General features: G+C 40.5%; 7 protein-coding genes across 21 annotated transcripts; 3 read left to right on the top strand and 4 right to left on the bottom strand.

Annotated features, from left to right (window-relative positions):
* Positions 1–2,967: 2,967 nt before the first annotated feature.
* On the bottom strand, positions 2,968–5,228 carry LOC306889696 (lysozyme C-like). The gene is made up of 4 exons (XM_079448912.1): positions 5,034–5,228; positions 4,657–4,821; positions 3,526–3,601; positions 2,968–3,406 (listed from the first exon to the last, which is right to left on the bottom strand). Exons 1-4 carry the CDS (start codon positions 5,158–5,160, stop codon positions 3,340–3,342), a joined length of 435 nt encoding a protein of 144 aa, XP_079305038.1. The 5' UTR covers positions 5,161–5,228; the 3' UTR covers positions 2,968–3,339.
* Positions 5,229–11,918: 6,690 nt separating this feature from the next.
* Positions 11,919–37,318, bottom strand: nitr9 (novel immune-type receptor 9). Of its 3 annotated transcripts, XM_079448120.1 has the most exons (5): positions 36,648–37,318; positions 32,039–32,094; positions 13,178–13,522; positions 12,635–12,958; positions 11,919–12,546 (listed from the first exon to the last, which is right to left on the bottom strand). In XM_079448120.1, the coding sequence occupies exons 2-5, from the start codon at positions 32,076–32,078 to the stop codon at positions 12,374–12,376; spliced, it is 882 nt and encodes a 293-aa protein (XP_079304246.1). In that variant the 5' UTR covers positions 32,079–32,094; positions 36,648–37,318; the 3' UTR covers positions 11,919–12,373. The 3 variants fall into 3 exon arrangements, 2 of the variants coding, with proteins under 2 accessions (XP_079304246.1, XP_079304247.1); XR_013786194.1 differs by lacking the exons at positions 32,039–32,094; positions 36,648–37,318 and having other exon boundaries at positions 13,178–13,262; positions 13,366–14,611; XM_079448121.1 differs by lacking the exons at positions 11,919–12,546; positions 12,635–12,958; positions 13,178–13,522; positions 32,039–32,094 and adding exons at positions 30,355–30,641; positions 30,730–31,053; positions 31,273–31,617.
* On the bottom strand, positions 19,241–20,648 carry LOC306889198 (lysozyme C-like). Its single transcript, XM_079447934.1, has 4 exons — positions 20,469–20,648; positions 20,137–20,304; positions 19,809–19,884; positions 19,241–19,677 (listed from the first exon to the last, which is right to left on the bottom strand). Exons 1-4 carry the CDS (start codon positions 20,584–20,586, stop codon positions 19,611–19,613), a joined length of 429 nt encoding a protein of 142 aa, XP_079304060.1. The 5' UTR covers positions 20,587–20,648; the 3' UTR covers positions 19,241–19,610.
* An 829-nt stretch (positions 37,319–38,147) lies between the features above and the next one.
* LOC306889697 (lysozyme C II-like) lies at positions 38,148–39,595 on the bottom strand. Its single transcript, XM_079448913.1, has 4 exons — positions 39,362–39,595; positions 39,024–39,191; positions 38,708–38,783; positions 38,148–38,577 (listed from the first exon to the last, which is right to left on the bottom strand). The coding sequence occupies exons 1-4, from the start codon at positions 39,477–39,479 to the stop codon at positions 38,511–38,513; spliced, it is 429 nt and encodes a 142-aa protein (XP_079305039.1). The 5' UTR covers positions 39,480–39,595; the 3' UTR covers positions 38,148–38,510.
* A 21,031-nt stretch (positions 39,596–60,626) lies between these two features.
* On the top strand, positions 60,627–63,090 carry LOC306890017 (uncharacterized protein). 2 transcript variants are annotated; one of them, XM_079449471.1, is made up of 6 exons: positions 60,627–60,701; positions 60,861–61,190; positions 61,351–61,398; positions 61,543–61,686; positions 61,787–61,821; positions 62,519–63,090. In XM_079449471.1, the coding sequence occupies exons 1-6, from the start codon at positions 60,659–60,661 to the stop codon at positions 62,627–62,629; spliced, it is 711 nt and encodes a 236-aa protein (XP_079305597.1). In that variant the 5' UTR covers positions 60,627–60,658; the 3' UTR covers positions 62,630–63,090. The 2 variants fall into 2 exon arrangements, with proteins under 2 accessions (XP_079305597.1, XP_079305598.1); XM_079449472.1 differs by lacking the exon at positions 61,787–61,821 and having other exon boundaries at positions 60,628–60,701.
* Positions 63,091–75,940: 12,850 nt separating this feature from the next.
* On the top strand, positions 75,941–127,529 carry tln1 (talin 1). 2 transcript variants are annotated; one of them, XM_079448490.1, is made up of 57 exons: positions 75,941–76,598; positions 98,559–98,721; positions 100,819–100,916; positions 101,016–101,145; positions 101,313–101,465; positions 101,586–101,728; positions 101,919–102,046; positions 102,169–102,229; positions 102,592–102,696; positions 103,109–103,264; positions 103,712–103,813; positions 104,183–104,259; positions 104,368–104,548; positions 104,657–104,770; positions 104,969–105,077; positions 105,562–105,770; positions 106,569–106,667; positions 106,740–106,799; positions 107,946–108,113; positions 108,405–108,699; positions 108,853–109,019; positions 109,108–109,236; positions 109,310–109,423; positions 109,644–109,757; positions 109,838–109,972; positions 110,072–110,200; positions 110,316–110,418; positions 110,500–110,708; positions 110,903–111,022; positions 111,202–111,399; positions 111,504–111,643; positions 112,294–112,387; positions 112,626–112,715; positions 112,802–112,924; positions 113,152–113,295; positions 113,501–113,662; positions 113,741–113,881; positions 113,958–114,139; positions 114,230–114,362; positions 116,069–116,170; positions 116,241–116,411; positions 116,526–116,774; positions 117,094–117,213; positions 117,316–117,462; positions 117,544–117,710; positions 117,855–118,038; positions 118,239–118,364; positions 118,452–118,568; positions 118,645–118,830; positions 118,947–119,054; positions 120,644–120,749; positions 122,682–122,806; positions 123,862–123,987; positions 124,094–124,156; positions 124,268–124,450; positions 125,490–125,615; positions 125,709–127,529. In XM_079448490.1, the coding sequence occupies exons 2-57, from the start codon at positions 98,592–98,594 to the stop codon at positions 125,841–125,843; spliced, it is 7,686 nt and encodes a 2,561-aa protein (XP_079304616.1). In that variant the 5' UTR covers positions 75,941–76,598; positions 98,559–98,591; the 3' UTR covers positions 125,844–127,529. The 2 variants fall into 2 exon arrangements, with proteins under 2 accessions (XP_079304616.1, XP_079304617.1); XM_079448491.1 differs by lacking the exon at positions 106,740–106,799.
* Positions 127,530–128,336: 807 nt separating this feature from the next.
* On the top strand, positions 128,337–141,092 carry tpm2 (tropomyosin 2 (beta)). Of its 11 annotated transcripts, none has more exons than XM_079449088.1 (9): positions 128,337–128,740; positions 130,482–130,607; positions 134,274–134,407; positions 134,616–134,733; positions 134,996–135,066; positions 135,431–135,506; positions 136,628–136,690; positions 136,796–136,865; positions 140,406–141,092. In XM_079449088.1, exons 1-9 carry the CDS (start codon positions 128,627–128,629, stop codon positions 140,486–140,488), a joined length of 855 nt encoding a protein of 284 aa, XP_079305214.1. In that variant the 5' UTR covers positions 128,337–128,626; the 3' UTR covers positions 140,489–141,092. The 11 variants fall into 11 exon arrangements, 8 of the variants coding, with proteins under 8 accessions (XP_079305214.1, XP_079305217.1, XP_079305216.1 ...); XM_079449091.1 differs by lacking the exons at positions 135,431–135,506; positions 140,406–141,092 and adding exons at positions 135,909–135,984; positions 137,454–138,871 and having other exon boundaries at positions 128,441–128,740; XR_013786227.1 differs by having other exon boundaries at positions 128,510–128,740; positions 136,796–137,303; positions 137,454–141,092.
* Positions 141,093–144,179: the final 3,087 nt, after the last annotated feature.

Genomic DNA, 144,179 nt, shown 5'->3' with positions numbered 1-144,179 from the left:
AGCGATTTCTCAGTTTAACACAGTACTAAAACTCAACAAGACACAATTTAAATACACTTACATAGTTCTGTACGCTTCTGCTGCTAAATTGCTTCTCCTACAATGTTTATTCAATGTTCTGCTTGATAGTTACTGAATTTTTGTGCTGTACTTTTTGTAATGTATAGATCTGGGACTCGTGAGTCATACACGTTGGTCGAAACAGAGTAAGTTAGCAGTAATATGTCTGTTACTGTTCTTTTATCAAGTGTGTAAATAACGTTTCATATTATTTGCTGACCATTGTAGAATTGAGGACTCTCTGTTGAACATGGAGAAAAAACACCGCATTGGGAGAAGATGGCAAGAATCTGATTCAGACTTCCAAACAACCCTTAAAGAGGTTGACCGTGAGCTAAGAGGCCAACTGATCTGCAAGGCTAGAACTGAATCAAGGGAGAGAGCAGTCCTCCTCCATCTGAAAAGAAAATATCCAGGTAAAACGCTGTGGATAAGTAGATACATTAAGATCCAACTTTTAAAAGGACCATAATACAAACTTATTAGTTAATTTCTCTGCTTTTGTCGATTTCCTAACTTTGCATCAGATGGGCAGGGCATTGCCATTAGACTTTCCAAGCAGGTTGCCAGCTCCAACAAGAGACTGAGACAAGCAATAAAAGAATACAACAGCATTCAGTGGCCACCGCAGATAAGTGTCTTCCCTGCAACAATTGATTTTCAGGAAACATGTGATCCCTCTTGGCATGTCTATTTCTGCTTTGATGATAATGTAAGTACAGTTACCTAACCCTAGTAATCACACAGGAGTCACTCTAGTAACCACAACCAACAACCGCTTTTTAACCACAACTACCTGCCAATCATCTAAGAAACCATCTGATAACTATCATTTTTTGAATTCTTCCAGATTGAAGATGATGATGTTTCTAGGAGTCTGAAAAGACGAGCGGTTGATGCCTTACATATGAAGACTCGGGCAGCTGAGCATGATCTCAGCATGATTTACTAGGAAATGAGAAATGTAACTGAACACCTCCATCAGCAGCATGCCGTTCTGTGCACTGCCATCAAAGACACAGAGCAGCCTGATGCAAAAGCTTCTCTCATCCAACGTCTGCAACAGCTGGAAACAAAACTACATCAAGCCATTGTGATATTTCACCCACATGTACCAGACATTGTTCCTGCAGACAGCCCCTACTTGTGTCAGACCCTCCCCATGTCAAGCATACAGACACTGCTAAACAATGACGATGGTGATAATGATGACAATGAGGATGACGATGATAACTAGGTTTTAATCGAACATGTATGATCCAGATTGAAGCGTCCTAACTCTGTTTCAAGGACCTGAACACAAACTGCATAATTGGAGTCCTCACTAAGGTCTTCAGAAAGTGAGAGAGACAACCACTGACAATGTTTAGGACTGAACCACAATTCAGATGTTACAATTTAAATAACTGTTGTAAGTACTAGAAATGAAGGTGCAGATGCTTCTGTCAGTGTCAGTCACTCTGTTGCATGTTGAAATGACAATAAAGTATTGAATCTTGAATCCTCTGAATGAACTATTATTTTGTAAAAATAAAATGTTAATTTAATTATTTATAAAGCACTTTTATAGAACATACATGTTCACCAAGGTGCTGTACAGACATAATAAAAGTAATACAAATTTTAAGGGTAGAATGAAAAATAAAAAACTAAATTTGCAGCAAATTCACATGTTTACCGTACATAAAAAAAGCCCCTCGCATACTGTATTAAATGTAAGACAATAAAAATAGTTGGATGGGTTTGAAAACCAAAAGAGTTTGAGACCGCCTGGCAAATTATTCCATTGTTTTGGGCCATCACCGTAAAGGCACGGTCCTCTCTGTTTTTTAGCCTTGCACAGGAAACTAGGAGTTAATGCCCAGCAGACCTAAGTATGCTGCATGGAACATGTAAAGGTATATTGACTCTATGATACAACTTTCCCCCAATTAGTTATATCCATGTTTTAGCCATTGTCACAGCACTTATTCACAGCACACTTGAGAAGTCTCAAGTGTATATTACATTTAATATTATCTTTAGTTCCAGTGCTTAAGTGGTTACTATTCAACTAGGCTCATCAACGATTACACCGTCCAGCACAGCCAGAAACCTGGGAGTGGTAATCGATGATCAGCTTAACCTCACAAGTCATGTTGCCAGCACCACCCGGTCCTGAAGATTCATCCTCTACAACATTAGGAAAATTAGACCTTTCCTATCGGAGCACTCTACGCAAGTCCTAGTCCAGGCTCTTGTCCTGTCCAAACTGGATTATTGCAATGCGCTTCTGGCTGGACTTCCTGCTTGCACAATCAAACCTCTCCAGATGATAAAGAATGCGGCGGCAAGATTGGTCTTCAATGAACTGAAGAGAGCGCATGTAACTCCGCTCTTCATCAGGTTACACTGGCTCCCTGTTGCCGCCCGCATAAAGTTCAAAGCTATGCTCCTGGCCTACAAGACCACCACTGGGTCTGCACCATCGTATCTCCACTCGCTAATGCTGACCTATGTTCCTGCCAGATCACTGCGGTCTGCAAAGGAACAACGACTAGTGGTACCATCCCAAAAAGGAAAAAAGTCACTCTCCCGTACCTTCTCTGGATCTGTTCCACATTGGTGGAATGATCTACCAGCTGCTACAAGATCAGCAGACTCGGTTGCCATCTTTAAAAAACGCATCTCTTCCGTCAACACGTCGCTGATTAATTCTTCCTAATTCTTCCTAATTCTCTTCCCTTTCCTTATTTAAAAAAAAAATTTCCCCATTGTGGGTGTTTGTTTTGTGTTTTATTATTAAAGTCTTGTTAACCCCGTCATTGTCACTGCCTGCAATTGGGTTCTTCCACCACGTTCACCCACTCCGTTCGTGACAAATTGTACTGCATTAGTGGACACATTCAAAGCAATTCTCATCATTTTGCACTCTTCACACATTTATTTCAACATGGTTTTTATTGCACATCCTGTGTAACTACTGTAGATTATTTCAATTTGTTGAGTATAAATCTTGCAAAGGCGGTGGTGTGAGATTGATAACCGGGGTTTGCATGTACTACTAAAATGTTTCACTTCAAATTATCCAATAAAATCATCAGCAAAAGATGATGAAACGAAGGCATTTCTTAATTCAGTATTTAATAATAGTTTTTTATTCTTTTACATAATAGTAAGTAAACTGATTATACATTATTCATGCTCAAGAAATAAAATCTTTGGGGAAACACATTCATCGTGTGTCCTTGCAAGAAAAATAACATTAATTTATTTGGTTCTTTGACATTAAAGTTTTTTTCAAAGTCCACATCCTGCAATATATGGACTGACATCTTTGTTCTTGCAGTGATTAAGCCAGCCGTACCTAAACAAAAAAGAGGGTGAATTATTTGGTTTAAAAAAGATCATTTACTTTCACCATTGTAATGGAGAATTTAAAAGACCCACACATAAAAACAAATGCTTAAACTCAATCTAACTTACCATGCAATAATGCCTTGTTGTGTCCCTACCATCTTGGCACATTTAACAGACAAAGAAATGTCATCGCTCAACAGTTCTGAAAGAGGAAGATGTGAGGTATTTCAACACAGAGGAACAATGGTAACTACAGTAATGCTCTCACGACCAGAAGGAGGTCAAATGATGCATACAGGTTATAATCAAGGATTGTTGTACAAAGGGGAAGAGAAAGAATAAAGTCTAACTGAGCCAAAATGAGACCTGGGAAAATGCAAGTAAATAACCGGAATGGAGCCGAATACAAAAGAGCTGATCAGATTATCTCCTGAGGGACCAAGTGTCCTGAAGAATTGATCTGAAACAAACTTAAAAGGCTTCGGAATTGCTACTTTTTAGCAAAATCTTTGTTACCTTTTTCAATTATTAAAAAAAATTATAATAAATAACATAAAAGACCCGGTTTCATAGACAAGGTCTAGCCTTAACCAGGACTATGCGTCAGCTTTTAATAAAATGCCTTAGAAAAAAAACATGACTAGTGTGCATCTTGAGACAAAACAATGGCACTGACACATTTTAAAGGGGTCATATGGTGCGAAAATTTGTTTTTCTGTGTCTTTGGTGTGTTATAAGTTGCCCATGCATGTATTAGACACGTAAAATTGCACACAAATGAAAGTGTGGGAACAAAAGATGCATTCTATCTAGAAGCGAATGCTCACTCAGACCTGCCTGAAACGCCTCGTGTAACCACACCCCCACAAATCTACATCAGTTCGTGGTATGATTTGTATTGAGACCGCCCAAATGTATACGCAAGAAAGGAGGGAGTACCTGTCAGTACAATTGCCTGAAGTTACAAATATGGCGTTACATCAAAAACAAATTAATAATATTCATTCATCCATGTCATATGACCCGTTTAAAAAATGTCAGGGCAAGTTGTTTTCAGTTAAGACAGCTCAAAATTCATTTTAGTCTGGGACTAGCTAAGGCCTGTCTGTGAAACCGGGGTAAGATGTGTTAAATAACGTAACTCCATGATTAACATTATATTAACATTAAAAGTGTAACAGGCAGGAAGATGAGCGGTCAGATCATTAAAAAACTAAACAATATTTGATCTTTGTCTTTTGTCAATGGATTTCTTACCTGAGCAGTTGATATTACAACCATTGCTGGTTTGGCCAGGGGTGCGGCCATCATCACACCAGTAGCGACTGTTGATCTGGAAAATCCCGTAGTCTGTTGAGCCATCTGTGTTGTGGTGTGTGTTTACTGTGCTGTAGCCTGACTCCCAGTATGTAAGACAAACCCCTTAAGGTATAGAAAAACAAACGTTATGTGTACAATTCTAAATAAAATGATAAACACAATTTCGCCAACAAAATTGAAAAACATTTTAAAATGTCTCACAAACCTCCTTGTCTAAAGAAATGTAAAATTTAAGATGATTACAGCAATACATGTGACAATATTCCAGATGTTGCATATGTTTATTTGTATATTCACTGAAAAGGATTACTCACAATCAGCCAGACTGGCTCTTGCGTAGCCACTCATGCCATAGGCATTAAGAGCTCGCGCCAGTTCACATCTCTCAAATGTCTTGGCATGTGCAGCCAAAATAACCAGAAGAAACACAAAGACCTTCATGCTGTTTTTTTGCTAGCTGACAGAAGAGTGTTCTGCCTGTTGTCACTGCAATATGGGTTTAGGGAAATGTTTTCTTTTTACAAGAAGTGATATTTAACCATTGGCAACTTCCTTAAAATGCAGAATCTATCCTTATTCTTCCTCTTTAGACTGAAACCACATGAAAGATTTTGCAAGTGAGTGACTGTTAGGAAAACACCTTCACGTGGACTGTCCAAGGTCTTGAATCATGAACAAAGGTTTCGAAGTCAGATCGAAAGTTGCGGTTGTGTTTTCTTTCAAATTACCATACATCTGACTGAAACAGCTTGTGAAATGAGTGAAAAGGTGTAGGATGGTGCTTTGATTTGTTTTTTGGAATTGATTGGATTGTTGGAAGTTGGAAGCCTGTCCTCACCATCAGTATAGTGTAAGGCCCAGGCCCAGCCCTGTGCAACTAAACGGAAAAACACAGATGTTGGTTTATAAATTAGCCTCTGTTGGGTTGTTTAAACCTAAAATGCTTAATTGTTTGAACCCATTGTTGGGTCAAATACAAACCCTTATTTTTTGTGCCACGTGTCCTCCGGTCGCGTTTCTTAGCCCCGCCCTCTTGTGCTCCGCTCATGCATTTCCCATTAGTGTTTCATCCCCCTCACCTGCCCGCGTTATCTCCCTGTTAGTTCCCTTCTGTTTATTTTCCTGTGTTTAGCGAGAAGTTTTCCCAATTTGGGCCTGCCCTTTCCTCCTCCCTTCTCATTTATGTTTAATTGTTTGTCCAACCCCATCCCCTTTGTTATTTCTATACTGCACCTAGTTTGTTCCATTCTATGTTAATGGTGTCTGTCCTCATGCCTGTTTGTCTTGGCCGCTGAGTTTCTCCCTTGGGCCATCAGGGGTCAGCCCTTGGGGTGGGGATACTGTCATGATCCAGTTCTTGTCCGTGGACAGGGTTGTGACATTATCATGCCTTTTGTGTTTGTTATGTTTTGTGTGGGGACATGTGGCCTTTATTTTGACTTTGCACCACTGGTCCTCCGGATGCTTATTTAGGACAGCACCAGTCCTAGTTTTTATGTAAATGAATCCACATGCCATAAGAGAACACAAAACCAGTTTAAGTCAATGTGTAATACCGTTGTTCGGTTATCAACTTTATTCAAATTATCTGCAGAAGAAAGAAAGTTACACAGGTTTTAAATGACAAGAGGGTGAGTAAATAATGACAGAATGTTCATTTTCTACTATTCCTTTAAATGTAGATGTATACTGTATGTGCTTCACAGAATCCATTTATTCATTTACACAGTGAATAATACATGCCAGTACATTTTAATTGCTCACATGTACACTGCACTGGCACGTTGATGTGTTGTGCAATCAAAAATTTTCGGGCAGCAACTCAACAAATAAACAGTTGCAGTCTAGATATCAAGTTGCTTTTCAGACTAAGCATTAGAATGGGGGTAGAAAATCTGATGCGATCTATTTTACAGAAAATGTTGGCAACAAATCTGACTATTCAAACAAACCCTCAATACTGTGGCCAAAATCATGGCTTAAATACCAACACACAGGAAATTATAAATGACTAACAGAAAGTGAGGCTAGAACTCAGATGATGGTATATGTGGATTAAGATGTTACACTTTTCTTGCTGATGACAAGTTCAGATGTAAGAGACAAGCGAGGAGTCAAATTAAACACGGAGAAAGGCCTTTATTGCAGGAAAAGAAACAGATACAAATCAAACCATCTAAAGTGGGAAAGATCTTCGAAGATCTAGAAAAAGTAAACACGCAGCACTCTACAGAGGGAGAAGAGGTGAAAAGCGCAGAGCATTTTAAGTTCTTGGTGTCTACATTTCATGTGATCTTACTTGGTCAAATGTATCTCAATGGGTAAAAAAAATTTCTAAAGGAAATTGAAAAGAGCACAACTGCCTCCAATACTACTGAAAAACGTCTATCACAGTACCATAGAGAGTTTATTCTCCTATTGCATGAAAGTGTGGTATGCCAGCTGCATTGCCTCTGACTTGAGAGAACTTCGAAGTGTGGTTATGACAGCACAAAGAATCTATGGTGTTGAGCTTATACATTTGACTGAGGTTTATACTAGTCGATAACAGAGGAGAGCGAGAAGTATTGCTACTGATTCAACCCATCCAGATTACCTCCTGTTTGAACTCCTCCATCCAGGAGATGATATAGGACATTAAAAACTGGTACTAAGATGTTGGGAAATAGTTTTTTCCCAAGAGCGGTAGCCTCTATAAACTATACTGCTGGAAATATATAATTTTAGTTTCCTGTATGTTAAGTGTAACGATATATGTGCTGCAAATGGAAAGTTCCATAAAGAATTTCATTGGAACTTTGTTACAATGACAAATAAGTCTAAAACGTATGATTTAGCTGTCTAGTTTTGTGAAGTGGCCCAATAACCTATATATTGAAGAATGTATCATATGACATAAATTCATTGTATTTCACAATTTGTTTGACATATTTTATCTTGCAGTGTCATTGCAGAGAACATTTCCAGCTCAGAATCTCACAGATCATTTCAGGAACGACTGGAGCTCTTTGCCATGCGGACGATGTCCTGGTGTTTGGAAAAGAACAATGAGAGACTGTGTGAGGTGCTGAAGAAGTTTGAAGAAGCAGGACTGACGCTGAATGATAAGTGTGCCTTTGCTGTTGATAGAGTGAAGTTCCTAGGCCATATAATAAGCGCTCAAGTGATCGAAGCAGACCAGGACAAGATTAAAGCCATTCTCAACATGCCTGAGCCACAGCATGTGGAAGGAGTGAGACGTTTCATGGGAATGGTTAACTACGTCGGGAAGTTTTCACTTAATCTGCCGACTCTCACAAAGCCACTGAGAGACCTGTTAAGGAATGACAGCACCTGGACATGGGATGCACAGCAGAAAGAAGCATTTGCTAAAGTAAAGACAGAACTCAAGCTCACCAGCTATACTGGCACAGTATAGTCCGAACAACGAGACTGTAGTTTCAGCCGATGCTTCATCCTATGGTCTTGGCGGGGTGCTTATGCAGAAACAAGAAAACGGTGAGTGGAGGCCTGTCGTATATATCTCAAGAAGTCTAACACCCACGGAGACACGATATGCACAATTCGAAAAAAGAAGCTCTTGCGACAACATGGGCCTGTGAGCGACTCAGTGCATATTTGCTTGGATTGGAATTTACGGTGCATACCGACCACAAACCCCTAATATCACTGCTGGGCAACAGACCAATTGATGATTTACCTCCAAGGATTCTTCGGTTCAGACTGAGGCTGCTCAGATATAAGTACAACATCATTTATGTCCCAGGAAAACAACTGGTCACTGCAGATGCGTTGTCACGAGCGCCATCAGGACCCGAAAAATCGACAGAAAACGAAACATTGGAGGATGAGTGCAGAGTATTTGTGGATCTCGTAGTTCAACAAATCCCTGCAACAAAAACAAAACTGAAACAGATTCAGGAAATGCAGAATGACGATCTAACTTGCCAACAACTAAAACGGTATAAACAAAAAGGCTGGCCAGAACATCAGAAAACAGTGTCGGAACATCTCATGCCATACTGGTCTCATAGAACAGACATCCATATAGCGAATGGGATTCTACTGAAAGGAGAACGGATTCTGATTCCAAAACCCATGCAGAGAGAGATGCTTGAAAGGCTTCATCATGGTCATCAAGGAATGACGAAGTGCATTGCAAGAGCACAGCAATCTATATGGTGGCCAGGTGTTATAAGAGTTAGTGGAGAGATGCGACATCTGCTGTAAGAATTCACAGCAGAAGACAGAGCAATTAATGCCAACACCCCTACCAGCGAGACCCTGGCAACGAGTCGCAGCTGATATCTTTCAATGGGACGGAGGCCATTATCTGGTGGTGGTTGACTATTTCTCGAGATACATTGAGGTTGCAAACTTGTCAAAACTCATAACAGCAACAACGGTGGAGAGGCTGAAAGTCATCTTTGCCAGGTTTGGAATCCCTGACACATTGGTGATGGATAATGGTCCACAGTTTGCATCTTGTGAGTTTGCAGAGTTTTCTCAAAACTATGACTTTGAACATATCACAAGCAGTCCACGATATCCACAGAGCAACGCAGAGGCAGAGCGAGCGGTGCGTACAGTAAAACAAATGCTGAGAAAGAACCAAGACCCTCAGAGAGCTCTTTTGGCCTACAGATCGACTCCATTAGCTCATGGGATCTCACCTGCAGAACTCCTGATGGGGAGGAGAATAAGGTCAACAGTCCCAGTTCCACCTAAATCTCCCACGCCAAGGTGGCCGGACCTGAAAGTGTTCAGAAGAAAAGATAGCTTGTTAAAAGAGAAACAACAAGAATCATTCAGATCTAGACACAGAGCGAAAAATCTACCAGTCATCATTCCTGGACAGAAAGTGTGGATCAGGACATCGAACACCACTGGAACGGTCCAGGCAGAAGCATCAACGCTCAGATCATATCAGGTAGAAACTGAGATGGGAACACTGAGAAGGAATAGAGCTCATCTTACAGTTCTTCCAGAACCAGCTCAACAAGGTGTCAACGGTACAGTGACAAGGTCGGGTAGGATTTCTCGTCCACCAGAAAGAATGGATTTATAATCTGAATTAGCATAGGATGACCTGCTGTCAAGAAAAGGGCAGAATAATCCCTTCAGTAGAGTCAGGAATAGCCAGGCAGTCTACCCTGGTTTCCAGTTTAGGAAATAAAATTGAAAGTTATGTTATTGATGTGTTGTTGCGATGTTTGTTTCCTGAGAAAAGAAAATGTGCTACTATAAGTATACGGAATGATAATAAGTGATATTGAGACTAAAAGGGGGGGATGTAGTGTAACCAACGAGACACTAGAGGGCACTCCCGTGCAGTAAGATATAGAAGGATGTATAGCGGAGAAGGGGAATAAAGGATTGTTCATGTTACTGAGCTGTGTGCGTGTCTTGATGTTTCACCTCAGAGTTAAAGATATAACCATCTGTTACAGAGAAGATTTGTTTCTAGAACGGTGTCCCAAACAACTTGTGGTGATGGAGGTGCAGTTTTATTTTATTTTATCTTTGCTCTTTGAAGAGTCTTTGGACGCTGAAATTATTCTCCTCACTGTGCATTGAGACAATATAGACACACAACCTGTCTCAAGCTGATTTTCAACATCTCCAGTCCATTAAAACTTCTTAATCATTTGCCCTGATATTAAGAAATGAGATCTGAATGGGTCAGGAAGATATCATTTTTTTGCATTTTAATCATTTTTTATTTACTTTCGTGTTCATTTTTCCTGATTCCTTTATGGCGATAATAATCTGTAAAGCTGCTTTGCAACAATGCAACTTTTAAATTGAATTACAAAAAAAGTTATTACTACAGTTCTGGGACTGTACTTTCCTTGTTTGTTCTCTATTTTGTCTTGTAATGGGGTCAGATGAAAATGTCGTGTTCTTTCAGATGCAGGATGGAACTTTATGGTTTGGTGACCTGTTTTTTAAGCTTGCGTTATTTGTTGTGGCATATTAACTTTAAAGGAAAGAGCAAGCAGCCACAACTTTAAATAAAACTCTAAGTAAAAGTTTCTTAAACCTATATCGATGACAAAATGCCATCCTGGTTGTCTTTTTTAGGGGTTTGTTTTGCCCCTGCATTCAGTCATAGTGTACTGTACATGTTTACAGTCTTAGTAAAGAATAAATAAATTTTGGCACACATTGAGAAAATATCTTAAGTTAATTTAAACTTAGGTTTGAATTAAAATACTTAACATTAACTGACAATGAACTCACAGTGCCAGAAAAAAATAGAGGAAGAACAAAAAATGCTTTTGGTCAACCAATAAAAGATAACACACGTGCTCCTCCAATCTGCACAAACATCATTTTGTCTCTTTTTTTTCAAAATATTCTCTATAGGTAATGCAAAGGTTTTCTAATGCCCCGTTACCATTATAATGGACACGCAGTGACAAACCACTCATTTCAATTGAAAGATTTTTGGCAGAGAGAAAACTCATATGGACCTCCAAGGAGCTATTCTCTATTCTCAAGGCAGAGAAAGAAAACAAAAGAAAGAAACAAACAAAAAAGCAGGGAAAATGCTTCTTAAAGGGATAGTTCAGCTAAAATGAAAATTCTGTTATCATTTCCTCACCTTAGAGTTGTTCCAAACCGGGAATAAATTGATTTGTTCTGATCAACACAGAGAAAGATATTTGGCAAAATGCTTATAACCAGACCCCCATTGACTACCACAGTTGAAAAAATACAATAGTAGACAAAACTATAGTGCCCCAGATCTGTTTGCTGTCCTACATTCTTCAAAAATGTCTTCTTTTGTATTCAACACAACAAATTTTTCAACAGATTTTTTTCCTTCTATGGGAGTCAATGGGGGCAAAATCTGTTTGGTTATAAGCAATTTTCCAAACATCTTTCTCTGTGTTCATCGAAACAAAGACATTTATACAGATTCAGAACAACCCGAGGGTGAGGAAATGACAGATTTTTTGGGGGGTGAAATATCCCTTGAAATTAAATTGGGCTTGTAATTTCTTGTCTTGTATATCTACTGATGTATTTGTTGTTTTATGTTATTTGTCATTGACATGGAAATAATGTTTAGTACTGTCACGGATGTGCTACTGTAATACAAAGAGCCACAATAAACATTTATTGCATGTATACAAGGAACAGACGGAGGATCATCCACACACAAGAGGACACACAAACAATAACTCGCAATGAACTGACCTAAACATGGATTATAATATATATATATATATATAATTGCTTGTTTTAAACATAAACTTACCCAATTCATATATTTTCTTCATGACCACATATCTTTGGTCACCGTATATTGATTTAAGAATGTTTAGATATTTGTAGTAAAAGACAAGACATCCGTAAGAAATTCACAAATGTTTCACTGCTTTTCACAGTCAATTTCACAGTTGTTATATTTCCATTATATAAGAGCCCCGATTTAACTTGACATGGGGAGATTTGCAAACATGGCCTTGTACATAAAGTTTCTTCAATAATATATAAAGAATAGTCAATGTAAATGTACTCTCTTGCATGATATTTTATTTTAAAGACATAAGCCCACTTTCTTTCTTCTCCTTGAAAGAAATAGTAATAAAGTAAGACAAATATTTTCTTACAAAATGTGTCATTTTAGGCAAATATTTCTAATCTAACAGGTCACTTTCGAAACCGACTTGCCAGGTTGGGAAATATCAGTTCTTGTTATTCTTCTGGAACGTATGCAGTACCAAAATGTAATTGTGGCGATAGCGATTAAAAAAAGTAATGTTCTTACAATGGAAAGAAGAACAATTGTAAAAATCGGTTCTGTGGAATCATCACCTGAAACAAAACAAATGATGTCAGGTCAGCATACTTCATAAAATAGTACTATATTTACAATTAACAATACATTTAAAATAAAACGTACCTGTTATGTGCAGTCTGGTTCCATCACCGAAATAAATCTCCCCACATGCAACGACAGCACAGTAGTGAGTCCCAGCTAGAGAAATGGTGAGGGCTTTTTTAGAGACGCTGTAGACACATTTACGTTCTCTGTGACCAGCATCAGAGCTCCACTCACACCGAGTGTTCCTCATCCCGTGCACTTTAATGATTCTTGGATGAGATGGTTGAGATGTGTGTATGAGCCAGTAGACACTATGGTTTCCCACACAGCTCTGATTGAGAACAGTACACTGCACATTCACTGACTCTCCCGGCTGAACTGGATATAAAGCGTTTTCTAATCCTGTTTAAAAACAATGATTATTGTCTCTTAATAAAGTTATCCCTTACATAGAAAACATTTATCATCTCTCAGCTTAAAGATGGATTGTTCATGTAATAAAGTAGGCCTACTATAAAGTGAATTCTAGCATTGCAAACACTGAATTTATGTTTCCAAATGCATTATCAACACAATACATGAACATTGGCTACACAAAATGCAAATGACTTGAAGTCATACCTTGAACTATCAACTCTGTTCCCTGGATGAATTCCAATACATTGGAATACGCGCTTCCACAGTAGTATGTCGCTGAGTCTGAGAACTGAAGGTTTCTTATCACCAACTGATTCACGCCTTTTTCATTCAGCACAGAAAAGCGTGAAGTGTCGTTAAAATCATGGTAAAAAGTGGCTTTTTGTTCGTACTTGTAAGTAGTAGCAATAAGCCTGGGATTCTGCCCAAGTTCGTGCTTGTACCAGGAGAAGTGCATGGCCATTTGGCTGTAGAAAACGCAAGGCATGTGAATCGATTCTCCCCATTTAGCAAACACAGTCGTGTTACTTCTGTTCAATGCAGTCAGGCCTACAAACAAAACAAAAGTAACATAATATATTTCACAAGAAAATGTTAAGATATTGTATGACATATCGCTTATTGCTCCCTGAACCCTCGGTAAGTCGCTTTGGATAAAAGCATCTGCTAAATGACTATATGTAAAGGGAAAATATAGTTTTATTAAAGTATAAAATATTAGTAAATGAAGAGTTGGGTTTCAAAATGAGATCCGTTTAAACTGTTATAATCATTTAAAATGTTAAAATCATGTTTTTATAAAGTTATCGTGTTTTTATTGTGTTAGTTAGCTGTATTTTTTTAAGGCTTAAATCAAAACAAAGAAACTGTAGTTTGAGTGATATTAATTGGAATTAATTTTTCAAGATTTAAAAAAAAAAAGGAGCTCAACTCTTCAAACATAAATATAATGAAAAGGAGACTTCAACTCACTGACTGGAAAGAGAAGCAAATAAAGTCCACTGTATAACATCTCTAGATTGATTTATCTAGTAAAATTAAGAAAGTGTAAAAATGAACGTCAGTGCCCAATGAGAGCAGACAACAGAATGAACAGTGGGAACACACAATAGAATCTGTTTGTTGCAGTGTGGTAACTTGACCTTTTTAGTTTCAAGTAAGTCCAGACCAGAACAAAGATTTGCTGTAATCATCATCATTGTGACCTGATTTTTATTGAAGGCAGTAGACATCGCTTGCCAAGGCTGTCAGCTCAATGTGGCATGAACAATCAGGAAACTAGCACATTTATTCAATGTTCTTTTGACACAATATCCCATGTTTCGGTGGTGACTGCACGTTTTTGGAAGTAAATGTAATGTTTTGGTAGTGACCACAATACATCTGACAGTAAATATCTGATAAAGCACCGACCCACATCCCCCAAAGGATCCAACATAATGATGACTTCAAACCGTTTCAATTGTGAGTGTTTTGGAAGTGACAATTCTAGATGCTTTTGAGTTAACAGTATCTCAAAGTGAACACATGGTTAGCACAGGTCTGAACAGTTGTACTGTACATACATATAAACTTAATTCTATGGAATAACACCCAAAACGCTTTCTGAATTGCTGAGAAAAAATGTGTTTGGCAGTGGTGTTCTTTAACTTTAGATTTTGATCACATTTACTTCAAAGTGAAGGGACCTATCTACTCACCATGTAGCTATGAGAAAGGGGTGCAGTCTCAGACAATTAAATAAAAACACATGCTGTTTCATTAAATATGATATTCTAATGTTATATTACAATATACTATACATTAAAGGTAATATTAAAGTTAAGTGTCAGCTAAATAAATGTTAAGCTGGGCAGTATAGACACTTGGAATATAAATCATCTTTACAGGAAGAGGTGGAAAAAGATATCATGGATTATAAGAAATCAAATAAAAACGTTTTTAACCTGGTTTTAAAAATACTAAAAGTAGGTGCAGTTCTAATTTCCATAGGCAAACATTTCCAAAGTCTTGGAGCAGCTATGGAAAATGCTTGATCCCCACAAATCTTGGGCCTAGATCTAGGAGCAACAAGAGCTTCAGATTGGCGGACCTAAGTGCTCTTTCAGATTGATAGACTGTCAACAGATCAGGTAGGACCCATTTAATGACTTAAAAACTAATAAAAGGACTCTAACATTTACCCTATAATGCACAGGTAGCCAATGAAGTGACTAAAGAACAGGAAAAATATGCTCTCGTTTACAAACTCCTGAACCATGTCAAGGCAATTTCAGTGATGGGCGCATTCGAAACAGGCTTCATGAAGCCTCAAAACCCGTATCAAATCTGTTGTATCAAATCAGTGCTTCGAAGCACGTATCAAACTTGCAAAGTCACATAACTTTTTGCTTTATCATTACAGTTTCGAAACGTAATTTTGCTAAATAATTTGGCATTTGACATACATTATTTATAAGATGAGTGCAGTAAAAAGTCAAAGGACAATTGAAGCCTATGGGACCATATTGAAAACAGCCTTGTGAGGTATGTGATGGCAAATCATGACTACGATTACCTTATCAATGTTGAAATACCGCACTTCTACCACCTTCATATATTTTGGATAAATATCAATTAACAGGGGGTGGAGTTCACTTTTACCTAGGGTGTCTCACATCGAATTAGCTAAGTGTTGCACAAAGAAGTCACGTGACATATTCCCTGTTCACAATTCTCTTGAGTACCGAGTAGACTTCATAGATCGTAAGCTATCAAGGACGAATGCTATCATTAGTCCTCATAAACAAGAATAACACCACAGCACACAAAGTGACCAAATCATTAAGACAATCTAACAGAGATCACAGAACACCATTAAACTAAAACAAAGACAAGTGACAGGGACGAGTGAGAACAGTTCAAAAAGAACAGAATTGCCATTCATTAAGTTCCAGCGTCCTTTTATATGCCAGCAGACATTTGACTGGCAACGGATAGGTCGGCATCACACCGTTAATCATGATTGATGACTCTCGAGACCAGTGGCGGTTCTACATTGAATTGCACCCCGGGCGAGAACACCTTAATCTGCTATATCATGTTTTATGACAATTATGACAGGTTATGATGTATTGGTTAATGTAAAGTTGTCAACAAAGACCTCAAACAAACAATATTTGCATGAAAAATGTCATAATTGAGCGATTGACACTTAATGACAGTTGTCATAAACATGCATAAAACGTCCTTCATATTCATGACATGTGTCATGTAGCAAATAAATAGCAAAGGTTATGTTCGTCTTTGAAACTACCTACAGATTGGAAAATTCTGTTTGCTCATTACAGGGCCTAACGTTAACCCAACTGATGGAAATAAATCATAATGACTGAACTGTTTTGTTGCAAAGCACAATATTATGGTGAAATTAGATCTCGTGTTTGTTGACTTAAAACCAAATAGAATTCTTTTATATATACACTATTAATTTCAGCTTCCTCTCAGATTGACCCAAAATGCTTAATGTTTTTTTAATGTAGCCTACTACTATTACGTTTTATTTCTGTTTTCTCACGACTGACGTGACACAACACACAGCTTGTTCTAATGGGATTGGTGCGCCACATCCAGTGTGGACAAAATGTAACATTATAATGGTTCTAATGTGTGAAGTGTCCGGTGTAGACTAAGTGTTAGAAGTTTCTAACACCGTGTATACACTGGACGCGACAGGCGTGATGCGACATGACAACCTGCTTGTTCTTCGTTGTGCCGCACCACAAAAATAAAAATTATAATGAGTTCTAATCTAATTTCTAATGTCTTTTGTCGCATCGTGCCGGTCGCGTCCGGTGTAAACACGGTGTAAATAGCACCTTTGTTTAATAATGTACGTGTATCTGTTATCATAACAGTTTCATATGTAACATTGTTTATTGTGTTAAGGTTTTTGCTAATGTCATGGTTTGGGTTTTAATGTGATTTGCTTTGAATCTGTTAAACTACTGTTAAATTGTCCTAGTGATATTACACTACTGGAACACTATTTATCATTAATCCTCACAGCATTAACTACACATAGTTTTAACATGATGTGAATGGGAAATCAAGCTATAGCCTACTGTATCTCTCTTGTCTTTGTACAATGTTTAAAATAAATATTCTAGTCATACTAGACGGAAAATATTGTTTTACAAACATTAAGGAATATTAATGAGTGGTTGTGTAAGCTGCTTAGCTGTTATCTAATTGTATTGTTTTATATATACAGTTGGTACGGAAAGTATTCAGATTCCCTTACATTTTTCACTCTTTGTTATATTGCAGCCATTTGCTAAAATCATTTAAGTTAATGTTTTTTTTCTCATTAATGTACACACAGCACCCCATATTGACAGAAAAACACAGAATTGTTGACATTTTTGCAGATTTATTAAAAAAGAAAAACTGAAATATCACATGGTCCTAAGTATTCAGACCCTTTGCTGTGACACTCATATATTTAACTAAGGTGCTGTCCATTTATTCTGATCATCCTTGAGATGGTTCTACACCTGATTTGAGTCCAGCGGTGTTTGATTATTCTGATTGGACTTGATTAGGAAAGCCACACACCTGTCTATATAAGACCTTACAGCTCACAGTGCGTGTCAGAGCAAATGAGAATCATGAGGTCAGAGGAACTGCCAGAAGAGCGCAGAGACAGAATTGTGGCAGGCACAGATCTGGCCAAGGTTACAGAAACATTTCTGCTGCACTTAAGGTTCCTAAGAGCACAGTGGCCTCCATAATCCTTAAATGGAAGCCGTTTGGCACCAGAACCCTTCTTAGAGCTGGCCGTCCGGCCAACCTTCGCTATCGGGGGAGAAGAGCCTTGGTGAGAGACATAAAGAACCCAAAGATCACTGTGGCTGAGCTCCAGAGATGCAGTCGGGAGATGGGAGAAAGTTGTAGAAAGTCAACCATCACTGCAGCCCTCCACCAGTCGGGGCTTTATGGCAGAGGGGCCCGATGGAAGCCTCTCCTAAGTGCAAGACACATGAAAGCCTGCATGGAAGGACACCAAGATGGTGAGAAATTAGATTCTCTGGTCTGATGAGACCAAGATAGAATGATGAATGCGGTTAAGTACAGCAATATCCTGTACGAAAACCTTCTCCAGAGTGCTCAAGACCTCAGACTGGGCCGACAGTTCACCTTCCAACAAGACAATGACCCTAAGAACACAGCTAAAATGAAAGAGTGGTTTCACAAAAACTTTGTGACTGTTCTTGAATGGCCCAGCCAGAGCCCTGACTTGAACCCAATTGAGCATCTCTGGAGAGACCTGAAAATGGCTGTCCACCAATGTTTACCATCCAACCTGACAGAACTGGAGAGGATCCCCAAATCCAGGTGTGAAAAACTTGTTGCATCTTTCCCAAAAAGGCTCATGGCTGTATTAGATCAAAAGAGTGCTTCTATAAATACTGAGCAAAGGGTCTGAATACTTAGGACCATGTGATATTTCAGTTTTTCCTGATGTCAGCACTTCTGTGTTCTGTCAATATGGGGTGCTGTGTGTACATTAATAAGAAAAATGAACTTAAATGATTTTAGCAAATGGCTTCAATATAAGAGTGAAAAATTGAAAAAGCGCAAATCATTTTAGCTGAAGTCTCAGTTTCAGTCATACTCTCACATATACACACATAGTGCCTATAGGTATACTGACTGATTTCAACAAGGTACTGTATTGCTGTACCATGTAAGGGTTTCATTGAATTAAACAACAGGCATTATCCTAATTTACTGTAGCTTGCGACAGCCTTTTATTTATTTGAGAATGATTTGGATTTAAACTGAAGAGGTTATCTGAGATACATGCAGGCTGTATATTGGATTTATCTTTAGAAAAATAAAACTGCGAGGCTGTAATGTATTATAAGATGTAAAGTACGGTTTCGGTTTGACACCATTTGACTTCAAAACTAGTATGTGAAGTAGCCTGCATTCTAACATAATATTCTATCCACGTTTAATCCGTTACAACGAAATACGCACCAGCTAAATCACAGGTGTCCTCCAGTTGTTCATGTATTTGAAGGTGATATCAGTTGCATTTCAAACATGTTTACTTCTGACCAGTGCAAATGCAACCAGATAAAATGGCCGCCTAGTTTTCAGAGAACTACTTGAGTCATACCCAGTTCCAAACATGGTCTACATGTAATTTAGATTTATTCTGAAACATGTTTGAATTCATATAAAAAGTAAAACAAGACATTACGAACATAAAACACGGGATTGAATATATGTTCATACATTTTTATTATGCATTAAGTAAATCAACAGTTCTGTGAAAAGGAAAGTACAGTATTTGAATTCTACCCTCTTTAAATCTTTGAAAGGTTTTAAGTGTTAGGTCACAATACATAATCTGGTCCTTAGCAGATCATAATACTAAATCTATAGTAAACACAACCTCAGATGAAATGTAATAGTGCATAATAGATAATACTAATAATAGTAAGTTTGCTTTACTTGGATTATTTCAAACTAGTAGAGTCTAGCGTAGTAAATTGAAATGAAGCATGCTCTAGAAATATAAAATGGTGAAAATCACACCTTTGCAAATAAAGTAACATTATTTGACCCTTAAAGTACAGTGTGAAAGTTACAGTCCACATCCTGAGAGATATTTGCTCACATCTTTGTTCTTGCAGTTGTCACGCCAGCCGTACCTAAACCAATAGAAGGTGGATTATTTATATTTAAAACAGTGAATAAAAATACAATTAAACCTGCTCTATTGCTATATAATGTATGTTTTAGAGACCCAACACATAAACATGATAGCACAGCTGTAACCTACCATGCAGAGAGGCCTTGCTTTCTCGCTATGATCTTGGCACAGGCAACAGACAAAGAAATGTTATTGTTCAGCAGCTCTGGAAGAGGAAGGGGTGACCAATTTCAGTGAGGACAACAACAACGGTGAATGCATTACATAAATGCTGTCACGCCCAGACGTCTTTGTCTTGGCTGTCTGGTTTTGCTGCTTAGTTCTGTTTGTCTTCCCTCCCCATTAAACGGCCTCTTACCTTCTCTTACCTCCGCAATCTCGCTTCCACTATAATTTTATTTCATGCAAAACATAATATTTGACCTTCATTTTTTTACTATTGTCGATGATTTCTTACCTGAACAGTTGATGTTACAGCCATTGTTGGGTTGGCCAAGTTTGTCATCCTCATCGTAACACCAGTAGCGACTGTTGATCTGGAAAATCCCGTAGTCTGTTGAGCCATTCTTGTTGCGGTTTTTGGCTGCTGTGTTGTAGCTTGACTCCGCATACGCTAAGCAAACCCCTTAAGGTATAGAAGAAGAATAAAATAGTAACACTTTGAAGAATATTCTGAACATCTGTATAAAACTACAAATTACAATTTTACTAACAATGTGTTGACTTGTCAAAAATCCCTCAAATGCAAAAACTACTGAGCTACTGAACTAAAAATTGAGAATTACTTACAATCTCCCAGATTAGAGTCACTCATGCCACCGGCCTTTAGAGCTCTCGCTAGTTCACATCTCTCAAATCTCTTTGCATTTGCAGTCAAAATGACCAGAAGAAACACAAAGACCTTCATGCTGTTTCTTTGTTGCTCTCTTGCCTTCGCTCTGTTTTTACTTTCACTTTTAGAGACTTGGATTTGCCACGTCTTCTGTCAACCTTCACCACTAGATGACGTCGTTCCCCATCACTGCACATCTTGACTGAAGTAACCTGAAGTATTCCTTTAAATGTAGATGTATACTGTATGTGCTTCACAGAATCCATTTATTCATTTACTGAGTGAATAATACATGCCAGTACATTTTAATTGCTCACATGATGTAAGATGTAAGAGACAAGCGAGGAATCAAATTAAACACGGAGAAAGGTCTTTATTGAAGGAAAAGAAACAGATACAAATCAAACCATCTAAAGTGGGAAAGATCTTCAAAGATCTAGGAAAAGTAAACACGCAGCACTCTACAGAGGGAGAAGAGGTGAAAAGAGCAGAGCATTTTAAGTTCTTGGTGTCTACATTTCATGTGATCTTACTTGGTCAAATGTATCTCAATGGTTAAAAGTCTCAGCAAAGATTTTTTTCTTAAGGAAATTGAAAAGACCTCAACTGCCTCCAATACTACTGAAAAACATCTATCACAGTCCCATAGAGAGTTTATTCTCCTATTGCATGAAAGTGTGGTATGCCAGCTGCACTGCCTCTGACTTGAGAGAACTTCGAAGTGTGGTTATGACAGCACAAAGAATCTATGGTGTTGAGCTTATACATTTGACTGAGGTTTATACTAGTCGATAACAGAGGAGAGCGAGAAGTATTGCTACTGATTCAACCCATCCAGATTACCTCCTGTTTGAACTCCTCCATCCAGGAGATGATATAGGACATTAAAAACTGGTACTAAGACGTCGGGAAATTGTTTTTTCCCAAGAGCGGTAGCTTCTATAAACTACACTGCTGGAAATATATTATTTTAGTTTCCTGTATGTTAAGTGTAACGATATATGTGCTGCAAATGGAAAGTTCCATAAAGAATTTCGTTGGAACTTTTTTACAATGACAAATAAGTCTAAAACGTATTATTTAGCTAGTTTTGTAAAGTGGCCCAATCACCTATATACTGAAGAATGATGCCATATGTCATATGACATAAATTCATTGTATTTCACAATTTGTTTGACATATTTTAGCTTTCAGCCATTTTGGTGTATTCTTCAAAAATAAGAAGTGTTCATAGTGATTTTCCATATATTTTCTCTGTCCAAAAACAGTTTTTGGACGAAATAGGGGCTGTCAGGCCACAAGTGGCTCGCAGACGTTGCGCTCGTAATTTACATTACTAAACACCTGAATGCATTAAATGTCAACCTTCAGTAAAAGACACTTGGTCTTTACACTCTCTGGTCTTCATGCGCTAAGGGCTGCTCTTTAACTTCAGCTGCAACAAACTGCTTCTCTTATCCCATGGGTACTGCTACGATCCTGACACAAGACTAAAAAATCCTTAACAAGGAAGCAGGTTTGTGACAAGGAGAGTACATATGGAGTAAAGTAGTGGTGATCAGGTGCAAAATATTCCGAGGACTTAAGTCAAGAACGGGTGAAGTGTGAGGTGAGGTCTGGTGCAGGAACCATGGTCACATCCCTTACACAGGCATGAAGCAATGATGGAAAGATTAATGTCGAAACGGGGGCATCATGGCACGTGGCACAAAGAAATGAGCGATGGCCATGTGCTTCCAAACACAAAAGAGGAAACTGCCACAATCCTGTCACAATAAACTAGTCCGCGATTGCAAACAGAACAGACCAAGGGGGACCCCATGATGGCGCTCGCGAACGGAGCAAGACAATTAGAATGTGTTGTTTCCAGGTAAACTTGGGATCTCTCTGCAAGCTTAGTAGGTAAATCCTTCATTTGAATGTGATCATGATAGTGAGAGCTAACGTAGGGGTACATGGTATATAGCCAAATTCGTGCTAAATGTTTATTAATTCAGTCACAAATATTCCACTAGATGGGAGATGGTGGATGATCCAGAGAGTGTAAACACTAACATTAAAGTCTTCATTTTATGTTTTTGAACCAGAGCAGTTGCTCTGGTTCAAAAACACTTTAGCACAGAGCTGATCGTGTGGGGTTTTGCCCCATTCCTTTGTCCGTATTGTTTGATGTTACATGTGGTTTCTGTGGTGCTCTTATGGATTTACAGTGCCGTCCACTATTATTGGCACCCTTGGTAAGTCTGAGCAAAGAAGGCTGTAAATATATAAAAAATAAATATTTTATTCAAAAAACTTCATTTGCATGAAAAACAGCTCTGAGTCTTTTCTTTTATGTCTGACAAGGTTTGAGAATATATGGTAAGTCATTCAAATCCATTCCTTCACTCAGAATCTCTTAAGATCCTTCAAATGTTGGTGCTCTCTTATCTTCAGTTCATCTTGCTCATGTTCTATAGTGTTCAGATCAGGAACTGGGATGTATATGGATGTCTATGGCAGGATCTTGATTTTGCGTTTATTGACAAAAATCTTTGTTGAGTTTGATGTTTATTTTGAACCAGTGTGCTGATGGAACATCTAACCAAGACTCATTATAATATTTCTAGCAGAGCAAGTCAGGTTTTTATGTTTTATTTGGCAGTATTTGATATAAAACATGATGCCATGTATCTGAACAAGATGTCCAGAACATCTGGTATAAAAGTAGTGTTGTGGAATTTTCTTATTCCTTAATCAAGGTGAGTCAATTTTGACTAACGCAATATACAGAGACATCAGGTACTTTGCAAAGTATTTTATTGTCATTTAATCTGCATCATAAGCAATGAGCATGGTGCAGAGCAAAGGCACTCTTTCCTTCTGCACCCAGAGTTTATATATTAAAACGTGAAAACCCCCTCCCTTTGCCCCCTAGCCAGAATCCCGAGCTGGTTTCCGAGAAGTGATGCCCGTTATTCCAAACAGAACATCTTGGCCTCTGCTCGAGGGCAAAGGCAGAGTGGTATGACGCGTATAGAGAAAAACATGATAACATACAAAAGAAAACATAGATAAAAACTTCGTAAACATATAGACAGACACATCAAGAAGCTAGACTACAAAATTTCCATTACATTCCCCCCTTTTATCATATATGATAACCAAAATCTTTATACTTTGACCATGTAAGATGAGCAACGCCCTTTCTCTTACAGGTTTCATTCTTCTATCTAACCAGTTCTTAAAATCCCACTAGAATTGGTAACACCACCTGCTTCAGCCCCACTCTTTCCATATTCTTACTCTCATTTGTGGAATTGCTCCCGTTCCCTCATAACTAAAAAATTTTTTTGAGTTAGAGCTAGTCTAAAACTTTCTCTTTTTCCTTTTTATTTGGCCGTCCCAGGGGATAATGGCCCACATTTTCAAATATTGATTGCCTTTTTCATCACATCACCTGAGGTACACGTACCTCTACACAAATACATATTTGTTCCCCAGTACCTAGCAGAATTAGGGTAACACTGTCCCTCCCCATACCATTTCATTAAACTTGGAATATAGTGTTGCACAGAAACAAAATCCTATAATCTCTCATTCCTCGGGGTTCGATGCGTCCCCGACTGGAACAGTTGATTCCCTTTGTCAGCACGACCATTGCGAAGAGCCATTGTGGATGCCATTTTGATGGCCTACGGTTGGAGCTTGGACACCTTTTTGCAGTGGGAGGCATGTCTTTTCCATGACTTCCTCCTGAAATCTTTGACTACCACGAAACCTCCTGGCTGGAGCTGTGTAATGGTTTGTCAGCTCCGTTTGCTACTGCTCCTTTGACCTGCACAAACATTTTGAGAGCAAAAACACAAAAACACATTGCCTTGTAACATCCCCCCTTTTGACGCGTGGTCTAGGCCATGCGTCAAAATCGCAAAAGCAGAGAAAAAATGTTTTGGCAAACAGGAGAGGCCATTTGGGCCCCCCCAAACATTGTCTGTGTATTTACATGAGCACTCCTTCCAGAATGCACGCTCAGCTGGTTCTGCAAAATGTTTGCATCTCTGCAAGAGAAAGAGTTTTGTTAGTGATTTCTGGAGAAAATCTGTCTGTGGCTCCGATGTTGCTTGCTTTGCTGCAAGGTCAGCTCGTCGGCTTCCTGCAAAAAATAGTTTCAGATACAAAAGTGTGTGTGGCATAGTCACACACAACAATGGCTGATGGTAGAAGAATGGCAGATAGCATATCAGCAACCGGTGTCTGATTAAGAATGTTTTTACCATCAGCTTTTAAAAAGTTTCTGTGTTTACACAGTGTGCCAAAATCATGAGCTACACCAAATGCATTTCTACTCTCTGTGTGAATGTCTACATTTTTATTCTTTGCTAATTCGCATGCGCGTGTGAGTGCAATGAGCTCTGCTGTCTGAGCAGAGAAACGGTCCCTAAAAATGATATCAATTGCTTCTTTTCTTTTGGACTTGCGATGTCTGTAATTGCAGACACGCTTTGCGGACAGCTGTCTGCCGCGGTCAGTAATTTCGTGACCCAAAAAATGAACAAATCGTTTTGCCAGCTGGACTTTGGAGACATTTTACTTTGTGTTCTTTTCTCTTATCTTTTCAAACTGGAAACAAAGGCCTGCGCACCGGTAAATTTGGGCATGGCACAACTATGCCTTTATTTTTTAATCTTTTTATACTCATTAAATATTGGCCTTATGCCATTGAGGGCTTCTGTTTTGAGGGGGTATTGCTGTTTGCGTGGACGAAAATTACCCTTGGGCGTTATCACAACAGGCTCACAGTTCCTAAACAACCAAACATAATATTTTCCTGTTATCAACAGTTGTACGGGCACCTTTCCCAAAATTTCTTCATAAATCTTTTTGTGTGTGAAAACACTTCAAGTCCCCTTGTTGCTGACAGACAGGCATGATTCTCACGATGGGCATGCAACAAATTTGAATATTGCACGTCATCCCTTTTAACCCATTCTATGGCGTGCGCATATTTGTCAGCAAAACACCCACAGCTCCCCACACCATTGTAATCAACGTCATGAGGCTCTGTGAGGCAAAACTTTCTACATCATATTTACGTAATTCAAAACTACATCGTACAGCTGTACGAGCGCTGCACTCGGGTCGTGTTGATATCATGCTCAATCTGTCATCATACACATTATGACTCTGCCCAGCAAATCAATCGGGCAGCAGTCAGACATGAGAAACCTGCGTTGAAATTTGTCACTCCCCAACTCACATTGCACCCTTTTGACATAAATCATTTTACATTAGAGCCACTAGCATTTAGGGAATAAACAGCTAGTTTAGACTCTGGCAAATTTAAACACTTCTTGTGAATCACAGTAGGCTATTTGTTGCCCCTGAATCTATCAAAAATTCAAGCGGTTTGTTGCACACAAGCATTGTGCATTTTAGCAAAGTTCAGAAAGCGTTTTCATTCATCATGGAATGTGAGCTAAGCAGATCTTCGTTGCATACAGTAGGAAAAAGCATTTCTTCATTGCATATGCTAAGGGAAATCATACTCACCACCCTCGGAATGATGCCTCACCTCCTCACTTCCATCTACCTTTTCTCTTGACCTCCGTGATCTCCGAGGCTCAGGACAATCTTTGTGCCAGTGCCCCGTTCTTCCACAATTGAAACACTTCTCTGGATCATAATTACTAGAGGGTTTAAAACCTCCTCTCCCTCGCCATCTTCCTATTCTTCCGTGTTCTCCTCCGATATTCATTAGAGCCATGTGGAGTTCTTTATCTTGGGTGTTTTTCTTCTGAAGCTCTTTCTTGCCTGTTTGTCTTTCGGCGTGTACAGCATGACGGACGATCTCACTCATTCTCATGTGATCTGGCTCGATGCACGATTTTTCCACTTCTCGTCTCAGCTCTTCTCTGAGGTTCCGCAGAAAGGTGGATCTGAGATGTCCTTCGAACGGACCAATGTCCGGTCCGTCTGAATCAGGTTGAAGTCCAGAATGTTCTTTAAACACTTCCTCCACAGGTCATTTACCCTGTAACTTTCTCAGGTCAGATGGTTTCCGTTTGACTTTCAACAGTCTCTCTAATTCTTTCATTGAGGGTGAGAATTCTTTGTAAAATGTCAAAAGTTCTTTATACGTCGGTGCTGGTTGCGCTCTTTCTTGCTTTTGACGCACCACGGGCTGCGGTGGAGACGGCACTGGTGCTGGTGGAGATACTGGTGGGGGCACTGGAGCTGCCTCGATCGGGTTCAGATGTCGGCGAGGAGGGACACAATCATCCTCCGGTTGGTGTTTGTACTCAGTCATAGATGGGGGTAAAGAAGACAGAGGGGTTAAATCATTATATTCAAGCAAAACAGGGTACAATGGAGTTTTCGGTGGTAGCAGTTCTTCCAATGCCTTTTCTTTAAAAACATAGTCACGTCTATTTGCTTCCTTCTCCCATAATTCTAAACATTTACACGCTTCGTCATATTTTTCTCTTTCTTTTTTGGACATTTTAAATATGTCCTTTTTCCCCATGTGTTCTCTTATTTTCTCTAATTTTGTGGTACTAAATGTACCATTTCCTGGAAAGTTACCTTTTTCTTTTAAATAGGGTACACCTTGTAAACTTCCCGTTCCCCACCTTTTCCTCATTTCTCTGTATGTTGGTTTATCCATAATTCTGAACAGTCTCCCAGACTGTTTAGAATCTATCTCGATTCTGAGTAGTCTCCCCTCTTTAACTGTCTTAAGCAGTCCTCCAGACTGTTTAGAATCTATCTTGATTCTGAGTAGTCTCCCCTCTTTAACCAGACTGTTTAGAATCTATCTTGATTCTGAGTAGTCTCCCCTCAGACTGTTTAGCGCTAAGTAGTCTCCCCTTTCTTCTTAGACTGTTCAGAATATTTTCAACTCACCGTTTTTCACTTTTGTGCCTTGCACTGAGTTCTTTTGGGATCACGTCAGCCTGGGGTCCGGAGTAGAGTTCTCTCGTCCCTGTATGGGGTTAGAGCTGGATTTGCTATGTCCAGGATGATCAGTCAACTCTAATCCGTTCTCCATCAGCCTTGTGATCCCATACCTCGTCGCCAAATTGTTGTGGAATTTTCTTATTCCTTAATCAAGGTGAGTCAATTTTGACAAACGCAATATACAGAGACATCAGGTACTTTGCAAAGTATTTTATTGTCATTTAATCTGCATCATAAGCAATGAGCATGGTGCAGAGCAAAGGCACTCTTTCCTTCTGCACCCAGAGTTTATATATTAAAACGTGAAAACCCCCTCCCTTTGCCCCCTAGCCAGAATCCCGAGCTGGTTTCCGAGAAGTGATGCCCGTTATTCCAAACAGAACATCTTGGCCTCTGCTCGAGGGCAAAGGCAGAGTGGTATGACGCGTATAGAGAAAAACATGATAACATACAAAAGAAAACATAGATAAAAACTTCGTAAACATATAGACAGACACATCAAGAAGCTAGACTACAAAATTTCCATTACAGTAGGTTCACAACAATTAAGATCTGGCAACATATTAAACTGTGGACATGGGGCATTTTTTTACCAAAGCTATCTTGTGTTATTGCTGGCAAAAATACTCTTTTTCATTTCATATGGCCATAGAGCCCAGTCCTGGTTTGTTTTTGCATGAGAGCAGAAGATTTGTTTCTTGAACGGTGTCCCAAACAACTTGTGGTGATGGAGGTGCAGTTTTCTTTTATTTTATCTTTGCTCTTTGAAGAGACTTTGGCCTCTACAATGCTTCTCCTCACTGTGCATTGAGACAATATAGACACACAACCTGTTTCAAGCTGATTTTCAACATCTCCAGTCCATTAAAACTTCTTAATCATTTGCCCTGATATTAAGAAATGAGATCTGAATGGGTCAGGAAGATATGATTTTTTTTGCATTTTAATCATTTTTTATTTACTTTCGTGTTCATTTTTCCTGATTCCTTTATGGTGATAATAATCTGTAAAGCTGCTTTGTAACAATGCAACTTTTAAATTTGAATTACAAAAAAAGTTATTACTACAGTTCTGGGACTGTACTTTCCTTGTTTGTTCTCTATTTTGTCTTGTAATGGGGTCAGATGAAAATGTCGTGTTCTTTCAGATGCAGGATGGAACTTTATGGTTTGGTGACCTGTTTTTTAAGCTTGCGTTATTTGTTGTGGCATATTAACTTTAAAGGAAAGAGCAAGCAGCCACAACTTTAAATAAAACTCTAAGTAAAAGTTTCTTAAACCTATATCGATGACAAAATTTGTCTTTTGGGGTGGTTTTAAACTTGGGTTTAAATTAAAATACTTAACATTAACTGACAATGAACTCACAGTGCCAGAAAAAAATTGAGGAACAACAAAAAATGCTTTTGGTCAACCAATAAAAGATAACACACGTGCTCCTCCAATCTGCACAAACATAATTTTGTTCAGAGTCTCTTTTTTAAAAAGAAAATGTGCTAGGGAGCACAAAATATTCTCTATAGGTAATGCAAAGGTTTTCTAATGCCCCGTTACCATTATAATGGACACGCAGTGACAAACCACTCATTTCAATGGAGAGATTTTTGGCAGAAAGAAAACTCATATGGACGTCGAAGGAGCTATTCTCTATTCTCAAGGCAGAGAAAGAAAACAAAAAAAGAAACAAACAAAAAAGCAGGGAAAATGCTTCTTAAAGGGATAGTTCAGCTAAAATTAAAATTCTGTTCCCCTTCAGTCGGTCTCTCGACGTTGTGAGAGACTGACTGGAGATCAAACCCCAGTCAGTCTCTCACAACGTCTCGTTCCCTCCATCAGGGAACTGAGGTTACAGACGTAACCGAGACGTTCCCCTTCAGTCGGTCTCTCGACGTTGTGAGAGACTGACTGGGGTTTGATCTCCAGTCAGTCTCTCACAACGTCTCGTTCCCTCCATCAGGGAACCGAGGTTACAGACGTAACCGAGACGTTATCATTTCCTTACCTTAGAGTTGTTCCAAACCGGGAATAAATTGATTTGTTCTGATCAACACAGAGAAAGATATTTGGCAAAATGCTTATAACCAGACCCCCATTGACTACCACAGTTGGAAAAATACAATAGTAGACAAAACTATAGTGCCCCAGATCTGTTTGCTGTCCTACATTCTTCAATAATGTCTTCTTTTGTATTCAACACAACAAATTTTTCAACAGATTTTTTTCCTTCTATGGGAGTCAATGGGGGCCAAATCTGTTTGGTTATAAGCAATTTTCAAAACATATTTCTCTGTGTTCATCGAAACAAAGACATTTATACAGATTCAGAACAACCCGAAGGTGAGGAAATGACAGATTTTTGGGATCTGTTGTGTGATGGCAATTGGGCTTGTAATTTCTTGTATTTCTTGTCTTGTATATCTACTGATGTTTTTGTTGTTTTATGTTATTTGTCATTGACATGGAAATAATGTTTAGTACTGTCATCGATGTGCTACTGTAATACAAAGAGCCACAATAAACATTTATTGCATGTATACAAGGAACAGACGGAGGATCATCCACACACAAGAGGACACACAAACAATAACTCGCAATGAACTGACCTAAACATGGATTATAATATATATATATATATATAATTGCTTGTTTTAAACATAAACTTACCCAATTCATATATTTTCTTCATGACCACATATCTTTGGTCACCGTATATTGATTTAAGAATGTTTAGATATTTGTAGTAAAAGACAAGACATCCGTAAGAAATTCACAAATGTGTCACTGCTTTTCACAGTTGTTATATTTCCATTATATAAGAGCCCCGATTTAACTTGACATGGGGAGATTTGCAAACATGACCTTGTACATAAAGTTTCTTCAATAATATATAAAGAATAGTCAATGTAAATGTACTCTCTTGCATGATATTTTATTTTAAAGACATAAGCCCACTTTCTTTCTTCTCCTTGAAAGAAATAGTAATAAAGTAAGACAAATATTTTAAGCAAACATTTCTAATCTAACAGGTCACTTTCGAAACAGACTTGCCAGGTTGGGAAATAACAGTTCTTGTTATTCTTCTGGAACGTATACAGTACCAAAATGTAATTGTGGCGATAGCGATTAAAAAAAGTAATGTTCTTACAATGGAAAGAAGAACAATTGTAAAAATCGGTTCTGTGGAATCATCACCTGAAACAAAACAAATGATGTCAGGTCAGCATACTTCATAAAATAGTACTATATTTACAATTAACAATACATTTAAAATAAAACGTACCTGTTATTTGCAGTCTGGTTCCATCACCGAAATAAATCTCCCCACATGCAACGACAGCACAGTAGTGAGTCCCAGCTAGAGAAATGGTGAGGGCTTTTTTAGAGACGCTGTAGACACATTTACGTTCTCTGTGACCAGCATCAGAGCTCCACTCACACCGAGTGTTCCTCATCCCGTGCACTTTAATGATTCTTGGATGAGATGGTTGAGATGTGTGTATGAGCCAGTAGACACTATGGTTTCCCACACAGCTCTGATTGAGAACAGTACACTGCACATTCACTGACTCTCCCGGCTGAACTGGATATAAAGCGTTTTCTAATCCTGTTTAAAAACAATGATTATTGTCTCTTAATAAAGTTATCCCTTACATAGAAAACATTTATCATCTCTCAGCTTAAAGATGGATTGTTCATGTAATAAAGTAGGCCTACTATAAAGTGAATTCTAGCATTGCAAACACTGAATTTATGTTTCCAAATGCATTATCAACACAATACATGAACATTGGCTACACAAAATGCAAATGACTTGAAGTCATACCTTGAACTATCAACTCTGTCCCCTGGATGAATTCCAATACATTGGAATACGCGCTTCCACAGTAGTATGTCGCTGAGTCTGAGAACTGAAGGTTTCTTATCACCAACTGATTCACGCCTTTTTCATTCAGCACAGAAAAGCGTGAAGTGTCGTTAAAATCATGGTAAAAAGTGGCTTTTTGTTCGTACTTGTAAGTAGTAGCAATAAGCCTGGGATTCTGCCCAAGTTCGTGCTTGTACCAGGAGAAGTGCATGGCCATTTGGCTGTAGAAAACGCAAGGCATGTGAATCGATTCTCCCCATTTAGCAAACACAGTCGTGTTACTTCTGTTCATTGCAGTCAGGCCTACAAACAAAACAAAAGTAACATAATATATTTCACAAGAAAATGTTAAGATATTGTATGACATATCGCTTATTGCTCCCTGAACCCTCGGTAAGTCGCTTTGGATAAAAGCATCTGCTAAATGACTATATGTAAAGGGAAAATATAGTTTTATTAAAGTATAAAATATTAGTAAATGAAGAGTTGGGTTTCAAAATGAGATCCGTTTAAACTGTTATAATCATTTAAAATGTTAAAATCATGTTTTTATAAAGTTATCGTGTTTTTATTGTGTTAGTTAGCTGTATTTTTTAAGGCTTAAATCAAAACAAAGAAACTGTAGTTTGAGTGATATTAATTGGAATTAATTTTTCAAGATTTTGAAAAAAAAGGAGCTCAACTCTTCAATCATAAATATAATGAAAAGGAGACTTCAACTCACTGACTGGAAAGAGAAGCAAATAAAGTCCACTGTATAACATCTCTAGATTGATTTATCTAGTAAAATTAAGAAAGTGTAAAAATGAACGTCAGTGCCCAATGAGAGCAGACAACAGAATGAACAGTGGGAACACACAATAGAATCTGTTTGTTGCAGTGTGGTAACTTGACCTTTTTAGTTCCAAGTAAGTCCAGACCAGAACAAAGATTTGCTGTAATCATCATCATTGTGACCTGATTTTTATTGAAGGCAGTAGACATCGCTTGCCAAGGCTGTCAGCTCAATGTGGCATGAACAATCAGGAAACTAGCACATTTATTCAATGTTCTTTTGACACAATATCCCATGTTTCGGTGGTGACTGCACGTTTTTGGAAGTAAATGTAATGTTTTGGTAGTGACCACAATACAACTGACAGTAAATATCTAATAAAGCACCGAGCCACATCCCCCAAAGGATCCAACATCATGATGACTCCAAACCGTTTCAACTGTGAGTGTTTTGGAAGTGACAATTCTAGATACTTTTGAGTTAACAGTATCTCAAAGTGAACACATGGTTAGCACAGGTCTGAACAGTTGTAATGTACATACATATAAACTTAATTCTATGGAATAACACCCAAAACGCTTTCTGAATTGCTGAGAAAAAATGTGTTTGGCAGTGGTGTTCTTTAACTTTAGATTTTGATCACATTTACTTCAAAGTGAAGGGACCTATCTACTCACCATGTAGCTATGAGAAAGGGGTGCAGTCTCAGACAATTAAATAAAAACACATGCTGTTTCATTAAATATGATATTCTAATGTTATATTACAATATACTATACATTAAAGGTAATATTAAAGTTAAGTGTCAGCTAAATAAATGTTAAGCTGGGCAGTATAGACACTTGGAATATAAATCATCTTTACAGGAAGAGGTGGAAAAAGATATCATGGATTATAAGAAATCAAATAAAAACGTTTTTAACCTGGTTTTAAAAATACTAAAAGTAGGTGCAGTTCTAATTTCCATAGGCAAACATTTCCAAAGTCTTGGAGCAGCTATGGAAAATGCTTGATCCCCACAAATCTTGGGCCTAGATCTAGGAGCAACAAGAGCTTCAGATTGGCGGACCTAAGTGCTCTTTCAGATTGATAGACTGTCAACAGATCAGGTAGGACCCATTTTATGACTTAAAAACTAATAAAAGGACTCTAACATTTACCCTATAATGCACAGGTAGCCAATGAAGTGACTAAAGAACAGGAAAAATATGCTCTCGTTTACAAACTCCTGAACCATGTCAAGGCAATTTTAGTGATGGGCGCATTCGAAACAGGCTTCATGAAGCCTCAAAACCCGTATCAAATCTGTTGTATCAAATCAGTGCTTCGAAGCACGTATCAAACTTGCAAAGTCACATAACTTTTTGCTTTATCATTACAGTTTCGAAACGTAATTTTACTAAATAATTTGGCATTTAATAATCATTATTTATAAGATGAGTGCAGTAAAAAGTCAAAGAACAATTGAAGCCTATGGGACCATATTGAAAACAGCCTTGTGAGGTATGTGATGGCAAATCATGACTACGATTACCTTATCAATGTTGAAATACCGCACTTCTACCACCTTCATATATTTTGGATAAATATCAATTAACAGGGGGTGGAGTTCACTTTTACCTAGGGTGTCTCACATCGAATTAGCTAAGTGTTGCACAAAGTCACGTGACATATTCCCTGTTCACAATTCTCTTGAGTACCGAGTAGACTTCATAGATCGTAAGCTATCAAGGACGAATGCTATCATTAGTCCTCATAAACAAGAATAACACCACAGCACACAAAGTGACCAAATCATTAAGACAATCTAACAGAGATCACAGAACACCATTAAACTAAAACAAAGACAAGTGACAGGGACGAGTGAGAACAGTTCAAAACGAACAGAATCGCCATTCATTAAGTTCCAGCGTCCTTTTATATGCCAGCAGACATTTGACTGGCAACGGATAGGTCGGCATCACACCGTTAATCATGATTGATGACTATCGAGACCAGTGGCGGTTCTACATTGAATTGCACCCCAGGCGAGAACACCTTAATCTGCTATATCATGTTTTATGACAATTATGACAGGTTATGATGTATTGGTTAATGTAAAGTTGTCAACAAAGACCTCAAACAAACAATATTTGCATGAAAAATGTCATAATTGAGCGATTGACACTTAATGACAGTTGTCATAAACATGCATAAAACGTCCTTCATATTCATGACATGTGTCATGTAGCAAATAAATAGCAAAGGTTATGTTCGTCTTTGAAACTACCTACAGATTGGAAAATTCTGTTTGCTCATTACAGGGCCTAACGTTAACCCAACTGATGGAAATAAATCATAATGACTGAACTGTTTTGTTGCAAAGCACAATATTATGGTGAAATTAGATCTCGTGTTTGTTGACTTAAAACCAAATAGAATTCTTTTATATATACACTATTAATTTCAGCTTCCTCTCAGATTGACCCAAAATGCTTAATGTTTTTTTAATGTAGCCTACTACTATTACGTTTTATTTCTGTTTTCTCACGACTGACGTGACACGACACACAGCTTGTTCTAATGGGATTGGTGCGCCACATCCAGTGTGGACAAAATGTAACATTATAATGGTTCTAATGTGTGAAGTGTCCGGTGTAGACTAAGTGTTAGAAGTTTCTAACACCGTGTCTACACTGGACGCAACAGGCGAGATGCGACATGACAACCTGCTTGTTCTTCGTTGTGCCGCACCACAAAAATAAAAATTATAATGAGTTCTAATCTAATTTCTAATGTCTTTTGTCGCATCGTGCCGGTCGCGTCCGTGTAAACACGGTGTAAATAGCACCTTTGTTTAATAATGTACGTGTATCTGTTATCATAACAGTTTCATATGTAACATTGTTTATTGTGTTAAGGTTTTTGCTAATGTCATGGTTTGGATTTGAATGTGATTTGCTTTGAATCTGTTAAACTACTGATAAATTGTCCTAGTGATATTACACTACTGGAACACTATTTATCATTAATCCTCACAGCATTAACTACACACTTTTTCAACATGATGTGAATGGGAAATCAAGCTATAGCCTACTGTATCTCTCTTGTCTTTGTACAATATTTAAAATAAATATTCTAGTCATACTAGACGGAAAATATTGTTTTACAAATATTAATGCGTGGTTGTGTAAGCTGCTTAGCTGTTATCTAATTGTATTGTTTTATATATACAGTTGGTACGGAAAGTATTCAGACTCCCTTACATTTTTCACTCTTTGTTATATTGCAGCCATTTGCTAAAAACATTTAAGTTAATGTTTTTTTTCTCATTAATGTACACACAGCACCCCATATTGACAGAAAAACACAGAATTGTTGACATTTTTGCAGATTTATTAAAAAAGAAAAACTGAAATATCACATGGTCCTAAGTATTCAGACCCTTTGCTGTGACACTCATATATTTAACTAAGGTGCTGTCCATTTATTCTGATCATCCTTGAGATGTTTCTACACCTGATTTGAGTCCAGCTGTGTTTGATTATTCTGATTGGACTTGATTAGGAAAGCCACACACCTGTCTATATAAGACCTTACAGCTCACAGTGCGTGTCAGAGCAAATGAGAATCATGAGGCCAAAGGAACTGCCTGAAGAGCGCAGAGACAGAATTGTGGCAGGCACAGATCTGGCCAAGGTTACAGAAACATTTCTGCTGCACTTAAGGTTCCTAAGAGCACAGTGGCCTCCATAATCCTTAAATGGAAGCCGTTTGGGACCAGAACCCTTCTTAGAGCTGGCCGTCCGGCCAACCTTCGCTATCGGGGGAGAAGAGCCTTGGTGAGAGACATAAAGAACCCAAAGATCACTGTGGCTGAGCTCCAGCGATGCAGTCGGGAGATGGGAGAAAGTTGTAGAAAGTCAACCATCACTGCAGCCCTCTACCAGTCGGGGCTTTATGGCAGAGTGGCCCGACGGAAGCCTCTCCTAAGTGCAAGACAAATGAAAACCTGCATAGAAGGACACCAAGATGGTGAGAAATTAGATTCTCTGGTCTGATGAGACCAAGATAGACTAATAAATGCGGCCAAGTACAGTGATATCCTGGACGAAAACCTTCTCCAGAGTGCTCAAGACCTCAGACTGGGCCGACAGTTCACCTTCCAACAAGACAATGACCCTAAGAACACAGCTAAAATGAAAGAGTGGTTTCACAAAAACTTTGTGACTGTTCTTGAATGGCCCAGCCAGAGCCCTGACTTGAACCCAATTGAGCATCTCTGGAGAGACCTGAAAATGGCTGTCCACCAATGTTTACCATCCAACCTGACAGAACTGGAGAGGATCCCCAAATCCAGGTGTGAAAAACTTGTTGCATCTTTCCCAAAAAGGCTCATGGCTGTATTAGATCAAAAGAGTGCTTCTATAAATACTGAGCAAAGGGTCTGAATACTTACACGTTATAACGGTAAGACTATAGTGGACAGCCTGGTGCTCTCCAGTTTTGATGAGACCGTGACGTGGATCTTAACTTTGGACGAGGCAAGACAGCATAATTTAGTGAGAACGTCACTCACCCATGAACTGGGAGCAGACGAATCTAACTCCCAGTCTCGTTGAACAGCGCTCCTCAAATCACGGGACCAGGAGGGACAAGGCGGGGCTCGAGCAGCACAGCGGAGGACGTCAGCAATCCCAGCGCAATCGAGGACAGCAGAATTTCCAGCACAGCAAAGGGTGACAGTAAACTCAGCACGGCAGCGGACGACAGCTATGCAACCGAGGAAGAGACGGAACCCACACAGAGTCGACAGCAGAACCGGCACCTCAGCAAAAGAACTTCAGGCTTCGACACAAGCAGACATTTATCCGGGCGATGATCGCGGTAGCAGGCATAAACAATCCAGCAATAACGTGGTAGCAGCATAAACAATCCCGCAATAACGTGAGGACAGAGTTGCACAACAGAGTTCGCGGGGCCACAGACACACGCCACCTCAGTTCCTTCGCTCCTTTAACAGTCTGCGATTTGACGTGGCAATCACCAACAGCTGCCCATCTAATCAGCTGTGGTCCGGGCACCCAGAAGAACACGGGGGCGTTACCACACGTTCCAACTCCTGGTCAAACACCCACCAACATGATAGCGTGTATAAAATAAAATCACAACAAAACGTAAGATCAAATAAGGAAAGAAAACAACCCAGTGCCAATACACACAAAATAAAATAACCCATAATCTCTCCATATGACACTTAGGACCATGTGATATTTCAGTTTTTCCTTTTTAATAAATCTGCAAAAAATGTCAGCACTTCTGTGTTCTGTCAATATGGGGTGCTGTGTGTACATTAATAAGAAAAATGAACTTAAATGATTTTAGCAAATGGCTTCAATATAAGAGTGAAAAATTGAAAAAGCGCAAATCATTTTAGCTGAAGTCTCAGTTTCAGTCATACTCTCACATATACACACATAGTGCCTATAGGTATACTGACTGATTTCAACAAGTTACTGTATTGCTGTACCATGTAAGGGTTTCATTGAATTAAACAACAGGCATTATCCTAATTTACTGTAGCTTGCGACAGCCTTTTATTTATTTGAGAATGATTTGGATTTAAACTGAAGAGGTTATCTCAGATACATGCAGGCTGTATATTGGATTTATCTTTAGAAAAATAAAACTGCGAGGCTGTAATAATGAATTATAAGATGTAAAGTACGGTTTCGGTTTGACACCATTTGACTTCAAAACTAGTATGTGAAGTAGCCTGCATTTTTGCATTCTAACATAATATTCTATCCACGTTTAATCCGTTACAACGAAATACGCACCAGCTAAATCACAGGTGTCCTCCAGTTGTTCATGTATTTGAAGGTGATATCAGTTGCATTTCAAACATGTTTACTTCTGACCAGTGCAAATGCAACCAGATAAAATGGCCGCCTAGTTTTCAGAGAACTACCCAGTTCCAAACATGGTCTACATGTAATTTAGATTTATTCTGAAACATGTTTGAATTCATATAAAAGGTAAAACAAGACATTACGAACATAAAACATGGGATTGAATATATGTTCATACATTTTTATTATGCATTAAGTAAATCAACAGTTCTGTGAAAAGGAAAGTACAGTATTTGACTTATACCCTCTTTAAATCTTTGAAAGGTTTTAAGTGTAAGGTCACAATACATAATCTGGTCCTTAGCAGATCATAATACTAAATCTATAGTAAACACAACCTCAGATGAAATGTAATTGTGCATAATAGATAATACTAATAACAGTAAATTTGCTTTACTTGGATTATTTCAAACTAGTAGAGTCTACCGTAGTAAATTGAAATGATGCATGCTCTAGAAATAGAAAATGGTGAAAATCACACCTTTGCAAATAAAGTAACATTATTTGACCCTTAAAGTACAGTGTGAAAGTTACAGTCCACATCCTGAGATATATTTGCTCACATCTTTGTTCTTGCAGTTGTCACGCCAGCCGTACCTAAACCAATAGAAGGTGGATTATTTATATTTAAAACTATGAATTAAATACAATTAAACCTGCTCTATTGGTATATACTGTATGCTTTAGAGACCCAACACATAAACATGATAGCACAGCTGTAACCTACCATGCAGAGAGGCCTTGCTTTCTCGCTATGATCTTGGCACAGGCAACAGACAAAGAAATGTTATTGTTCAGCAGCTCTGGAAGAGGAAGGGGTGACCAATTTCAGTGAGGACAAAAAACAACGGTGAATGCATTACATAAATGCTGTCACGCCCAGACGTCTTTGTCTTGGCTGTCTGGTTTTGCTGCTTAGTTTTGTTTGTCTTCCCTCCCCATTAAATGGCCTCTTACCTCCGCAATCTCGCTTTCACTATAATTAATTCATGCAAAACATAATATTTGACCTTCATTTTTTACTATTGTCGATGATTTCTTACGTGAGCAGTTGATTTTACAGCCATTGTTGGGTTGGCCAAGTTTGTCATCCTCATCGTAACACCAGTAGCGACTGTTGATCTGGAAAATCCCGTAGTCTGTTGAGCCATTCTTGTTGCGGTTTTTGGCTGCTGTGTTGTAGCTTGACTCCGCATACGCTAAGCAAACCCCTTAAGGTATAGAAGAAGAATAAAAATAAAATAGTAACACTTTGAAGAATATTCTGAACATCTGTATAAAACTACAAATTACAATTTTACTAACAATGTGTTGACTTGTCAAAAATCCCTCAAACGCAAAAACTATTGAGTTACTGAACTAACAATTGAGAATTACTTACAATCTCCCAGATTAGAGTCACTCATGCCACCGGCCTTTAGAGCTCTCGCTAGTTCACATCTCTCAAATCTCTTTGCATTTGCAGTCAAAATGACCAGAAGAAACACAAAGACCTTCATGCTGTTTCTTTGTTGCTCTCTTGCCTTCGCTCTGTTTTTACTTTCACTTTTAGAGACTTGGATTTGCCACGTCTTCTGTCAACCTTCACCACTAGATGACGTCGTTCCCCATCACTGCACATCTTGACTGAAGTAACAACTGCATAAGCAACAAAAGGCAAACCAGCTTCAATCGCCACGGCTAAAATCATAAAATATTCTTTACTCAGACCTCAGTTAATACGGTTACTGATATATATATATAATACTGGCTTTAGCTGATTTACATACATGATAGAACACCTGATTTCCTGACAGTCTGAGGGTGTGTTTATATGGAGTCATGTAGAGAAATAAAAGAATTTTGTTTCTGCCCCAGTCATCCTTAATTGTCCTAATGGAGAATATTTCATAATAACACAGCAAATCACATTTTCACAGATCGCAATGTTGCATATTTTGAGAAAATGCTAGGAAAAAGTTTAATTGAATTTAGCTGTGGAGTTTAGTGATGCAAAACTTCAGTAAGAATATTTTAGAATTAGGAATGAAGCTTTTTTGCTAAATGATCTAGTGTGTTTTGTGTTTGGTTACTTTTGCCCCCCTTGTGGGAAGTGGTTGTTCCCTTTCTGTCGGTCTCTCGACGTTGTGTCGAAGCCGACAGATGGGGTTCGCCCTTGAGAACCAGTCATCTCTGACTATTTTGAAAAGGCCAATGAAATTTGGCGAATGAAATTTGCATGCCGGGCCCCGCCCCCGGAAATCGGGGTATAAAAGGGGAGCCGGCGTGCTCATTCATTTACCTTTTGTTCTTCGGAGCCTATGCATCGAATGACTACGACAGCTGAATTCCTGATGTGGTGCAGCGGATTGTCCCTTCCGAGCGATCATCCCCCCGGCGTTTAAGCAGTTCCAGAGGTGTTTCTGAAAGAGATATATTCTAAAAGAGCAAATTTCTCAGCGTGGCATGTCCCGCTGCTCTCGTGGTTGCGGTTCCCTCATTGAGGAGGGGGACGGACACGATGCTTGCGTCAGGTGTTTGGGGGTCCAACACGCTGAGGCAGCATTCGTGGAGTCATCCTGCCCACACTGCGGGCAGATGGCGATACAGACGTTGCGGTCACGGGTGGCTGCGCTCTTTCGAGAGCCAGCCACCACCTCGTCTGCTTCCCGCTCTGCGACCGCGGTGGCCACAGCCCCGCCGTCAGCAGCGGCGAGCAGCTTGGGTGGCATGGGGATTTCCGTGAGCGTAAACCCGTCAGCCGATGGCTCGCGGACCGTTCACGCCCCGACTCGCTCGTCTGGCCGTTCCCAGGAAGACGGTTCCACACCGTCTTACTCCTTCGTCACGCAATCGGACTCGATGCGTGACGACGATGAGATGTCCCTCGCAGCATCGGAGGGCGACCTCCTGGCATCCGACCCTGACGATTCCTTCGAGCCGTCTCCGTCCGGAGATAGAGTTCAGGAAAAGGCAGACGTCGAGATGTCAGCCATGCTCTATCGGGCTGCCGCGACCATCGGGCTGCAGTGCACCGCACCGCCCACGCCCCAACGCTCGCGGCTGGATAATTGGTACATCGGGTCCGAGCACGGCTCCAAGCCGCGCACGCCCCCTGTACCTTTTTTCCCCGAGGTGCATGAGGAGCTCAGCAAGACCTGGAACGCCCCCTTTTCGGCGGGGCAGCTAGAGGCTACGTTAATGTCCCGCAGGCTGAACATGCAGTCGCGGTGCGCCTGTGCCCGCAGACGGCGGCCACCTGGAGGTCTCGACCTAGACTCCCGTCCAAGCCTTGTAGGGTTTCGGCATCGCTGGTGTCGAAATCCTATAACGCTGCTGGACAAGCTGCCTCAGCTCTTCATGCCATGGCCATCCTGCAGGTCCATCAGGCCAAGGCACTGAAAGAGCTCCACGAGGGTAAGACCGACCCGAAGGTTATGCAGGAGCTCCGCGCTGCCACCGACCTTGCCCTCCGGGCAACGAAGGTGACAGCGCGAGCTTTGGGTCGAGCGATGTCCACACTAGTGGTCCACGAGAGACACCTCTGGCTAAACCTTGCGCAGATGCGTGAAGCCGAGAAAGTTCGCTTCCTCGATGCTCCCATCTCGCAAGGAGGGCTGTTTGGTGACACTGTCGAGGACTTCTCCCGGCAGTTCTCGGCAGTGCAGAAGCAGACGGAGGCCATTAAGCACATCCTGCCCCGCCGCGACCCGACCGCCTTTCGGCCGTCGAGGTCCCGTGGAACGTCTGCCTCCCAGCAGCCCCGGCCTTCCTCTTCGTCAGCTCCGGCTACGGTGCCCCCTCCTCAGGCGGCCCCCCGGAAGAGGACGGAGAAGAAGCGACCACCGTCTCGTCAGCAGCCGCCGCGGAAGCAGAAGCGTTCCAGACGAGCCGGACCCGGCGAGATCGAGATCGGGCCCGACCCCAGCCATTCCATCGCTGACGGGTCGGAAAGGGACGGTCCCTGCCCCGTCCCAACATCTGCTAGGCCCTTTCCCTTTCCACTTCCTCACAAAAAGAGCAGTCTCTCTCTCTGGGTCCCCCTTTCAGCCGCACTCACCCTCCGCAGGACGGTGTTCGGCAACTCGACGTTGCGTTGTGGCGACACGCAAGGCCGAGTATAAAATTGCGCAGCCCTCAGCACTCTCACCTCGACGGTGCGTTGAGCTGCGCCGCCAGGCAGGCAAATCAGCGGAGCCGGCCCCCCCACGAGGCAGGGCCGGCACCGCTAGCCAGCGAACCGCCCTCCCCAGGGGCGATGAAGCAGATCGTACCTCTAGTGCCCCTGTCGCAGTCTTTGAGTGCTTGGTTGGCACTCACCAGACCGTCAAGGTGGCTGGAGAACACGATCTGTCTCGGATACTCGATCCAGTTTGCCAGACCTCCACCCAAGTTTCGGGGCATCCTCTTTACCTCGGTCAGAGGCAGAGATGCTCCCGTGCTGCGGGAGGAGGTGGCAACCCTTCTGGTGAAGGGAGCGATCGAGCCCGTCCCCTCGGCCGAGATGTCCAGCGGGTTCTACAGCCCGTACTTCATCGTCCCCAAGAAGGGTGGAGGGTTGCGCCCCATTCTAGATCTGCGTACCCTGAACAAGCACCTCCAGAAGCTGCCGTTCAGGATGCTCACGCAGAGGCGCATCTTGACGTCCGTCAGGCGTCAAGATTGGTTCGTGGCTATCGACCTGAAGGACGCGTACTTTCATGTCTCGATTCTCCCTCGTCACCGGCCGTACCTACGGTTCGCTTTCGAGGGGCGAGCATATCAGTACAGGGTCCTCCCATTCGGTCTGTCCCTGTCCCCACGTGCCTTTACGAAGGTCGTGGAAGCCGCCCTCACTCCCCTCAGGGAGAGAGGTGTGTGGGTACTCAACTATCTCGACGACTGGCTTATCTTAGCACACTCGCGAGAACTGTTGTGTACACACAGGGATCTGGTGCTCCGGCACCTAGACCGTTTGGGGTTACGGGTCAACCGAGAGAAGAGCCAACTCTCCCCGGCGCAGAGTTCCTTTTTTCTCGGTATGGAACTCGACTCTGTCTCCATGACGGCGCGGCTCACGACAGAGCGCGCACAGTCAGTGCTGAACTGCCTGAAACACTTCAAGCAGCGACCAGCGGTCCCCCTGAAACTTTTTCAGAGGCTCCTGGGCCACATGTCGTCCTCGGCAGGGGTAATTCCCCTCGGGTTGATGCACATGAGACCGCTGCAGCACTGGCTACAGAGACGAGTTCCCTGGAGAGCGTGGCACGCAGGCAGGAGGTTGATCGTCATGTCACCTCTCTGCCGTCGTATCCTAACCCCGTGGTCATCAGTGACCTTCCTACGGACTGGCGTCCCCATGGGGCAGGTCCCGAGGCGCGTCGTGGTAACGACCGACGCCTCCTTACGGGGTTGGGGTGCGGTGTGCAAAGGGCACACAGTGGCGGGTCTTTGGACGGAGTCCCAGCTGTGTTGGCATATCAACCGCCTAGAGTTGTTGGCTGTTCTGTTGGCACTCAAGGGACTACGGTCCCTCGTGCAGGGCCAGCACGTTCTGGTCCGATCAGACAGCATGACTGCCGTAGCGTATATCAACCGCCAGGGGGTATACGCTCACGACAGTTAACGCAACTTGCCCGACGCCTCCTCCTGTGGAGTCAGCAGGTGACGAAGTCTCTGCGTGCCACTCACATACCGGGCGACCTGAACCAGACAGCCGATGCGCTCTCTCGTCAGTCGACGCCCCGTGGAGAGTGGCGACTCCACCCCCGTGCGGTCCAGCTTATTTGGGTGCAGTTCGGGCGGGCACAGGTGGACCTGTTTGCCTCCCTGGACACCACCCATTGCCCGCTTTGGTACTCCCTGACCGAGGGCCCCCTCGGCACGGATGCCCTAGCGCACAGCTGGCCACGGGACAAGTGGAAGTACGCCTTCCCCCCAGTGAGCCTCATTCTACAGGTCCTGTGCAAGGTCAGGGAAGAGGAGCATCAAGTGGTACTAGTTGCGCCGTACTGGCCCAACCAGACTTGGTTCTCGGAGCTAATGCTCCTGACGACAACTCCCCCCTGGCCGATTCCCCTGACGAAGGACCTTCTTTCTCAGGGGAAGAGCATGTTGCGGCACCCGAGACCAGACCTCTGGAACCTCCACGTCTGGCTCCTGGATGGGACGAGGAGATCCTGAGTGGTCTACCCCCCGCGGTGGTGGAGACCATCACTCAGGCTAGGGCACCTGCCACGAGGCGGCTGTACGCCTTTAAGTGGCGCCTCTTCTCGTCTTGGTGTTCTTCTCACAGAGAAGACCCACGGATTTGTTCGGTCAGGCACGTGCTGTCCTTCCTGCAGGAGAGGTTGGAGAGTAAACTCTCTCCGTCCACACTGAAAGTGTATGTAGCCGCTATCGCCGCTCATCACGAACCAGTTGCTGGAAAACCTCTAGGGCAGCATGACCTGATCGTCAGGTTCCTCAGGGGCGCGAGGAGGCTTAACCCACCTCGATCGCGCTCCGTACCCTCTTGGGACCTCAATGTGGTCCGGGCGGGCCTCCAGAGGCCTCCCTTCGAGCCCCTCGGAGAGACCGATCTTTCTCATCTCTCGATGAAGACGGCTCTCCTGACGGCGCTCGCCTCCATCAAGAGGGTGGGGGATCTGCAAGCATTTTCCGTGTCCACAGAGTGCCTAAATTTCGGGCCCGGTGATTCTCACGTGATCCTGAGACCTCGGCCCGGCTACGTGCCCAAGGTTCCCACCACTCCCTTCCGGGACCAGGTGGTGACCTTGCAGGCGCTCCCCACCGGGGAGGAAGACCCAACCCCGTCCGTGTTGTGTCCAGTACGCGCCTTGCGCCTCTACGTGGACCGCACGCAGAGCTTCAGAGGCTCTGAGCAGCTCTTTGTTTGTTTTGGAGGTCAGCAGAAGGGGAAAGCTGTCTCCAAACAGAGACTGGCGCACTGGATCGTGGACGCCGTCATGGCGGCGTACCGATCTCAAGATTGCCCGTGCCCGCTGGCAGTGAGGGCGCACTCCACCAGGGGTGTTGCCTCCTCGTGGGCACTGGCTCGGGGCGCCTCTCTGGCAGACATATGCAGAGCTGCGGGTTGGGCTACGCCCCACACCTTCGCGAGGTTCTACAACCTCCGCGTGGATCCGGTGTCAGCTCGAGTCTTGCAGGATAACACCAGGTAAGACCGGCGGCCGGCAGGGCGTACGCCTGCGACAAGCGCCAGCCCCCCTCTTAGGGGGGGTCAGTGCGCAATCATCTGCCTCCCTTCTTTCCCCTCGGGCGAAGAATAGGCATTCCATCCATCACTAAGCACTCAAGGCAGCGGGCTGGGCGGAGCAGCCTGCCACCTTTGGCGGGCACAAGTTGAGTTATCTACGTGTGACTCTAACCGACCTCAGTGCTCCAGACGTGGTAACCCCCCAGCAGGGTGGTTCCGTCTGAGATTCCGTCATGAGCTGTTCCCCCGGAACTCGTGACCTTCCCCGGGTGAGCATCCACCCTGCGGATTCTCGCACATACCTCCCATGAGTTCTTCCCTGCCGGTAAGACCATGCTGTTTCTCCACTGTATTCCCCCTTGAGGGAATAGCGCTTACCCAGTGGTCCTAGGGCCGGACGGCTCTCGCCATTGGGGCCGTCTGAGTTGACAGAGGACAGGGGCTACCCATCTTTTCTTGGAAGCTCTGGGTCCCCCTGTCTACCTACTGGAAGGTTACAATCTCGCGAGAGCGCTTCGTCCGACTCGCCTAGGCTGGCCAACGTCGCTTTGCTGGAGATTGTGACGCGACTATTGCCGTGGCGTTTTCCATAGTGTCGGCTTCGACACAACGTCGAGAGACCGACAGAAAGGGAACGTCTCGGTTACGTATGTAACCTCTGTTCCCTGATGGAGGGAACAAGACGTTGTGTCCTTCTTGCCACGACAATAGCCGTCCGCTGCAGCAGTCACGAGATGCTTTTAGGCTCCTCAGCACACAAGGTAAATGAATGAGCACGCCGGCTCCCCTTTTATACCCGGATTTCCGGGGGCGGGGCCCGGCATGCAAATTTCATTCGCCAAATTTCATTGGCCTTTTCAAAAGAGTCAGAGATGACTGGTTCTCAAGGGCGAACCCCATCTGTCGGCTTCGACACAACGTCTTGTTACCTCCATCAGGGAACAGAGGTTACATACGTAACCGAGACGTTTTTGTATTAAGATAGTTTTGTGTTTTCCCCATTGTGGGTTTGTGTTTTGTGTTTAATTATTAAAGTCTTGTTAACCCCGTCATTGTCACCCCCTGCAATTGGGTTCTTCCACCACGTTCACCCACTACGTTCGTGACAAATTGTACTGCATTAGTGGACACATTCAAAGCAATTCTCATCATTTTGCACTCTTCACACATTTATTTCAACATGGTTTTTATTGCACATCCTGTGTAACTACTGTAGATTATTTCAATTTGTTGAGTATAAACCTTCCAAAGGCGGTGGTGTGAGATTGATTACGGAGGTGTGCATGTACTAATAAAATGTTTCACTTCAAATTATCCAATAAAATCATCAGCAAAGATGATGAAACGAAGGCATTTCTTTATTCAGTATTTAATAATAGTTTTTTATTCTTTTACATAATAGTAAGTAAACTGATTATACATTATTCATGCTCAAGAAATAAAATCTTTGGGGAAACACATTCATCGTGTGTCCTTAAAAGAAAAATAACATTAATTTATTTGGTTCTTTGACATTAAAGTTTTTTTCAAAGTCCACATCCTGCAATATATGGACTGACATCTTTGTTCTTGCAGTGATTAAGCCAGCCGTACCTAAACAAAAAAGAGGGTGAATTATTTGGTTTAAAAAAGATCATTTACTTTCTCGATTGTAATGGAGAATTTAAAAGACCCACACATAAAAACAAATGCTTAAACTCAATCTAACTTACCATGCAGTAATGCCTTGTTGTGTCCCTACCATCTTGGCACAGTTTACAGACAAAGAAATGTCATCGCTCAACAGTTCTGAAAGAGGAAGATGTGAGGTATTTCAACACAGAGGAACAATGGTAACTACAGTAATGCTGTCACAACCAGAAGGAGGTCAAATGATGCATACAGGTTATAATCAGGGATAACCCAACTGATGGAAATAAATCATAATGACTGAACTGTTTTGTTGCAAAGCACAATATTATGGTGAAATTAGATCTTGTGTTTGTTGACTTAAAACCAAATTTGTTGTTTAAGTGTCGCCAGTACCTGCCCCGCACGGGCCTCGAACTGACGTCTGTCCGAATGAGGGTCAGGCGCTCTAATGAGGAGGCTAAACACTGCAGCGTCTCTATTGGTCGGGGACTGAAATTTACACACTGCACAGCTCATACATAAGCATAGCAAGCATCGTAGCAAAAAGGCTAACAAATGTAACAGTTATTAAACCAACAATTAACATTAGCCCTTGAGATGACAACATTGATACAGTAAACATAACACAGAGAGAACATTTTAGTTGCATCCTTTATCTTTTCAGCTTGCAGGGGCGCCTATTTGCCAATTCCCCACACAATGAATGGATGATAGATTATAGAAAACCGCTCCGCCCCCCATGTGACATGAAAAAATGGACTCCACATAGACTGCCCAGTTCGCCCCTGCCTAAAACCGCTACTGCTCAAGACCAATCAGCAACCAGAGAGAGGTGACCTGAGAGAGAGAGCGAGAGAGAGCAGACACGAGCATTCCAGATACAAAACTTTTATTAGGCCTATCTTAATTTTCCCTCCCAAAATAGCCCATATAATTACAATGAAAAGCCTAAAGTTTACAAAACCAGGCTCAAGCAGTTGTCAAACATTTAGCCTGTTAAAAGCTCAAAATATTTTTTAAATAAAACAAACTCTTCAACCAAGACGCGAATCTTCGACAACAGAACACCATTTAAGACCACTAACCACTTGACCACACATTCAAACAAGCAACCTTATGAACATACATTGTAATTCATCAACGATTGACTAAATTGTTGATACATGTTTTAGGGCAACACGCCCTAATTAGGTGTCACCGTGGAGGCGGGTGTCGGATTGTTTCGAAGCCCGAAATGATAAAGCACATTTGATTCAACTGTCAGTAGTTTCAAAGAGTCTCGCTCTGCCTACCACTATGCGATTTATGGAAGATCGACTAATCTTCAAATAGAGAGAGTTGCAATAATTTAGCCTTGTTGTGATTAAACCATGGATTACTCTTTCAAAATGTGTAAATGAATGAAAGGACTTTTTACCTGGGTTCGAAGCTGGTAAAAGCTTGACTAAACAACTTGGTTAACCTGCCTATCAAGCTTTAGGGCACTATCCAAAACCACGGCCAGATTTTTCACATGTGGCTTAACATAAGGTTCACGCCCTGTTGCTGGAACCTTAGTTTGCGACCTGGGGGCGCCATGCTACGCTGTGTTCTGCCTGTGTTTTTGTAAGGACTTTTGTAATTGGTTTCACCTGTGTATCATTACCTGTCTGTCCCTTCATCTGTGTGTATATGTGACAGATTGAAATGAACATGTATTTTAAAATGCATAAGTCTGTGTACATTGTGAGATAAATATGTTCATAGTTATGTCCAGAAGTTATAAGAAGTTACACTGTATACTGAGTTAATCTTTGATTGGTACACGATAAGTCGGACGATTGATTGTTCTGGTCTGCGTTAACACTAGGGGGAGAGCGCGCGAGTTTTCTCCATTCTACATAAAGCTTGCAGTGGAGAAACAGTGTGCGAGTATTGTGTATTAATCTTCTCCCCTTTTCAGGTATGATATGTGATGATCAGTTAAAACACTTTATTAGGATAATATATGTTTATGCTTAAGGCTATACAGATGCGATTATTGTATTGATTGTGTGTTTGGAAATGTTCAAAATATGTTGTTAGAAATGCGTGAGCTCGTGACGCCATTTTATGCACGTTGGGCATGGCGTTAGGCCTATATAATGGCACGAAGCTGGAGTATGTATAATTGTGTATTTTATGTGTAATCCTGTTTATATATTGTTGATTTGTCGACTTGCTTCAACTTTGTGTAGAGTAAAAGTGGATTGAGAATTTCGGGCTAAAACATCTAGTAGAAAAAGTACATTTGTAGGCTGACGACTGATTTGCCATTGAGTTAATATGCATTTATGACTTAAGAGTACGATTTAAAAGAGCTGAGTCTCAGAAAACCGTAAAATGCTTTATTGTATTTCTGATAAAACTTTATAATGTCGTGGGTTAATTTGAAATAGAAAGATTTAATTGTGTGAGTGCAAATGATACGATTCTACATAAAGCTTGCAGTGGAGAAACAGTGTGGGAGTCTTGTGTATTAATCTTCTCCCGTTTTCAGGGGTGCAACATATATACTGTACAGCTCTTGTGTTCAGTTGTCTGGAGTGAATTGTTTTAGTATGTTCTTCTACCTCATGTGTCCTTGGATTTTGGACCTACCCTTGAGTTTATTGTGGAATTTATTAAAGACCTCTTACTGCATGTGGATCATCTCCTTGTTTTCCCTCTGCTGACACACTCTGTCAGTTTAAATCTAGACTAAAGACGCATCTTTTTAATCTTGCATACACTACACTTTCATAATATATATATTTCAAAGATCTAGGCTGCACTAGTTAGATCAACCAGAACCAGGAACACTTCCAATAACAACTGATGCATTTGTTGCATCAAAGAGTGCAGAACAGTACTATACTCTCAGCCAGTCTTGTCTCATTGTTCCAAGGTTACCGGAGCGTGCAGGGCATCCATTCCCAGACCTGACAAATGATGGACAAAGGACGTGGCGACTCTACAAAACTTCAGCCGCTATTAGATTATTAATGATCATTTTAAATTTAACTTCTTTTATTTTGCCTTGTTGTGCAAGCACTTTCGAGCTTGTGCAGAGGCTGCAGTTTTTTGCCAGAGGAGGAACTGGAATCCCCTGGTTACGCCTGGTTTCCCTCTGAGGTTTTTTTCTCCTCCAATGGAGTTTTGGGTTCCTCGCCACCGTTTGCATACTGTTTTGCACTGTTTTGCATGGCCGGGGGGCTGCTAGAATTTGATAGTCTTATTTAATTAACAATCGAATAGGAATTTATTGTGTGTCCGATATTTGACCTGTGTTTTGACTTCCATAACCTTTTATGTTTTACTTATAGTCAATGTTTTCTTGTACAGCTGCTTTGTAACAATGAAAAGCGCGTATATAAATAAAGCTGACTTGACTTGACTGACCATGACAATAAGGTGCCAGAACACCAAGATTTACATTTGAACTACAGTGTATGGTGAGGGGGTGAACACCATAACCACAGTTTCACTCTCGTTCAAACATTAGAAAATTCAGAGACATCCATGCTTTAACATCGGAGAGGCAAGCGGCCACCTTTTCTTGACCATTCTTATTTTTAAGCGGAAAATATATTTGTGTGTCATCTGCATAACAATGATAACTTAATCCACACTTTTCAAAGATAGTACCCAGAAGGAGCATAGAGAAAAAAACATGGGGGCTAGTGTAGAACCTTGAGGAATCCCACACTTCAAAGGCACTATTGTATCTTCAATATAGGACACAGAGACCAAGTTCCTTTTACGGCTTTATTAGTCCATAGCAGTGACAACTGAACAGCACATGTTTGTACTATACAGCACTTCATGTTTTTATCCCACACTGACCCCTGCAGGCTATATACGTATAGCACTTCCCCTTTCCCTACAGAACATCCGTCCCCCCTTACTTTTAAAGTTTACACTTAATCTTCAACCCACGTTTAGATATAAACCCTACTGTAACACCTTCAATACTTCCCAAAATTATTTCACAAAGTCCTTAAGATATTATGGTGTTTTTCTGTTCCTTCCTGAACATCTCAAACCTCCTATCTGTGGACTGTCTGCTTGCTATGTCCCTTCCACAGATTTCTACTCTGATCTTGTTTGTGGTTCTGCTTGTAGTTAAATTTAGTTTTGCTTCGGTGGTCTCATAGTCTTGTGCTTGCATAGTTTTTTCCACCCTCTCTTCCGGGGAACTTTCTGTGCTTGTTTGACCTGCCATTTCAGGATTAAACACCTCTTACTGTTGTCGACTGAACAACTGATCCACATGCCGACGCACTACTTGATCATTTTCCAGCATAACTTTGTAAGATACTGGTCCTGTGATCTCATTAATTTCTCCCTTTCACCCATTTTGGTCCATGTCAATAGTTCCTGGTATACACAGCATCTCCGCCTTCAAAATATCTGTGCTTCACATGTTGATCATGGTGCTCTGTCTGACGCTGTTGTGTCCTTTCCATTTTTCTGGTAAGGTCGGGGTGTATTCTGTCTAGGGTACATCTCAGTTTCCTTCCCATCATCATTTTGGCCGGTGACAAGCCCGTGGTAGACTGAGGTGTTATTCGATAGTTAAACACTGCTCTATAAAGCCTTGTTTCAATAGTATCCCTTGAACTTTTCTTTAACATCTCCTTGAGTGTCTTGACTGCCCATTCAGCCAAACCATTTGATGAATGATGATATGGAGCTGATGTAGCGTGTGTTATTCCATTATGAGACATCTTTGCATGCATCACTTTTTAAACACGGAGCATTGTCAGACACCATCACTTTGGGAATGCCATGCACACTGAAACTGTTTCTCAGACACTCTACTGTAACAGTGGTCGTTGCTGAATTCAGGGGATATGCATCCATCCATTTTGAATGTGCATCAACTAAAATCAAAAACTTTTTTCCCAAAAAGGGCCCTGCATAATCCATGTGCACCCGTCTCCAGGTCCTCCTTGGCCACTCCCACGTGGTGCACTCACAGGAGCTTTTGGCTGTTGTATATGTTTGTATATTGTACACCCAACAACATTGCCCATCTCATTATTCGTTGTGAGACCATCTGTGGCACCACTTTGAGTTCATTTAAAAGACTGAGCAGAGGCTTATGATCTGTACAGATAACAAACTTACGTCCATAAAAGTACTTATGGAATCTTTTTAGTCCAAACAACACAGCCAGGCCAGGTTTCTTTATCTAGTTGTGTATAATTTTGTTCAGCCTTTGACAGTGTTCGTGATACAAACCCAATGGGTCGTTCTGTTCTGTCTGGGATATGGTGTGCCAGCACAGCTCCTACACCAAATGGTGAAGCGTCACAGACCAGTATCAGTTCCTTGTTCTCATCATAATGTACCAGCAATTTATAAGACTGCAGCAACTTCTTAGACTCCTGAAAAGCATCCTCTTGTTCCTTTTTGCAATGCCCCTGGACAACCTTCTTCAACAACTTATGCAATGGAGCTAGAAGTGTCGACAGATTTGGGAGGAACCCGTTATAATAATTTATCAGTCCCAAATATGCTTTTAGGTCTGTCACTGAAGTTGGTGTGGCTGCCTCTTCCACTGCAGCATCCACTCGGTGTCCCAGGAATGTGACTTATTTTTCCAAGATCTCACATTTTCCTCTTTTTAATCGTAACCCGACCTTCTTTAACTGCTGCAGCATTTGGTCTAGTGTCCTCAAGTGTTCCTGATCATTCCTTCTGGTCAGCAAAATATCATCCAGGTATACCACTACTTTAGGTAGATCTTTCAAAACACCTTCCATGGTCCTCTGGAAGATTGCTGGACTGGAGCTGACTCCAAAAGGTAATCTAGTATAAGTAAACAGGACTTTATGAGTATTCACTGTTTCATACTGTTTTGATTCGTCATCTAAAACAATCTGTTGATATTCATGGCTCATGTCTAATTTACTAAATGTATCTCCTCCTGCTAGAACTGCCAACATTCTTGGAATGGGATACTGCTCCAGTGATGACTCTCTGTTTATAGTTACCTTGTAATCGCCACACAATCTTACTGACCCATCTGGCTTCAACACTGGCACTTCTGGGGCTGCCCAGTCTGAAAATGTTACAGGCTCTATGATGTTTTCTTTGATCAGTCTATCCAATTCAACTTTCACTGTCATGATTCTGCTGCATCATGTCATGTTTCTCTTGGTTTAGTGGCAGGATCATGACAGAACCTCATGTTTAATGTGGAGAGAGGCAATTATTGTTGTTGTTGCCTTCCATACACTCTCTCTGGTCTCGTCTCTGTTCCCTTCCTCTCGTTACCTCGTTATTGATTCATGCCCTACACCTGTTTCCCTCTTGATTTGCTCCCTTATTTAATGCCCTTGTGTCTTCTGTCTTGTGCTGTTTCATTGTGGTTCGTGTGGTGAGTTCCCGTGTCTTGTTAGCAGGGCCGTGCACAGACATTTTGAGGGGCAGCGGCCTAAACCAAAAAAAGGGGCACTAAGGAGGTGGTTGCTTGTTAACACAAATTATCCAGTTATTAGAAAATATACAAATAAAAAAGAATTCAGAACATTTTAGACTTTATTGTAGATGTTTTGATAGAACATACTCTAACCAGGGGTGTTCATTTTTTGGAAACTGCAAAATTGGATGACAGGGTCCTACTGAATTTGAAAATTTTGTGAAGGCCACATTGTACGTTATATTGTATTTTTTTACATGCGCAGGATCTGATGGATTTTGTAACTGAAGCAAAAACTTGAATTCTTCTGGCTTTTTCTCCCTTGTGTACATGGCTGTGGCTGCCTCACTCTATATTTCTTCCAGTTCTGCGTCTGTCTCTTCCCTCTCTGTCTCATTGCATTGCCTTTCTTTCTCATTCTAAACTTTTTCTGTCTCTGGCTCAGCTCCTATGATGTGTTATTCAGAACTAAGACAAGTGATTACAATGGGAAATATATTTACATAAACTGAAAAACTGTGTCTGCTAACTGTTCTAACTTTATGATGATTTACCTGCTGGCTTGCTGGAGCTTTGAATCTATGTTTGCAGTGTTGAACTGCCTTTAGCAGCCTCCCTTCGCTCTTTCTCTCTCTGTTTGGGGCCAACAACAGGACATTTAGTTATTTGTTTTATTTAAATCTGATTGTTGAGTACAATAATTTGATTAGACAAGCAGCTAACTTTAATTCTAAAAACGTGGATATGTTGTACAAGTTGTTAGCACGAGTAGAAGACCAAGAGCAAAACATTACAGACATACAAAAAAAATACCAAATGACTATTTTTGCAGATTCAACCACAATCTCTTGCATAACCGACCTGTCAATGCGACAGCTTTTGTTAACTTTCGTGTTCACTCGCAGTTTCAAGAGACAGAGAGCGCGCCGCGCAGACACTGTGAGTGATGCTGCGGAGCGAGGGGAAAACCTGGAGTGGAATAGTGGAATCAGCGGAATACTTTGAGCGGAGCGATAGGGGATGGGAAGAGGGGCGATGGGAAGAGGGGCACCTCAGTCGATGAGGGCAGAGGGGCAGCGGCTCTAGCCACCGGGCCACCCCCCTGTGCACGGCCCTGCTTGTTAGTTTAGTCTAGTGTAGTTTTGATGTTCATGTTCATAGTTTATTTTAGTCTTGTTTAAGTGGAGGTAGTTTTAGTCCTGTCTTGTTATTGTACCCATGTCACGTTTTGTTATGTTACCCCACGTGGGTCTTTGTTTTATTATTTATTAAATATATGTTAACCCCTTACCCCGCTGTCTGCACCTGGGTCCTCTGTCCTTGTCTTACCACCCGTGACCACGACAGAAGGAACCAGCCACAATCGGACCCAGCAGACATAGGGATCAATGTGGCAGCGGTCGAAGCCGCCGAGTTCCCCTCCAGGGTTAGAGGCTGCCGGACTCCCTTCCAGGGTCGAGAACGCCGGACTCCCTTCCTGAGTCGGGGCCGCCGGACTCCCTTCCAGGGTTGAGACGCCTGAGTCGGGGCCGCCGGACTCCCTTCCAAGTTTGAGGCCGCCGGACTTTCCACCAGGGTCGAAGCCGCCGGAATCCTGTGGCCGCCAAAGATCCCCAGCCGGGCATTCCAGGTCTGTGCAGCTGGGCTTTCCAGGTTGGTGCAGCTGGGCATTCCCGGTCGGTGCAGACGGGCATTCCCGCCCGGTGGAGCTGGGCATTCCCTCCCGGCGGAGACAGGCATTCCCACCTGGTGGAGCCGGCTATTCCAGGCCGGTGTATGCGGCCATTCCAGCCCAGTGCATCCTGTCCGTGTCTGCTGGCTATCCTGTCAGTGACTGCCCGTGTCATGCCGTCAGCCCGGCCCATGTCCTGCCGGCTATCATGTCCATGTCAACCCTTGTTTGGACTTCCCTTTTGAACTCTTGTGTGCCCCTTCCTTGGACTCTTGTGCTTGCTCGTTTTGACTTATTGTTTTATCATGTTGATTTGGTTTTGTCTATGGCATTGTCTGTCTTGTCTTGTTTGTAAGGAGAGGCTTCTGTCATGATGCTGCCACATCATATCATGTTTCTCTTGGCTTAGTGGCAGGATCATGACAGAACCTCCTGTTTAATGTGGAGAGAGGCAATTATTGTTGTTATGGCCTTCTATACACTTTCTCCGGTCTCGTCTCTGTTCCCTTCCTCTCGTTACCTCGTTATTGATTCATGCCATTCACCTGTTCCCCTCTTGATTTGGTTCCTTATTTAATGCCCTTGTGTCTTCTGTCTTGTGCTGGTTTATTGTGGTTTGTGTGGTGAGTTCCCGTGTCTTGTTAGTTTAGTCTAGTGTAGTTTTGATGTTCATTTTTATAGTTTATTTTAGTCTTGTTTAAGTGTAGGTAGTTTTAGTCCTGTCTTGTTATTGTACCCATGTCATGTTTTGTTATGTTACCCCCACGTGGGTCTTTGTTTTATTATTTATTAAATATATGTTAAAACCCCTTACCCGCTGTCTGCACCTGGGTCCTCTGTCCTTGTCTCACCCCCCGTGACCATGACATCCACTTTCTCCTTCATTGCAAAAGGTAATGACCTTGGTTTGAAAAACGAGGCATTGCATCCCTGTAGACATGAATATTGGCCTTGGTTCCTTTTAGCATTCCTAGTTCCTCTTTGAACACTGTTTGATGTTTCTGTAGAATGTCCTCTAACTTCTCTGAACAATTTGTTATATTGTTGATATTTTCCCAGTTGATTTTTAATTCTCTAAGCCATGCTCTTCCCAGCAGATTTGGTCCTGATCCAGCCACCACCATCACTGTTAGATCTTTAGTTCAACTGTGACCTTTACTGTACCCAGAATATTGACCTGTCCCGAGTATGTTTTGAGTTTGACAGTACTCGTCTTTAAAGGTAATCTCTTCTTAGTATCCAACTTGATATGTTTGCGATAACACAGTTACACTACATCCGTTGTCAATTTCAAATTTCAGCAGGCATTCATTTACCTTCAACATTTGTGTAATAGTTGAAACATGTGCTTGACTCCATACTGTACATTGTGAAAACTTCCTCTTGATATTGAAGATAATTAGCATTCTTTTGTTGTTTCCCTTTTTCCCATTTTGAAGTTGAATTATCCTTATACCGTTTACTTTCCAGAAACTTCTTTCTACACGTCCGATTTTCCAACAATTGAAACATTTTTCTTCCACAAACCCACATTCCCTCGGTCCGTGGTTAATTCCCACACAACGATAGCATGCTCCAGTACCCCCTGGCGTGCTCTTCCATCGTGCATCTAACTTGAAAACCGTGTTGTGTGCTTGTATCCTTTTTCTCTGTTTAAATCCGCCATATCTTTATTAGCCGTTTCCATGGCTTGTGCCTTCTTCAATGCCGTCTCGAATGTTATTCCATCTTCAGCCAGTAATCTCCGGTGTATACTATCATCATTAATTCCACACACCAATCGATCTTTTAGCATCACTGTGAGTGTGTCCCGAAAATTGCAGTCTTGTGCCAGCTTCCTGAGCTCCGCCACATATTCCACAACACTTTCATCTTGTTGCCTGTTACGTGAATTAAATTTCCATCTCTGGACAATTTCACTAGGTTTTGGATTAAAATGTGTAGTTAACAACTTCACCAGCTCCTCATAACCTATCGATCCAGGTTTTTCTGGACTCAGGAAATTCCTCATTAATGTGTATGTTGGTGCTCCGACACAACTCAGCAATATAGCCCATTTTTTCTGGTTTGCCACAAAGAAATGATTCAAGATTTCGCAATATTCTTCCTACGACTGCTCTTTACAATCGAATGGAGTCACTGAACCCACCATACCAGCCATTGTATCCTTCAGTTACTTCACGAAGTAGCCTTTAACTTAATTCTTGAACTTGTTTCCTCTTCCCACTTTAATCCTCGTCGCCATATGTTGTATTTTAGACCAAGTTCCTTTTACGGCTTTATTAGTCCATAGCAGTGACAACTGAACAGCACATGTTCATACTATACAGCACTTCATGTTTTTTCCCACACTGACCCCTGCTGGTTACATTCGTATAGCACTTCCCCTTTCCCTACATAACAGGCACAGAAGAAGATTCAAATTGACCAATATTAACAGAGAAGCTCCTATTTGTTAAGTAGTATTGAAACCAACGTAGGGCTTCATAAATAAATAAATCTTAGGATTGCTGATTAGAGGTACAAGTGTTGATTTACTTCTAAATGTATGTAGACGAAATCAAATTATAAATAATGAAAATGTTGAAAACATAGTTTAACCCTGATAACTTAAACTGATGTGGATCAGATATCTGATAAACATATACTCATTGATAGGACTGCAAGATTAAAACAAAATAATTGATAATGATTATTGCCCTTGATGTTGTAGTCTTGATTATTACTTTCAGATATTAGAACACAGGAACAAGCTACAAAACATAAAAATCTGCTATTTAAACGGGAAAAGCAATCAAAGAACATCCAACAGCACTAAAACACTCAATGGCTTCAGGTTATACAGTAAACTGTCTGATTACTCTTATGAATCGATACTGTCTGTTAATGGTGCCTGACTTTAACTTGTATAGGAATCCTAAAGCCGAGGCATTTAAAACACAATGCTTCCTTCTTGTGTATTTCTAAAGTTTATATGAAGTACACCTGGTTAGAATGTTAAAATAAAGGCCGGGCATGTGAGTGATAACTTGCGCCAGCTCCGGTCTCGCATCTCTCACGGAGGAGCTTCGGGAGCATAAAAGGATGAGCGACAGGAGTGTATGATGAGAGAGGACCGGGCCTGGAATTTATGTTGTGTTTTATTGTGTTTGTGTGCCCGGCAGTCGACCGTGAAATCATATTATTGTTTGTTTATTATATTAAATCTAACGTTACGTTTGCCGACCCCCGCCTCCTTCCTTCCTTTTATGGATCTTTGTTACAGTTACTTTTTTACGCAACATTTAAAAGTGTAACATTAGAAAGTTGGTAGATAACACTATAGTGGTATGGTTCAATCAAAAACACTTATCTGGCTGAGACTGACTTGAAATGGCTAGTAGCAAGCAAGCAAGCAAAAGTGTGCGTTTTAATATTCCATTTGTTTAGCGAATTGCAGTGATCCATTTGCTTCTTTTCAATCTTTCGGCAGTCAATAAATCTCAGATTTCGAGATGTACGATCCATCGCACAACAACCTTTTTCCGTTCTAAACAAAGTAAAGATAAAGGTAAAGACTCAATTGACTTTTGTGTGCGGTGATGTCACGTGCAAAATAAAAGCATTGTTCAACGAGAGGTAGCTAAAGGCACACCTTAAGAAAACAATTGCTTTTCACTACACCCATAATGTAAGATTGCAGAAGAATATATTTTTTATTGTTTGTACTAAAATGTTTTGGAGGAACAGCTTTTGAGTGACACTAAAACGTAAATTGTTAATTTTGTTTAGAAAAACGTATAAATATATATGGTAGCAATGGTGGGTTTTTTTTTTGCTAAAAAGCTCACTAGCAGGGGGTAAAAGGCACACAGTATTGATACAAATACTTTAGATAAAATAATGATTGTTTAAGTAAATACTTGTTCAAAACAATAACTTTAACAAAAATGTTAATATCACAATATATATAAAAAACTTTAATTATTATGGAGATATCATAATCATTTAATATACACTGCTCAAAGAGATAAAAGGAACACATGATCATCACAGCTCAACACCAAGTCAGTGAACCCTCAGGACTATCAATCAACCCGGTTAGTAAGCAGAAGTGACTGTGAACCATCTTCACTTGTTTTGGCGCAAATAAAAGTGACAACAGGTACACTGGAGAGGAAACAACAAGGGTGGTCTGGGGAGGACCATTCTCAGAGGGTCTTACAGACCTCCACGTGCTATGGAGTATTGGGATGAAATCCTCAACGGCATTGTCAGATCTTATGCTGGTGCATGATAATACCCGACCTTATGTGGCCAGAGTCTATAGGCTGTTTCTGGATGATGAAGGCATTGATGACATTGACTCGGCTCTCACGTTTATTATCATATTCATTTAGTGTCCCTCTATCCCCAACAGCAGGGGTGCTTTTTACCCCAAATACCATACCTTTACATATTCTCCTGTTATTGAACAATTGCTGCTTTAATCAACTTGAAGACCTGAAAATCATTTACTAGACCTTTACCTCTTAACATATTGAATCATTTTAGTGATTCTCATTTAATCTACAACATTTAAAAAAACATCAAATATTAGATCAAATTAGCACCGAATCAATTTTGAGGTCAATTTTGAGGCCGAGGTCGTGTCAAAGATCAGCTGAATATCCACATGCAGAGGGAAGAGGGCATGTTTTGAAAAGTTTAAAAGGTTTTGAAAACTGCTGAAAGGTTAAGGGTCATTTGAGAAAAAAGTTTCTATGTAATGTGGAATTTTCAACACTAGAGGCCGCAAAACAATAACACAAGCAATGGTTGGTGACACTGAAGGAGTGTTGTTGTCTTCACCTCTAATGCCGATGCAGATCAGTTCCATGGGATTCACAAGTCATGTGCATGGACCACGTTAAGTTTTCCTTGAAACTGTTTACTTATAACATACACCATGCTACCACTACTGCTTCTCAGCTTTTTGTTAAAGAAAGTATTATATACATATATGTTTCTTTTATTTAATATATTGTGTGTTCATAAATTTGTGGAGGAAAATATTACTATAATACTATAAAATTGTTGTGAAGATGATCAAAATGGTGGCACTGACAGAAAGTGTGTAACTTAACTTAGACATGCATCTGTTCCACAATAAATGATGTGAATTACCAGAACTAAAACACAAGCTGTGTATTCAAGCTGATCATTTTTCAAACATCTGAACTTTACTGAACCCTACTGAACAAAAAGACTGATAATACACAATAATAGTAAAGTTAGGAAGGATTTAGGATCTGGGTTTATCTAGCAATCTGTTTGTATCACAATATCTGTGAGTTGATACATTTGAAGAGTTTGGTTCCAAAATGAGATGCACAATCAAAAACAAGATTTTTTAATTTTTATCACAATATCAATCAAACTGCAGTTGGTTTATTTTGATTAAGACATAATAACTAAAAAATACAGCGAACTAACTCAATAAAACACACTTGAAACATTTTTTTAAACAGAGTTCTCTCATTTTGGAACCAAACTCTTCATATATACAGTACATGTCTGTCAAATATGTAAATGTGAAGCCCAATAGATGTTTTTTTAATTTGTATTTAACGAAGGCTTCCAAATGGCTTTATGTCCTTCCTTTAGAAGATACAGATGCACTGCTGTGGGTCTCTGGGCTCCGGCCTTGTCATTGGTAGTCCCACATCAACAAAAGCCACTCCTTCTTTTATATAAAGAAGATATCAAGTACATCATGTCTTCTTCAGCTGTAGTTTGACCAAGAGAAGAAATGCTACATATATCAACTACAACCTTTTTTCTTTTTGGTACAGGTAAGGTAAAAATACTTATTGTAACTTTGAATTCTATGATGAGGTGCATTTCATCAAATGTTAGATATATTGGACTTTTAAATTGCATGTTTTCATATTGTAAAAGTGTATTTTGTTTAGGTATGCTTGGTTTTATTTTGCTGTTTGAATGTGTTTCAGGTGTACTCACTGTTATGTGTCGAGGAGATAATGAAACTATTTGGTGTGAACATACTATTCATGTTACTGGAAAACTATGCTGGTTTAAGCAGACATCTGATGCTGCGCCCATTACTATTGTGTGCATGATATACACAGAAAGTCTTCAAAGTGTAGAGCCGCGATATTCAAACGATTTCACAAAGAGTCACTTGGTCATGCACATGTATGGATCAAAAAAGACAACTCTAACAATAATGGATGTGAATATTTCTGATTCTGGTTTCTACTTTTGCGGGGCAATAGATTATAACATACAGTTTTTCAATGGAAGCAGGCTTGAAGTAAAAGGTAATGTCAAGCAATACAACACGTTGTCATAGTAACATAATATTGATATCTTTTCTCTTATTTGTCTTTAATTCAAAGTCAGTCTGTATCTCTGACAAAACGAAATAACTCTACTGTTTATTAAATGTCAATATAACTGTAATCTTTTTTACCTTTTCAGAAAAGAATGATGTGTCAAGTAAAAATGCAAAAGAGAGCTTGAAAAAGGGTATGTGTGAAACTTTGCTTTCCAAACTGAGTGTACTAGATGATACTAGATTCTTGTTTACTCTCATTTTATAATCATTAGAAAAACATATACAGTATTATTTCATCTTTTATGTCTGAGTAAAATTATATTTTCTTTTCATAGATCAGAAGAAGAAATGTCCTAGTGAGAACTATTCTGGAAGCATCTTTTTCAGCCTGACTCTGCTATTTGGTGGAATTATCATTTTTTCCTTAAGCATTCTGCTCATTATGGCTATTATCAGACATCACAAACAACAGAGACCAGGTAAGTTATATCCACAAGCTTAAACAAATATAGAACAAATCCCTTCAAATAAAGAATAAATCCCTCATACAAAATACATTTTCCCTTCCCTTTGTACCAGCTGCAGAATGGCAAGCAAATCAACATAATTATGAGGTAAACTACGAGATAGATTTAGTCTATTTACAAACCTAAACAAACAAATAAATATGAAAAATCAAAGAATTGCATCTCAGTTTTGTAAATGGGAAAGGCAGTTTAGCAGTTTAGCAGTTTATCTATTTTCTATAAAGAGACATGTTATATATGTTTCTTTTGCCGGGCAAATAACACATGCGGTTAAAGGGATGTTCTTGTTTAAATTGCACTTCAACACCAAAACTAACTAAGCGTGCCAACCTAATTTTAAGTTGTTTTAATATTGTAAAATATATATCAGGTACAATTTTTAAAACATGTATTCTGTATTCAGATATTCAAATAATGTTTTTAATAATACTTATACCTAATACTAAAATGTAAAAATGTTTTATCATTTTGTTATATTTCTTTACTTTACCTTATATTACATTTTAAGTTAGCAAACATTTGCAAACGTGCCCCTGCCCGTGAAAACAAAGAATGAAATGAGATTTCCACCATTAATTTCACTCTTTGACATGGCGTAACTCAGTCAATATTAAAGATATCATGGTTATATTTTCACATAATGTTGTTTACATTTATTATATAGGAAACAGTTAATCGCTGCTGATTTATGAGTTTAGCTGGCGTTTTAAAGGGGGGGTCACAAATGCCTCAGAAAAAGTCCTGATTAAAATATGAACATACTTGAACATTTGTGTTTTTACAGGAGCAAGAATTTGAGTCTGTAGAATATTCTGCTGTGCATTTCTCCAAAAAGAAATCCAAGTCAGCAGAAGAACATACTGATCCATTTCTTGTGTATACTGATGCCACATGAAACATAACTCACGGCATATTTGATTATTATTGCTATACGTGTTTATTTATTTTGAAACTCTTTCAAAATAATTTGATGCCACCATAAGAACAAGTGTATACTGATAAAGCTTAATAGAAAAGTTGGCCATATTGTGTTTGTCTTGTTTTTAAGACATGTATTTGTAAAGCATATGCCGCGTGCATCTGGTCCCAGCTGTCAAACCTATACATATACAGGGCAAATTAACTATTCATTTCATTTGATTTAATTGTCATTACTTGAACTATGTTTATGGAACTAAATTGGTTAAATTGTGAATCGAGTCATTTATACTTACAATTGAATGTTTCATACAAACCAAAGCCTACAGAAGAAGTGATGAGGTAATGCTTTCTCATTTTAACAGATTCTTTTGGTTGTGTTTACAATAGATTGTTACTCAGCAATGGAATTACTGAATAAAGTTAAATATTTAAATGAATGAATGAATTTAAATGTATTCTCAACAGATTCAGTGTGCATTTACAATTCTCTCCAAAATTAACATCATTTTTTTCAAACATCAGACTGTTATATTTAGATGTAACGTAATCTACATTAAAACCACCAATGCACATGAATTAACTCTTAACTCTTATATTTTAGATCAATATGTCTCATCCTGAACGCCAAGGCTAGCACTTCCAAATCTTTACTTGTTTCAATATTCTTCTAGTTATTGAATATTTTGGGGCAAGATGCCACCTGGGTATCTTGTATTTCAAATGTAAGTGTTTTATTCTGATCCCATTTAAAAGTATCATTTCTTAAAGTCACCTTTAATTCTGTCGCAGGGACCTCATTCACAAACACATGTTTTGTGTATTCTGCGACTAGATGAGTGATTTTTCTAATGGGAGGGTTGCGATGCTTAGTATGTTTGATGAAACTAAAACTGCACATATGAAAAGTATGTTAAATTCAGTTTTTCCACAAAGTTGTTCAGTATAGAGAAAAATCTACTAAGGGACCGTAGAGCAAATAAAAATGTAAAGTAAAAATGTTCCACACATCAGATTGACCACCCTGTCCCCCAGCACATCATTCACACCTATCACTGCAGATAAACCACAATAACATCATTTACAATAAATGTGTTTCCATAACCACAAGCAAAATACCCTTTTTATATATGATGGAAACAGCACTGAGGATTTCAGTCTAAATTAAGTTATAAAACAACAGGCTCATAAAATTCAGAAATATTCATAAATGAAACAGTCAAGCTGTTGTGGGACCGCTAAAAGAAAGAAAGAAAGAAATGCCACAGATGAATTTATCAAAATTTTATTGAAAAACATTCTTAAGAACGAATTCTTCTAAGTAATATGCTTCTTTTAAATACTCATTTTAGAGAGTTTGTATTCTCCCATAAAAAAACCTTCTTAAGACACTTATCTTCTTTACATAAACATGTATAGTAACATTTAAAATAGACTGACAAGGAAGGTAGAGTGACAATATTTCTCCTGCATCACAATGAATAATTCACTATTGCGCAACACTGACGCATACAGTAGATCTCATTTAAACATCTTTCTTCTTGGCCTTTGAGAGCGTGTTGTTTTCATCTCTCTCGATGCACAACTGTAAAAGCTGTTTTGTGTAGATGTGCACTTGCACACATGCTTTTCCAAGGTGCAGCTACCGAGCACATTCACATTGAACACAATGAATTTGATGCACAACGTTTAAGCTGCGGTCAACCTTTAGCTCTGAAAATAGAAAACACTTTAGAGCTGCTTTGGTCTCTGTGGGCAAAAGTTTCCATACGTCCTTTTATTGCAACGAAACTTAAGTGTCATAGCAAAGTGCTAAGTTGTGATATGGCCATATTTACAATTTCTCTACTTGCATTTCTCATTCAATTGGATTCATGTTTAAGTGTAGTTTTACTCATTAGATGTAGACAGATTGATTTTGCAGTGGTTCAGGTGGTTAATGCTTCTTTAATGTGCTAGCTGTCAATATTTTATGTTTAGTCCTGAAATTCCTTTCTGTGAGTTCATAAGATCCTATACTAACATCTTTACATCCTTTACACCAGATCACATGATCTCACATGGTACTGTCTGATTTAGAACTTACAAAAAACAATGTGCTTACATGTTTTTATATTTAAAATATATTTTTCTAGATAATGTTTATAATGACAGGCTTTTTAAATAGAGGTCATGGACACGGAGGGACAAAAAGAAATGTCAGAGGCCCCCTGGGGGTTGGTGAAGGTACTACATAAATATCAGGAATATTTATTTGAATAATTATAGATTTCAACAGCCATACTGCCTTTAATCAAATGTTTCATTTTAGAGTTTAGGTGGGAGGGGGTCTCTGGTTCTGAATTGAAGTTTGGCAGATATTTTGTTTTATTATCTTATATTGTGACAGGGATTGACAGGCCATGACTGGAGAATTTACATATGACCTTTTGTGTAAATGGACATAATAAAGGTAGATGACGTTTGAACACGTAAACTGAAATTCTAAGCTTTACATAGATACTAAACTCAAGTGGGTAATTCTCAAATAGCGGGCAGCAGCGAGTGAAGTTTGTAGGTCTGTTTCTGTTCCTTTTTGTTCCCCATTTTGCTGCATCCACTCACAAAAACAAAGTTTTGATATATTTACGGTAGAAACATGATCTTTACTTAATTTTCAAATGATTTTTGTCATAATAGAAAAATCTATAATTTTGACCCATACATGTTTGGTTGGCTTTTGCCACAAATATTCCTGTGCTGCTTAAGACTGGTTTTGTGGTCCAGGGTCACACATTTGTATCATACTAGAAAATGTGTTTAGTCATTTTGATATAAAGCAAGTGCAATTTTCACTGCTTGGATGAAACATAATAAACACATTTCACCGGAATAACATTCTGAGTGTTGCATTTTGTCATTACACTTAGAATAACACAAGAACTGTTTATACAGTACCTTGGGCTATATTAAGTCTGAACAATTAAAGCTCAAATATCTTTAAATTACATTACATATGTACATAATATTGCAAATAGTACAATAATCATGTTGTACTGTTTGAGTGCATCTCCGTTGGACTTTACTTTACTGTGATATAATGAGGAGCCACATTTGTAATAAAATGTCTAAAACAGTCTAGTGCATTGCCCCAGGATACACTCAACAAAACACACCAAATCACAATGGCGATGTATTTTCTGCTTTATTCCTTACAGTGCATGTTGTTCAAGTAATAATATCTTTAGGGAATCAAATTAAACAAATTTATCTGGACATTATTTACATTACATTGGGCAGTAGATATGTCTTTAAACTCCACATCCTGTGAAATATTGAGTCACATTTTGTTTTTTGCTGTGATTAAGCCAGCCGTACCTAAACAAAAAGCTGAATTTCACTTAGCTAATAATTAATTGATTTCTTCTTTTTTAATGTATATTTTTCATTGACAAACACTGGAGACCTGAACGACACGTTTCCTGGAAACGGTTTGCAATGTGTAACAGGGTTTGAGATACGTTTTCTCTTGTTTGGTGGGTGTGTCAAGACTGTCTGCCTAATAAGCAGCAACATGTATATAACCCATGCGGTATTAAAGAGACAGTTCGCACAATGGGTCCAAGTTAAGTCATTTAAATGTGTCCGCTGCAGCTCGGTATACGCAACAATTGAAGATATTAGAAGAGACGTATTTTGTGGTATTCAACGCGTATGTATACCGATTTCATCAGGCTCTGAAGATTCTTCAAAAAGAACACAAAGAATGTCCCATAGTTCAACTCTTGCGTCATCACAACAGGGTGTTCAACCGCACCACCGATTCCGTTTTGTCGGGGCTGAACGCAGCGAAGGGCTGTGACAATTAAGATGCAGACCACGGCGTTAAGGTCATCACCGCACTTTTTTTATATTTTGATTTGTTTGCTGGAGAAAGTTACAGGAGTGCAAATATGAACTATAAACACTAATCGTTGATTATCATAATTTACTGTATTCCGTCCAATATGTTCAAGGGCTTTTGGTGAATAGATCATACAGGCCATTAAACATACAGTATGGGGGATTTATTTTGTGTGAGTGGCAAGCAACCGGAACATACGCAATGTTCACCTTTCTACATTTTTTACTAGCTTATGTCCTTTTTCTTTTACACTTCATGCATGTATTATAAAGGTTAAATACGTTGGTTTTGAAAACAAAAGGTAAGAGTAATTTATATTCGTAACGAACAACTACAATCAACCATCTTGCTAGGGTGGTTCCCCTGAGGCCTTTTGACCTTATGTAACTAAGTTCTTAATCCTTCTTATATAGCAAACAGTGTTTGAAAGTTTTAAGCTCGGGTTCAATCAACTTCGTCGTTATCGATAGCTATTTCTATCTTTTTTCCTTTACTTCATATTTACTTTGTTTTTATACTAATGGACAAGTTTGAGTTTAGTCTTTTACAAAGTATTTCTTTGAACGTGTGGGGCTTAAGTAACACTTAAAGGCGATTTTTTTGTTCTGTAGAAGACTTAATTTTTTTTGTTAAGAAACTCATTCCTCTGCTTCTGATATTAAAATATGGAAAGCGTAAATGGGAGGACAATATTTATTTTAGTCATGGGTAAAACACCTCTGCTGGGGCTCTTGTTTTAATTCACAAATTTAAAGGAGATATTGTTAATTTTAACTCTTGCACTGAAGGTAGATGGGTTATACTAACTTTTAGAAAACTCTCTTTATTATTTGTAATATTCATGGATTTAACTCCCACACTTTGAATAATTCGTTTTTTGCTAACATTTCTTTTACATTATCTGAGCTGTTGAAAACAATCCCAAATGCTAAGTTAATAGTATAGCTGGATATTTTAATGAAGTTCCTGATGGTGTCATGATGCAAGAGAGAAGACAATTGCAGGTAAAAGTGTTTATTAAATAATAAACAGCACGGTCAGAGTCCTAAACACGACACACTGGGGCAGGGAGTGACTCAGGGACCTCTATAGGCAACCGGCAGGTGATGGAGGATATCCAAAGTGATGGTCCAAAGTCCAGGATACTGACGGAGAGGAGACGACGAGTGGAGACGACGAGTGGAGACGACGAGTGGAGACGACGAGTGGAGACGACGAGTGGAGACGACGACACGACGAAAACTCCACAGGAACACATCACAGCCAAAACAGGACAGGAACAATCACTGTGCACATCACAAGGTTCTGACAACAGAGGACACCAACAACCGAGAATATAAAGGTTAGATTAGATTGGGATCAGCTGGCACTAATAATGAGTAACGATCAGAAGACACCCTCACACTAATCAACTAATCAAGGATAAAAGGCAGTGAATTCATGAACCTTGACAGTACCCCCCCTCCTAGGAACGCCGCCTGGCGTTCCCAGACACCCTTACCTGCCGATTGTAATCATCGATAAGGGAGTGATCCAGGATGTCCCTAGCAGGAACCCAACTTCTCTCCTCCGGACCGTAACCTTCCCAGTCCACCAGATACTGGAATCCGCGTCCCCTCCGTCTCGAGTCCAGAATACGGTTAACCAAATAAGTAGGTTCCCCATCTACGAGTCGCGGCAGGGGGGGGAACCGGGGCCGGCGGGTTAATGTGAGAATAAAACACGGGTTTTAATTTTGACACATGGAAGATGGAATGAATTCTCCTGTACGCCGGAGGTAGTTTGAGGCGAACTGCCACTGGATTAATGATTTTGGTGACAGTAAATGGGCTGATAAATTTGGAAGCTAGTTTGTTAGAGACGGAATGGAGTGGAATGTTCTTGGTTGAAAGCCACACTCTTTGTCCAACGACGTATACGGGAGGCTTCGACCGGTGGCGATCAGCCTTGGTGCGCGCCCCCACCTGGAGTAGTGTCTCACGGGCTCTGGTCCACATGCGGTGGCACCTCTGGACGAAGGCGTGGGTGGAGGGGACTGCGACTTCGGATTCCAGACTGGGAAAAACTGGTGGCTGGTAACCTAAGCTACACTCGAACGGAGATAGGCCCGTGGATGACACTGGTAACGAGTTATGCGCGTACTCAACCATTGAGAGTTGCTGCCCCCAGGAGGAAGGATTCTTTGATACCAAACATCGCAACATTCGTTCCAAATCCTGGTTGGCTCTCTCGGTTTGGCCATTGCTCTGGGGATGGAACCCAGAGGACAGACTAACAGTCGCTCCCAGTAATTTACAAAATTCTTGCCAAAATCTTGACACAAATTGGGGACCCCTGTCGGACACCACGTCTATCGGGAGGCCATGTAAACGAAAAACGTGGTCAACCACAGCCACCGCTGTCTCCTTGGCAGAGGGTAATTTAGGCAAGGGAATAAAATGAGCCGCCTTCGAGAACCGGTCCACTACGGTCAAAACGACCGTCATGCCCTGGGAGGACGGGAGGGCGGTGATGAAATCTAGCGCGATGTGGGACCAGGGTCTCGAAGGGACACACAGCGGTTGTAGTAACCCATCTGGGGGTCGATTGGAAGTCTTACCAGTGTCACAAACCGAGCAAGCCAAAACAAAACTCCGAATGTCACGAGCCATTTTTTGGCCACCAGAACCGTTGCCTGACCAAAAAGTTGGTGCGATTAACTCCTGGATGACAAGCTATGTTAGAACAATGCCCCCACTGAATAACATCAGACCGTAGTTCCTCCGGTACAAACAATTGGTTTGGTGGGCCACCGGGCGTAGGCATTACCCCTTCTAAGGCCATCTTGACCTTCGACTCGATCTCCCATGTGAGTGTGGAGACAAATAGGGCCTCTGGTAAAATGCACTCGGGAGTGGACGGGCGTTCGGAATGGTCAAAAATACACGATAAAGAATCGGGTTAGATGTTCTTGGAACCCGGGCGGAATGAGAGAGAAAAATCAAAACGACCGAAAAAGAGAGCCCACCGAGCCTGCCTGGAGTTAAGTCTTTTGGAGGTTCTGATATATTCCAAGTTCTTGTGATCGGTCCAGACAATAAAATGAACCCCCGACCCTTCTAACCAATGACGCCATTCCTCTAACGCCAACAACTCTCTATTACCAATGTCATAGTTGCGTTCAGCAGGAGATAAACGATGGGACAAAAACGCGCAAGGATGCATCTTGTCGTCTGTGGGAGAACGTTGGGAGAGAACTGCGCCTACCCCCACCTCTGATGCATCAACCTCCACCTCAAACTGACGTGAGGAATCAGGGGGTATCAAGATTGGAGCCGAAATGAAGCGACTTTTCAGTTTGGCGAATACTGTCTCCGCTGTATCGGACCACCTGAACGTAGTTCTGGGAGAGGTCAAGGCAGTCAGAGGAGCAGCTAGTTGGCTGAAATTGCGAATAAAACGACGATAGAAATTGGCGAACCCCAAAAACCTCTGTAGGGCCTTACGGGAATCTGGACTTGGCCATTCTACAACAGCCTTAACCTTATCATGATCCATACGCAATCCCTCAGACGAGATGATGTACCCTAGAAAAGAAACAGACTGTGCATGAAAATCGCATTTCTCCGCCTTGATAAATAGCCCATTCTCTAGCAACCTCTGAAGTACTCGTCGGACGTGCTGTACGTGTTCCTGGAGAGAAGACGAAAAAATTCAATATGTCATCCAGGTAGACATATGAACTGATCTACCATATCTCGCAGCACGTCATTGACGAGTGCTTGGAAAACCGCTGGGGAGTTGGACAAACCGAACGGCATGACCAAATATTCAAAATGTCCCCTGGGGTGTTAAAAGCGGTCTTCCATTCATCCCCCTTCCTGATGCGAACCAAATTATAGGCATTCCGTAAATCCAACTTTGTGAAGACTGACGCTCCCTGCAACCTCTCGAAAGCTGAAGACATCAACGGCAAAGGATAAGTATTCTTTACTGTGATGTTGTTCAGCCCTCGGTAATCAATACAAGGTCGCAGAGAACCGTCCTTCTTACCCACAAAAAGAACCCCGCCCCCACAGGTGAAGAGGAAGGCCGGATAGACCCTGTTGCTAGAGAATCAGAAATATATTTCTCCATGGCCTCCTTCTCTGGGACAGAAAGTGAGTATAACTTGCCTTTAGGCGGCGACTTACCTGGCACTAAATCTATAGCACAGTCGTAAGGACGGTGCGGAGGGAGAGAAGCAGCACGGGACTTACTGAATACCTCCTTCAGGTCTAGGTACTCAATGGGCACGTTTGATAAATCCACTGCCTCCTCCTGAAACACAGACACAGGTACAGACTGACAGGCAGATGCAAGACAAGACTTACAACATTGAGTGCTCCATGCGGAGATGGAGTTCAGGCACCAGTCCACCCTGGGGTTGTGTAATGTGAGCCAGGGGTGACCAAGGACTATGGGTGCCAGGGGTGAGTCCAGGAGGAAGAATGATAAAGTCTCAGTATGGTTGCCTGACGTGGTGAGAGTTATGGGTTGGGTGGTGAGTGCAATGCTGGGGAGACTTTGACCGTTAAGTGCATTGACGTATATGCTGTGAGTCAGTGTGGTAACAGGGATGTGGAGCTTATGTGCCAGCTTACGGTCCATAAAGTTTCCCTCAGCTCCCGACTCCAAAAGGGCGTGACAGTCGTGAGTGCCGGCTGCCCATTTCAGTCTTACCGGGAGGAGTGTGGATGACGGTGATGAGGCCTTTTCGGCAGAGATTCCACCCGATAGTAGCCTCAATGTTACTACCGGGCTTGGCCTTTTACCGGGCAGGTGTTAAGGAAGTGGCCCGCTCCCCCACAGTACAAACAGAGTCCCTGGGATCTCCACCTCTCCTTCTCCTCCCGGGAGAGCTGAGCTCTACCCACCTGCATGGGCTCGTGATCGACGAATGGGCTGACCGTGTCACTGCCGCCGGACCGTGGTTCCTCCGTCCCTCCAGGAGAACGAACCGGAAGGACTCGACGTTCCATTCTGGAGAGTCGTGCATCCACTCTGAGGGCCAGATCAATGAGTCCATTCAGGCTCGTGGGCAGGTCCAGCATGTAGATGTCACGTTGGACACGGTCAGCCAGCCCACGCAGGTACATGTCCCACTGCGCCTCCTCGTTCCATCGGAACTCGGTCGGCAGAGTACAGAATTCAATAGAGTAGGCGGAAAACAGATGGGTCACCTTGTTGTAAGTTGACGAGAACTCTGGCTGCCTCTCTTCCAGCCATGGAACGATCGAAAACCCTCTTCATCTCTTCTGCGAGTGCTTGGAACGAGGCGCAGCATGTTCGTGATACTCTCTCCTTGAGAATCCATCCGGTTGATGCTATGAGCGATAAAATCATCCATGTTGAATGTGGTTCCACCTGCTGCCTTCATGGTCTGGTCAGAACCTTCTGTCATGATGCAAGAGAGAAGACAATTTCAGGTAAAAGTATGTTTATTAAATAATAAACAGCACGGTCAGAGTCCTAAACACGACACACTGGGGCGGGAGTGACTCAGGGACCTCAACAGGCAACCGGCAGGTGATGGAGGATATCCAAAGTGATGGTCCAAAGTCCAGGATACTGACGGAGAGGAGACGACGAGTGGAGACGACGAGTGGAGACGACGAGTGGAGACGACGAGTGGAGACGACGAGTGGAGACGACGAGTGGAGACGACGAGTGGAGACGACGAGTGGAGACGACGAGTGGAGACGACGAGTGGAGACGACGAGTGGAGACGACGAGTGGAGACGACGAGTGGAGACGACGAGTGGAGACGACGAGTGGAGACGACGACACGACGAAAACTCCACAGGAACACATCACAGCCAAAACAGGACAGGAACAATCACTGTGCACATCACAAGGTTCTGACAACAGAGGACACCAACAACCGAGAATATAAAGGTTAGATTAGATTGGGATCAGCTGGCACTAATAATGAGTAACGATCAGAAGACACCCTCACACTAATCAACTAATCAAGGATAAAAGGCAGTGAATTCATGAACCGTGACAGATGGTTTATTGGATAGATTTCCACAGCATCATCCCCGACCCCTAAATCAGAGCGCTAATATTAAAAAAAAATTAACTTTAGCTACCAGTATCTTTAATTCAGAAATAGCAGATTATATATCTAAATTTTAGTTTTTTTAAATTAAGTCTAGAGAATTGCTTATTAATAGAAGTAAGGAATTAAAGAAGGATAGGGATTGTTTAGAAACAAAGCTTTTAAATCAAATTGATCCTCTATGGAAATGTCAGGCACTTATTACAGTTATTACAGTCAAAACTTGATGATTTGCTTCTTAACAAGGAGCAGGTGGATAGAAAAGGGGGAAAGGAATACCTCTTATTTCCTTGCTCTTGAAAAAGGAAATTAAAAAAAATCATCATCAGCATTGAGTATTAACAACACCCTTTGCAAGGATCCTAAGATCATTTCAGACTTCGTTAGCTCCTTTTATGAAAAAATGTATCAGTCTGATTTTAATTATGAAACGTGTAAATCATTTACGAATCAGATTAAAGATTATATTCCTCTAATTAATAATAACTTCCAAAGCTTGTGTGACTCTGTTCTTAAGAAAGAAGAATTAAAGTTAGCTATTCAATGTATGAATTTCTTTTTAAGTCCAGGTCCTGATGGATTGTCAGCTGAATTTTACCAACATTTCTGGGAGATCCTAAAAGATCCACTTTATTTAATGTTTAATGAATGCATAAAACTATTAAACAAGGCTCAATCTCTTTGATTCCCAAAGCAGATAAGGATACCCTAATTATAGATAATTGGAGACCTATCACTTTACTAAATATAGGTTACAAATTACTTGCTTATGCTAAAAGATTACAATCTGGACTCGATCAAATCATCCATGAAACTCAAACAGGCTTTATGAAAGATTGACATATAAGTAATAACGTTCGATTTATTTATGACCTTTTAGACAACTCTGATCCTATAGATTCAGGGGCTCTCATTTTGTTTTTGGATTTTTGTAAAGCCTTCAACACCATTGAACATGGTTTTCCAATACACTCACTAAAAGTCTTTGGCTTTGGAGATAATTTAATTAATGTAATCAAAAAGTTTTACAAAAATATCAACGGCTCTATTATTCTCGGCTTTGGAACCTCTAAAAGATTTGGAATTCATCGTGGTGTTCGACAAGGTTGTCCAATTTCTCCTTTTTTTTTTTTTTACTTGTAGTTGTACTTCTTTAACATCTTAAATAGCCAAAGCATCATGGGTCTGAGAATATTTGATAGAGAAATCAGAATTTCTCAACTGGCAGATGATACTACCTTATTTCTTAAAGATAAACATCAAATTAAAATAGCTCTAGATCATATTTCTAGATTTTCTAAATCATCTGGGCTAATGTTAAATATTAATAAGTGTGAAATACTGTTTCTTCGTCACTCTTTAGACTTATCAGTGGAAAATATACCGGTATGGAATCTGTGAAATATCTTGGTATTCATATATCTAAAAATAGTCAGTCATGTGCAGTTGAATTTTATCTCTACAATGAAGAAAACTAAAAATATTTTGAATAATTGGCTACAAAGAGATCTTAGTATTTTTGGAAGAGTCTTATTAGCCAAAGCTGGGGGTCTCTCCAGACTTGTTTATCCTGCTCTCTCTCTGTTTGTGGGTGCTGATATTTCCAAGAAAATCAATAAGATCTTCTTTAATTTTATCTGGAAGAATTAGACTCATAAATTGAAAAATGATATTATGTCTGGCAGGAGGGTTGATGGTGGTTTAGAAATGTTAGATCTTTTAGACATCACTAACACTTTCAAACTTAAATTGTTAAAAAATTGCCAAAAGAAAGAACACTTGTTATGGTTCTTTATTCCACAGTGCATTTTTAAAGCGGTTGGAGGCTTATCTTTTCTATTACGTTGTATTTTTTGGATGGGAAATTACCAGTTAAATTATCCTATTTTCACCAGCAAGTCTTATTGGCTTGCAAGATTTGTTTTCAACATAATTTTCCCCACACAAAGGGCTTTTATGGAATAACTGTCTTATCACCTCTAGAAATAAATCTTTATTTTTTCCCAATTGGGTTGACAAAAACATTCACTTTGTTATGGATTTATTTGATGGAAATTGAGAAATCTTATTTTATGAAGACTTTCTTTATACTTTCAACTTTCCTGTTCCCTTTAAAGAAATTCAGAAGGTTGCGAAAGCCGTTCCAAATGGATTAATACAGCTAATGAAATGTCACCTTACTTGTGCGAATAATGATCGACATTTTCCTGAATTGTCCATAGATGGTATCAATCTTTTTTCTTCTTCAGTTAATAATAAAAAATTAGATCAAGGGGCTTTCAGTTTTTTTTAACTATTGTCTGAATTTATATTTGCTCCTTTATATTTGCCCATAAAAATATTGTTTATATGTTATCTCTCAAAGATATTATATGTGCATATACCAATCAATGTAAAATGTTTGATTATGTGGTGAATTTCTATATTTTACATGGCAAATATTATATTCAAAAACAAAAGTTTGTAAAATCTGCAATTTATTTTTGATAGAATTGGAGAACTTAAAAAAATCTCTATTGCATATAAACAATCAAAAAACATTTTTACAAGTTTTTAAAATGTATGCAGACGTTTTTTTCAACTTAATATCCGTCTATTTTTATGGATTCTCTTTTTTTATATATATAGGCCTATATATATATATATATTTTTTTTTTGTGGATTTAGAATCTGCCCATAGGAAAGAGGAGAAATACTTGCTGTTGTTTTCTGTATTTATTTATTTTTCTTTATTATTTATGAATCCTCATTCCTCTTCTTTCTCTTCCTCTTTGTGTGCTATATTGTGTGATCTGTATCTTGTTTCTTTCAAAGATTTCTTTTAATAAAAATTTAAAAATTTAAAAATACATAAAAAAATGAATGATATCAAGTCATTTTGTCGCTAGGTGTCGCTGGCGGTGTGAACGCACTGTAAGGGTTTTAAAAGGGTTTCTTGCAACTGACTCAAGTCAAAGACATCAGACTTTTACTCTGTGTTTTACGTTATTTATATTGCCCGGACTATGCTTAAAAAAGGTGAGCAAACTTGGGCTTTTTGACACAGAGCGAGTAGTAAGACATTTTTCGATGGCAGGAAGTGAGTCTAGATTTGGTGACCTCTCCCTCTGATGGAGAGATGACTGATCCTGGGGCTGAGATGTGACTCTTTCTGATTTATGTTAGGCTACTAGAAGGCGTTTGGAGCAAATGCAGTGCAGTGAATGGCCTTTATTGAAAAAAGGAAAAGAAACAAATAGAAACCAAAAGGGGAATTAAAGGTCCGATAATAGACAAAGAGGAAGTAGAGGAATAAAGGAAACGGGAACCACAAAAAAAGACACGAGCACAGCTGGGGAAAAGGGAGTCAATGGCGGTCTGCATGTGAGCACCGGGAGAAAAACTGATGAATCGAGTGAAATGGAAACAAAGTCAGTCTGCTACACACTGGACAGCTGAGCTACTGAATTAAAACAAAGCTCATGTGTTCCAGATAACTTCATCAGACCAAAGACATGACAGCACTTCTTCAAGAACACCACGTGACTCTACTGGAGGCCTCAGGTGTCACAGTCGATACCTGTTTTTTGACAACTGTGGCGTGTACACTCACCGAACACCAGGTGGTGCTGTATTATCACCCAATCCACACTTGTTCCGCTCAACATCTAACAAGTGAACTAAAGCTGCACGCGTCTAGTTAAATGACATGTTTAAGCCGCTAAACTTTACTGTACAGACGGACTGTTGGCGTGACGTCACGCGCGCCTCTACGAAACAATCAGAACCGGAAATCATTCACGGAAAAAGTTATGATGCGGGAGGGCGCGCGTGCGCGTGTTTGCTCGCGCGCAGGGTGGAGTTTAACACAGCAGCTTCAAAGCAACGGTGCAGAAATCACATCTGACGTTACATACCAGAGTTAACACGACAGGAGCTTTCCGCTGGAGAGAGAGAGAAAACTGTCCGAAGGTGGACAACTGTAGATCGAAGAAATCTGAGGTAAGAGCCAAACTTCAGTTGAGCTGCTGAACTTTTACTCGGGTGGGAAAGTTTCTTTCTGAGGCGAACATCTGAAACGCTTCGCGACGTGTCTGCTGCTCAAATGAACTTGGACACTTCGATGTAACTGTGAGAACTCCCTCATTTGACTTTATTCGACAGCTAGAGAGAGAAGGACACGATAACGTTTTAAGTGACTCGTGCACATCGAAGTTGACATTTTTCTTCTAAGAGACGCAGACAAGAATGTACAGTTAATAACGGAAGAAACGACACGAGACATTAAGCCGTTATAAAGGCCGCAATGAGTTATTTCGAAGCGAATCTTTATCGAGTGTACAGTTTGTTAACAGTTGATATGTAACGCGTATCGTTACACGTCAGTCTGCGATACTGTAACGCTACTTGAGTAAAAACGCGGCCTACGTGAACTTCTGCGCTACAAACGCCTTGACTTGTGAGCTTTCTTATTCGTGTCAAAGTATTGATTATCATGAATATTGATTGTAAACACGCCCCAAAACATCCAGTATGACTCTTCTCTACACGTCTGGAATCCATGTGTGGTTGGGCAGTAATCATGAATTATTCCCTGCTTTGAGTCGTGAATGCTTTACATGAATGGCCTTTAGAGTTTAAATGTTGACATCCTGAAGGACGCGTCAGGATCAGATTCTCTTCTTTTGTAATGACTGATGTTTTCATAGGGCAAGTTGTGCTGCAGGAATATGCGCCCTCGGGGATGAAATAGCTCAGATCGGGTGTGGTGATGTGCAAACGTGTTAGAAACAAATGAATCAGGTTCTGTTGTAACCCATTTAATCCCGTAGATTGACTACTAAACCTCATTGTCTGGTCACACCTCACGAGGTTCAGTGCAGTGACTCTTGTGAGGTGTTGAGTCTGCAGTTGCCGCTTACAGCTGATGTGTGGAAGGCTCTTGACATGGCATTGCATTGCATTGATATCTTGGAGGTTAGTTTATTTCAGGCAGTTCATTCATTTGTGAAGGAGTAACTGTGTTAAAGGAATAACTGGGTGCCTTATGCATTCCTTAATGCTTATGGCTATTATTGTTATTTTGATAATTATTTGATTAGTGACTATAAGACACACAGAACGTCATTGAACAATATTTTCATCAGAATCATGTGTTTGGCCAGATGCACCAAGGAGCGCTTTAAATAACACAACATTCATTTGCAGGAATTTTAAAGGCGAACTTTAAAGATTCGATTAATAAGACTCGGTGTTATAATCCCACTATTTCAACACGGTTGATTTGTCCAATAGGACATTTCCCATGCCTTACGCAAGACTGAAGGAGCAGTCAAGAATATGAACTTAGGAAAAGGAGGTCTGAGGTTTCACTGGGTTCGTTGGGTAGGCATCCTCTGTGTTTGGGGGATAAATGATTATAGAAATACATACTTACCTTTCCCTGCCATTATCAGAGAGATCATTTGCAAAAACTCAAAACAAAGTGTTTTGAGCCCTCGTATTAGGATTCATGACAGTTGCAGTCAAAATACAGAACAACTACTTGTAACTACACGATGTAAACAATCCCCTTCCCCTATAATAACTGCAAAGTTAAGACTTCTTTAACAACTGAATAGCATCCAAAGCAAATTGCATGCAAAATATTTAAGCAAATAAATCGAGAACAGGGCTTGAAATTAAAAAAGCACCATATCTATGAGTAGCACTGCTGCTCCCAACTTCAAGAGTTAGAAGCACCCACCGGTAAATGAATACTATGGTCTGTCTGAATAGTTGAATACAAAATTAAAACATGCATGTGATGTCTGCTGACAGTGTCAAATTGGCTTAAATCATATTTTTAATCATAAAACAATGGCTTGAATTAGATATGTGAGAGGAAAGCGATCGCATGCAAATTCTCCTTCCTCTATTGTCCCTTATATCTCATCATAGAATACAGAGAAACAGTTAATACTAGAAACACATCATGTTATGTTTATATTCAGCAGGTATGAGGGGAACACGATTGCTTTTTGAAGATGTTTCCTCGTGAGTGTATTTAATATAAAGTTATGCAAATTTGCAATTGCCAATGTTACATCTATGTTACCGTCATCAGCTGTTCAGCCCATTCCATTCCCATTGCATCGCGAATTGAATTTGTAACGTTACCTCCCATGTGTGAGACTCATGCGGACATCCAAAGGGCTCCATTTAGCGCATGTTTGTACAGAAAAAAGACGATACATTAGTCCCGAGGCATTGAAAGATGCATTCTGTGTGAATGGCATTTCACAGTGCAAAAAAAATGCAGCTGTAGCCTAATAAAGTATTTTTAGCTGTCAGTGCTGTTCTGCTATATAGCTTTGTGACAGATTATAAACCATAAAATATTGTATCTACATTTAACATTAATTATTTTAAAAATGAATATAGCATTAATAATCAGCATGTTAAAAGCATTTCATAATTAAACAAGTTTTAATCTGACACTAAATCTGATACTAAATATTCTAGTATAAGTGGCATGGAAAAACTACTTGTTAGTAACTTGTTCATACTTCTACTCAGGAAATTCAGCTGTTGTCAGTAGTTTTTTATATAAAAATAGACCACTAGGACTTTTCTCTGAATTTCTCAGCCTGATAAAACATTCGACTGCGCTCAATTGATAAAATATTATTTATTTTAAAAAGTATTGTCTGGAAGATAATATAGAGACCCTCCCAAAGCCGTAACCCAAGGGGAAACTCTGGACATCATGATAAAATGGCATGATACGATACGTATCCCCATACGTGTCAATGTATAATTAGATTTCTTATTTGCAGAATATTCTAACAACATGATCTTTTTCTTGTACATTGAAGTGTTAAAACAACTTTGAAACTGAATAGCAATTGTGTTTTTGTTATGCAAAAAACACAACAAGATGATTAATGTTTGGATTACAATGCTCTAGGTTCAGATCATATTACGATTTAGAGCAATATACTTGAAGAAACGTACCTTCAGTACTACTTCTCAGCGCTTTCATATTGTACTCGTCGAGATAATGTGGAGAGAGCGTGCTCACGCTATAACTATATCTTATGAATAAACATACAGTTAATCTGCGAGTCTCATCTATATAACACAATCTGCGGATCACAGTTTCACCACTAGTATGAATTATGTGAAAATGCTAAATATCAAGTTCAGGTATCGATACTGTGAGACATTCGAATTGGAACCATTGCCGATCTTTCAGTATCGATACGTATTAAAATATATCAATATTTTTGACAAGACTAGTGGAAATTAAAATTGAATATAACAGATGCATATTTGATTGGACATTTAGTTTTTTGTTATTATACAAAATATTTTAAGACATGTTTTTAATGTGTTTTATTACGGTTCAGCATGTACACACACAATCCCGTCAGGTGAGTAAACGTGAATAATACTGCCTGCAGCAGGTCAATGTGCAGAAAGTGTTCAATGCAGTCAGCAGCAGGCCTCACTGCACCCTACCCACCCATATAACAAGCTTTCCATTGATGGCATCATGGTGGGCTTCAGAAACATGAAGGGTTCCTTTGTATTCAAGGTCTAGAAGAAGTTTGGTGGAGTTGATCATGACCTGTTCCTTCAGCGAACTCTTATCAGCCTACAGCGAGAGTTGAGATGTAACGGTGTGAAAATTTCTAATCACAGTTATAGTGGACAATAATATCAGGAATATGAATATTATCACAGTTTTATTAACGTGTTCTGGAAAAAAGTACTGATCTAAAACAAATTTCATATCACGTTCACCTGTAAATGTACTTTTGTTTGATTTACATCAAGTACATGACATTAATATTAGTCACGGCATGTTGGGGGCATGAGGTAAAAGTGATCTAGTTCAGATTAAACAACCTTATGAAGAAAAGAGTGTACTTTAGGACCCAGGAGTAATCTGCACTCATAGCAGCGACAGCAGAAGAAATAAGATGAACAACTTTGCAAACTCATCATATCACATAATTTAATTGAAAATTAATAGAAAAGATGGGTCTGTATGAAATAAACGGTCAGTATATGTAAATATGATTTATTTAAGTAGGTTTCATGAGTAAAATAAGGGGAGGGTGGCAGGAGATGGGCGTTTAAAACGGGAGATTTTATGTGTATATGTTAATTTCCACAAATGTGCACATTTTGGGATTAAAGCCGTAATTAGTAAAGCACTGTCATCAAAAACTCACCGGAGCAGACATGTATGAATCAGTATGTCTTGCATTATTTTGTTCCGAATGTCAATACTTCTGACTTTTGCTTTACTCTCCTGACATATATATAAAACCCACATTTCATGTTGCATCTATGTTATACTCTTGAAAACGATATTTGATGCTGGACAGGGTTTTTCAAGCGGTACACTGGTACAGTTTAACGGTAATTAAAATATGACACTGTAATACTAACCGGTGGACGTTATAATCACGAGTGACCATTAAACCCATAATCGCTACATCCCTCATTCATATTTAGATCCCAACCGGATCAGGTAGAAACTTTGAAGGTTGTTATGGCTCAAATTATTGCACACCTATATTTATAGGGCAGCGTGTAAGATATTTGCATTAAAATATCCAAAACCCATGAGGACAGTGTTATATATTTTGGTTACGTGTGGATTTGAATTATCTCAAACGTTTTCAACAATGTTTGAATCCAAAGAAAATCTTCGTCAACAAGCGTGAGCCCCTGTTCAAATGGTCGGTGATCGATCTACGCATGGCAAACCAGGGAATCATGAGATGAGCACGGTACTCTGTTATAACGTAGGCCTAACTGTTGGGCTGGGGGGCGATAGACAATGCCATCGCTGGTGGCTGACAGACATCACTATGCTAAACCGGCATTAAGAAGACAAGTCTGTCGGTATATCTGTGCAACTTGTTCAAATAGAAGACTTTATATATGTTACTCACCCTGGACTTCCTGACCTTATAACTGCACAGCTCGTCCATGGCAATGTTGCGCTGTAAATATCACCAGATTATCCCCAACAGTGTCTACATCAGACAAGAGCAGGGCAACGTGATACACACCTGACTTTATACATACCTGCAAATTAGCCGCTCTTCTGTGTACATTTTGTTTAAAAAACGCATACAGGAAATATCACAGCATCAGTCGATCAGTCCATTGATGTGTCTGGAAGAGAACGTTCTTAGCGTCATGTTTGGGGCCCCTTGAAAGGCACTGCTGAAGGGGATGCAATGCGAAGTGTCATCTCAGATAAAGAAGAAAAGTCCTTGTTTCATTAATATTAAAAAATATTGCACAGACCAATCGATTCGCTTCAAAATATATTAATATGTCATCTGGAGCTGCGCATTTTCCAAAACGAAGTGAGTCCTCATGTAGTGATTCATATGCAGCTGTACCCTTTTTTTTGCAGTGAAATAATTTTTTGCTGTTCAATAATGCCACTTTACCGTTGTTCCATTTTGCTCGAGTATGCTGTTGTAGATTTGGCCATGTGTAGTGAACTGGTGACTGTTGCTGGATTTGTGTCATGAATGTATGTGTAGTGGTTTACACTCTTCTCCAGTTTAGGAGATCTAGACTGATGTTTTGTTTCTAGGAGAACAGGTCTCTTGCCAGTATTTGGAAGCAGCCATATTTGGTCAAAGCACTATTCCCAAGGCTTGAGAAATTATTCAGAGGCCGATTGCCTCAGTCACCAAAACATAGTCATAGTCTATTTAAACGATTAAGGCGTATTGATTGAAAACTGGGATCACAATATCTGACTGACACACTATCAGAGGAGTCAGTAGTTATTGTCAGCAAGGAGGCTGGTTGTAGTGAAGTATTGTCCATATGGTCTGAGTGTTAATGTATATTTGAGTTCAAATGTCATGACTACTCCGCTATAGATTAGTAACATACTTATAAGTAAATTTACTTTGTACATTACTTATTGCTTGTACATTATCCCGCTTATAACACGGCTACTTGGCACATGAAAACATAACTTGAGATAAAATCTGATTTTGAAATATTTTACTTCTGCACGGAAAAGTCGTTTACTTTCAGTTTTTAGGTAAGAAATGACGTTCAAATGTCATTGTAACACAGATCCATAAAGGAAGGAAGGAGGCAGGAACCGGTGAACGTAAACTAACTTTTAATATAACAAAAACAAACCGTGAGAGATGCGAGATTGGTGCACTCGCAGCTGACGCTCGTTATCACTCATGTCACCGGCCTCACGCCGTTCCCCCACGGCTCTCGTCCCGCCCTGCTCGCCACAGGCACTCTTTCTCCATAAACCCTGCTTTTACCCCAGATAAAGCAACACTACACTTGTAAATTTAAAAGAAGGTTACCTTTTTTAAACAATAAACCTTCTATTTACAAACAGATATAAAATAATAAATTGCATCGGTACATCTTATTGATTGTGGTTCCCAATTGAGACACTTTTGTCTGCGCGCGTGTGTGTGTGTGTTAGCAGATGTGTTTTTTTTGGTTAGAAAGAGACAACAGCTGTATGACTTTGATAGCTTCATGGACGAACAACATGGTACAGAATAGTGACCAAACACTTCCTGTTTGTTTGGGATCATAGCCAGAAGAATGTGGTTTCATGTCACTGTGAATATTTCAAGTCTGCGAATGTAGATCACTAGAATTGTTAGTTTTGCTAGATATCTGGAGCAAATTGCTTTATAACATAATATTCCCCACCTGCATTGTAGATAATATTTAATTTATTCATTTGCAGTTTTATAGAAAAATTACCCTGCTGTTGATTAGGCATGGGCCGATAACCGGTTTCAAGGTTTACCGCGGTTTAATATTCCTGCGGTTTCAAAACCACTAAAATGTCCGCTATACCGTCTCTGCGGTATACGCAGCTTTTTCTCGTCGTCATAGACGAAAAGTAAGTTACAGGAATCCCTCCCTCTCCGGTTGGTACACACAGTCAGAGGGAGTCACGTGTATGGAGGATGGCCGAAGTCAAAAAAGACGAAGTCTGCCGTGTGTCTGTCACGTTCCGTTTTCTGTGCTCAGCCACTGCCGCACACATCTCCTGCCCCCTCCCATTTAGTTTTTTCACCCTTGAAACCCCTACTTAAATAAATTAAAATTTACAATGTGCATTTTTTTTTCATTATTTATCATGAGTATACTCATTACAGGACAGGAACACATTCAAAGATGACAGCCTCAGTCTCGGTGTGTCTAGGTCAAACCATGTGCCATTTACAGACGAACTGTTCATGTTTCAGTCGATAACAGTGACGGGTTTTGGAAATGCTGTTTTTGTACTTTTTCATTCACATGCTGTCCACTGTACGGTTTACTGAATGTGCTGCTTCTCCCTGTTGACGACAGACAAGTTTCCTACTGAATGAAAACTTAGGTTTGTCCAAAAAGGTGCTAGGTTTGTCGTTATGCGCTACTAAACAAAAGTTGCTTAAGTCACTTACGTAGCAACATTGGCTGGATTAATTATCAACGAATGCGAAACACAGCATTTCTCCGGAGAAACTAAAAAAAATGGCAAAGCGAACTAGGGATGGGCAATATATTATCGTTTGTGATATACCGTCGAAAGTTCTCCTCGTGGGAAAAATGTGTCTCATCGCTATAATAACGATAAGTCTAGTTGAAGACGTAGTTTCGTGCGCGACTGACTCACTGTCCAGGTGCGGAGTGAAAACAAGCATAGCGGAGGGCGGACCTAAGGTTGAGGAGGAGCTTGGTAAGCGAAGAGCTACCGCTACAATTTGGAACCGGTTTGGTTATAGAAAATCAGATGTAGAGCGAACAAAAGCAATATGCGAGGTTTGCAGAAAAACAGTGCTTACAAAGAGTGGAAACCCGTCCAATTTGTTCCACCATCTAAAACACAAACCAGAGTACGAAGAAAGTTTGAAGCTACGTAATGCAACAACTACACGTGGACCTAGGTGTAATAAAAATCCCAACCAGACGAAAATTGCCAGCGCATTTGCTAATTGCATCTCTTATGATGAACAAAGTAAACGATGGAACGAATTGACGTTTATAATACAATCCATAAAAGCAAGGAAGGATACGGGAACCGGCGAACATCAAAGGACTTTAACAAAAGTCAGGCCTGTTCCTCTCTCACTGACGTAATCTCCTCGGTGATACTAGACCGGTGCGCGTACAGCTGACGCTCGTCATCACTCAGGCACCGGCTTCGCATCCGGGCTCTCGTCCCGCCTACCTCACTACAAGGTTAAATGTTTTTAATTTATCATTCTTGTGTTTTGCACAATTTTGTAAACTATATGAAAACAATTTGTTTTGCAATTTGTTCCGTGTGACTAGAGTGTTACAAATATAACTACCTAATTGGTGGTAGCATGTTCCACATATGTATAAAATGTACATTCAAAGAGAACTTATTTACTTTATCAGGATTTATTTGCAGTTGTACTTGTATATTTGAAACACAAGATATGGTTGGTGATTGTTACTTTTGCTGTTTGCACTATTTTTGCCACTGTTGCACCATGTGAGTATAAAGAAATACAGAAACTTTATTTACATTTTAAACTTGTAATTGATTTTAATGATTATTGTGTAATTGTTTGTGTTTTATGTTTTTCACCACAGTCACTGAACACAATTTAAACATAACATAATCTGCAATTTTACAGAAGAAAATAATTTATAATAATATATATATATTTTCGTCATTGGTATCATTATCGCAATAAGTACCTGAAATTATCGGGAAAATTTTTTAGGCCATATCGCACATCCCTAAAGCAAACCATTAATGCCTTTTCTCAACTGAGCTGTGACATTACACATGACTTTCCCTAGGCCTGCACTAATCGTTTTCAAACCGAAATCGCAATTTGAAAGGGTGCGATGTGCAAATCGCAAATGCTGCGATTATTTCGATTAGGGGCTTTAAATATGATCAAATGCACCTACGTAGTATTTGACAGTTTGCTTCTGCAATTTTACGTTTAACCAAAGGGGGGCATTTGAACACTGCACATGCTATTGAATTACCAAAGAACGTCATTTGGAAAATAGTTTTTTCATGATTCTATGCTCATGTGACAGGAACAGTAATAGTGTTCACACCAAACGCGAAAGAAGCGTTAAGCGTGAGTTAGTTACATGTTAACTTTGGCGAAAATTCGTTCCGCGTTTACCAATCAGGAGCTTGCTCTAGTAGGGCCGTGATTATGACATAGCGAGTGGAGGCAGAAATCTGAAACAACAATGAATTACTGCGCCTCTGAAGGATCTGATGGACCCAGACATGGCCCTGAACGAGTCTACGTCGTTCTTCAGCCTTCCGTAGCACATAATGCGCAGCTACCCTCTCAACAAAATCCATGTCAGCTGTTTCGCAACTGGAGCCGCCTGGCAGAAGCCCCTCCTGCCATGACACAATTTTGTGTCTGTAATAAAGCGAATTTCACACGCAAATGATGCGAGTAAACTTAAAATGTTCAAGAATCCAACTACACGATAGCGAAATTTACCGTGTTTGGTGTGAACACTATAAGAAGTTGAGAAGAACAAAATTATTTTATTGCATTTCTCTTTATTTTAGTTGACTTACTCCAGATGGCCAGTCCTCCCCAGTCACAGCCTTTCTGGAATTTTACAGAATGTAAAAAGTAAAAAGACAGACATGCGGTTTGCATGTAACACCGCAAACACTACCGCTCAATGGGCAAGTCCAAAGATAATAGATGTTATCAAGATACGGCAAACCCATTTCAATAAATTGGGAGAAATGCAACGCACATTGTGGTCGCTTGAAAAAGATGATTGTGCTTCCGATGGCCAGCCTACGTCCGTTTGTCAGCATAGAACGGCTCGACTCGTGTGAAATCTGTAACCAACATCGCAAGCGTCCCTAACTTTTGCTCATTGTTATTAGATATTTAGAAAATTATCTTATCTCAGTTCACATACAGACAAACACGGACAGAGCCAGTCCATAATGACAGAGAGCAATAAAACACATGGCAAAAATATAAACTCAAAACCGGAAACGGTCATTCACAAGCATATTAAACCGTCTTACCAAACAATTCAATATTATATTGAGAATTGTGGCATCCCTAGTGTTTGATGGTTTTGCATGAGGATTTCCTGTGCTGCAGATGTGGAGGTGCTCGTGTGAGCGTCATTAGATCTCCAGACCTCACACGTCACTGCTGGAGTTCACAGTTTGACTCTGCTGCAGGTTACTGCATGTGCATGTTTGTAGTACCCACAAAATGATTACTGCTTGTGTTTTGTGTCTTTTTTCGTGCCTTCTTACGCTGATTTTGTGCCTCTATTAACTGATTATCAAGCCAGAATTGACACGCTTAAAATCAGACACTTGACGACTGGAAATGCTATTTTATGTTTATGTTTTATGTAATATGCGGTTGCATGAAAATAGAGACACAGCTGTGTACCCGCTAATTTACTTTTTGAAATCACATTTTAATTTCTGCCATCTCTGCTTTTCTGTGTACGAGAAGAAATTGCGAATTACTTCTTTAATATAAAAGAAAATTTAAGGATAAGACAGATTTAAATATGGAGAGTAATAGATTTGTTTATCAGGTTTAGAATACTGATTGAATGCCACAATATGTACATTTGGACTGCTAGATGGTGCACTTTCGAAACAACAACAAAAAGCTAAATTACGTTATGTAGGAGAGTGGAATTATGGGACATGTCGTTTTCACCATCCAGATGCGTATGGAGATCGCCTATTATGTTCACGGACGAGGTGATGAATAAAGTTTATGTCATTTTTTTACAGAATTCACGTGCAAGAAACATGGAATGTAATGCTACCTTAGCCTGCGAATGATATTGGACTTTGTCAATTGATTTGGTAGCGTAATGCTTCACAGTTTTACGAATTTAAAACAGTCATCGTTTAAAAAGTAAACTATGTTTACGCTTTTTTGGGTTTCCTTTACTCGCCAAAGAGTAATCGTGATCCACAATAACAGAACAACAGATGCTGCGTCCCAGATGCTGTATAACCACTTTCGCATTTGCGTGTTGCTGTAGTTTCTACAACTGGAAACTGAGGGTAGTGCGGAGCAGCGGAATTTAAAGTGGCCGTTTCTCAGACAGTTAATGCATATCTCATGCTAATCTTGAGTACTTGCATAATAGTATGAGACCCTTCAAATATCAGTAGAGTCTTAAGTTTGATTACATTCATTAAAGGCCGATACAGCTGTAGGATTATTTCTGAAAACACGACGCGTGTGGGGGCGGAACTAAAGCAGGCGTGCATCCATTGCCAACAAAACACAGACATCAGTTTCACTTACCGCGTACGCTTCATGTCCGGCATCTTTTAGCGCCGCTCCATCTATCAGTTTCAAACAACCTCCAAATCCAGCGTTATAGCCACCGTTTATATAACATTCATCACCCAAATGCAGTAAACAAACAAACACAGCTGAACTTCGTGAACATGACTTGTGTGGATGCAAATTCTCCGGATCTCCACCGTTGGTGGATGGGCGTGCCACATGCTTTTCCAGGAGAATTGTCCAATCAGGGACGAAGACAAGTTGTTACGAAACAGATTTTCATGTTTGAAAAAAACTTTTCGAAACGTATATGAACACTGGGGGAGAGTATCGAGCACAGAAATACGAAGACATACGTCCAACTCGTTTTTGACAAGTTGACCATGTCAAGCACAAGAAGACAACTTGTTTAACACTGTAAATAAGTCTGAATGCATGAAACGCAGTTGCCAGGCCACTTTTAGTCACTGATATGCGACAAATACAAGGGAGACAAGGGATCAGGCCCTTATTTTAAATAGGAATTTCTCTGGATTTGCACATTCTTGCGAACATTTGGGATATGCAAGTACACAACTGCATGAAATGTATCGCACCGTGCAAGTGATTTTTTAAATATTTCATAACAAAATTATTCCATATTGTGACTTTAGACGTCAATCCCTGTTGCATGAGTTTTTCTTGTGAGGTCAGACAAGGCCAGATGATCTAGTCGATGAACTCTAGTGGTTTGTCCATGTGATCACTACATTTAAACTAAACACCAGCATTCACATTGCAAATCTCTCCGGCATTTCATTTAACAGTATGTTGTTACAATCCAAACAGATTGTGGACGCCAGGCTTGTGTGCTCTGTAAATACATGCTGATTTCACTGAATGTGTGTGACCGCTGTATGACACTATCTCCTGGGGCTGACTGTGCCTGCATGTCTCTGACCTCCACAGATATGAATTCATAAAGTTATCATGACACCAACTCTGTCTTGTAATATGTCATTCAGGAAGACTGTAAATAAGATATGTGTATGTAGAGGAACCTAAACCAAAGACATCGAGCTCAGGAAGTGACTCTGCAGCACATGCTAACAGTGGTCAGGAGTGCATAGAGCTGTGTTCTCACTTGTTTCTTTCGGCTGTAAATGTGTGATCAGTGCATGTAGATTTGCAATAAGGGAAACAAAACAAAACACCACAGATGTTACAGTCCAGTTCCTTAATTCTGCTCCTGAGGAGTGTCCCTTGAGGGAGTAACAACTAGGATTGGCCGTTATAAAGTGAGGCGCATCTGGCACGAGCTGCGCAGAGACGCATCTTTACACTGCGTGAGCTGGACAGTTATAAGTCCAGGCGTGTATCATCTGTACACTGCGAGTTTAACAAATGATACAGTAAGGCTAGATTGTATTCTTATTCTGATGTTATTTTCAATAAAAGAGTGAGGCGCATCGTTATACTATGCAATCTGCACAGACAGGTGTCGTCTTTATAAAGTTTTAAAGTCAGACGGGTCTGTCAAACTGCGCGTCCTCTTTATACTCCACAGTTAAAAAGTCAGGCTAGTCTGATCTGTGCAGTTGTGGTTTAATGCACATTTGTTTTGTTCATATTTGTTTACAACGCGATTTGCAGCCTGAAGCAGCGAGCGTCACGTCACGAACGTGAAACATTTGTTGGAATCACGATGCCGGCTTACCATTGTGATGTCTATCGGCCATTGGCTCAACCCTAGTAACAATACTGATGCAATGATCCAATGACATGAAATCACCGAGTGCTAATAAACATCAGATCATGAGGCCTCATGTCTGGAAACAGAACATCTGGGCAGCATCCATTTGTCTACGACATCATTGCTCATGGTCCATTCTGGGTGTGGAAGAAATGTTTCTAACAAGAGAAACGGGAGTCGCCCATGATTCAGTCAGTCTTCATGTGTTTAGTTGTGTTTCAGGGTCATTCTTGTACCATGTCATGGTTTTGTAACTTGTGATGTTGCTTATGATTAAAATTTTTTTTTACTAGAGTAGTGCTTGTGCGACACATGTACAGCATATACTACATTAACATGTTTGCATTACTTTAATATAAAAAAGTTGTCTTCAAGAGCTTTTGTTCCATATCAACGTTTGCTACAGGGATTGTAAAATATCTCCTAGCAATTTAATCTGCCAGATGTCACTAGAAGTCACTTTTCTTTTTTCAACGGGTGGATGTTACAACAGGGAGCATATCGTTCATCCATTGCTTAATTAACACGTCGAATTTAACATCACCTTCACATAAAGGGCTCTTTACAGCTAATTTTGTTTCTTATACTGGATTTTAAATGTAAAATAACCTGTTCTGTTTCAATATACCCAAGTGTGTTTAAAGTTTAATATACAGGTTTGTGGCTCTTCATTTCAAGTTCATATTCACCATTGTGATCTTGCTGATCTTTTTTTAGAAATATATAGGATTTGTATTAAATCTATAATCATTGACTCGAATCGAATCGAGAGCTTGTGAATCGGAAAACCCAGCCCTAGTAAATGTGCTGGATTACTGGAGCACTATTTCTGAGGACTATTTGCAAGAATTAGCTTTCTTCGAAATGAACAATGTTCTCTCCGTCTCGACAATAAATGTGTGTGTTTTTGTGTCTTTGTTGCCGGGCAGCGGAAGAGAAGTCATCATTTTAGCTGTGGTCTTGAACTTCCTCATCTGGGCCTGTCCGACATCTACAGGAAAGGACATTATAAGAACATTTCAACTTATTTTAAGAAGGATCTTCGGCCTCTGTAGAGAGCCTGCTATTGACTGAATTAAAGAGCTTGTCACAAAGAAGTTCTTGGAGTTTAAAAACATAATTCAGAAACTTTGGTTTCGGGTTTAATAATGAAGATTTCTTGATCCATACATTTGTTTTCTCTTTGTCACAGTGTGTCAAAAAATTCAACCATTTGCTTCTGCTATGCCATGAGCTAAACAATCCCTCCCTTCTCAAGCTCAGCTGTAATTGCACAGGATGCAACACTCCCAGAAAGTGTGTGTGTGTGTGTGTGTGTGTGTGTGTGTGTGTGTGTGTGTGTGTGTGTGAGAGAGCATGTGCTCCTCTGCGTCTGCAGATAGCTGAAATTCCCTTTTATGGCAGTGAAGTGCTTTTCAAACAGGAAATGACATCACTGCATGCCGAGTGCGAGCGGGAGCTGTTACTCTTGTGCTTCATTCCACACGGTGGGACAGAAAAACTTTCTCTAAAAGGCCTCCAGATCGTGATCTGATTGAGATCTGTCATAAATTGTGAAAGGTGCCTCAAGTAAAAGTGTGAGATCGTAGAGAGCAGTTACAGAAGCTGTGGTCGGGCTGGGGCAGGATGCAACAGCCCTGCATGTTTGTCATTCTTCAGGAGGGTTTTGTGTTCCAGACGTCAGCAGGGGACGGGGCTCCTCACAGTCCACAGTCTGTTGTGCTTATAAAGTGAGCTCGTGTAGACGCCCGTCAGATGTTACAAATGACCGCATGAAAGGACTCGATGAGTGCAGTTTTCATTCCTTTCTTAACATATTCCCTGTCTTGGGGAGTTGTTATCGAGTCCTAATATTAAAAGGGTGTAGCAAACAGTTTTTATCATTATTGCTAGAATGTGGGAAAATCAAATGAAATCCACACACCACCAAAAACAAAAAGTGGGTTCCTTTGTACTTGGAACTTCTCTTGTTTTCTTTCCATACTATCCTAGAAGTAGCTCAATGTAAATATTTTGTTTGCATTGGATATTGGTGTGTAGTGTGAAACGGTCTGTAAGAGTATCACATCCCCCTGAAAAACACATTTCCTGTTTAAGTAAAATAAATAATACATTTAAAACTGCAGTATACTATAGTAATTATATTATAATAATTATTTAATTTAGATCACTAAATTTAAAGGCAGTTTTTGTAAATGAAATGATCACGGACAACAGTTTTGATATAGTTTGTCTTACCGAAACCTGGCTTAAACCAAATGATTATTTCGGTCTAAATGAGTGACCCCACCAAGATACTGTTATATGCATGAGCTACGTCCGGTTGGTCGAGTTGGTAGTGTCACAACAATCTTTAGAGACTGTCTTACTGTCTCTCAGAGAACAGAGCATAAACATTATCAACTCGTCAATTAATCTAGACCATGTCCCAGGACTCTTTAAGATGGCCTCTTTTCGAGAAAGTAAACTTAGACCCCAATGAACTAGGAAACTATAGACCGATTTTAAATCACCCATACCTGTCTAAAATACTAGAGTAGTGTCCTCTCAGTTGTGCTCTTTCTTACAAAATAATGACAGACATGAAACATTTCAGTCAGGCTTTAGACCGCATCAATGAAACTGCGCTCGTAAAAATGACAAATGACCTGCATATAGCATCAGATAAAGGTAACATCTCCATAAAACAGAAATATTTCTTATCGGACTTAATATTACTTAAACTGAATATTTCTGATTATAAACTGCAAGTTGAAGGATGTACTGTTACTCCAACAAATACAGTAAAATATCTAGGTGTTATATTAGACAGCAACCTGTCATTTCAAAATCACATCTCAAATGTCACAAAAACAGCCTTTTTCCACCTAAGAAATGTTGCCAAATGATGAAATATTCTGTGTTGCTGACGTGGAGAAGCTTATTCATGCATTTATGACCTCAAGACTTGACTACTGTAATGCGCTACTTAGTGTTTGTCCTCCATCATCAATAAACAAACTACAGTTAGTTCAGGAAATACGATCACATAACCCCAATTTTATCAACCCTTCACTGGCTACACATTAAGTATCGTATTGACTTTAAAGTTCTTTTAATCACTTATAAAGCCTTAAAGGGTTTAGCCCCTACCTACCTAACAGAGCTTCTATCACACTACAACCCATCACGCTCTCTAAGATCTCAAAACTCAGGACTTTAGATAACACCTAGAATAACTAAATCCACCAAAGGGGGTCGAGCTTTCTCATACGTAGCACCTAAACTCTGGAATGGCCTTCCTGATATTATGCAAGGATCAGACACACTCGCCCAATTTAAATCTAGATTAAAGACACATCTTTTCAGCCAAACATTCACTTCATGCTAAATATGCTAAATAAACCACCAGGAGATGTTGACATTAGATATTATTTACTAGAATAATTTAACTTATTATATAAAACACCATGGCGTTTTTTCTTATTTTCCCCTGTAAAGAACAATGCACATTGTGATAAGTGCTATATAAACTAAATTGAATTGAATTAATTATAGTAAAATTCTTGGGCACCAAAGTATTGTTTAACTTTACTAGAATAAATAGTAAACTTAATGTTTACTACAGTTTGTACATTAACTACAAGTTAATTTTATCATCTGGTTTAATTGAAGACTTTTACTTGAGGTTTAGTGTGTGTTTAACGATGGCTTCACTCAAACAGCGAAACGCTTGTACAATAATCTCAGAACAGCTCTGTGGATGAAGTTCATGTGTTCATGTCAAATACACGACTGTCATGCTTGGAAACTAATTCACTCGAAGAATAAGCCGAGGACATATGTAAATAGTTGAATTCCTTTAAATAGTAGAAGGTTTTAATCGCAAAAACTAAATATAGACCAAGGCTCCAGACTAACATTTTTTACTGGGAGCACTGTAGCCCCTGACTGAAATATTTATGAGCGCAAGCAGAAAATGTAAGGGCACACCTTTAATCAGCCTGCAATGCAATTACTGACATTTCCCCCCTAAAATATCTCGATTTCTGAAAAATACTTAGATAATAAATAGACTAAACTCACAGAAATGACAATGTGCAGTTTTATTTTCATTTCAGAGGGATATGACATTACAAAATACCAGGATCATGTGGATTCTGAAGACATTTTTGTCAATTCTGTGCATAAATTTAGGAAAAATCTGCAGAATTCTATGGAACAGTTTTAAATGCGTTTACATTTGTACAGAAGTGTAAATGTGGTAAAGTCACTATTCAGGTCATTTTCTATGAAAAAGTATATCTTTTATAGATTATAGTGTTAATACGTTCTTCTTCTGATGATTTGATTGTGTATTAGGACACTTTTCATCATGTTCGCAATCGCAAACTTAACTGATAGTTCATTCTTTCTGTGAAGCTGTTGATGCAAGGGCTGTTCATCACATGAATAGGCAGGTAACTGACAAATGACATTAATAATGCTACATTATAAGAAATCAACACTTTTGTGGGCTATTTTAGCTGCCAGTGCGACAAGTTGTTCTTAATGGTCACATGGTGACTTGCATGGCTTAATCTTGTAACTACAATAAATATGTTTTTTAACATTTTCACTAAATGTTTGATTGCTCAAAGTACATTTTCTGTAGCAAATTTATGGACATATATCAGAAGAACAGAGTCTCTGCTTTCAAACTAAATAAACTGTATCTTCATTTGTTCATTTATCATCACCCCTTAGATGTGGGTATGTTTCTTCAAAAATGCATCACTTTGTTTAAACGGCTGTGGAAATCTTTTATCCAATGACTCCGCCCAGATTAGATTAACAATCATTAAAAACAGATAAAATATATATACGTTCTAGGTTCAGAGATTCTGTACTTTCTCCAAAGGTGCGTAACAGCGCCACCTGCTGTACAACAGTACAAACACCGATTGCCGTCATAACTCGTCTTTGGCAGGAAACGTTTATCTTTGAAAAGAGTTAAAGGGGCAGCAGCATAATACAGACATCTGTTTGTTATGATCATCAAACAACAACGGACGGCCGAAAAAACCCTCACTGATATCAAAGGAATTGTGTTCTCTTATACAAGTTGTTCACAACAGATAAAGGAATAAATTAGCTTTAAGAATCATGTGCTTTAAATATGGTAAAGTGTTGAAAGAAAGTTTACATATACAACAAAAATAATGACATCGTATAAACTTCTTTTGGGCTAGATCATACAGTATGCAAGCATTATTTAAAGCGGAGGTAACACGCAGTTTCTGCCAATCTCGTAGTAATCTTGATTATCTATAGAGTAGTATTGCATACTTGATATCTGAGAAGAGTCTTTAGTTTGATCGCTTTTATAAAAGATTGAAACAGCTGTACCATTATTTCAGAAAACAGTCGAGCTCCTGGAGGCGGGCAGTGGGCGGAACTAAAGCACGAGCACACAATACATCATTGCATTATCCCTGCATAACTGTTAACTCACTAAGTTTGTATTGTTTAAATGATGCACATACACAGATATTTAAAGGAGTTTGACTTACCGTGTGATGTTCACGTCCAGCTGTGTTTAGCGCTGGAACCGCTCCATCTCTTAGTTTCAAACCATCTGCAATCCAGCATTATATCCACCGTTTATTCATCACTGATGCAGTGAACAAACAAACACACCCGTACAGCTAAAGGAAGCGTATTGATGGCCGTGCTCTTCTGGTTTATGTATGAACGTGTGCTATTTCAGGGGAAATAGCCCATAAAAGGAATAAGGACCTCTGTTTTGTCACACTGCACATTTTTGTATATATTATGCAGAGTAAACAGCCGACAAATGAATCTCTAGAGATCAGATTATATATGTGACAGGTGTTATGAGGTGACGGTCATGGAGTTAGTTTAAGTCGAGTTATACGCGAGAATGCGATTTCATATTGTACTCGAGAGCGTGGCCGCGCTAAAACTCTTTTACTCGATGATGAGTAAACATTTATTCCACAGGTTACATTAGGGCTGCATGATAAATCGTGATTGAATTGATGTGGCGATTTGTGAAATCGTAAAGCCTGGGATTGTTTTATGCGCAGCTAGAACTTAAAGTATGTCTCAGTGAAAGTGGGAAATATTGCTACATCTGAATGATCAGAGCAACATTTCAGTTGCTTAAAACATGCATTAAAAAAAGCAACACCCGTCAAACATCATCATTATAAATCAACTTTATTATCATAAAAATACCCGAGGAGGCTTGAAAAACATGCCAAATGCAGATATGAAGACTGAATTTCCTGTTTATATGTGTGGTGGTACTTCTATGGAGCATTGTAGTTTCTGTGTGAGAGCGCCCTCTGGCTTTCAGGTGCACATGCATTTCACTGTATTTCACTGTGAATAAAACATCGCAGCCAACCGCCAAATTGCGTGCGATTTATTTTCGAGAAATCGTGCAGCCCTAAGTCACATGCATTCTGAACCATAGAGCACAATCCATACGGCAGTGGTTATCAAACTGGGGCCCTCAAGATTGATTCAAGGGGCCACAGATTTTTTGGTCATATTTGGTAAAAAATAAGACCACCAAACAAATGAATTGATGTTCCGGCATTGTATAACTCGTATAATGTTTTTGGTTAACTTAAAACTCCAAGTTTCAGATTATACATTTTTATTTGGGGCCCCGTAAAGCGCTAAACTCTACACAAATGGGGCCTTACAGCGAAAAAGTTTAAGAACAACTACCATACGGGTCACAGATTATCCGCGATCTGTTTCACCACTACTGGAAATGCATTGTGCTGTGTGTGAGTGTGTGTCAACATGATTGCAAAAATGATTTACTGCATTCTCATTTGCTATGAGAAATACCAATCATATGTAGCGTCACATTTAGACTGATGCACATGAAACACTATATACACGCATTCTATTAAAAGAGATGATTTTATGGCTTTAGCTTTACACTGCCTTCAGATCAGCTGTAATTTATGCAAAGTTTGGATAATGAAAATACGTTTTGTTCCACATGCCACATGCCTTGTCCTTTTGCTTGCTATTGCACTGCATTTCAGCGCAATATTTATGTGTGTGTTCCTCTAACAGTGTTTTGCGCTGTTCCACACATCTCGTGCAACAAACTTGCATATTGACACACTGGTGAAACATCATTATAAAGTCTCATAAAGAGGGTGCAGTTCTCAGTTTATTACACTGTTTTCTCGTGGGTGTTGCGAGTGTGGGACAGTAGCGTTCTTGATGCCGGATCAAGGTCACTGACCTGGGATCAGGAATCTTTTCTGGCCCACATAAAACTATAAAAAGAGACTATTTATACCACAGCTGTACACCACTCAGTCTTGCAACTCTTTTCAGCTTTTTACGGGCAGGGTTTGGTTGCAGGATGCAGTCAGAAGTGCAGTGACTTGTGTTTTTACACCTTGTTTTGGTTTGCGAGCTGATGCAAAAAGTTAACCTTGTCTTTTTTTGGTACTGTAGAAACATGTAAGCAGAGCAGTAAATGTGTTGTTCAGAAGTTTGTGTCCCTCGGTTAATAATGTGTTGTGACATAGATGATGTAGTTATACTGTCTGCCTTTGTTCTGAACACACAGTTCAACACTCCATTAATCTCAATTGCTGCGGTCGAACAATACACACACACACACAGTTCACAAAGACTCTGTTCATTTATAGATCTGCACTTCTTTCATTTCCTTTAGTCCAGACACAGACATTGTTCCTGTAATTTATCTGGTTGGTTGTTTTTCACACAGCACGTCTTTAATTGCAGTAATGCCATGAATTATTAATGTAAACGCTTGAGATGTAAGTAGCCCTCATCATAAAACTTGTTAACTTGTATTTTATCAAAGTGTAACAGATGGTCTGTTTTTGTCTTCAATACTTCTGAAGTCCTACAGACTTTTTACATTTGCATCTGTCTATTAAGCAGATGGTTCTATCCAAATCGACTTACGAATGAGAAAGCATTTACACTTAGTCCTTTAGACAGTTAGTGTTAGTATACAAAACTAGATTTACATGTAGGATTAAATAGCTGTGCTCGCTGAATGCATTAGATGTCCCTGTGGACACAAGCATCTACATTCATGAGAGTAAATGTAATAACTGTGATGAAGAGTCAGATCACATGACAGATCACACACAGGACATGTTTCCCATTAGTGTCGTGGAAAGAGTTTACTTTTAGAAACACCTGAACTATTTTCACCCAAATGATCGAATTCCTTAAAGGGACACAATCACACTTCACACATCATCACATGCTTGTTGCTTAACTGGATTGTGCTATGAAGTGTTTTTGGTTAAAAGAGTTTTGCCAACCTATATCTATTTGAAACCCTCGGATCAGAGATCTCGATCTGTATAGTCCGTATTCTCTTTTTCCCAGCATTCTCTGCTCCTGTGTTTCCTATAGCTGAGAGGTTTTTCTTAGGAATGTGTTTTTGTCAGTGGGACAATGTTTTTTATGTTTTTTGTGCTTGAAAGTGATTTCTAGCTCTTGCAGTGCTTGGCTGTTACTTCAGCGATCTTAAGTAACAGCGGAGAAAAAAAGGAACTTCTTCTGTACTGGTTCCTTGTTTCCCAAGAAAGCTCAGACTGAAACCTCGATTCAGCCCGTATGAAGACACGCAGAATCACCACTTATTCAGGCCCACAATGGCACAGCACTTTTTATAAAGAACATGTACGAGGAAATAGAAAAATAACAGTCATTATACTGTCTATACACACTTTTAAGGTCTGGTTTCACAGACCACGGGTAAATTAAGCCACAAGTAGGCATTGGGTAAATGAGATTTTAGTAGCTTTTATAAACACACCCTATCTCAGCATTACTGGTGTGCATGTGAATGTGCTCGTGTACGACTCATGGAAACATTGACCATTTCTGTCTTTGTGTCATATTGTGTTGCAGGTGTAGCAGCGGCACGGTCGCATAGTGTCAGTCATGGTGGCGCTGTCGCTGAAGATCGGGGTGGGGAATGTGGTGAAGACGATGCAGTTCGAGCCCTCCACGATGGTGTACGACGCCTGCCGCATCATTAGGGAGAGGGTACCAGAGGCCCAGCTCGGCCAGCGTGAGTCACTCTTTGGATTTGTTTTTATGGCTCGTTTAAATGATGTAAAACTGAAATCCTAGAGTGTGATGTCATATCCTGTTCTTTACCACATCTACTGTAACCGAGCTGCAACCTTCCGGTCTCTCTCGTGAACCCAACACGGAAGTGACTAAAACTGCAATTCAGCTAGAGACTGGCTCCAAAACAGAGCAGAATCTCACTGAGCCCCATGTTAAAATGCCCAACTTTATAGCAGGAAAAACATGTTTACAGTATTTGAACAGGTTTTATTGGCATTTGTGAAAGCTTAGATTGCATACAGTCTCAGATATAGCAGTTTTCTGATTTATGATTCAAAGTTTAAATAGAAAAGCATATGATGTCATATTCCCTCACTGTGTCACGGTAGTATGCCTCGTCTGTTATGAAATGCTATTTGTAGTATTTAAAACACATTTTGATGTCACCGGCAGCGACTTCATCTCAGTTTTTGGCTTCTCATTGTACCATTTGTTGCTCTCACATTGCGTTCCCTCCAAAGAGTGAAGAAAAATAAATACCTGACAAGCCAAAATACTCCAGCAGTACGATGTAAGTTTAGTTTGCACTGCTGCACTATAATGGGAGTGTATGAGGGTGCGGCTGAGACCCAGATGTTATGTAATGACGGCGCTGCTGGACGGACTCCTCGGCATGCTTGTCCTAACCTGTGAGTCATTCGTCTCATTGACGGACGCTTTCGTCCAAACCCAACAGCTCATGGGGAATGTGCAGCAGTCTTTAACAGCTTGCCTGTCAGCGCTGGCATGTTTCCATTAACCCCTGAGAGAAGAAGCCAGGAATGAAAATCATAGTGCAGTGGATTGTTGTGAAATGAGGTGGATGTTAGCGGAGTCGGGATTTGGGTCAAGTTTGAGTCAATGATTCTCAATATAATGATTAACTTCTGTCAACCAAAGCATTGTTTTCAAAGCACCTTATGTATTGACAGACATTAGGGTTTGATAAGAATAGTCTTCCTGTAGAGCGTGGGTGAGCACAAAGGCCGTGTGTTTGATTCCCAGGGAACACGCATACAAAACAAATACTTTAAACACATTTTTTGCTCAATGATAATCTTTCTCTTTATGATAATCTCATTTGCAACGTACATCAAGCAGCGCATTAGCACTTTGTTTCCTAAGAAAAGCCAAATTATAATTTGATGCCTTGGGGGAAAAGTGAAAATGTTGTCATTTCAAACCTTTATGCCTTTCTTTCTTTAGTTTGAAGAATGTTGGTTACCAAAACCGTCTATTGCATGGACACAAAAGCAATGCAAGTGAATGGGGTCCAGTTAACAACATTCTTCATAATATCTTCATTTGTTTCGTGCAAAAGAAAGAAAGTCATACAGGTTTGAAATGACAAGAGGGAGAGTAAATGAAAAAAAGTTTTGGGTGAACCATCCCTTTAAAGTTCAAGGAAAACTGAGAATAGTTCTTCTGACAGAAATCACAAATAGCCTGACTGGCTCTTCCTCAGATATGCGTGTTGTTCTTGGTAACATTTAAACTAGACGCTGCTCGTCTTCTGAATCCAACTCCTGTGCAGCCTGTAATTAAAGCTCAGTCGTGTGATGTGTATGAGATTCCAGCATTCTATGAAATGGCTTAGTAATACATTTGAATTCTTGTATATATTCTTGTATGTCATTTCCGGCATGTTTAACCGTCCGCAGTTATCATTGTGTCATGTACTGTATCTTTTCATGCATTCAATTCTGTTTTGAAGCTACACGGCGTTAAATAGGCAAGTAATGCACGAAAGTTTGAACTGTTGTCTATACGTCTCTCATTTAATGTAATTTAATTTGTGTTCTATAAGCCTCATATTGACCAATCGACACCCTGCCTTCCCAATATTACCAATGGCCTTTATAAAACCCACTACTTTTTTCATGCATGTTATAATCATAACTTGATTTGAATGATGTGGTTTTTTTATGGCAAAGTAATGGAAGGTGTTTCAAATGATTGTTGAGTGTTTGTTCTGGTAAGAGCATTTCAGTTAAAGCGATCTATGGATCAGATGCCTTTACTGATTTGCTGGTCTAACTCATCTTTCCTTCTTCAGCCAATGACTACGGTCTGTTCCTGTCAGATGAGGACCCGAAGAAAGGCATTTGGCTGGAGGCTGGCAAAGCCCTGGATTACTACATGCTTAGAAATGGGGTCAGTTTATTAACATTTTTACTCAACCAAATGTATTATATTTTTAATTGCGAGAGGCTTGTTAGAAAGTAAATAAAAACATCTGTTCATGTTTATTAGGATACTCTGGAGTATAAGAAGAAACAGAGACCGCTGAAGATCCGGATGTTGGACGGCACTGTTAAAACCGTTATGGTGGATGACTCCAAAATCGTCAGTGATATGCTAATGACCATCTGCGCCAGGATAGGTGAGTGACATCTCAAAGACTGTGAAGACATCAGATCATAATCAGAGGTTTTCGAAAAACTATCCAGAGCATGTGAAAATGATTCATATCTGGCAATCTTCAGATGTTTCATTGAAGCAACAAGAAAGAAGCAGTCGCGGAAGATCTTTAAACATTGTGCTTCTCAGGCATCACAAATTATGACGAGTACTCGCTGGTGCGTGACGTGGGTGAGGAGAAGAAGGAAGAGACCACAGGAACCCTGAAGAGAGACAAGACGCTCATGAGGGACGACAAAAAAATGGAGAAACTCAAACAGAAGCTTCATACAGATGATGAGCGTATGCTACATTTTCTTTAGGAACATTTGTGCTGAAACACCATACAGTCAGCCATAGATTAAAGTGACTTGTTGGAATCTAGTATAGTCGACTTACAGTAAAGTATGTGTGCATTTGTAGTGAATTGGTTGGATCACGGGCGGACGCTGCGAGAGCAGGGCGTGGAGGAGTCTGAGATGCTTCTTCTCAGGAGAAAGTTCTTCTACTCCGACCAGAACGTGGATTCTAGAGATCCTGTGCAGCTCAATCTGCTTTATGTGCAGGTAAAGATTATTACGGCATCGTCAAGGCTCATAATGAACATTAATGTGTTATTGGATATGATTTTGTGATGCCCCACGGGCATTTGAAGTGTGGCTTTAACCATCAGGCCTAGCTTGGGTACTTGGACAGATTGGTTGAATTCACATTGGGTTGTATCGTTGCATGGTACTGATATTATTGTTCTTGCAGGCCCGTGATGACATTCTGAACGGCTCTCACCCCGTTTCCTTTGATAAAGCCTGCGAGTTTGCTGGATACCAGTGTCAGATCCAGTTTGGAGACCACAACGAGTCCAAACACAAACCAGGATTCTTAGAGTGAGCTCTCGACATCATTAAATCTCACACAAAACGTCTTTATTCATCACTTACCAGCATGAATAAATAAATGAGTTCAAATAGCTTGAAACGTTCATTCCTGCTTGCTTTGTCTCATGCAGTTTAAAAGAGTTTCTGCCTAAAGAGTACATCAAGAACAAGGGCGAGAGGAAAATCTTCCAGGTGAGATGTTCAAGCGTGTTGACAAGATGCATCCAGGAGGAAGAGCCATTTATAAAAACACTTGCAGCTTTTTGACCATTTATAGTTTTTTCCTCCTAGTGTTCTTTTCTTTTATCATTAACTCCCCTTAGAGTGTTTAAAAATCTGTATAATTAAATGTCTTTGTTCTGTTATATTTCAGTAAGTGTGTATATAAAAGGAGGCTGTGAAAATATACTGGGGCTGCGCAATAAAAAAAATACAGAGATGTGTTTAGCTCCTGTTGAGAAAAAAGCTGCAGAAAGCAGAATGTTTGAGAAAGACGAGTACAGCCTTGCCCTCACAAACATTGCATTAAACCAGTTTTTTTTTGTCCCTTTAAGGCACATAAAAACTGCCAGAACATGACTGAGATCGAGGCTAAAGTCAGCTACGTCAAACTCGCCAGATCTTTAAAGACTTACGGAGTGTCCTTCTTCTTAGTCAAGGTAAATGTCAACATGTCACAAATGAACTCTGTTCTCAGTAAACAGCTCTGTGCAATAGACCATTTCATCAGACGCGTGCGTGAGCCTGACCCCCAGTTAACTTCCGATTTAAGTTTGGCTAGTGTCTTATATAGCCATTTATAATTATGTTCATATTCATTGTATTATAATTTTAAACTAATTATAGAATTTTGTTGTTTGTTCGTTTGATTAAATAAACAATTTGTTGAATATGTCCTGTAGTTTGCTCGCATTAAAGAAACCATAGAAATAATCTACAGGAACTTTAATGTTTGTGAATGTGTACCAGAAGTTAACTGCAGCCCCTGAACACACGGGCGTATCCGCTGTAACTTGGTTTATGTTGTCACTTTGAAACCATCTATAACAGTAATGTTAATATCTCTTTCAGGAAAAAATGAAGGGCAAAAACAAGCTTGTGCCGCGTTTGTTGGGCATCACTAAAGAGTGCACGATGAGAGTGGATGAGAAAACCAAAGAGGTGATTCAGGAATGGAGTCTGACCAACATCAAGCGCTGGGCGGCCTCCCCTAAGAGCTTCACCCTGGTACTAATGGAAACTTACTCATTATTGTTACGTATGCTGTTTTGTTTCACATTTAAATTAAGAAAATAAAGTCAGTTTATTGAAATGACCGCTGCGGATATTGTGTGTTAAAGTTTGGTTAGTATTATGGTTAAGTTGTCATGAGTTTCAGTTTTTCCTTGTGTATATGCGGTAAGCCAACTAGAATGCCTGTTACTGTTACGTTTGAACTCTGGCAGTAAATACTAAAGGTAGACAATATATCAGACAGAATAAGCAATAAATCTGCATTTGGCCGCTGTATAGCACATTTGCAATGTTCCTTAATGAAAAAAAACACCCAGATGTCTTAGGTCTCGGTTTTCTTGTGTGAAATGAGACAATTACCAACAGCATTTTTACACTTATATAATTATATAAGAAACACGTTTGTTTGCACATTACAAATATTCAATTCTGATGTTTCAGGACTTTGGCGACTATCAGGATGGTTATTATTCAGTTCAGACTACTGAAGGAGAACAGATCGCACAACTTATTGCCGGCTACATTGACATTATTCTCAAAAAGGTAAAGTGCCGTACACAATATAAATCACTACATTGAGTCATGCGCCATTGCCACACCAATCTAAACAATCGATCTCTTGGATAATGTGGATAACTCCACTCTGATTGGCTGGCTTTGTCACTTTCTATATTTGCAAGACGGTCAGGAATCTGGATATGACTAGACAAGCCTTGATCTTTTGCTGCGGGGATTCTTTTTGTGTGTCTTGTAATGAGGCTTGTTTGGCAAAGCGCTGGGACTAGTTTTATGTTTAATGTAACAAGTCCATGCGAACTCGTTGGATGTGAACTAGAAGAAGATGCAATCTGCTTTTCAGTAAAGTCCAGATCCTTGTCTGGAGAATCTCACTGATCTCACTTTTTTCTGCAGAAAAAAAGCAAAGATCACTTCGGCCTGGAGGGGGATGAGGAATCCACCATGTTGGAAGACTCTGTTTCTCCCAAAAAGTGAGCCTCATTTGAACCGTTTGTCATGAATTGATATGATGAAGTCTAGTGTGAAGTCTCAGCTGTGTATTTCATGAGTGATGGTGAGCTGTAACGTTTGTGATTCAGATCAACCGTACTCCAGCAGCAGTTTAATAAAGTTGGGAAGGTGGAAACGGGCTCCGTGGCTCTGCCAGCCATCATCCGCTCGGGTGCAGGGGGTCCAGAGAGCTTCCATATGGGCTCTATGCCCCAGGCCAAACAACATGTCACCAGCGGGCAGATGCACAGAGGACACATGCCCCCTCTGGTCAGATACAAGTTTACAGCCATATACCAAACACTTCCCTTATACCTGAAACCTGTAAGTACACAACAAAACAATCACTTTGTCTGTCCTGTGATGTATGTGTTTCAGACGTCAGCTCAGCAGGCTTTAACTGGCACCATTAACTCCAGTATGCAGGCGGTACGGGCGGTCCAGGCTTCCCTCGATGAGTTCGACACGCTTCCTCCTCTGGGCACTGATGCCGTAAGATACATTATTATTTCATATCTCTTCAGATTGGATTTGTGGAATGTAGAATGTTGAAATATGCGATATGCCTCTCGCTTTTGGCTTGTGTTCAAATGCAGACAAAACACAATTGAGATTATCAATTAGTAAAGGAAAAATGGTTTATATTTTGCGATGGCATGCCACATCACTCATCAGCTCTCTGTCATCTAGGCATCTCAAGCTTGGAGGAAGAACAAAATGGACGAGTCTAAACATGAAATCCACTCTCAGGTGGACGCCATCACCGCAGGAACGGCCTCTATGGTCAATCTGACTGCAGGTGATGCCTCACAAACATTTACATTGAGTCATTTAGCAGACGCTTTTATCCAAAGTGACTTACAAAGAGTTCAGGCAGCAATAAGCGATAGGTCACACAGGAACAATAATACAAAGATACTAGTTTCAACAAAACCCAGACCACCACCTGTTGAGAGAAGAGAAGAGGGTTAGTGTTCATCATTTATTTTTCAATTGTCTGTCAAGTATTCGCAGATGAGATGGGTTTAAAGTCGGTTTTTGAAGGTTGTGAGAGATGTGGTTGACCGGACCGAGTTAGGAAGAATGTTCCACCAGGAAGGAGTTGTGAAGGAGAATGAGCAGGAAAGAGATTTAGTGCCCTTATGAGAAGACATTACAAGACACCGCTGGTTTGCTGGACGCAGGGTTCTTGTGAAAGGATGCCGGTGCAGATCCAGTGATAGTACTAAAAAAGACAGCAGCTGTTTGTCCTCAATTCGCGCTCACACACGTTTCTTCCTCAGGTGACCCAGCGGAGACGGATTACACGGCTGTGGGCTGTGCCGTCACCACCATCTCCTCCAACCTGACGGAGATGTCTAAGGGGGTCAAACTTCTGGCAGCGCTGATGGAGGACGAGGGAGGAAACGGACAACAGCTGCTGGGAGCTGCTAAGAACCTGGCGTGTGCTGTGTCCGAGATGCTCAAGACCGCTCAGCCCACAAATACTGAGGTATCACCGTAGTATGCAATATTTCCTCATATTATTTTTGTAGCGAAGAAGGCAAATTCTTTGGTCACACCCATGAATCATGATTTTAGTCTGTGGCAGGGGACTCCTTCTAGAGAGCATTTTTGGAGTGTCAGATGTGTTCTTTAATTTAAAGCCCCTTTGAACAAAGACCGACTGTACATTTTTCTAGGGGTGCTATTCATTTCTGTTCCTTCCGGGAGGATTCTGCAGTCGCATATTTAAACAAACTCCGCAAAATCTTGTAGGCTTTCCATCTAGTGGCTTTGAGTCAAGTCAGCCTCACCGACGTGTTTGTCACGTTCTTAAATGATACACCCGGAAACAACACAAAGCCGAATGATGTACGAAGAAAGCCATCATGTTTATATTGTGACAATGAACATTCATCACGGTTAACTACTAAACACGGATGTCTTAAAGGTTGATGGCATTAACTCATAAACATTGTTGTAAACTTTTCCACAACTATAAACATGAAGCGGCATTAAACGAAACGTGATTGGTTGCTTGACCTGTCAGTCAGAAGGGCCTGTTGGGTCAGTGTTCATTTGCTGCATGCCTTTTAATCATAGGAAATGAATAAGTCATGTTTTTACAGGTGGTAGTCTTCAACATAGATGATGAATAGATGAACTCTGGTTCATATGAGTTACAGTGCCATAGGTGGCCGCTAGGTGTCAGCACAGTGTTTTTATTTAACGATGATATATTAAATATTCCAGTAGTAATACTTCCTGTCATATCCGTGTGTTGATACGAGCGTGTGTGTGTTTTCAGCCGCGTCAGATCCTCCTGCAGGCGGCAGGTAATGTGGGTCAGGCCAGCGGTGAACTCCTGCAGCATATCGGAGAGTCCGATGCCGATCAGCACTTCCAGGTCTCACACACACACACACACACACACACTGATACTTTGAGTGTAATACATTAACCTGTGTGTTCTCATCAGTCTGTAGGTACAGCAGCATTCATACTATCCAGACGGACACTCTCTTATAGTCAAATACTGGTAACAAAACGTAGAACAAGACATTGATATTCACCAGCCAATCAAGCGAATGAGTCTTGAATCAAGCATAGTCAATTTTATGAAATTCATTATTTTATAATTACTGTTAAAGGAGATCATGATTGATATCTGCATGACACACAAGAAATAACAGGGTGATGGGTCACCAGACTCTTATTGTGGAGTGTTGTGTACTCGCATCCCATTATTACACTGAAAATCTATAATTTTATTCGATTTATCCTCTGCACGAGAGTCCTGCCTTAGAGATGTTTCACAATCTGATCCTTATTTGCTCTCATAATGATGAAGTAACCGTGTGGATTGACTCCAGACACTGGATTCAGAAACTCATATGAGTGTGTAGAAAAGCATTTGTGCTAAACCCTCAGTTGCTCCATCGACTTCCAGAATACTGTGCATGACGGGATTATTTGTTTTTACAAACTCGGGGAGGAATTTCAATTTTTCTCAAATTGATAATGAAAGAAGGATCATAATTGATAGTGAGAATTATTCTGAATTCACATTCACCACAACAATCATTCACTTTAAATGCAGATTTGTAATATTGTTTGTCAGCTCAGTAATAATAACAAGTAATGTGATTCTGAAAGTTTATCCCAAGAATTTCACCAGTCATATTGTTCTTGAACAGAACCACTAGTTTTATCTCTTATCACTCGTAACACAGCCTATGCGGGGAAGGGTTGTGATACGCTCATGTGCGCATTCAATGGCCTTATTTGGACCAGACACTTATCAAAAAAAGCACATCTGTGACCACAGTTGAAGTTTTATGGAAACATGTGTAACCGCCCTGTGTTTATACACGCACTTGTGATCTCACATAACTGGACCGTTTACTCAAGCTGTCATATATGTCTGTACAAAAGCAGTACAAGCATTACTTCCTATAGAAACTAAAATACAATACTGGTGGACAGACGCAACAATCATTCTTCTAATTCAAAATACAAGATGACACAACAATTTTAATAATGTCAATTTAATTTCATGTTTTTATTTTAAAATATACACAGTAATTTGATGTTTAATCAGATGTTGAATTGCTCTTATAGTGATGTTTATTTTTGATATAGATTGTGTTGAGTAGGTCTGAAGGTTGATGTCATGCGTTTGCAGGATATGTTGATGCAGTTGGCGAAGGCCGTGGCGAATGCGGCCGCCGCTCTGGTGTTAAAGGCTAAGAATGTTGCTCAGAAAACTGAAGACTCAACCCAACAGAACAGAGTGATCGCTGCTGCCACCCAGTGTGCCCTCTCCACATCACAGCTAGTGGCCTGCACACGGGTAAGACCCCACACTCATGTCTCACGGCCTTTAGAACTAGATTGAAAGTTTAGATTTGATGACGGTTATTAAGACTGCATTATGAGTAAGTAAATGAATGCATGTCTTCATATTTCTGCTCTTCTGCACACATTTATGGAGACCTTACAATTCCAGTTTTTGGAAGGGTCAGCGTTTGGCCTTTGACATATCAAACAAAAAATTGCTGTGCATAATTAAAAATGATTTAACGGCACGTAACAAACTTTAGTGTATTTAAGATGACCGGATGCTTGTGTTTGTGTTGTGCAGGTGGTGGCGCCCACCATCAGCTCACCTGTCTGTCAGGAACAGCTCATAGAGGCTGGAAAGCTGGTGGCGAAGTCTGTGGAGGGCTGCGTGGAGGCGTCACAGGGCGCGACCAATGACGAGCAGCTCCTCAGACAGGTGGGTGTGGCCGCCACAGGTGTTACCCAGGCTCTCAATGAGCTCCTGCAGCACATCAGACAGTACGCTAGCGGAGGACAGCCAATTGGACGGCACGGGGAGGCTACCGACCGCATCCTGGACGTGACAGATAACATCTTCAGCTCAATGGGAGACGCAGGTATGACGGGAGGTGGGGCATGAGCTGCTGTAGGGACTGTCAACTTGAAGGTTGCTGGTTTTGAAAGAAAACAGCAGTTGGGGTGGATATCAACATTCACAGTTTTTCTTTAAAGTAACATGCGCAGATAATGTTTACACGTTGACTTTGTAGGTGAGATGGTGCGTCAGGCACGGATACTGGCTCAGGCCACCTCTGATTTGGTTAACGCCATCAAGGCGGATGCGGAGGGCGAGAGCGACCTCGAGAACTCGCGCAAACTCCTCTCTGCAGCCAAACTGCTCGCCGACGCCACCGCCAAAATGGTGGAGGCTGCCAAGGTAAGATGCGAAACCCTCAGTGTGTGTGTTAGCGTGACTGGATCTGAATGCGAAACGTTAACGGTTGCCGCTGTGTGTGTGACGGCAGGGCGCCGCTGCGAACCCAGACAGCGAGGAACAGCAACAGAAACTGCGTGAGGCTGCAGAGGGTCTGCGCATGGCCACCAACGCAGCTGCACAGAACGCCATTAAAAAGAGACTGGTCAACAAACTGGAGGTGAGGAGACATAACACTGAGTCTGTGTTAAAAGATGGACCTTTGATATATTTGTGTTATTTGTTTTTGTTAGAATGCAGCGAGACAGGCCGCCGCGGCTGCCACTCAAACTATAGCCGCCGCCCAGAATGCTGCTTCCTCCAATAAGAACCCTGCAGCCCAGCAACAGCTCGTACAGGGGTGCAAGGTGAGTGACGGCCACTTCCTGTTTCCGTCGGAAGTTCAAATGAGCTCAGTCGTGTCTGATGTGGTTACATTCCAATAACAAAATTGCCACTTCTAAATCCTTTTATTTACAAGGGTTATTTAAATCATTAATACATCATGATTTTAGAATTTAGAAATTATTAGGAATAATGATTTTGCATCAAGTAAATTGAAATGTGTCTTGTTGGTTTGATTGACAGGCGGTTGCGGATCAGATCCCTCAGCTGGTTCAGGGTGTGAGAGGCAGTCAGGCTCAGCCCGAAAGCCCCAGCGCTCAGCTCGCTCTGATTGCAGCCAGTCAGAACTTCCTTCAGGTTCTCTTCACACCTTCACTTCCTGTTATTACGAGCTGAATTCTATGGTTTGTGCTCACGTCTGTTGTGTTCACTGGCAGCCCGGAGCCAAGATGGTGACTGCAGCCAAAGCCACGGTTCCCACCATCAGCGACCAGGCGTCTGCCATGCAGCTCAGTCAGTGTGCCAAAAACCTGGCCAGCGCTCTGGCTGAACTGCGCACCGCTGCCCTGAAGGTACCGGGCACGCCTTTTATAACCATAGATCTTAATGTTGTTTGTGTGTTTCAAAGTCTTCCAGTCACTGTTTTATTGAATGAAAAACGTCTGTGTCAGGCTCAGGACACGTGTGGTCCTCTGGAGATTGATAATGCTCTCACGGCAGTCCGCGCACTGGAGAGAGACATGCAGGAGGCTAAAGCTTCCGCCGCTGGGGGTAAACTCAAACCTCTGCCCGGAGAAACTGTGAGTGTCACGCATACACACGTTTACAGGCCTGCAGATCGATAAAGTCTGTATGTACACACAAACGAGGGCTACGTCATATGAGAGGGTCCTGACGGGTGTTTTCTGTGTTTAGTTGGAGAAGTGCTCGCAGGATTTGGGCTCCAGCACTAAAGCTGTAAGCTCTGCTATCGCTCAGCTGCTCAGTGAAGCTACACAAGGCAATGAGAACTACACAGGTAACTCCATCCATTCAGTGCAACCCACGAACAGACAGGTGGCGGTGAAGATGATCTGCATGTGTCGGGTGTGTTTTGCAGGCATGGCTGCTCGTGACGTGGCTCAGGCTCTGCGTTCGCTGGCGTCTGCTGCCCGCGGAGTCGCTGCCAATACAGAAGACCCTCAAGCTCGTAACGCCATACTGGACTGCGCCGGAGACGTCATGGACAAGTCTGCCAGCCTCATCGAGGAGACCAAGAGAGCCGTCGCCAAGCCGGGAGACCCAGACAGTCAGCAGAGACTGGCCCAGGTTCAGCTCGACTTCAGTACTTCATAATGAAAGCTAAATTCAGTAACAAACTCTCCCTGGTAATTACGGATGGGAGATTTGTTCTCTTGCTGCGTGAAGTGTTCATTATTGTGAGAGGATAATGGCCTGACGTGTATAGGATTAGTATCAATGGACTTTTGCTTGATGATGATGGTGTGTGTGTGTTTTCTCAGGTGGCCAAAGCTGTGTCTCAGGCTCTGAACCGCTCTGTCAACTGTCTGCCCGGTCAGAGAGACGTGGATAACGCCATCAGAACTGTAGGAGAAGCCAGCAAGAAACTCCTGTCTGATAAAGTGAGTCCTGGGATCATTTTAGACATTCAGATTGACGGTGTCTTTGTCTTTTTTTAGGGCGCTGAGAATTGACATACATTATTCAGTGAACATAATGTCGCTGGAAAAATATTCAAATCGATTTTAACAACTGCTTCACTTGATTTTGAATGATATTCACATATCGGATGTGTTTTCAGTTTCCGGCGAGTGGGAAGAGCTTCCAGGAAGCTCAGGCCAATCTGAACGAGGCCGCAGTCGGACTGAACCAGTCAGCCAATGAGCTGGTGCAGGCATCACGCGGCACCACCCAGGACCTGGCCAAAGCCTCCGGAAAGTTCGGCCAGGGCTTCAATCACTTCCTGCAGGCTGGAGTGGACATGGCTGGACAGTCCCAGGTATGGACAGAGAATGTTGTTTGATTGAATAAAAACTGGTGTTGGGAATTTTTAAAAGTTGAAAAAGACATTTGAGTGATTTCTTCTCTTGTTCTTCTGTGTAGTCTAAAGAGGACCAGAGTCAAGTGGTCACCAACCTCAAGACCATCTCCATGTCCTCCAGTAAACTCCTGCTGGCCGCTAAAGCTCTGTCTACCGATCCCAACTCGCCCAACATGAAAAACCAGCTTGCCGCTGCTGCTCGGTTAGGAAATCTGTCTCAATCCTGTTCCAACATGTTGCACATTTACCAAGACCTGTGCACTTCCTTTCAAGTTTCAAAACACATTTATTCTGATCTCAATGATTTACTTACAGAAATGTAACTAGTTCAAATAAATACTCTTACTGTAAGATCAGCAATGACAGTTCTTTAGATATCAGATGTTCCACAGGGCTACCCAGAGTACCATCAGTACCTTGGCTGCGGTGTCTGTTGGTTTAAGAGATTGTCATGGGATGTTGTGTGGGCAGGCAGGTTGTGGGATGGCAGGTTAATGCATCACTACGCTCATATTTGTTACATAAGTACTTTAATACACATCTGTGTTAGAAAGAGCACAATTATGTAATGGGTAACTATAGAAGCACAGCTGTGTGTGCGTGTGTGAGAGAGAGAGAGAGAAATCCCAGCTGTTAATGGCTTTTCACAGCTCGCACTATAAAAACTATCATTCCTTTACAACATCCGAGCGGTGGAGAAAGAGGGAGAGAGAGAACATGTGTGTGTGTTGGTGCGTGGTAACACATGTGGGTGGGATATTACTCACAGCTCTCTCTCTCTTTTACACTGTTCCATATCTCTTGGATTGTGTTTCTCTCTCTGATGTCTCTCTGATGTCTCTTTCTCGGTAGCGCGGTGACAGACAGCATTAATCAGCTGATCAGCATGTGTACCCAGCAGGCACCGGGACAGAAGGAGTGTGACAACGCTCTGCGCGAGCTCGAGGTTCTTCTCTTACTTTCTCATTTCATCTGCATCTCTAATTCTGTTATGATGATGTTTTCGTTCATCTTTGAATATGAATCATTTGGGCTGTATTGTTGTATTTATGTGTTGTTATGAACGTCAGCAGTAGTAGAGAAGCTTCAGTACAAGTGTGTGCAGGACATTATTTTTAGATTTGTTCTGGAGTAGTAAAGTTCTGCAACTCGTTTAACGCCGTCCGTTGTGTGTGTGTGTTCAGACGGTTGGAGGAATGCTGGAGAACCCCACGGAAGCGGTCAATGATCTGGGCTACTTTGACTGTATTGAAAGCGTTATGGAGAACTCAAAGGTGCCACCGGCATGCATTCATTCATTCTTACTGCCAATGAATCAAACTTGACTTGTGTGTTAACGTTTATGTGCGTTTGTGTGAAGATTTTGGGTGAAGCCATGGCCGGGATTTCCCATAATGCCAAGAACAGTAACTTACCAGAGTTTGGAGACTCCGTCAGTTCAGCATCTAAAGCGTTATGTGGCCTCACTGAGGCGGCCGCTCAGGTGAAAACTCTCTAAGGTTTTGTCTATATTTCACCATAGCAACACAAAGACGCGGTTGAAAATTGACCTTAAAAATGTCTAGAGCTCTTTTTTACCTCTGTGCTCTTTCCATATTTGTTTTTTAGCTTTGGTTGCATTAAACAGATACTCGTATTGAGTTTGAAAGTGAATCATATTTATGTGCTTTATTTATCATGTTGACTGACTGATGGATCTGTCACTCATAGGGGGCGTATCTGGTGGCTGTTTCTGACCCGAACAGTCACGCTGGGCAGAAAGGTCTTGTGGACCCCTCTCAGTTTGCTAGAGCCAAACAGTCCATCCAGATGGCCTGTCAGAACCTTGTGGATCCAGCGTGCACTCAGTCCCAGGTAAAAGAGTCTTGCCTTCGAGATCACAATTTCCAGTCTTTTCAAACCTCACAGAAGGCGCCACGTGTTTAGAAATAGGATTAAAAAAGCTCTTGACACAGTTTTTAATCCAAATATCGATGCATTTGTATCATTTGATCCACAAAACAATCACACATGTCATGTAAACTAACTTCACAAACTCTCATGCGTCTTTATTCCCAAGGTCCTCTCTGCCGCCACGATTGTTGCCAAACACACTTCGGCTCTGTGCAACGCCTGCAGACTGGCCTCCTCCAAAACATCCAACCCTGTTGCTAAGAGACAGTTCGTCCAGAGTGCCAAAGAGGTGGCAAACAGCACCGCCAACCTCGTCAAGTCCATCAAAGTGGGTTGAAAAACTGTTTCTGTTTCTGATTTGGAATGTTTGCCAGAATATAGCCGTGCATTTGTGCTGTCGTGTCAGGCGCTCGATGGAGCTTTCAACCCGCAGAACAGACAGAAGTGTAAGGAAGCCACTGGGCCACTGAACGAAGCCGTGGATAACCTAACCGCCTTCGCTTCCAACCCGGAGTTTGCCAGCGTACCTGCCCAAATCAGCTCAGAGGTGCGTCACTCACAGCTCTTCGCAGTGCTAATTTACTTACATTTTATTAACAAAGTTGTGCGATCTGTCAATGTAGGGTCTGGCAGCGATGGAGCCCATCGTAGCAGCTGCTAAGACCATGCTGGAGAGTTCTACAGGTTTGATCCAGACGGCCCGCTCGCTGGCAGTCAACCCCAAAGACCCGCCCAAATGGTCTGTGCTAGCCGGACACTCCAGAACTGTCTCCGATTCCATAAAGAAACTCATCACCAACATGAGGTATCGCAGACCAGTTCCACATGGTTAGAATGCGTAAGTTATCAGAGGTGTGTTACATTTGAATTTGTGATCACGTGTGATTGTTCTCAGGGAAAAGGCTCCAGGTCAGAGGGAGTGCGACGATGCCATCGAGGTTCTTAATAACTGCATCCGTGAGGTGGACAAGGCCTCGCTGGCAGCCATCAGCCAACAGCTCACGCCTAGAGATGACATCTCGCATGAGGTGAGGCTTCACAACGCTCACAAGCTGTGGCTCTGTATGGCAAGCCGAATTAGCTTTTGATCATTCTCAGGCCGTGAATTTTTTATTTTCACGAGTAAAAATGTGAATTCTTGATGATAAAAAAATATTTCAACTAGTAAAAAACGTAATTCTCGATATCTGTAATAGAAGTTTTACTAGTTAAATATTGCAATAGACAGTAGACAATAGATAAATCAATTTCAGATATCAATAAATCATTTCTTACATGTTAGAAATCTTATTTCAGATATCAGAAATGCAATTCTAACTAGTAAAACCATAATTTTTTATATCAACAATTAACTTGTTACTAGTGACAATGTAAATTCCTGATAACAAGAATTCAATTTTCACTAGTTGATCTGTAAATACGTTTTTACATGTTGCATTTGGTAGTTCTGATATCAGGAAATAGATTTCAGATATCAATAAATCTGAGAGTAATTGTAGATATCTAAAATGGCTTTCTTTCACACTTAACAATCACATTATTGATATCAGGAATTAACACTGTCACTAGTAAAAATGTAATTATTGATATAAAAAATTTGCATTTTTACATGTAGTAATTCAATTGTCGATATCAAGAATAGACATTATTATGGCAAGCCGATTTAGCTTTTAATCATTCTCAGGATATACATTTTTTATATCAAGAATATAATTTCTACTAGTAACAATTGATATGTTTGAAATCAGTAATTACATTTTCACTCTTCTTGATATCAAAAATGTAATTTCAAATAGTAAATAACGTAATACTTGATATCTGCAATTGCATTTTTACTATTTAAATATCACAGTAGACTGCCATTCAAATTCAATTTCTTACATGTTAAAAATCTTATTTCAGATATCATAAATGCAATTCTTACTAGAAAAAAACATATTATTGATATCTGAAATTGAATTTGAATGGCAGTCTATTGTCATATTTAACTAGTAAAAATGCAATTACAGATATCAAGAATGCACATTACTGCGAGTGACAACGTCATTGTTGATATCGAGAATTCACATTTTTACTAGTGCAAATGTAATTACTGATATCAAAAATATAAATTGTTTATAGTAGAAATTCCATTCTTGATATCAAGAGTTATAGTTTTTACTAGTAAAAATGAAATTGTTGATATAAAAATTATTATTAAAAGCTAATTTGGCTTCCCATAGCGCTGATGTTCGGCATCATTAGAATACTTCCACCATCTTAAGCTGCCTTCAGACCCCCAGTGACTGTGTCGCTGTGTGTCGCCAATCTCTTGCTATAGGGGTCGTTAGAAGGCATTCCTAACTTTGATTGTCATAGAAAAATTCATAAAAAAACTCTGCAGTAACAGATGAGAGACGACTGACAAGAGCTCCACTGCGGTACTCTAATTGGTAGTCGCTCCTGAAGGTCACATACCTTTAACATAAAGTTGATCAAATCTCAACTTTGTCGAGACGGTAGACACGCCACTTCCTGTTGCCAATGGTCACTGTCGCTAGTCTACCATTGAAATGAATGACATCGGCTCGCTTTGACGCTGGCGGTCTGAACAGAGCTTTACATCTGTCGTTCAGTCGACCCCTTCCCAACTTCATGTCGTAGATTGACCCAATGTTGAAACGTTGATATCATAAAATCTGCAATTTGTAACAAATGACAAAACTTGTAAATGTGAATTGTTGTGTTGTTGTAGGCTCTGCATGAGCAGATGGCAGCATCCGTGCATGAGATCAGTAACCTGATTGAACCGGTAGCCATTGCAGCCCACGCAGACGCCTCTCAGCTGGGTCATAAGGTAACGCCGCTCAGCCCTCACTCTTCAGGGTTTCTCTAGCGGAGACTGAACGTGTGCTGTTCTCTCACAGGTGTCTCAGATGGTCAGCTACTTCGAGCCATTGATCATTGCTGCCATCGGTACAGCGTCTAAGATCTTGAACAGCCAGCAGCAGATGAACGTCCTGGATCAGACGAAGACCCTGGCTGAGTCCGCCCTTCAGATGCTCTATACTGCCAAAGAGGCCGGAGGAAACCCCAAGGTTAGACCACATTAAGATATCCATGAGTTGGATCATGATGTGATGTTTATTACATCCGCCCTCACACATGATGACATCCAAACTCAGAGGACGATGTGCGTGTTGGTTCTGCAGGCGGCTCACACACAGGAGGCTCTGGAGGAGTCTGTTCAGATGATGAAGGAGGCTGTGGATGATCTAGCCGCGACTCTGTCGGAGGAGGCCAGCGCTGCAGGAGCCGTGGGTGGCATGGTCAACTCCATCACTCAAGCCATTAACAAAATGGAAGATGGTCCGGCTTTCGAAACTGAAGGGACATTTGTGGATTATCAGACCACCATGGTGAAGACGGCCAAGGCCATCGCTGTCACTGTTCAGGAAATGGTAAAGATGGCAAAACTAGAGGTTTATTATAGGATGTTAATAGGAAAAGTTGAAGATTTAGGATGATACCGCTGTAGAGCAAAGCCCAGAGGCACAAAATATTTGATGTTTTGTGAATCTGGCTGTCCTGTGTCTTTGAATCAAAACCATAACATCGGGTTATTTCAATATTGAATTTGTAATTATGACAAATCAATGTGTCACTTCTTTTTTTTAAGGAGTGCTTGTGGTCATTTAAACTAGAGATTAAATTGTAGTTGTTGTTTTTTTTAAACTGCTATGTTGATGTCACATTACAATATACATTTGCGTTTACCAGGTGACCAAATCCAACAACAACCCAGATGAGCTGGGCGGTCTGGCCAATCAGCTGACCACAGAGTTTGGTGACCTGGCGTCAGAGGCCAGATGTGCTGCCTTGACTGCAGAGAGTGATGAGGTAACCACCCATACAGATTCCTCTCTTCTGTCAGAAACATGAGTTGATCATGACCCCTGCTAGTATGTCGAACCACTGCTATTGTGTTGTTTATTTGTCCAGATCGGCTCTCACATCAAGAAACAGGTGACAGAGTTGGGCAACAGCTGTACTGGTCTGGTGAGTAAAGCTGGTGCTCTGCAGTGCAGTCCCAACGACTCCTACACCAAGAAAGAGCTCATCGACAGCGCGCGCAAAGTCTCTGAGAAGGTGACATCCTGTTCTGAAATCTCTCCTTCATCAGCAGACGTAGCTGTACTTTAATGTAACGTCTGTGTTCTTGTCTCACAGGTTTCTCACGTGTTGGCAGCTCTTCAGGCGGGTAATCGCGGTACTCAGGCGTGCATTACCGCCGGCAGCGCCGTGTCGGGCATCATCGCCGATCTGGATACCACCATCATGTTCGCCACGGCAGGAACTCTTAACCGAGAGAACGCTGAGACGTTTGCAGACCACAGGTGCTGGACTACACCTGTCCCCAGCTCATTAATTACGTGCAGATTGTCTAGTGAACATTATAATGGCCATAATGAAACTGGTCAAGTTTGAGGCCAAACTGTGTGTTGGCTTGACAAAGTTTTCTGTGTTTTGTGTTCTGTTAGAGAGCACATCTTGAAGACTGCTAAAGTTCTGGTGGAGGACACAAAGCTCTTGGTGTCTGGAGCGGGAGCGAGTCAAGAGAAACTGGCTCAAGCGGCTCAGTCCTCTGTCAACACAATCACTAAACTGGCTGATGTGGTCAAACTGGGAGCCGCAAGTCTGGGTTCTGAAGACCCTGAGACACAGGTACAGCCATCCCTATCATATAAAACACGCTCAGTCCTGCTACAAAGCTTCTACATTCAGCTGTTTCTATGACAACATTTTATAATTCATGTCATATTCCACAGTCTTGTGTGTTAAAGAAGATACGTAATCTTCATACAAAATAAGGGTCTCATTTGCTGTTGCTTTGAGTGAGTTGTGTTACATGTCGTCTCTGTCAGGTGGTTCTGATCAACGCAGTGAAGGATGTGGCGAAGGCTCTGGGTGATCTGATCAGTGCCACTAAAGCAGCCGCTGGTAAACCTCACGATGATCCAGCCATGTTACAACTCAAGAACTCTGCTAAGGTACAGAAACACTTCGCCTCACCGACACACACACACTCTCACTTTAAATGCTGCATCTGTCATCATTACTGAGGATTGTTTCTTCAGGTGATGGTGACAAACGTGACGTCCCTGCTGAAGACGGTGAAGGCCGTGGAGGACGAGGCCACTAAGGGAACGCGAGCTCTGGAGGCCACCATAGAGCACATCAAACAGGAACTGGCTGTAAGAGAACTGAACACAGCGCTGAAGGTTTGAAATGAGCGTTTTTGTGATGCATGAGTTTTGTGTTGTCCGTCAGGTGTTCAGCAGTCCCGTTCCTCCAGCGAAGACAGCCACTCCAGAGGAGTTCATCCGCACGACCAAAGGCATCACGCTGGCAACGGCCAAAGCGGTGGCTGCTGGGAACTCCTGCCGTCAGGAGGACGTGATCGCCACGGCGAACCTGAGCAGACGTGCCGTGGCGGATATGCTTCACTCCTGTAAGGTGAGTTGATTGTGTTGACGCACTCAACGGGAAACTGGACAAATATTTGTATTTCTTATTGGACTGTTTAGCAAAAAGCTAAAAGATGCGTAACATTTTCCTTGTGTGTTATGCAGCAAGCGGCGTTCCACCCTGAGGTGAACCGTGACGTTCAGTTTCGAGCTCTGCGCTTCGGTTCGGAGTGTGCCACGGGTTACCTGGGTTTGCTGGAGCACGTGTTAGTGGTGAGTTTAAACTAGCAAACACACATATACTTATCTGAAGCTCATGTGCCGGTCATCAGATGTGCATCACACACATTAGATCCAAATGCATCATTCCAAAATAAAATGTCTGGCCTTTGTTTTAAAACATCAGGAACGTACGTCTCTGCCGTGTCCTGAAGTCGATCCAAAACGACTTGCATTGCATTATACTAAACATTGTATCTTAGTATGTGCAATCCCCTGGGGTCAAACCCATTACCTCGCGTTGCTAGCGGCTGCTCTAACCACTGATATATCACAGGTGACTTGAACGTCTCATGTGGTTGGACCAGCTGACTGATTAGGGTTGGGCGATATGTGGCGTTATAAAGTGTGTTGCGTCTGTATTCAACACGTGTTTATAACGACACATGTACGCCTTCTTTATACAACGCGGGCTACGCAGACACACGTATTCTTTAACCCTTTAGAACCTGTTTATTGCGGTTTTCACACATTTCGTTTTTTTGACTGTCAAAGGTATAATTTTTTTCAGAAAACAAATGTCTTTATGTAAATAAAGGTTATTGATCATTTCTGTGTATTGTGCATTGATCGTGTACATAGTTTTCATTCATGAGCCTTTCTTACCCCACTTCTCTGGGAGTCTTGTTTTGAACTATTCACTCAAATGTGGTGGTGTATGAAGCAGTTCCTGTCTAGTGGCAAGACATTACCGTAATATACCATATATGTTCAAAAAGCATTTCAAGAATTGTTTTTGATAGCACAAAGGGCAGACACGAGTCTTCTTTATACAACGGCTCACCATCATGATGTCTGTCAGCCATTGGCGAAGGGCGATGGCATCGTCTATCGGCTGAACCCTATGACTGAAAAATATTCCGACAGACAAAGCTTTTAAGAAAACACATGAGTGATTCTTTTCATGCTGATGAGAGAAATTAATCAATGTTTTTATCCTTCATGGTCTTTGTGTGTATACTGTGACAGCCGGTGAGTAAAACATCATTGCGCATGTGAACATGCATCTTAGTGAAGTGCTGTTTTGTGTCTGACAGTAACTAGCGTGAGTTTTTTTATTAGGCACTTCCCGACACATCCTCCATTAACTGAATGTTCATTTACCTTCAGTGTAAATGAACAGTGTGCGTCTGATCCGCATGGATTGACATTCAGTGGTTTGCAGAAACATTTAACATGTGTATTGTAGACCATGTTGTCATGGCGACGAGTGAATGTGCTCCAGGAAGAATTTCAACCCTGTCATATAGAATACAGAGACGCATAACAGTTTGCATCTTTCCAGACTGTATACACAGATAGCATGTGTGTGTGTCATTCCCAGCATTCCTGCTCAGGCCGAGTCTTTTCTTAGCCGTCTATTCTAAAGCAATGACTGTGTGGAACAGGTGTGTGGCATTAGCGTGGAGGACACGGCGAGGTCATTGCTCAGGAATCACAGTAGATTAGTGTCTTCTGTCAGATCAGCAGCTTCTCTGTGAACGAGCATCTCAGAACATTCTCTAGATCTCCTATTCATATTTGTGTTTTTGATGGTCTTCAGAAGCTTATATGTGAAGTGCGTATGCCATCTCTGTCCACAGATCATTCAGAAACCCAGTCATGATCTCAAACAGCAGCTGTCCAACTACTCCAAGCGTGTGGCCGGCTCTGTGACGGAGCTCATACAGGCTGCTGAGGCCATGAAAGGTACACACATATATTTGATATACATTATACACACACTATACTGTGATCTCAAACCTCAGACTCTTTTAGGGCTGAGACCATTCCTCGAGTAACTCGATCATCAAGGCAATTTTTGTTTTCTCAAAGCTTTATTAATCCATTTAACTACAAAACACACGGAGCATTGCGTTTCCCCACGGACCGTTATTACTGACGCACATCCGGCTAAACTCTGGACATGTTACAGGGCTCTCAAGTCTCACATTCACCGTGAGACACACGCATTTTAGTCTGCTCATAAGTAAGTGATAGCTTATTGAAATGGTGAACTGCTGTTTTATTTCATTTTGAGAGTGAAGCATCAAGTCCATAACACTAGAGGTGGACTTTACACATGCCATCTGTCTGTTCTGCGTGTCTGAGTGAATGAACAGCACAGTTAAACATGCTACACACAGGCCGGGAAATCCCAGACATGCCCAGGACACAAACCACAAATACATTTTTATCCTATTTTTATTACATGAAGAATGCTTTTATTTATGCAAAATAAAACAGTTTGGCTTGAGAAAGTTTCAAGAAAACAAATATTAAAATGTATCATGTGGCCCAACCACAAAAGCACGTTTAAATATACTACAAGTCTATTTTAAACTGAACATTCATAAAAAAAAATCTGCACACATGCGAGCGCAAAAAAACTGGACGCGCGCCCTTAGATGCTCTACGCTCACACACGGAAGATGCTTTCCTTGCACATGGATTTCTTTTGCTCTTGCACAGAATTGGATACGTGTCATTTGATTCCCTGGGCATAAGCATCACTCGTCTAGTTTTGAGAGAGAGCAACAGAAATCCATGTACGTTTACGCTTCAATAATGAGCTCACGACATTTGTCATATTTCGACAGGCCAACAGGAATCTTCCTGGTTCTCCTGACCTGCCAAAACCTGCCAAAATAAAAGTCATATATATTCCTATTTAATAGTAAAAAAGAAACTAAAACAAATTGATATAAACTAAATGCATCATGCATAAGCTGTATTTGTTTACCTTTGAAATTATTCTTTCTATTTTTATTAATGTTTCTTATTTATATATTTGTATTATAATGGATTTTTAATTTAATATGGCAATGGAATGTACTAAATGGGTTTAGTTTTCACAGATATTAATGTTTGCAATTTTAACAATAGAAAATTATATTGTTCTAAAAAGGAAACAAATGAGTTGTTTTTAGTCATTTTAAGACACCCGTCTTATTTTCTCTTGTATAGTAACTATTGCTCTTTAATAAAGAAAAATTACTTATTATCCGAATACCAGATTAATCGATGGAAAAATCATTAGAATACTCGATTACTAAAATAATGGATAGCTGCAGCCCTAAACATTCCCGCCCAAAAGACTCGAGGCTTTGGACTGGACTCGCTCGTGTCCTCTGAGGATACTTGTATGTAGATCCAGGGCTTCTCTCATATTGCTTGACCTCTTCATCTGTCCATCGGTTCAGCTCAGGTGTCTCTGTCCGGACCGGCAGCATGAGCTCGGGATCCCAGCAGGATTTATGTGGGATAATCCGTGCCGTCCATTAGTGAAAGTGATCTGAGAGTCGAGGGTGATAATACCCAGATCCTGATTTAACACACGATGAGAGACACTTGAGGAGGATCGGACTGAGAGAGAGTCTTAATGAACTTTTATGGGTGACACATGTGCTACTGTATGTTTAGAAAATGAAAAAAACACATTTCATACAAAATATGTATTAAACACAAAAAATCTTAATAACAGCCAGGTTGAGTTCAGGAGCATGTTCTTCACTTTTGAAATCCATCAAAAACATTTCAGATGATCATTTTGTTCATCATCTCTCTGACTCTTACAGTTAAACAGCTGGAAAACAGGACGTTTTGTCAGTCATAACTCATCATTTTTGTGTCTGTGTGTAGGTACGGAGTGGGTGGACCCTGAGGACCCGACTGTCATCGCTGAGAATGAGCTGCTGGGAGCCGCAGCCGCCATTGAAGCTGCCGCCAAGAAACTAGAGCAGCTCAAACCCAGAGCCAAACCCAAGGTGAGGAGATGTTTGCCCCCCTCGCCCCGCCCGTCTCTCTGGAGGAACACTCGGTCCTTGAGACCCCAGCTGGGGCTCTACTGTTTCACTTTTACATTAATACTGGAGCTGCTGTTAGACACATAAACCTCATGCCACCCATTCAAATGAACCCAACACGAGAGAAAGCCCTAAAAATAAATTCACTCATTTTTCCTTTTGGATGTAATTCAGTTGTCACGTGATTGTTAAAGTCCACATGAACCAGAGGTTGCAATCGCTTTTACTTCCGTAATTTGATGCATTTCTGAGTGAAATGGAATTTCAAATGAAAAAAACAGTGGGCGTGGCTTTCATCTTTCTCTGCGATTTGAATGGGTGTATAACTGACAGTTGAAGGGGAGGGGTTAACTGATGCTCCGCCCAAGCTACATTTAAAGGGCTAGTTCACGCAAAAATGATTCTGCCGTCATTTACTCGCACTCCGATTGTTCCAAATCTGTACACATTTCTTTCTGTACACAAGATACTGGAAGAATTTCAGTAACCAAACAGATCTCACCCCACATTGACTAGTATTTATTTTCCCTACTATGGCGCTCAATGGGGAATGATATCTGTTTGGCTACTGACATTCTTACAAATATCTTCTTTTTTATGTTTAGCAGAAAAATAATTTAATTAAGGTTTGGACCAACATTAGGGTGAGTAAATGATGACAGAGATATCATCCCATGAAGGTGCATTGTTATTTTTCATTTCACTGGGACTTTAATGGATCACGATGGACTGTTACTGAGTACCATTAGACATCAAGTAGAGTATATTCTTAAAATAATATTAGAATGAATCATTATCATTGTTAAATGACATTTTTCTGAATTTTTTGCATTGCTCAGATTGGATTTGCATTGAAGGTAACGGGTTATAATTGTTGATCCGACCATCATCATCATCATCTGCACTAATATCGCAAACCATAGTCATGTGCTCATCCGCATGCAGAAGATGAACCTTTACACACACAGTTCTGTTCAATCACACATGACGATGAGTGTGTTGTGTGTGTTTCACAGGAAGCTGATGAGAGTCTCAACTTTGAGGAACAGATTCTGGAAGCGGCCAAATCAATCGCTGCCGCCACCAGCGCTCTGGTGAAAGCAGCATCTGCTGCTCAGAGAGAACTCGTGGCTCAGGGCAAGGTACCCAAACACCAGAACTCACACTGCTGGTTTTGTTTTGTTCAACTGAAGGAATACTGCCAAAACCAGTTTCTTTAAAAAAGCATCTGGTTTTGCTCTGTGTCAGGTGGGTGCGATTCCAGCCAATGCGGTGGATGACGGACAGTGGTCTCAGGGTCTCATTTCAGCCGTGAGTCTCTTTTACGTCGGTTTGGGACGATTTGAGCCCAGTCGGACTGATTTCTGTTGTGGTGAATGTGATTGTACTGTAGTAGTTTACTGTATGTCTGCTGTGCTCCAGGCTCGTATGGTGGCTGCAGCGACGAGTAACCTGTGTGAGGCCGCTAACTCTGCGGTTCAGGGTCACGCCAGCGAGGAGAAGCTCATTTCCTCCGCCAAACAGGTGGCGGCATCCACTGCGCAGCTGCTGGTGGCCTGTAAGGTCAAGGCTGACCAGGACTCGCATACCATGAAGAGACTTCAGGTTTGTATAAACAAACGGCAGCGAAAAATGAAAAAAAATGACGAAAACGAAAATGACTAGATCCGACTGTCTACACGTATTTAAAAAACGAATCGTGATCACAATATACGGACTATATAGGCCCAGGTAATATTTAGCTCTGTTATTGGGTTAAATGATATCTTTATGATAAATATCATCTTGCACACAAAGAAAGACATTTTTGGAATTTCAAAAAATTTGAAAATAATGTCATTCAGAGGCTCTGCCAGAAAGACAAAATGAGCTTTTTATAGCACCACCTTATGGACGAATCTTGCACAATTTGGTTACAAATTTCTTATTCACCTCTGTGAACTTTTCCAACGTGTAATAGTCAGCCATTCAGGACTTTTATCTGTAAGATCAAAATCATTTTTCAATCGAATTGTTTTCAGACGTTCTTGTTCATAACGTACATCGATCATACGGCAGGTGTCACGTTTCTTCTTCAGTAACAGTGCAGAAGCCCTTTCGTAATGTGTGGGCTGTAGATGAAGTCACACACTCGACTCTAAATCACACCTTCAGCCAGGCACAATGCCTCAAAAGGCATAAAAAAAGAGCAAATATTCCTGGAACGTCTGCCAGAGGAGCTCCGGGGATGTGTTTGTCTTCCACAGATACATTTCCTTTTAAAGACATCCATAGAGTCCAGACACAAGTGCTGTTTTTTTCTCCAGCCAATGACGGTCAAACGCTTGCCTGGAGATTTCAGTGATTACACACTGTGGCCACGATCCATCTCTCGCTGAGATGAGGCGTTTAGGAGCATTCAGCCGATTTCAGTTATATTGAGGATGTTGTTTTCCATAACTGTGCAATATATTAACATTGATTAGTGACATTGCGGCTGAGATTTGCGGTGTCTTTACAGGTGAAACCACAGATAAAACACCTTTAAAGGGGCAGTTCACCCAAAAATCACCCTTGTGTAATTCCAAGCTGCAAAACTTCCTATCTTTGTCACTTCCTCTAAATGTACCGTCGGTGATTTCTCATTGGTTTGTTTGTACCGCAGGCCGCTGGTAATGCCGTGAAGAGGGCATCCGATAACCTGGTGAAGGCGGCACAGAAGGCTGCGTTTGAGGCTCAGGACGATCAGGCCGTGATTGTGAAGAGCAAGATGGTGGGCGGCATCGCTCAGGTAAACATCCGTCATTCCACATTTACGCACGTGTCTGTGAAGACTTTTTTCTGATCGTTTTCCACATAAAATGACATCCGTGTGCACTTTCAGATCATTGCGGCTCAGGAGGAGATGCTCAGGAAGGAGAAGGAGCTGGAGGAAGCCAGGAAGAGGCTGGCCATGATCCGACAGCAGCAGTACAAATTCATGCCGTCAGAGCTGCGAGAGGACGGACAGGAGCAGTGACGCGCGACACAGACTGATCCATCAAATCTGCTCGATGGAGAACACGATGAGCTCGAGCGAAGTAATCAAAGATATGCAATGAGTAAAAAGTTCTATCAGGATGTCTATTTTAAACATGTTTTGTTGATTTCTGTCACTTTTAGGAGCATTGCCACCTTTTAACTGAGCTTTATGGTTTACGTTTTGTTATATTCAGATCATGTGCCGCACACGCCTGTCGCTTCTGATAGATGTGTAGTATTTTCTGTACTAGATTAGATAAGCCGTTTGTATTTTGAAAGCTCACGGCCGGGGCCAAACAGTGTTTGTGATGAATGATACGCTTTCCAAAGCATCATGAGTTTTTTATGGTTGTGAGGATGTATAGGCCATCGATCTGCTCTTCTGACAGACATTCACTTTCTGGACCAGCGATGCAATGATTCACTTTGGCGTTGAAGCAATTCATTGAGAGAAAACATATCATTTTTAAAGAAAGGAATATTAAAGCTATGAATTGTTACAAATGGTATTTCATGTGAAATGTGTTATTACAGTGTTTGGGTCTACTGGCATTTCTGTCAAAGTTTTATCTTTTGTAAAGCATATAAAGCCATATTTCAATATATTGTTTTTCTTTTCTTTTGATATTGTTAACAAAATTCCCTTTTAAAAAGTAGATAATATTAGATCTCGCCAAAGATATTTGTACCAGAAGAATAAGATAAAAACAGTCCAAGAGAATATAATTGACAGCGAGTCAAGCGCAGGAACAGTTTGCGGTTTTATTATATCTTTGTGAAAATGTCCCTTTATATTTTATGGTTGTGTATTTAACATTTTCACCTTAAATATGCAAGCACACTTTGTTGTATGTTTATAAAATCTCATAAATTCACAGTTTTCCAAAGATTTTGTGTGCGTGTTATTTTATGATGACATTTCAAACAATAGTGCTCATCATGCTGATGTGTTTATGAACTCATTTCAGTAATCTATCTGTGACCATCCAAAAGAATACAGGTCATAAACACACATAAAAATGCCATCTAGCTTTACAGAAAAACTGTCAGCATGATGTTATATTTTCTACCATACCGGTGTGACATAATGACTCCAATGAAAGCATTCTGGTCAACATTCATGCAAGGTTTGTTTCATGAGTAAATGCATAGTTTAGGGAAATAAAACATTGTTTGTACGGTAAAAAAGATGACAGCGTCTAATGGAAAGTCCCCTAAAAGTGTGTGTGTTTTTTAAATGATATTTACATTTGAGTATTTACACAATATTGTGAAGTGAATCCATTATCAGATTTCTCATCTTCCCTGTAAACTCTCTGTCATGTGTGAATCACAACGTTTGTGATTCTGTGTTCTGTATTTCCCTGTTTGTCTGTACTGCTTGTTGCTTTGCTCGGCTGTTGTAGATTTGTGAAAGATTCTCTTTCCTGAAGCTCAATTTAGCCCTTCTTAAGACCTTGTGTCATGCTTTGTCTGAGTTGTTGGACCCGTGGTGGGTAAAAGCTTTTCCTGATGCCTGTGGCTGTTCAATTGTCTGCATTCAAAACAAAATGGTTTGAATTTGACTAAGTAAAAGATATTGAGATTTAAAACTTTTTCGGTTTTGTGGGAATAATATTTGTGCATTGTTATAAATATACATTTTGGGCCTAAATTACACACATTAAATCTGTTAAAATGAATTAAAAAGACATGAGTTCCAGTCCTTAATTCTGATTGGTCAATACCTGTGATTTATTCACAATAAGGCACAGCAATGACCGCTTCACCTGACCCTTATGTGTAGTGCTGCTCGGCACCCTGACATAGTTATTCTAGTTTTGATCGGAGTTTTATTTATGTGTATTAATATTTAACATTTTTAGATTCATGGTTTTTATGTTAATTTTGGTTTTGTCATTTTATAAATGATTTGTTTATTTTTAGGTCCACATTTAATTCCAATGAACAGAAAAGTTTAAAAAATATATATTTTTATAAACTAGCTTTAGTTTACTAAAGGCTTTAAGTGATAGTGCCATGGATACATCATTTTCAGCTTTTGTATTGTGTGTAGTTGTTTTTAGCTGTGACTTATTCATGATAAAGCACATCCTCTCGTACCTTATTGCATATGTAATATGATTATAACTGCTCAAGACACAAGCTTGTTTAGGTGGACGTCACGAAGCTCTAATGCACTGCTCCTTAAAGAGACAGTTCACCTAAAAATGAACATTTCCTGTATGATTTCCTTCCCTCTCCAGAACACAAAAGAAGATATTTTGAGAAATGTTGATAACCAAACAACACTGACCTCCAGTGACTTTCATTGTACGAACACAAAACCACTGAGACATTTCTCAAAATATCTTCTTTCGCGCTCTATTGAGTAAAGTGCTGTCAACCGCATGAGGGTGAATCAACAATGACAGATTTGATATTTTTAGATGAACTGTGTTACACACACGAATTCATTTGTGTTAAAAGAAACCTACGGTATAGAAGGTGTGCTGAGGATCAACACGAGAGAGGGTTGAGAAGCAATGCCGTGATGTCTGACAGGAGAACGAGGAGGAATCACAGCCTCCCAAACATGGACATGAGCTCAGAGTCGACCCCAGAGCCAATTCAGCCGGACGAATCGCAGCAAGGGGACGTCACTATCCCACAGACTTTAGAGAGGTTTCCAAAAAAGACAAGAGTTCTTCTAGAGAGGATTCCAACTGTCTCTGTGTCCTTCAGCCTCGCCGTCTGCGCCTCTTTCTGCTCGACTGTCTTCGCAAACCAAAGAAATCAACCATGGAGGCCATCAAGAAGAAAATGCAGATGCTGAAACTGGACAAGGAGAACGCCATCGATCGCGCAGAACAGTCCGAGATCGACAAGAAAGGGGCAGAGGACAAATGCAAACTGGTACGGTTGTGCATTGTGATAAAATGTTGATTCATTGTTTTAAAACTCTGTGTTTCTAATGTGTTAAACTGTGTGATGCAAATAGGAAAAGTAAGGTAGGATGAGAGTTTGAATAGCATGTAAAATGGCTTTTTAACGTTTTCCAAAGAGTTTCTTAAATATCAGGTTGGTGAACTTGACTTCCATCATCTCTCATGTGTCTTGAGCAGCGTCTCTATTATTAGATCTATTTAGACTTATTCCCAAAGGCCTGCCAATGCCGCGTAACTCAACTGACACCGGCCAAATATAGAGGTGGTAAATGTTCGTATATTCAAGAAAGTATACTCATTACAGCTACAGGCTCCACATTTTCTCTCCTTCCGTTCAATGGGATGTAGAACAGAGGCCGATACTTGAAAATGTAGACTCAAATGTATAGGCATCCTGACTGTAATGGTTTTCAAAGGGTCCTTCATTCCTGTGGAGGTTCTTCGTGGAACCATGCACCCCAGGAACACTGTTTCATGAGCGCTTGTGTTCTCCATTACAGTCCCTTGCTTGATACGATTGTGAAGGCCCCTGTAATATGATATATGATCATATGTTTCCTCGCATCATCTTTATTTCATTGATCTACTTCAACGTCATCTAAAAGATCACTGAGATATGAATGAAAACCCTCGCTTTGCTTGTGCGTTTTTTCCAAACGAAAACCGTGAAACGTGATCTATTTCCGTTCCAAGGTCTTTGTTTTAACAGGCATGTTGTCGGGCACAAATGGTGCCTGGGATCTTTTTTTGTCCGCTCCACCTTCGTGGAATTGTTCCGCATAATGGGGTCAAGGCTTTGTACCATTTGGAAGCAGTAAAAGGTCCAGGCCGCAATGCCACCCATAACTGAAGCCTGTCCCGCCCGCTCCGTCAGCCGGAATAAAAGACAGGCATCCAGCAGGAGCGCATTGCTTCCAGGCTGCTCATTTGTTCTGTCGAGTCTCTTTATACGAAGCCTTCTGATAGGCCACAGCAGTCTATTTTCACTAACGCTATGATGCCGCGCGCTTCCATATACAGAAGCCGCCTGTCTCCGGGGCACAAAGAACGCAATAAATAGAGACACAGAGTTATGTGCGCTGTTATGGGATTTATTTGATGCCTGTTAAAGGAGGAGAGTGACTCCCGGCAGCTGAAGCCCCTGCAGATCCATCGCCTTTTATAATAGTGTCATCATGACCTCAACATATCCCTGATGCACACACATTCATCTGAGCGGATTAACATGTCATCAGATGACAGACGAGTACAAGCACAGCACATCATTTCAACAGTAATCCATCTTTCAAAAAGTGAGAAGTCGACAAAATCGAATTGATCTGTTCTAGCCATGAATACAATAAGATTGAAGAAAGTCATAAACCGGCCATCCTTCATTAGATTAATAAGAGAACAGATGCATTCATGTAAAAGAAATGCAGATAAAACAAGTCTCCACCTACTCTCATTTTAGTTCTTCACAATTGTTCATTTATATTCTCAGTTAACTTTAAGTATATTTTAAATTCATTTAAAAAAATTGTAATGTGCTTTTGTCATTTTATGATTCCAAGTTTTAAGTGTATGTGTACATTTTTAATTGTAAGTTTATTTTTATAACTCATTAAAGCTTAAGTTTAGTTTTAACTGCCTCAGACTGAAACATCATTGTTGTTTATTTTTCCATAACCTATATTTGATTTGATTTGAAATCTCCATATGGTGTGTAGCTGGAAGAGGAGCTCCTGGGCCTGCAGAAGAAACTGAAGGGTGTTGAGGACGAGTTGGATAAATACTCTGAGTCGCTGAAGGATGCTCAGGAGAAACTGGAGCAGGCTGAGAAGAAGGCCACAGATGTGAGTGCACAACATCTCTCACATGAACACTCAATGCACACGCTTTTATTCATGACACTAACAATAGGCTACTGAACACTGGAACGGGCCATGCAAAACATCCTCATGGTCAAAAATAAACTTTCTTTACGCTTTTCATTTTGGACGTTTTCTATCTTTAAAAGCTTTTCGAGCGTTTTCTGGTTAGAGCTGTAGGTGGGAAAGGTGCGACCTCGTGTGGCTGAAGTCGGTACGGCATCTGAAGCGTGCGTGCGTGCGTGCGTGCGTGCGTCAGCTGTAACTGTGAGCCTGATGGATGTCCGCAGACAACTGTGACCCCTCCACCTCTCATATCACATTCTGTAAACACTTCATAAATACTGTCAACACCTCCTAGTGCGCATTTCGTCCGTGTGTGTGTGTGTGTCTTTTTACACATGATAGAAACTCATAATAGTAAATAAAATCTTTTGGATGATAAAGTGACATTGAGACGAGATGACCTGCAGTAACAAGCTTGTAAACACTTTATTATTTACACATATCACACAATATCAGATACACAAAACACAAACATTTTTAACATTTAGAAATATGAATCTACTTACATTTTGAGTTATTTTACAGCCTGTAAAACTGTTATCATAGAGCATAAGACCAGAGAGTCACTAAAGTGAAGATTTGTTAAGAAGATAAAACACATTGAAGTGATATTACACGAGAGAAGTGTGATTCCTTCGTGTCTCTGAAACTGTGTATAATTGACACAAGACCAAAGAAGGGAAGACAGCAGAAGAATGCAGTGAAGCGCGGTCATGTTATTACCTCCCAGAAAACATTGTCTCAGTATAGACACGATCATGCGTTTTATTCAGGATTGATGTGATAGTGCTGCATTTATCCCTCTGAGTTTGTGAACAGGGTTATGGGGGCTGCCTGTGGTTCAGTGGGTTGGGAGGGGTCTTTATTTGTCAAAGATCAGAGTTTATTAATGAAAGGTTTCGAATTTAAAGCAGGTTGTTGGGACTGAACCTGTAGGTCGAGTTCAAGTAAAGGTTAAACATCATAAAGATATATAAACAATGGTGAGGTTCAAAAACACATGTAGGACTTTGACTCCTTGATGCTATTGGTCCATGTGGTCTCGTGAGCAGTTTAACTCGTGGCGTCATCACAGGGGGCGGGGCCACAGAAACCATAGTTACCCTGAACTTTCTGAAGAAACGAGGAATTCCTCGAGGCCGCTGGAATCCGGACGGGATGTTGTGAGGAGACGTGCTGGACTCGAGCATTACACGCGTTTACATCCGCTGTTATTCACCGTTCTGTCGTCGCGTGTCGTTAGATTACGTGGGAATGTCGGGAATGACGTCCATAGACGCGGTGAAGAGGAAGATCCAGAACCTCCAGCAGCAGGCGGATGATGCCGAAGATCGAGCGGAAGTCCTGCAGAGAGAGCTCGACTGCGAGAGACAGGCCAGAGAGAGCGTGAGTGGGGGTCGTGTTGTTCATCTGTTCGCTATGAAGGTCTTTAAAGAAGTTCAATCAAATGCGGCGCTGCGCAAACCGACCGGCTTTTGACATCGAAGTATCGCGAGAGCACGGATTTCGCATCGCTCTCGCGATACTCGCGTGTCAGACGGGGAGTGATCTGCGCAGCGTCTCGTGAGGCGTTGTTGTTTCTGCGTTATTCCAGACAAACCAGTCATCCTTTTGTTCGTGAATAAAAGAAAGAAAAATGTGTCTCGTGTAACTAGTCCTCTTTTGTAGTGTCACCCTACTTTCAGGTTCACTTCAGAGAGACAAACGCGAAGAACATAAATATGGTTTAGTAGCTGCAGTTGTCATGACCGTCAGGTGAAGTCTGGTTTAGTCTGGATGAAGGTGGACTTTGAGTCGGTCTGGCTCTGAGCCCAGAACAGGTCAATCATTCGCTGTCTGATCTGTCTACTGTCAGTCAAACGCCGCATGCATTTAAAGTTGAATGTTCAGACTTATGTTTGTGGTTTGATCAATTTGATTCTGTAATATTCCCTCAGATCTTGACTCTGGTGTGGATGTAGTTCTGATGGTAATAATATATATTTGTTCAGCGGCCAAAGGTCAATGAATCATAAATAACACTGAAACATTAATGGATTCATGTTTGAGTTTTGTGAATGGTTTGAATTCCACAGCTGCTGGAATCTTATTTTGGCCGATATGGAGATCCAGATTAATTAACACGATCAGTCATTAACCTTTAAAGCAACATGGAAAATAACAAAACTTGAACTGAAAAAGAAATGGTGCTGAAGCGCTGTTAAGGAAAGGTGTGCGCTGTGGATTTATAGTACAAATGCAATGCGGCACATTAATGGTTTACCTCCATTATTTAGTTTTTGTTACAGATGAAGGACAACACTGACGATTAAGATTCATTTTCCATTAATTGCACATCCTTAACTACCTCCATTCTGAAGAGAATGCAAGGATTTATCTGCTTGTGGATCAGAAGTCATTTGTTTTTCCAGGACTGCGTTTTACACTTAACAGCATAGTATATATATATATAGTATATACTCGTAAGTGTAAAGTCAAAAACAAACACATTTATCTGAGTCCTATTCAGCACATTTGACATTCCACAACTCAGACAAACAACTGGGTTTCTGTGAGCTTTGTTCCAGACAGCACTGATAAACTTACACTGTGACATGTAATAAACACTTTATAAGTCTATTGAAAGAGACTTTTTGTATTTTCTAATCTACGTCTGGCATACTAAAGACCCCCTGTGATGAAAATCAACTTTTCAATGTCGCTTATTTGTTTATGTGGTGTTTTTTATCTGCTTTAACTAAAACAAACCATTTGCAAATGTATCATTTAAAACCATTGCTGAGTATTTTCTTCATAAAACTGCAGTTTACCAAAGACAGTTTAAAATCTGCCTCGGTTAATGACATCATAAATCTTTAACCAATCACATCAACTCATTTGACCCATGTGGATCTGCAGTTTGAGGCATAAATATGCAAAGATGATGCGTAGATTCAGGCTAAATGTTCACTGCACTGCTGTTTAAGTTCTCAGGTTCACTTTCACGTTTTAGCAGGGATTGAGTGGAGGCGGGGCTTATTTGCAAATGCATGTATCTGCACACATAATGAAGCTGAGATGTAGGGTTACAATCAAGCTATTTTAACGCAGGTAACCTAACTTTCACAGGAAATAACGTTTAAATATGTAAGTTTGATGGCCAAAGATATATTAAAAAGAATCAAATTATCAACCACAGGGGGACTTTAATATAATGTCTCAGAAACCTCTGAAGGTCACCAGAGCAAACCGCTTATGTGATATATTATAGAGAGTCTATATACAAAATAGATCTTAAAGTGGTCAGAAACCAGACAGGGATATTCCATTTTTTCTTTATTTGAAATATTAGAGGTCATTGTTTTAAAGAAGCCTTGAGACATGAAGATATCAGCTCTCTTAAACCGACTGTTAGAAGAATCCCAGCTTGTAGGAAACGTGAGCTATTTCTAGAGAAAGCCATTGGACGTAAAAGAAAACTGAAGAGACATACACATTCACATACATAGAATTGTTTGTAGAAATCACTCATACGGACAATTCTCTAGAATCTGGTTGTTGGCGGTGTTTTTAAGTGTGTGTGCTGTTTGTTTTGTGTGATTGTAGGCCGAGGCTGAGGTGGCGTCTCTAAACAGACGTATTCAGCTGGTTGAGGAGGAGTTGGATCGTGCGCAGGAGAGACTCGCCACTGCTCTACAGAAACTAGAGGAGGCGGAGAAAGCTGCAGATGAGAGCGAGAGGTCAGCGGTCACTTTCATCATCTCTGCACTTCTACTCATACCCTCTACACTTCTACAAATCAACAGGATTTTGACCGGACGGCCCCCAGCCAATGTTATTTTGGACCAAACCATTACATTATATTAAAGTATCACACAGGACGTATGTTTAGTGTCTCTCAGATGAAGTGTTCCTGGCATCAGTGTGATAACGTGTTTGCTTGTTCAGAGGAATGAAGGTGATTGAGAACAGAGCCAGCAAAGATGAAGAGAAGATGGAGATCCAGGAGATGCAGCTGAAGGAGGCTAAGCACATCGCTGAAGAGGCTGACCGCAAATATGAGGAGGTGTGCATCTCAATTCTCTCACAATGAAATGATTGCAACTCTTCTTTAAGGATGGATCTGTTCTCTCAGTAATGGCCAGCATCTTAGCTGTATTTAGATTACGATTTTAGATTTAAGATCCCCAAAAGGAAATTACATTTCTAGTAGGTTCTTTTAATCCTTTTGCATATTTCATTATTTTACAATGTTTCAGGTCATGGTCACACATCTTTACATACAAACAGTTTGAAGTGTTGAGTTAACATTAAACTGTCGAATGCAGGTGGCGCGTAAGCTGGTGATTCTTGAGGGCGAACTGGAGCGCTCTGAGGAGCGAGCTGAGGTGGCTGAGGCGTAAGTATGACAGATCTGCTGCGTAACCTTGAGTGTACTTTATTCATCTTGCAATCATCTAATGTTAATGTCTTGACGACATTTTAAGAGTAAAGAAGTAGATGTTTTGGTATGAATTAAATGGTATGATGCATGTCTATGGTATCCGAAACACTTAACGTACTTGTATTGTTGCACAGATTCAACTTTGTGCAGATACCTGAAGGTGTTGATGTTGTAGCTGCTGTAAATGCTCTATAATTAATCAAGAGAGGAGCTCTTAGGTTGCCCTCTCTGTCCCCGTTTTCCAATGTACTTACCCTGGAATATGTCATTCTTATGATATCCCCCCATTAACCCCTTGAACTGTTTTGGACTAACCCAGTCGAGTCAGACAGCTGGAGGAGGAACTAAAACTCATGGACCAGAATTTTAAATCCATGGTGGCGGTAGAGGATGAGGTATTACCGAGTTTTGGTGCCAATGCCACTAATGGTGGCTTCGTTTCCTCTCTTGAGTTTTCTGACCTCTGCTTCTTTTCTGAGCTCTGTCTCTGTACAGCTGAAACTCATCCTGTAAAGTTAAAGGGGCCCTGGACAAGAGCCTTGAGGAACTCCCGCATTAAATTACTGCAAACTCCTTAACAAAACATTTTTTTATTTAAACTGTACAAACAGTATGCAAGATTTACACTTTACGTTATCAGCTTCTTTGATCTGAATCAAGTTTTCCTGACGATATAAAAGCTCCTTTCATTGTTCATGTTGGGGTCTCCTTAGCTATAGCTGTTTTCTTTCCTGTCTTCTTAAAGTGCCGTCTCTCTCCTTTTCTCTTTTATTTTCACCTCTCTTGCTGTGGTTCAGCAAATCTGGCGACCTTGAGGAAGAGTTGAAAAATGTTACCAACAACTTGAAGTCCTTGGAGGCACAGGCCGAGAAGGTAGGAAGAGTAGTCTTTCAGAAAATGTGTAAACCAGACTACATATGTTGTCACAGTTTATCTGTGTTTGTGGTTATTACAGACACTCTGATGGTACACCCCTGAATAGCCAAACATCAGACAGGGCTCATCAGAATAAACAGGATAAAAGTTCATAAAATGTTATAATTATTTTTTTTATATGCGCTATATTTGTAACACTGAACTACAGGAACATGCTGTTCTTTAGTCCGCACATGATATTATACAGTTATTCATCAAAAATGTACAGAATTCCTTCCTCCTGCAACAAAAAAGAGCTTTCTCACGCTTACTCTGTCTTTCTGCCAACACAGTGCAATCCTTTTCTACTCATTTCATAACCAGTAGTATATTTGCTACTCTTTTAGTAGTTTCAGAGATGCAAACTACACCTGATTTTGTTCGAAAAAGTTGGTTGAAGAGTATGTGAACTTGGAAACGTTGAGTAAAACTAAGCCTGTTTTTGACATACCCAGATACATCTGCCACGAATGAGTCTGCATCCCTGAAAGTTTTCATTTTATTGACTTTATAATCATTACATTTGCAAAAAGAACATGACAGTTCATCTTCAAACAGTATTTATTTATTAATATAATTCTTTGAATGATTTATTCACCAGTACTCCACAAAAGAAGACAAATACGAGGAGGAGATCAGAGTACTCACAGAAAAACTCAAGGAGGTGAGTGTACAACAGTGATCTTGGCCGTGTAGTATTGCTTACGTGTTTGTTTTGTCCAAGTCCATTCCCTTTCTACTGGTTGATGAGAACGTGTCTTGTGTGCAGGCTGAGACCCGTGCCGAGTTTGCCGAGAGGTCCGTGGCAAAGCTTGAGAAGACCATTGATGATTTAGAAGGTACGTGCTCAGTGTATTATTTATGATGCTGTGTGTAAATAATGCACTAATGACAGAACAACAGAGAATGTTCCAGTAACATCAAGTGCGGCAGTCTCACTCTTCGTCATGTATCATTTTATTTTCCTTTCCTTCCTGGGAAGCTAAATGAACAATAAGAAGCAGAAAACCGCTCGGCATGACTCCAGCCGGTTGTGTATAATACTAACAGATGTTTGTGCAAGTGGCGTGTTTGTGTGTTCAGCCGATGGATCGTGTGTCTTCTGGGATGTGTCGGAGTGAAACCGCATGTCATGTTTTTACTGGGGTGACACTTTAGATGTTTAGTGCTTATGTAGTGGACACGTGAGAGCATGGAGCGTGAGGTTTTAACGGATGGAGTTTCATGACAGAGGTGATCTAACCGACTGCCCGTGTGCTGATGTTTATTAAATGCCAGTAAGTAAAAAATAAGTCTTTCTAGTTGAACTTGCTTTGTAGTTTGTTTCATAGCGAGTCAAAGTCCTCCATCTAATAGTGTTCTTTTGTCTTTTTCTGCTCATTGTTTTGCTCTGTCCATCTCATGTGTTCTTCTGGGATGATGTTCAGATGAGGTGTATGCTCAGAAACTGAAGGGTAAAGCCCTCAGCGAGGAACTGGATTTGGCTCTAAACGACATGACAACCCTCTAGACGCTCCCTTGGTCTCCTCCTCTCTTCTTTCTTTTCCCTCTCCGTATTGTTTCTGGTTTGGCACACTTGGGTTTCATTACTGAATGTGTCTCTATGAGAATGAAGAAATGTTTTATGTCTTTCTCTCTTCATCCCAGAGCTGTGAATATTGTCATGTTCCTGTGAATGTTTAGAGGTTTCTGCTCAACTCAATGTTGTTTCTCTTTCTCTACAGTCTCTGTGCCGGCTTGTTCTCCCTTAGTTTCCCTTTTTATTTGCTTTAATAAATGTCAAAATGTCTCTTGCTTCAGCTTTCCTCATTTCTTTGGCATCATCACCAATCATTTTAGATCTTTTATTTAAACTTTTCGATATATGAATTACAAGAAACGTACATGTTACGTCCACATCGTAGCTAATGCTGCGTTCCGACACATCGGAAGTGGGATATTTCCCACCACAAACGTAGGAGTGAAGCGTGGATGTAGTATCATCAGAGCGTATTTATTATCTGTTAACATTGAAAGAGCGCTGTTTCATCAATTATTTCCGGGTTGAAGTGGGAACTACTGAATTTCTGAGAGCATGTGAAGGCACATGCCTTTAGTTATTTATATGACTGACATTCTCCGACTGAATTGAATCTAAAGATGTATGTGGATTTTCATTACATTTACAGAGTTTACAGTACGGAACTGACCACATAATTCTTCATAAATTGATGGATGTGACGTCACTCTCTTTTGGAGGCCTGATAATGTCTATTATATGATCATTTAATGGATTAGAAATGCAGGTATTAGTCAGAAAAGACCTGCGGCCAAAAATAATTCCAAATCTTTAATGTTTTTATATTGAAAGCCATCCTTTTTCCCAAATCTACAATAATATAATACATAATGAAAATCAAATTTTCCCAATACTCAATGAGTATTTTTCATAACAGGCAAGTAAAAGTTGCCAAATGTGTTTTCATTTTAATTAAAAAACTTGAATGTATGACCCTATAATTGACAATATGAATTGGCAAATGTTTGACTATTTTATTACTTAAAATGTGAAATTGTGAAACCCCACACACACATGGTGTGAAGACAAATGTGTGTCTGATCTTTTTCTTGGGCAGTAACAATGAAAACCAGTCAAAACTTTTTTGTTGTCAATAATATTGACTTTCTTATCAAGCCCCTGAGAAATATATTCACTGGTGTTTCCATTTAAAACGTTCAGCCGTAAACATATTTTCTATGATCAGGCAATTTCGTCATGAAGTCCTGTTAATGCTTGAACGGGTTTAACATGTCCACTCTGAAAACCCAAGTATTGCATTTTAATAATGATAGATTTCATCGTTTAACTTCTCTCTTTGATTATTTCTCTGTGTTTCTATTACCTGCTTATCTGTATTCATGCGTTCAAGGTCAAATGATTCTATCACAAAAGCAAACGCATGTTTTCTGTAAAGCACCAGTCGTCCTGCTTACATCCCATCAACAGCAGTTTGACATGATTTAATGTTCAATTCATCCGTGTCGCGATTCAAAAGTCTTTATTAAGATGTTATTCGTTTTTTAGCTAAAACATTCTAGGAATGGTTGTATTAAATGATTTATTTTATGTATAGTCGAGCAGTCTTTCAAAGAAAGAATACATTGAGCAATAATCTCTTTAATGAAAAGTACTGCACTGAAGTGTTAAAATGGCCATGTGACGTGAATCATTCGACATATTCAGTGTTTTTTCAAGAAACTGAGAGAGAACTTGACGGAAAGTTTCAAGCATCTTCACACAATTCGTCTGTGAATTCAGACTGTTCCTTGTAATATCATCATAGTTTTATAACTCCTTGTAGTTCCTCACGAGTTAAAATTCTTGAATTGACATTGCCTATTGATACAGTGCTGCAGATTAAGTGTAATCTAATTTTATTAAGTGTAATCTACATCAGACATGTTTAAAGGTTCAGTAACGGAAGCAGTTTCTGCCAATTTAATGTTAATCTTGAGTACTTGTAGAGTAGTACTGCGTTCTTCATATCTCCAAAAGTCTTTAGTTTTCTCACATTTAAAGAAGACCGATACAGCTGTACGCTTGTTTCCGAAAAAAGCCGAGCTCCTGTGGGCGGAGCTAAAGACGAGTACGTACAGCCTCTGCCAGCCGTCCCAAAGAGACTTTACATTCGCAATATGTATTATTTATACCTAACGTTGACATTGTATCGCTTGTGAAAACTCGCGTAAAAGATTACAACACTATGAAATCCTGTGTCGTACCAGTATACATTTCTAACATTTAAAAAAGCCATCATATCAAATAAATTAAAATATCATAGAAAGAAACGCTTTTAAATACTGAAATGGCAAACTGGGGTTAACCCAAATGTTTGTGCTGTTTACATTAAATGCATTTACGCACCGCTTGCAAACAAAGCTTAGATATTTGACAAAGTTTTACTTACCGGCTGTGTTTCAGACTCAAGAACGGGAACTTTTTCCGTTGGCACCGCTCCAACATTCAGTTGCAATAAAAGGGAGGATGGCCAATAAAAGGAGTAGGACCTCAGTTACGAAACAGGGATCCAGACTTATAAAAAACGTGCCGAAGGAAGTTGTAGTGCTGGGGGAGTATCGAGCACATAAATACTACGCAATACGTCCAGTGCGTTTCACAGTTACAGGGAATCAGAGTGCACCACACCTTTAACTGTTCTGCCCTGAATAATACTGTTTAAATTATGTTTTTGGAATCTGAATTATATACACATTTTGCCATTCTTCTCAATTCTGTAGTTTGTATGTTGTAATGGTCAAGATTTGATGATTTATTTTTATTTGTATGTGCAGCTTCATTCTGAGTCTCACATGGTTTCTTTTTGTTCTCACACCACCAGAGAAACTATCTCAGGCCAAAGAGGAGAATCTAAACATGAACCAGGTGCTCGACCAAACTCTCCTGGAGCTCAACAATTTATAAAGATGGATCTGTGCCGCACAGACTAGAGTCTTACACAACGCCCAGCTTTCCAGCGGAGCCGAATGCACCTGCTCTCCAGCTCTTAATACACTTTAACAGATGAATGTCACACACGCGCCATTTCATGTCCAGGCTTAATGCAAATGGCGGCTTGATTAGTAACAATGTAAGAAACCAAGATATTTGGATTTTTAATATTAATATGAAATGTGTTTGTGACAGTGAGAGTGTGAACTTTCCTTAACATTTATTTCAAAAGTTTTCCAAAAGTGAGCAGAATGCTGTAAGGCACTGTGTACCACATTTACTTTTTATCATACCTAGTGTTTGTCCCACTCGACTGTTCTTTTTTTAATGCACAGGTTTGGGATTGTAACCGCAAGTTTAAAAATTAAATTAGTTTAACTCCCTCGAACGCATATCACTATTGAATTATTTGGTAGATAAAGGGATGTAAAAACAGCAGATTCTATTCTGGCATTCTGATTCTTGGCTTTTTTAACGCGTCACCCAATCATGTATCCTATGCAATTTTGTAAGTTCGATGTTTTGTTTTAAACTATTAAAACTGTCAACATTGCCTGTTGATGATGTGTTAGACAGATATCTATTTTTTTATTATTCTCATGATAATCTTTTTTTCAGCTGAGGGTCAGTGGGTCGAACAGGCCCTGACAACACAAACATCATGAGAATATGTTTACATGATCGACATGTGTACGTTCAATGAGTCACTTTGGGTGAAAGCGTCTGCCCTTAAACTCTTTCAGTTTCCGTGCTCTCACTATAGATCGGTTATTCAGGTGTTATGGGATGAGGAGAATCTCGCGAAAGACGTGATTGCCGTCCAATGTTGCTCCCCGAACTCTTTGTAAGTCGCTTTGGATAAAAGCGTCTGCTAAATGCAATGTCATGCAAGGAAACATTGATGACTTGTGTGAGGAGAATGTTCCCTTGTGTCAGTCAACAGTGCTGTTTGTTTAAAGTTCTGGGAGGTTATATTGGGCATAGAGGAATGTCATTGGCGTGATCGGTCTGCTCTTTCGTGGTCCACAGTTGAGCCATTTAGCAATTTAGATTGATATAGCTGGCATCAGAGTCGGTGGAGTCGGTTTTCAAATGATCGGTTCCAGTAAGCTTCATGTCTGTTGAGGATATCAGAGCCGAGAAACATGAGCAGCTCTTGTTTCATACTGACATGTGCTGAATCTCCAGAGGAACATCTCCACTTTTACATCACATTCATGACGGAAATTTGTTGACGACATCAAAGTGTGTGGTGAATAAAAATCACCTTTATCTAGGGTAATTCCACACCGTAAAAAAACTGTTTTAAACCGATTTTTTATGCATTTTCTAAAGAAAAACATCAAATTACAGAAAAATACAGAACATTTACAAGAAAAATGTGCCTCAGTAGCCTGATTTTTAACAGGATTTATTTACAGTGCACAAGGGGGAAACGTGGGTCTCACACGTGGGTAGCAATCATACTTGTATAACACTCTTGACAGGCAGTTTATCCACTTTTGAGAACAAATGTTTGCAATTTGAAGCTATATGTCAGATTGGGACAAATTTGATTTTGAACGTTTTTATAGTGGGTTATTTGGTTGACAAACAACACAAAACAAGGTATGTTAAAATAATGCTTTGATTTTTCTATTTAACTGAAGACAAAACTATCAAATGAATTCATATTTGAGCTGCAGAGACAAGTCCATTGACGCCCAATGGATGGTCAAACTGAAACAGACATTATTGAACACATCCCTGGAGAAGATATGAAGAAACCTTCTGATATAATAGGAGCCTTAAGATGGGTGACTATTCATGCCATTTTTCCCGGACACGTACTGGCCAGGATTTCGGGTGCGTCAGCTGGATGTCGCATTTTATAATGTTTTATCTTTTAACTGAAATGTGGGAACCTCGATGATGTATGCGGTCGACAAACATGACCTCCTGAGGACGCACCTGAAGTTCTGTCCAGGACGTGTCCGGGAAAATGGCACGTATGGTAACCCTATCTTAAGAACAACAAAGGAAGGTGGACCAGAGATTCTCCACAACATTACCCTTAAGTGACCTCAGGGATGCTCTAATTTACCTTCCTGAAGGGCGCTGACCCAGATAAAGAACAAATGAGGTGCTGTTATGTTAAGGTTCAGAAATTGCACTTTACTGGCAATGAAAAGGTTATTGGTCAGTAATTGAAATGCCTTTTTTTCACAAATGTCACTTTGGTCATTTAATTTTTATTTAACAAATTTGACTGTCTTTAGCTGCGCAACCCTGAAAACAAGAATGTTTCAAAATCGCTAAAGATCACGAAAGTAAAAATTCAAAATGTAAAACTGAAGAAACAGAACCACACGCCAGACACGAGACCCACAGTAAAACAATCACACATTGAAACCATCATCACAGTAGACAAATAAAAGACCTCATTCAATAACTGCACCAAAACCTTAAATAAACAGAAAATATGAAATAATTTAAGTAAAAAGTGCACTCTTAAGTTTAATGAAGTTCATTAAATCAGTTTACATTAAACTGAGATTACTCAAATATCAACAATCCATTGTCATTACATGTACATAACACATGTCTAGTATAAAGTGCAGATCAGATTGTAATACTGTAGTTCAGATTCCATAAGTTTCCTCTGCTGTACTTCAAGTACAAACAAACATGGAAAACAGAAACACTGGAACAAGCAAATAAAACAACACTCTAGTTTACACATGGAGAATGTTAGATGTCCGGTTCAATCCTCATGGCAATCTTCAAGGTCCTGTGCATGTCCTTAACACCAACATTAGACAGGATGTGTTTATCAACACCGAGCACCGATGTTTGCACTCCTATCTCACCCAGCAGCTTCATGACATCATCATCATCTCTTCACCACTTTAACGCAGTTCACATCTGGAAGTAGAGGTGGATTGAATTGAAACGTTTCAGCACAGTGTGCATGGCTAAATTCCCTGATAAACACAGGTTTAAACCCCAACTTATCTCCAGAGACTAGTAGTGCTCTTGCATCACTTATATCAAATGATCTCTGACTGTCTGTGTATCTGGCTGCTTCGTCTTTAAAAGTGTAGCACTGCCAATCTTTCCATATTCATGAACAGTGCCATGTTTCCCTATACTTTCACAGGTGTCCTCTGGCTTCAAAAGTGTTGTCTTTTTCAGAATGTCTTGCTCGATCCTTTCAAACACTCGGTCTGCTGGAAGAAAACTGTGTCCTCGGATCGGGAAGAAGTAGGTGGCGTTAAGCTGAGGGTACACATGGCTACGGAGTGTGAACAACATAGACAGAAGATGTATGTTTTTGTTCTGCGGGAATCTGAAAACAAGCGGAGACTCTGACATTGACATAGTTCAGCTCTAGCAAAAGCGCTAAGATAGTGCCATAAAGCTGAAGCCACTGTGTTTCTGTCCTCGGAGTTCTGATATTCAAGCCAGGTGTAAAGATTGATGTCGTGGCATCTCTGGGTTTCATCTCTCATGTGGTGACGAGTCACGCCAAATACATGTATAACTGACGGGAATAATACGACTGGCCAGTTGCAGACTTAGGAAGGACCAGTTTCTCCATCACGTCAAAGCAGACGGTAGTATGTTGTAACATTGACGTGCACTGTGTCTGTGTCTCTTCTGCAGACAGGTCTGGCATTGCGAA

The sequence above is a fragment of the Barbatula barbatula genome (assembly GCF_947034865.1).
Source record: "Barbatula barbatula genome assembly, chromosome: 24".
In the NCBI taxonomy this organism is placed as follows: domain Eukaryota; kingdom Metazoa; phylum Chordata; class Actinopteri; order Cypriniformes; family Nemacheilidae; genus Barbatula; species Barbatula barbatula.
This window is presented reverse-complemented; position numbering and strand designations above follow the sequence as displayed.

Excerpts from the sequence above, each read along its gene's own strand:
- tln1 (XM_079448490.1), top strand. The coding sequence starts at position 98,592 with ATGGTGGCGCTGTCGCTGAAGATCGGGGTGGGGAATGTGGTGAAGACG. Across the intron at positions 111,023-111,201 it reads AGAAACTCCTGTCTGATAAA|TTTCCGGCGAGTGGGAAGAG; the intron begins GTGAGTCCTGGG and ends ATGTGTTTTCAG. Across the intron at positions 119,055-120,643 it reads TGCTGGAGCACGTGTTAGTG|ATCATTCAGAAACCCAGTCA; the intron begins GTGAGTTTAAAC and ends CTCTGTCCACAG.
- LOC306889696 (XM_079448912.1), bottom strand. The coding sequence starts at position 5,160 with ATGAAGGTCTTTGTGTTTCTTCTGGTTATTTTGGCTGCACATGCCAAG. Across the intron at positions 3,602-4,656 it reads TTGTAATATCAACTGCTCAG|AACTGTTGAGCGATGACATT; the intron begins GTAAGAAATCCA and ends TTCCTCTTTCAG. Across the intron at positions 3,407-3,525 it reads CAACAAGGCATTATTGCATG|GTACGGCTGGCTTAATCACT; the intron begins GTAAGTTAGATT and ends TTTTTTGTTTAG.
- LOC306889198 (XM_079447934.1), bottom strand. The coding sequence starts at position 20,586 with ATGAAGGTCTTTGTGTTTCTTCTGGTCATTTTGACTGCAAATGCAAAG. Across the intron at positions 20,305-20,468 it reads TGACTCTAATCTGGGAGATT|GGGTTTGCTTAGCGTATGCG; the intron begins GTAAGTAATTCT and ends CTATACCTTAAG. Across the intron at positions 19,678-19,808 it reads AAGCAAGGCCTCTCTGCATG|GTACGGCTGGCGTGACAACT; the intron begins GTAGGTTACAGC and ends CTATTGGTTTAG.
- tpm2 (XM_079449088.1), top strand. The coding sequence starts at position 128,627 with ATGGAGGCCATCAAGAAGAAAATGCAGATGCTGAAACTGGACAAGGAG. Across the intron at positions 130,608-134,273 it reads CTGAGAAGAAGGCCACAGAT|GCCGAGGCTGAGGTGGCGTC; the intron begins GTGAGTGCACAA and ends GTGTGATTGTAG. Across the intron at positions 134,734-134,995 it reads CTGACCGCAAATATGAGGAG|GTGGCGCGTAAGCTGGTGAT; the intron begins GTGTGCATCTCA and ends TGTCGAATGCAG.
- nitr9 (XM_079448120.1), bottom strand. The coding sequence starts at position 32,078 with ATGTTATACAGTGGACTTTATTTGCTTCTCTTTCCAGTCA. Across the intron at positions 13,523-32,038 it reads TTTGCTTCTCTTTCCAGTCA|GCCTGACTGCATTGAACAGA; the intron begins GTGAGTTGAAGT and ends TTTTGTTTGTAG. Across the intron at positions 12,959-13,177 it reads AACAGAGTTGATAGTTCAAG|GATTAGAAAACGCTTTATAT; the intron begins GTATGACTTCAA and ends GTTTTTAAACAG.
- LOC306889697 (XM_079448913.1), bottom strand. The coding sequence starts at position 39,479 with ATGAAGGTCTTTGTGTTTCTTCTGGTCATTTTGACTGCAAATGCAAAG. Across the intron at positions 39,192-39,361 it reads TGACTCTAATCTGGGAGATT|GGGTTTGCTTAGCGTATGCG; the intron begins GTAAGTAATTCT and ends CTATACCTTAAG. Across the intron at positions 38,784-39,023 it reads CTGTAAAATCAACTGCTCAC|AGCTGCTGAACAATAACATT; the intron begins GTAAGAAATCAT and ends TTCCTCTTCCAG.
- LOC306890017 (XM_079449471.1), top strand. The coding sequence starts at position 60,659 with ATGCTACATATATCAACTACAACCTTTTTTCTTTTTGGTACAG. Across the intron at positions 60,702-60,860 it reads CTTTTTTCTTTTTGGTACAG|GTGTACTCACTGTTATGTGT; the intron begins GTAAGGTAAAAA and ends AATGTGTTTCAG. Across the intron at positions 61,399-61,542 it reads AAAAGAGAGCTTGAAAAAGG|ATCAGAAGAAGAAATGTCCT; the intron begins GTATGTGTGAAA and ends TTCTTTTCATAG.